Raw genomic sequence first — 144179 nt, forward strand, 5'->3', positions numbered from 1 at the left:
TCCGTCCTTCTGATGAAGCAGCACAGGACAGCTAGTCCTGGTCACAGGGCTCTGGGATGTAAACTCAGACCCATGCCCTGATCAGTGTCTCTGGAGGGCATCACAGTGTGGAAGAGGTATATGCTCGTGATGAATGAGATGAAAAGTTAGAGCCTGGCAATTTGTCAGCTGCGAAAGTAGTTGTACAGATCAAAGAAATAATGGTGATGCTGAGTGAAAGCACAAGTTTTTCAGCCACTGGAAAAAATATTATAGAAAAATGAATGTGAGATAGAGTCTATGTATGTATTCTAAAATTATGCATAGGCAGGTTACTTTGTACATACTTCTCAAATACTTAGGTCAAAGGTTAAACTTCACCCTGACCCCTCAGGTGATTTCGTTCTCTGACATTCTTCATGCAGGTGTTCCCACCCAACTTTTCATTTTCCTTTAAATCATGGTGAAAGAGCGTAAATGATGATTAAAAAATAAAGCTGTCAGGAGAAAAGGTCCGATTTATACACTATTTGATGCTATCTGTATTCAGGAAATAGCAGATCCAGAGTCTTGCTTATCTGGTTACTGTTTATCAAGCTGTCCGTAGGAACCGCTGGAGGAGACAGAGGGCAGACCAGACAGTTACTGTGACTTGTGAACAGCCATTATTACCTACTGGAAGAAAGAAAAAGGAAGAAAGATGATTGCCATTCTACAGTGCTAATTCTAACACTTGTGATGAGGATCAGCTAACCCTGCAAGGGCCATACCGTCTGCGTATTTATTTTACTTGTTCCTGCTTCAATTCACAATTTACATTGTTTTTCATTAGGAAAAATATAAACTGAAACTAAAGTCAGCATTTGATATAGTCTCCTCACAGCGATTCCAGTGGCCTTGTGTGACGTTGCTTATGGCTGCTGAATTGGGGTGGGAAGTCCAGGGACAGAGAGACAGAAAGGAGAATGGTCAACAACCCTAACACAACTTGGAACTCAGCTTGCAATGTGCTGCTCCTGACTCTGACTCACTGGGTCCCATCTGACCAGGCTTCTGTTCCCTGAGAAGGATGGAGGGCATTAGAACAGGCTGCAGTGATGACGTGGTGCCTCTGTGTGACTGGAATCAGCTTCCCTAGGCTGGCAGCTTGACCATATTGTTTACCCTCTCATCCTTATTTTTTTATCCTTTTTTTTTTTAATTGTGACAGTAACAGAAAATATCTAATAGACTTGTGGGCACATTGAACACAGTAATTGTAGGAAATACTGAGCCCATGGAGGTACTGGCTTTATTTTGGTCTTGCCGTGGCAGCAAATGGGACCTGGGGGCAGAATTGCTGGGCCTACTCAGGATATCATCACACCATCCATTTCTTCACGGATTGTCGTACCGATTGCCTGTTCCCATAGATGGACAGAGCTGCTTTGGGCAATTGTGAAATTCTCAGGCAGGTGAAATTGGCCTCTGGAGTTTTCTTTATTCTCTTCCAGCTGTCTTGTCCAGTTTATTTTTCCCCTACTTCCCTGGTGGCTCGGGGCCACTCACTCAAGTCCACAGATAATAGCCTAAGCTGTTATTCCAATTATCTCTCATCAAAAATCTGCTGTGCAAAGCCCTATCCACTGAGAAAGAATGGGAGAGAAACAGAAAGACAGAGAGACAGACACAAAGAGACAGAAAGATGGGGCAGAGACATAAGACAGTGAGTGTGTCGTGTTACTAAATTAAATCCATTTGCTCTGTCGGGCGCACTGTATTAACAGCATAAGCCTGTGGTTCACAGGAGCTCCTGTGGAGACACCAGGACAAAGGAATCTTTTAAATAATGTCAGACAAAAAGTAGGTTCACTGAGCAAAGAAAGACCAGGGACAGACATGGTGTCTGGCACCTGTCGAGTGACTTCCTAACATGTAGGGGTGGCTGGCAAGAGGTAAGGTTCTGTGTAGGGATCTAACCGTCTGAGGGGTTTAGATGGAGAAACAGACATCAAATGGATAATGACAGTACAAAGCCAATGCTTAATGATGTTCTGAGATAATGATGTTCTGAGAGCACGTAAAAAGGTCACAGTCATTTATTAATAATAACTGATATTCTTACAATATGACAGAGTATCTTATTGTTGTAAAATGTAAATGCTGTACAACTGGCCATTTACATCGTTGTGCATTCTTGTCATGTAACAACTACCGCTATTCCATAATCCTCCCATCAAACCTGTAGGAAAGCCCATTACAATCCCCATTCTTCCCTTCCCTTTAGTACTAGGGAAGTACTTTCTGTCTATAGAGAAGATGAATCAGACAATATGCTTTTTAGCCTTGTCTTATTTTGCTTAGAATAGTACTTGTAAGGTTGCAGCATTTATCAGTATTTCTTTTATTTTTATGGATGAATAGCATTCCGCCTTATGGATGTGTTCCCCTGTGTTTATCTGGTCATCAGTGATGGTCGTTAGGATAGGATATTTTGCTATTGTGAACTGTCTTTCTCTCCAACACTCGTGCAGCACTGTTCACCTGAGGACTTGTCCTCTGTGCTTTGAGCTATACACGCAGAACTACAGTGGCTCGATCAGATATGATTATATAACTTAACTGAAACACCAAACTTACAATTTCCACTTACTTTATCACTACCAATGTACGAGGGCTTTAATTTACCCACATCCTCTCCAAAATTGCTACTTTTCAGTTTTCAAGGAAATTCTAGCTATTATAGGTGATGTGGAATGATGTCTATCATTTTAATTTTTATACCTTTGATGTCACGGGGCATCAAATGTCTTTTTATATGTTTGCTGGTCAATTGTATAGCTTTGTGGTATGATTTTTAAACATCTTTATCATTTAATTTTTATCATACCCTTGGCAAGAATTTTATAGATAAGTGAGATGTTTTATAAATAAGTACAAGTCAAGTGTTAAGGGCCATATCAGAATCAGGTTCACACTCCGGAAATAGAGGACCTTTCAGATAAAGACAAACCTAAGGGGTAGTAATGTCACTGTGCTGGTGGATGACTGTGGAAACTGTTTTACCTAGCATGCAGATGCTTGCCTCGGAAGCAATGCACTGGCCACTGCCTGCACCCGTGCTTATATAGGTTGGCCTGAAGCATTCAGCTTTCAGAGGGAGGCTTTTGAAAGCCTCTGTGGTTCACCAGAAACTTTTATCTTTATGTTTAAAAAGAGATAACTTGTCCTAATTACACCAAGATCTAATATCTTTCAGAAAACGCCTTTTTATTTGATTAGCCAGCACGCAGTGATCAGTATATAAAAGATGAAGTTAGACACAAAAAACCCAACAGGAACGGAATCTAAGCAGTTTCAAAGAGCTTCTACTCAGGTTCAGAGACCACTGAAATAAAACAGGTGAGCAGAGAACACACACCTGAGAGCTGGTGCTTTTCTATCCAGAGACTGGTCAACAGCCCAAGAGAAAGGTGTCTGAGCACACACGCATGTCACCTGCATTATGTATGTAGACACTGTACACTGGCACACGATGGCAATAGCACAGTCATCAGTAACTGCTAAGACGTCACATATGTCTTGAGATTATTCGCCCATTGATCGCTGCTGGGGAATTCAGCAAGGCACAGAAGAGCACTCATGAAGTGCCTTTGAAAATTCCAGAGAATCTGCCATAAAAAGATGCCCAAAGTTACATGGGCATAGGGTAAAATGTGAGGCTGAGGCTGTTTGCAGTTCCAGGTCTCTTAGGAGATAGATTTGAAGTGGCGGGTGGGAGAGCTCCTTAAGACAGAAGTAAAGAGAATCAGCACTCACTGGAAATAGACAGGGAATCCCAAGGCTAAGGGTTCGGGTAACTTTAAAGTAAACGTTCAAGAGAGACCAGTTTACGGGGACATTGCTTGCTGCCTCTACTCCACAGCAGCTCTGTATTTTCTTGGGGATTGTGTGAGTATCACCAGCCTGACACATTGCCCCGAGCCTTGTGGATATTTTCATTAGCACACAGAGGCAAACCCCCAGCAACACCAGGACTTTCTGTTTACTTTAAAGGAAGTGCAAAGTACAGATGTTTGCCAAACCTAGCTTGTCTCTGCTTTCTGTTATGCACTTAAATGTGTTTTGCTGTGAACAGAGCAATCGGGAGCAGAAACCCCCAAGGTTCAGCTCCATCACTTTTCTCCAAGTCCCAAAGAGTGAAGAAATTGATGGGGATTTTTCTACTAGGCATGGTGATTATGAGGTGACCTGTCTTTAGTATAGGATATGGTGATTTTTAAAAATGTATTTCAAAGAAAATGTTTTCTTTTGTTGTTGTTGTTGTCATTTTCTTTTCTCTGGCAACTGTGTTTTTAAGAAACATTTGCTCCTTGAATCTCCTTTCCTCTTATTTATAAAAAAAAATGTCCCCCAGCCAAAATCACATTTGCACAAGGATAGGCACCAGTGGAGACAACTGGGCAACATTTGCTGGGGTCCTGACTCCTGGAGAGCAGGGTGAGATAAAATGAGATCTTCAGATATACCACTCAACCCTGTGCAGGGCTTTGTCGGACATGAATCCGGTTCACAAGGGAACAACATTTCAGAACATGACCTTTTTTACTGAAGACTTTTGGGGATGTAGGAGGTGTCCTCAGGTGACCCCACCTGAACTGTGTGGATATTAGAGGTTTTATTTGTTTTTTGGGGGGGTGTGTACACGCATGTGACCTATACAAATCCAATTTCAAAAGAACACACAGGGCATCCCACATGATTGCATCAAGGAAGTTGGAAAGCATGGACATAACTGGCCTTTTTTTTTTTTTTTTTTTTTTTTTTTTTTTTTTTTTTTGCATCTTTTCCCCCTAAAGCAGAGTTCGCTGAGAGAAGCACCCTGTCCAAATGTGCCAAGGGCTTACCTCTCTGATGTAAGGTGGTGATTATTTTACTTCTTAAGGTTTTGGTAATAGAGTTTGACCCCAGGTTCTGACACACCAATGCAGGACTTCCCACAGACCTGCAGCCTCAAGATCCTGGCATTTTATATTTTATTTTAATGTTATTACTCTTGAGAGAAAAGATGAACATTGTTAACACAGAAAATTTTAAATTAAAGAAGTTGGCAGCTACAACTCTAGCTACAATTTTTAAAAATATTTTCTCCTTTTTAAGTCACCTGTCTATGGTTGTGTGAATGCGTATGTGTAATATCTAGATACTGATTTACTTACAGAACTGAATTCATGCCATATGTATTTCTTATTTATATTTTCATTAGATATTGTAAAATGAAACTTTAGCCTTTCACTCAATATTCTTTGAGCATATAACTTTATTTTTGTGTATTTTCTATCTGGGGCATTGCATTTTGGTTGAACTTGTATAATATGGATATGTATGTGCTTGGGTGGGATTGGGTTTACTGCATGTCTACTTCTGGAGACTAGAGGTCAACTCTGGGTATCTTCCTGCATCACATTTTGTCTTACTTTTTGAGATGCGGTCACTTCCTTAAACCAATTTGGCTGGACCAGGTAGCCAACAAGCTCCAGGGATCACAGGGATCATCACATTCCTATATCCCCAGTGTGGGGTTACAGGTGAGCACGTCATGCCTGACTTTTACATGGATGTTTGGGATATGAACTCAGATCTTCACGCTTGTACTTAGGCACTTCCTTTACGGAGCTATCTCCCCAGCCCCAAACACAGGCTTTACATGGCTCAGGGACGTTAGATGAGTACAATGGGTTTTGTTTTATGAATGAGCATTTTAATGCATGCATTTGGGCATATGTCTTTGATCATCACCTGCATCTAGATACTGGAATGAGAAGTGATGAATAAGATATAAAGGTTCATAAGATATTCTTCCCTTACTGTTCTGAATGAACATGCCGTTGACATCTGTGTAGACTCTCACATCACCGTCTACTGCATCCCGTACATGTTCAGTCTGACTTTTAGCATTAAAAACGGTTTCCAGTGGTTTGCACAGAAAAGAAGTGACTCAGTGTTCCTTTAATTTGCTCTTTTCACTTTTAAGTAAGCACACTATAGAGTTGGTTCTTCACTTGTCAGTATAGCTTAGACTCACTGGCCGTAGTGGTGCAGGCTCGTGACCCCAGAACTGGGAGAGGAGGCAGGGAGGTGAGGTGGGTGTTTAAGTTGGTTTATGTAAAAACTTTAAATGCCAACTTGGGCTTCATGAGACTGTCACAAACCAAGCGACAAGCCAAAAGACTACGTTCTTTGTTCATTTGTCATCTCATTGGTGATCCTCATTCATACAAAAGTGCTCTGTCCTGAAGCTTACGTGTGATGTGGCTTGGTTTACCATTGGTGCACAGTCTCATCCATTTTTTTTTCTCTCTCATGGTTTATTTTTTTTATATTTAAAAATTTCCATCCCCTCCTCCTCCCCCTTCCCTCCCCTCCTTCTCCCCCTTCCCTCCCCTCCCCTCCACCCCTACCTCCCCTCCCTCCCTCTCAAGGCCAAGGAGCCATCAGGGTTCCCCACTCTATGCTAAGACCAAGGTCCTCCCAACTCCCCCCAGGTCCAGGAAGGTGATCGACCAAGCTGAGAAGGCTCCCACAGAGCCCGTCCATGAAGAACAATCAGAGCCCAGCGCCATTGTCCTTGGCTTCTCTGTCAGCTCCCGCTGTTGGCCACATTCAGAGAGACGGGTTTGGTCGCATGATCCATCAGTCCCATTCCAACTGGAGTTGGTGATCTCCCATTAGTTCTGTCCCACCGTCTCTATGAGTGAACGCACCCCTCACGTTCCTGACTTTCTCCCTCATGTTCTCGCTCCTTCTGCTCCTCATCAGGACCTTGGGAGCTTAGTCCAGTGCTCCAATGTGGGGCTCAGTCACCTTCCCCATCCGTCGCCAGCTGGAGGTTCCCTCACGGTCATGACTTTCTTTCTCATGTTCTCTCTCCTTCTGCTCCTCATCAGGACCTTGGGAGCTCAGGCCGGTGCTCCAATGTGGGGCTCTGTCATTTTCTTCATCTATCGTCAGGTGGAGGTTCTATGGTGATATGCAAGAAATTCATCAGTATGGCTATAGGAACTGGTCTTTTCAGGCTCCCTCTCCTCAGCTGCCCAAGGAACTAACTGGGGGCGTCTCCCTGGAAACCTGGGAACCCCTCTAAGGTCAAGTATCTTGACAACCCTCAGGTAGCTCCTTAAATTAAGATATATGCATCCATTTTTATTATGCTTGTCATGCATAAGGCTTTGATCTATTTCTGTGAATCTAATTCGATGTAAAATGGGGATACAAATTTTCAGTTTGCTCTTTTTCTGAGGGAAAGAGCTTCTGAATTGCACCCTGAGCACACAGGCTGGGTAGAAGAACTAACTAGTAAGCAGAGCCAAGGGTCTGGACGGCTGTGCTGTGTCCCAGTCTCGACCTCTGCCGTGATGTTACAACTCCTGGGAAAGCCTCGCATGCACAAATGTGAGAGTAAGGGGGGAAAGGGCTTCTTTCATCCCTTCCCACTCCTGAGCCAAGAAACATAAGCAGTGTGGCCATAGAGCTGGGGGGAGAGAGAGCTAAGGCCCCACCCTGCAACCTGTCCTCTGCTGAGCTCCCGGAGCTCTTAAACAGACGGTGCTGGTCACATATGTGGCAAGGCTGCCCTTGTTTCTATTATAAGAACTCTAAAACTCACCATAGCTCGCAAGCTCTTGGCTTCTGCTTCCATGAAATAGCTCCATGCCAAAAATCCTCGAGAGACCAGAGGAGGCAGAAGCTTCCAAGTTAGCCTTGTGCCTCTCTTACTCTAAATACACCAGTCTGGCCTGCCTCGGGGGGAGGGGGAATGCATGCATACATCCATGAATAATTTCTAACGTATAATAAATTCTAATGCTAAGAAATTCACTAATTTCTTGTGGAGTGAGCATTGTACTATAACATTACTCATCTGGGGACAATGTGAGGTTGGTGGTGGAGGTGGAGGGCTCTCAGGAGGGACTGAAAACTCCTAGACATTTTGGTGGTCAGTTCTGTATACTGGTACTTTGAAAACAAATGACAGATTTAAGAAGACCCACAAAAGATTCTAATGTAAAACATGTACTTGACAATATACATTATATATTCAACCACAAGACAGTGCACAGATGTGTATGTGTAATTATTATATTGCTGTGAATAGACATAATGACTTTCTATCAAATCTCAAGAAATTTTAAATAGTCTAAAATCTCTCTCTAGCAGGCACTTGGGGAGAGAGAGAGAGAGTAAGAGAGAACAAACATGTAGGTGCAGAGGTTCTGGGAAGAGTTGGAGGATGGGGAATAATATGATTAAAATATTTTTTGGACACCATTTAAAATAATAAATTTAAGTTAAAAAACAGAAGAAAAGAAACAGCAGACTCTAGTCTCAACTCTATGGCATGCCCACTGCATATAAACAAGGGTTGAGGTCTGAAGTGGGGACTGAGGATGCAATGGGGTAGGGCAGCTAGGGTGTGGAATTTGAACTTTGTGGAAGAGAGGGAGGGATAGTGGGAAAAGGAGACAGGGAGGGAGAAGAGAAGGAAGAGAGAGAAAGGGTGAAAATTGTTTTTAGTTGTTTTAAAAAAGATTTATGTATTTTATTTTTATTTATATGAATTTTTGCCTGCATGTATGTATGTGCACCACACATAGGCAGTCATAGGAGGGCATCAAATTCCCTGGTACTGGAATTACACATGGCTGTGAACTACCACGTGGGAGCTGAGAATCGAACCTAGTCCTCAGTGACTGCTCTTAATCACTGTGCCATCTCTCCAGCCCCTAATTTTTAGAACTCACAATTTTCATAGTATAAACATTCCCCCGTATCAAATTTGAAGCCAGTAATGTCAGCTGTAGAAATCCCTGAAAAGTTAACAGTTCCTGAGCTAGAGGAAGCCAGAAGTTCATGGCAAAATGCAACCAGATTTTGATTCTGAAATGGCCAAACTTTCCATGTTAGCAAGGAGAGGAGTGTGATGCTAGGAAATTGTCTTAGCATTAAAATTTACCTCCTCTTTTCCCATGCATCGGTCACAAACATTATATGATGGATGTAGAAGTGTTTTGAGCATTCAAAAGAAAGGACCAGGGATGCAGAGATAAGTGGATAAGTGTAGTTAGTAAACTGCTTGCCGTGCTGGCAGGGGGACCTGAGTTTGATCTCCTGAACCACATAGAAGAAGCTGGGCATAATGATGCAGGCTTGTAATCCCAGTGCTTTAGATGTGGAGACAAAGGTATCTCAGAGGGTACTAGATATCCAGCACAGCTGAATCAGTGAACCCCATACTAGTGAGTATCCCTATTTCAAAAGAAAAGTCGGATTGTACATGAGGAACAACACCTGAGGTTGACCACTGGCCTCCATACACATGTGTATATCTGCATACACAAGAACATGCATATATGTATATACACACATGCATACATAGGGTCATTCGTATCACAGCTAGCTTTGTGTCATTGTCATAAATATCTGGTGTAGAGAGTTGGTGAAAATGAACGCTTATGTTGGACTGCTAGGAATACCTGTGGGGCAATTTTGTGATGGCTGAGAAGCAGGGTGTGTTGGGATTGGGAAGAGGTTGCCATCCAAACCACTATATCCTCCAAGAGCAAGCCTCCACCTAGGCTCCACTCTTAAGTCTTAAGGTTTCCCCCATTTCCTGATAGCATCACTCTAGGGAATAAACCTTTAATGCATAGGACTTTGGGTGGGAGGGCTGTATAGCAGTTCCCTCAAAGTTAAAATCTTCCATCTTGGAGGAAAATTCACCAAGGTACAGGATGTTAAGAGAGAGGTGAAATGGCAGGATTACGGGAGGAGGCGAAACATTCCTTCCTGTAGGAAAGCTCATTAAGACAGGAAGTGAGCAACTCAAAGGCTCCAGGAAATCCCTGAAACTGACCAGATTCACTGCTTTGCTCCCTCCCAGAGCATATATAACCAGTAAGGAGTCAAACTCTGTAGAAGTTCTGATCTTCTAAGCCACCTGGAAGAAACAGAGGTCAGCCAAACTACTTAGTGGAAGCAGAGACCAGCTGAGCGCCCTGGAAGAAGCTCAGGCCATGACTTAATGAGCTACCTTGAAAGGACACTCCTAACCTGCTAAGCTCCCCTGTAGAGTATGCAAGAAACTCGGGGTGTCCAGTGTTCCTGAGCTATCACCCACACTGAAGTGGGCTTTGGAAATGCAGCCGTCTTTGAGTCATTTATGATCCTGTGGGTAACCACCGTCACACCTGTTTCTGTCAGTAAGCCCATTAAAAATCTTTGGTTTAACATGCTGGACTTTGGCGGTATCCATGCCTTTGATCTGTTGTCGTCTCCTTACCTTGTCTTAATAGACATTTGTTGAAGTATCCCCAATAGTGGATATATAACAGAGTGGTGTTTAAGATCCAAACTATAGCACCAACTACAGAAAATGTTAGTAATCTCTAACACGAAAATAAGATAATGATTAAGTTTTTAATAAGCTTTCATTAGAATTCACATCTGTATGACTAAATAAGAAAAAAAACAATTCCGCTTCTGATTTTGGTGATAGATATTTCTGGAAAGATATGGAAACAAAATTAATATATGTCTGCATTTCATTGTGCAAATGTATTTCTTAAAGGAGACTCTTTTCCTTTAGCTGATGGTCCCTTCCTCACTTTACTGCACCACTTCTTTCTATTAATCCGTCTCCTATTGCTGACTTTTAACCTCCTGCTTACCTCTTCCAAGAATCTGTAATTATTAACCTACCCTGTTAACCCAGGGCCGTCTTCCAGCTGGACACGCTCCATCCCATCTGCATAGCCCATTAGACCATGGGTGTAAACATAGTCATGATTTTTGGAGGATTTTTGATTTGGATACCGCTTTTGTTAACCTTGGGTACCATGCTGGTGTGGACTCCTGGATTATAGGTTTCTAAATAATAAGGTACTTAGGTTAGTTTTCTATTTTTGTAGATTACCCCTGAAGAGTAAAGAAATAGACTCAGGACAGTCCAAATGACAGATGGTTGGGGCCTTGGTCTGGTAGGAGATAATGCGGATGGAGAAGAATGACGATAAATCCCCAGAAGAATGTGGATATTTGGTAATTTTAACTATGAAATATGTTTGATTCTTTCTTTGCTGATTAAGAGGGTTTTAGTGGAATTATATCCTTACACTCCTGGAGTTTTCAAAGACAGCCCTGTGTGCCCTTGAAGAAAGGGAACTGACTATTCCTGAAGCTTTGATCTATGCTCCAGACTTAATGAGCCACTGAATTCTGTTGGGAGAGTGCATGCAGAGGGATAAGGAGGTTGTGGAGTAAGGGAAGACTGAGGAAAGGAGCCAACCAAGGGCCATACTAGAGAAGACCCCAGAGGCTGGGAGGCTGACCTGGGGGAGCTCCAGGGGAGTGGGCTGGGCACTGGAGCCCTATTCTGTGATGCTTCCATGACTACATAGGAAAAACCCTCTCTCCACACAACACATATATCCTTGGGCTCACCAAGCCATTGTTTTCCTTCTGTACACACAGGAGCTTCCAGCCCCAGAGATCTCTGCAGGACACTGTGACTGACATCACCAAAGGGTCACCGGTTGAAGTAGTGAGGGCCACTTCCAGGCCTGGAACATGAAATGTTTGTACCTGATTTTGCTCTGGCTCTGCATTTGACTTAGCCCAAGTGAAATCAACTAGGATTATATCAAACTACCAAGCTTGGGGATTTATTTGTGAATGTGGCACAGCTTAACCTGCCATGACTAATACCTAGATGGTAAAGCCAACGCTGAAGGCAGAGCTGGGGCTGGGTGCATGTGAGTCAGGGCCCTGCAGGTGTCGAATACAGAGGCTTCTTCCTGACAGCAACCTGATTTCTTCATGGAGACTTCTTGGGGGTCAGAATTCTTAGCTCTGCTTTCCCGTTTCCCAGAAACAGATATGCCCCTTGTCTGACCTCAGCCCACCTTACTGGAGAGTGGATAACTCTGAGAGGCATGGGGCATACACCTCATAAGGTATAAACCTGACAATTAAATCCAGTGTCCATGTGTATTACTTGTCTTTTCTGTGGCTGTGGTAAAATGCTCTGATAAAAGCAACCCAAGGAAGGAGAGGTCTATTTTTGCTCACGGTTTGAGGGTACTGCCCACCACAGTGAGGAAGTCACAGTAGCAGAAGAAGAAGCCCAGCTATGTCCATAGTTAGGAAGCAAGAACCATGAATAATGCTAAAGGGGCTTTCTCCATTTCATACGGTTCAGGATGCCTGCTCAAGGCATAGTCCTGCCCATAGCTAAGATGTCTTCCAACACAGTTAACTTAGTTAAGATGGTCCCTGCAGACTCAACCAGAGACCCATCTCCCAGGTAATTCCAGGTCCTGCAAAGATGATAGTATGCACTAACCATCATACTACCCTAGAGAACAACTTGGCAATATCCCCTTGTAGTGGCTGAGTTCAGGTATAGGATAGCTCCAGGCCTTGAATCTTGAGACAGAAGCAAGAAGCCATCTGACAATGGGTCTTGGAAAGCAATGCCCTCAGAAGCAGTAATCTGACCTTTTAGGTAGGTTGTTATCCTCACATCAGCCTTCCAAGCCTTCTTAGTCTTATTTTCTAGCTTTAATTCTTTTCAGTCACCTGCAGTTTATCCTTCTAGAAAACTCCCCTTCCGGTAAGCCATATCTAAACTTTGTTGGAACGATTGGGCTAGAAGTGGGGCAGGGAGAAGTAACATCCTCAAAAAGTCTCAAAAGAAATCGGTTTCAGCTCCACCTGTGATCCTTACCAGTTTGTATTGGTAAGAACCCACTCTGTTTAAACCCCAGTAGGCATTGTGTATGACATGTGCCTGCACAGAGTAAGCTTATTGTGGCATGTTTATAAGTAGAGTTCGATGTAGGAACTAGCTCTCATGCTGTCTTGTTAGATTTAACATTATCGAGGGGGAAAAAAATCCCTCTAGCTTCTTCTTTGGTAATCTGTCAGTGTAATCGGTTTAGAAAGAATATCCACTTTTAAATTTGTACTGATCTAGAGATTTCCTCGATTCTGCTTTAATATGACTTAAATTTAATGATATAATAAAAGAGAGTCTAGAAATGTGGATTGAACAGACATGCTTTTCTCAGTTCCCTAATAAATGCTGCTCAAAAGATGGCAAGGAAACCAAAATAGGCTGTGTGCACAGAGACAAAGGGAAGAGGAGGAGATGGCAGGGCCCTGGCTGACTCATCAGTGCGAGGAAAACTGACACCTGAGCCAGCAGTGGGAGACGGAAACAAGCTGACTCACTCTGCAGAGCTCTGGGAAGACGCACTAAGTGAGCTATGGGGTTCCTGGGAGAATAAAAATGGGGAAGACAATAAAACAAAATGAGATGAAAGTGTATTTCTCACAGTTAGATCCCTTTCCCCACACACCAGGAAGCTTGCCCACTGTCCACCACAGCAGCGGACTGGGAAGGTCAGCTCTGGCAGCTCTATGGATCAGAGCGTAGCAGTCACAGCTGAGGTACTGTCCTGAAATGGTGGGGTCATTCGTTAACCCATCACAAGCAAGCATCATACACGCAAATTCAGCCACACTGTAAACAGTGAAATGCCATACACATTTCAGAATTTTCAGTACCTATATGCTATTATTGTTGAGGTCAACGATGTCCCATAAGGAGTCATGCTTGGAAACCAGTCCATGGTGCTGGTGGGATGTGGTAGAACTTTAAAGATGAGACCCAGTGACAAAAAATTAGGTCACCAGGACTGTGTCCTTACAGGACATGTTAGGACCTTAGTCCCTCTTCTTCTTCTTTTGCTTTCTGGTTTCCATGCACCACACACCTACCTCTTACATAATGGCCTTGCCACTTGCTCAAGAGTCACAGAGCCACCTTGCCACTGAGTGAAGCCTTTGGAGTTAGAAGCCAAAACAACCCTTCCTGTGTATCAGTTCATTATCTCAGTCATTTGTCATGGCAACAAAACCTGACTAGTTATCTGTTCCCACATCCTTGCTCTTAGATGGCGCACAAACACAGTGTTAGGGTCTCTAGAACCAAGAACATCCCTGCCCTCTGAGAGCTAGAAAAATGCATGGTCATGAGCCCAGGAAGGGAGCTAGGCCCTGCAGACCAGGCACCTGGAAGCTGTGCCTTCCAGACAATGTTACAGGACTCCACACTGGCTGTTGTTACTTTCGACACAGTAACTCTAACACAGTCCTGGAGTCATGTTGCCTGAGACCAAAGTTAGCTCTACCAGTTGTCTCCTAGGACAACTACTTCCCCATGTCTTCATTGCCTTAAATAAAGTTTTAAAACTCTTCAGTGCAAATACTTAGAATTTACTTCAATTTTTGTTTATGAAATCCACCAGAATTGTGTTTCTCTATGTGATGAGGAGGCCGTCTTGATTATCAGTTTGACAGGGCCTGGAATCACTGAAGAAGGCTGTTTCCAGAAAGAATTAATGGAAAGAAGGATTAACTCTTTCAAAATGGGTAGTACCTTCCAATGGGTGGGCCATGTATTACATGACAGGGGATCTGACTTCTGCCTACCTTCATTTCTTCATGAGTGAGTCTGTTTATCTCTGCTGCTGCTGCTGCTGCTGCTGACAGTAGTGATAATAATGATGTCACTGCCATCCTCTGCTGGCATTAGACACCAGCTTCTTCTGCCTTCCAGTATGGGATGAATATCATTGACTCTCAAGAATAAGGATTTTAGTGTCGGATTTGGACTGCTGAGGCGTCTAGCTTTATGAGCAGAGCAATCACAGGAGTTTCTGACTCTGCAGCATGCAGATGGCCATTGTTAGAAGACCTAGCCCTTGTTACATAAGGTCAATCTAGTAAATCCCCCTTTATAATATATATCACACATAACATGTTATATATAATATTATGCTATGTATTAAATATATTTATATAACATGCATAACATGTATTATAAAGGGAGATTTATTAAATTGCCTTTATATATGATATATGTTATGCATTAAATATATTTGTATAACATGTTATAACATATAATATTATAAAGAGGATTATTGGACTGACTTTATGTAACAAGAATTATATATTATATGTGTGTGTTTTATATAGACATACATATTATAATTGAATATACACATACATCAATCCTGTTCCTCTAGAGAACTGTTGCTAGGCTCTCAGGTAGAATGTCAAGGGATTTATTCACAAATATCAAAGGTTGCTTTATTTTAACCCACACCCAGCAAGTTAGTTACTTCTCTCATTGACATGAGCAAAATATCTGCCAACAACAATCTTTTGGGAGAAAAAATTTACCTTAACTCATGGTCTCAGGAAAACAGTCCCTTGTGGAGGGGGAGGTGTCCTGGAGTGGCAAGAGGAGTACGTGGGGACTCCCACGTCCTGGCGGATAGAAACCAGAGGGCTCAGCTGGAACCAGAGTTGAGTTACCTTCAAGGCCCTCCCCAAACAACTTACTTCTGCTAAGTAAGCCATTGTCCCAAATAACACCATCAAGGGCACCAGGTGTTCAAGCACATGAGCCTGCAGAAGACATTTCACATTCAAACCGTAACACCCTCAAACAGAATTCTATGACTCAGAGAACTGTGATTCAGTATAGGATCACTGGAGCCCACGGTGTCTACTAATGTCCTAGGAGAAGCGATGGAGCTAGAAAGCCCCATTTTGAAACTACTCATATTCATAGCAGTAAATGTAAGCATGCCAAAACCAGAGGAAATGTTTCTCAGGAAACAGGATGTTTACATAGTTTCAGGGCAGCTCAACATAATTCCCTATTGATCACTAATGGAGAACAACTGAACAGGCACCAGGCAAAGAAAGTGACTGGTGTTCATATAACAACAGTGAGATGAATCCCCTTGTGTGCCACCTCTGGGGACACCTCAGGGGTAATATGTCACTGCTGAGTTACTCCAAAATGTGCATAACCTGGATTAATCATCAGGCTATATGTCATGAGTTTAAATATTTAAAACCTGCAAAATAATTTATCAGTTTGCTTAAAGATGCTGAGGTCATGAAAGACAAAGAAAGGCTGAGGAATTGTCAAGGATCAAAAAGGAATAAGACTATACGTGGACTAAATCCAATTCATGGTCCCAGAATGATCCCAAAGCAGGAAGAGAGGAGGTGTGGAAGACAGCATTCGATCCACTGGTGAATATTGCCTTGAAATTAGATGAGTTATTATTTTCTTTTCTTTTTTTTTGGTTTTTCGAGACAGGGTTTCTCTGAAGCTTTTTTAGAGCCTGTCCTGAAACTAGCTCTTGTAGACCAGGCTGGCCTCGAACTCACAGAGATCCGCCTGCCTCTGCCTCCCGAGTGCTGGGATTAAAGGCGTGAGCCACCACTGCCCGGCTAAGTTATTATTTTCAATGAAAAAGATTGTCCTTGATTTTAGAATACAGACTATATTAGTCAGGGTTCTCTAAAGGGACAGGACTCAGAGAAAGAGTGTGCGTCTGTCTCACACTGAGAAGCTGAGAATCCAGGAGTTGCTCAGTGTGCAAGGCTGGATATCTCGGGAGTCCCAACCTGGCACTGGTGGTCTGGAGAGCTGCTGGTCTTCACTGTACATGAGAATCCCAAAGAAGTTAAGTTCCATGTCAGTGGCAAACGTCACAACAACAGGGTAGACCAACTTGGAAGTGAGAGCGAGGGCAAGAAGAAGAAATCATTTCCTTTTATCTGGGCTGCCACCAGAGGGGGCATCCACATTTATCTGAATAATGTGATCAAGAAGATCGCTCATAGGAGTGCCAGCAGCTTGAGTTTCAGTTGTTTCCAGATGCAATCAAGTTGACAACCAAGATTACTGTCAATGGAGTATTTAGGACTCTGTAACTTACTCTCAGGTAGTTGAGGGGGAAAATGAACATTAGGATATAATTCATCCAGGTAGCAGGAATGTTTAAGAACAAATGAACCCAGGTAAAGGATATGCTTCATTGTGGAATTCTCATACATACATGTTATATTTTGTTCTAATTCATCTCCCTGTCCCTCTTTCTGGCTGGTTCCTATCTGGATGTTAAAGCTAAAACCTTCCTTTTTATTTAAACAGAAAAGGGGAAATGATGTGGGAAGTCCTTCTGTATAAGTTTTGCTTTTATTGGTTAAAGAATAAAGAACATGGCTTGGCCTATGATAGGGCAGAGTAGAGCTAGGTGGAGAAAACTAAACTGAATGCTGAGAAAAAAGAAGGCAGAAATAGCTAGATGCCATGTAGCCACAAGAGGGGAAAGACATGAGCTGCCAGCTAGAAAATGCTGGTATGCCCCAAGCCTCATGGTAAAATATAAAATAATAGAAATGGTTTAACCAAAGATATAAGAGCTAGCTAGTAATGCACTTAAGTGATTGGCCAAGCAGTGATTTAAATAATGTAGTTTCTGTGTGATAATTCTCAGGAGTCTGTGTGGCTGGGAAATGAGCAAGTGGCCTCCTACAGTACCTATCCTTCCCCCATATTGTCCCCTCTTCTGATTCCATTGCCTTCTCTTGCCATCTGTTGAGATCTCTTCCTTCCCTCTTCTGAGCCCGTCTGCTGTATCACACACACACACACACACACACACACACACACACACATTTATGTATACATTTATGTAATTTTAAATCTAGATCCTACATTTTTGTCTTCCTGGGTCCAGTTTCCTGCAAGCGTGTGATGAGAAAAGTAAACATTTTTTTCTTAAGTCACTGTAAGTTTCTGCTACACAATTTATCACCAAACAAATAATATTTACAGAAACTGGAAACCAGGCCTGGCATAGCCTTATAATCTCTATGACACTCAGGAGCCAGCTCACTCCTTGAGGATGGCTGTCATCAGTGTCTCCTCTTAACCTCAATGTCTTCACACAGTTCCAGCTAAGGAACATTTTTGGAACTAATGAGAGTTTTTTGGTTTTTGTTTTTTATAAAAAAAATTTCAGGAAGTTAGCTGTAAAAGCTATGAAAATTCAACCTAAAGTTGTGTTCATTATTCTTTGCTAAAATAAATATTTGACATAAAAATAAATATTTGATAAAAAGTTACAGTCTTTTCCTGGTCTTCCAGTTTGCTGAAATTATAAGCTTTCCTATTATATTTTTATTTTGATAGTATTCTTAATTAAAAGATAATGAAGTACCATGACTCAGCTAAAGTGTTAAATCTCAAAGATTTGTGGCAAGAGAGATAGCTCAGTTAACACAGTGCTTGCTGTGCAAGCCAATGACCCAAGTTCACTTCCGAGCACCATGGGAAGAGGTGGGTATGCGGTGACTCATGCCTGCCCGGCTGAAGAGGTAGAGTTAGGACAATCCCTGGAGCTCCCTGGATAGATGCCTAGACGAACTGATGCGCTGCAGATTCACTGAGAGATCTTGTCTCAGAAAATGTAAACAGTGACTGAAGAAGACACCTGACCTTGTATTGCCCACTGGCTTGAACACGTACACACACATGCACGCACGCATGCACACACACACACCCCACTCCACAAGGTTTGGTTTCAATTTAGTAGGGGCATCTGGTCCACATCATCTTTATTGAAGCTGATGCTGCCATCTCCTCCATCCAGACACAGGGAAGGGAGCATGGCATATGGCACCCCCCCCCCCGTGTGTGTGTGTGTGTGTGTGTGTGTGCGCGCGCGCGTGTGCGCGTGTGCTCACGCACTGAATGAACAAAAGTCTATGGGTGTACATGCCCATTTGCACACTTGCGATGCTTTCTCACTGAATCAGCTCAGTCTCTTGGCTAGACTGGCCAAACAGTGAGTTCCTGGGATCCACCTGTCTTCACTTCCTAATCCTGGGATTATAAGCATGCATAGTCATGCTTACTTTTTACATGGGTGTTGGTGATTCAGGTCAGGTGTTTTCCTCAATTACTCTCTACCTGATATTTTTGAGACAGGGTCTCTCAGTGTTCATTGAAACATTAGGTCCAACCCTTTATCACCTCAAGAAAAATGCTCCTCGTGCCAGCCCAGCAATCACTCTCACCCAGTCACTCTCCCCTCCCCACATGCCCATCGGTTCTTAACACTTCTAACCAGGAGTAAGACATATTGCTTCAGCTTATATTCTATTAACTAAAATTAGACAGCCGCATGCTTAACCCAAGAGGCTGGGAAGTAAAACTCCACTTGATACACAGGGTAAAGACAGCAGAATGTAGAGACCTCCACTGACCTCTAGATACTGTGTTTCATAAGGACATTGACCTTCATAATGACGTTGACCTTCATGATGACATTGACCTCATAACCTTATAAGACCCTCTTTAGTCTTCTTCTGAATTTGCTCTCCATTATCCTTTTTAAAGATTTTTATTTATTTGTTATATATACAGTGTTCTGTCTGCATGTATGCTTGCGTGCCATAAGAGGGCAGCAGATCTCATTATAGATGGTTGTGAGCCACCATGTGGTTGCTGGGAATTGAACTCAGAACCTCTGGAAGGGCAGTCAGTGCTCTTAACCACTGAGCCAGCTCTCCAGCCTCGCTTTCCGTTATTTTTAAGGTTAACAGATTTCTTGATTAATAGAATTAGCTAGCTGTATTTTGTTATGGTTCTAGGAAGAAAATTTTTCTTGAGGTGACAGCAGATTGGACTTGCAGCTCCTATTCAGCTACATTTGATTGGGAATATCTGATGATGGAGTCAAGTCCCCTTGACAGTTCAAAGTCTCCTTGGTGCAGTCTGATGGGAAAAGTAGGCAGGACTCTCGGGTATTCTCCAGAACACGATGGGGACCACAAAAACTTTCCTTTCTCAGACATACTCATTTTGAGAACATATTTTTCTCCTTTCTCCTGTCTTCCAAGCAAGACAACATATTGTAAAAGGCTGAATACAAAAAAGGACATGGGAAACCAGGCACCTTCTTAGGCCAAAAGTTAAAGAGATTTACAAAAGAAATTAGTCTGAAAAATATTTTTGTAACATAACACATATATAATAATATCATAATTATAATAATATATAATTATATCATAATAATATATGATATAATATGTGATATATAACATAGCATTGGTTATATATAAGATAGCATTGTCTCTGTAGAGATTATAAAGATCACTAAGAAAACATAAAACTTGTATTTACGAATACAGAATCATTGTGCAGACACATCTGCTTGGTGGGAAGATGCTTTAACTACCTGTGTTGAAACACCAAATCAATTGCATTTCTCCATTATAAGAAAATATATTCATCTAATCTCCTGAATAACATTTGGTTAAAACTAGTTACTATTGGGATATATAAAGCAGCAAATTAGCAAGTTCATTAAAGACACAAAATTAAAATAAGTAAACTCACATTCTCATCTACTGAGAAGCATAGGTTCCAGATATTTACAGCTGGGAATTCCATAGGCTCAACAGCATAAACACAGCCTCAAGACTTTTCCAGCCTCCCATCTATTTGTCTCAGCATGCTGGCTCAGGAAGCTGGCTCCTCTCCTGAGCCTCACTCCTGATGTCAAAAATAGCCCAACTGTGCTTCCATTTCTGTAGCTGAAGAAGTGGCCTTCCCAAAGACAGTTGATTCCTTGACATCCGCACAAAATTGGGGTGGGGAAAATCATGATTGGATAGCCGGCCAGTAAGGTCTACTGCTGCCACCAATGAGATGCCTCATTGCAGTGACTAACACTGCCACAAAACACTGGGCAAAATCCTAAGTGTTGCCAAGATCAAAGGGGCCTGTGACTGTCCACTGAGAATCCACAGCATGCCTCTGGGCATTACTGTCTGCAGCCAAGTTTTCTTAAATGCTCATAAACAATTCGCTCCTGATACAGTATCCAACCATGCAAGGTGGTTCTCTTTAGCCTCACACACCACGCTGTTTACTTCCTTCAGTCATCGTGTTCTTGTTCCTGCTGACACAGCCCATCTTTTTTAAAATAATCTTTTTACTAACATGATTTTTTTATTGATTCTTTGGGAATTTCACATCATGCATCCCAATCCTGCTTTTCTCCCAGTCCCTCCATACCCACCCCTTGCCCTTGTAGTGTTCCCCCCCCCCCGCAGCAAACTAAAAAAGAAATGTTAAAAGATAAAAATAAAATAATTTTAAAAATTAAAAATACACACATCCCATCTATTAAACGTAATACTTTCAGCTAAAACCTAGAAGTCATTTACTTCTAGGTTTTAAGGAAGATAAATTTTATTCTACAACCCAAATAATTCTCTAGTTTAGGTCACCAATAAAAGTCAGAAACAAATACAGAAATATATTATCTAATACAGACTTGTTTTATTTTTTTCCTGAAACAGTCCTTATACCATCTCACCTACTAATATGAGCCAACCAGAAAAGGGATATATTTTTATGAGGGTTTTGCTATAATTGCAATAATGTATAGACCTTTTAGGAAATGGTCCTTGATCAGTTTCCTGGAGGTCTCAAGTTAAAGTTCCTTGGGGGACCTTCCCTGACTACCCCATACAGAAGAGGTCACCAAATCTGTCTATTTATAGAACTCTCGCCAATCTGTTATTGCCTGTGTGCATTTGTGTACTTTCCAGCTTCCCACTAGAGGGATGTAAGGACTGGAAGTCATGCTGGTCTTCTTCTGGGCTGTACAGTCCACACTTACCTCTTATCAAGCCTGACCAATTAGCATGGGCAACTGGATCTACTTTTCTGAATGACCTCTCACTGAAGCATCTTATGTTGTGCACTGAAAGCACACTTTAAAATAAAAATTTCCTGATAGCCATGCTATTTTGGTTAATGATACTTAGTGGTACTGGGTTTTAAGTTTGCATCATTAGTAGAAATTTAATAGACAATATCAGATTTGCAAAAACAATAAAATATAGCTGTATAGTGGGAAAGACCAATTTCATTTTAGGTCTGTGGGTAGATTTTTTTTTACACACTGTGTTTTATTCTAAATAACTTATCATGCATGAAAAATTACTCTGTTTGAGACTAACAAGCTGAGAAATATCTAGAAGCAGAGCCTTCAAGAACCCACAGTTATTTACCCATTCAAAACCGAACTTCTGAAATTTGTGTTTCTCTTTAAAAGCTTTAGATTGTAACCACCACCCATGAACAGTCTCTTTGTCTTTGCAGTTTGAATAATATACACTCAGCTGTAACTATAGCACGAAGCATTAGCTATTCCATGCCTTCAAATAATACTAATTTTTGTAATTATTATGCAAGTAAGACACTCCCACCCCCTCTCCCCCCAGGGAAGCGTGGCTGTTTTCAGTAGAGGCATTCCCATGCATGAGTGTGATTAGCACAGACTTGCTAAGTCTCTCTCTGAGCCATCTGTGAGCACCTTCTTGCTTTAAAACAACACACACCAGCTCTGCTCACGTCTAAGTGAGTTTTTGTCACAACTGTTATCTTCATCTTCAACCTGGGAACATTCTCCAGCGCCCCAAGCTTGCAAATGCCACCTCAGACGAAGAATATGGTCTTCCAGCTGAAAAAGATCTTCATCAAATCAGTTATCTCAGGTGAAATGTTATTGCCCTAAAATGCTGGTCACAAACGTTCCGTCTCATTTGTAAAGGGGGAAGAAAAAGGGGACGTTTTGGTTGGACAAGTGAGTTTCAAACATGTTCATCTGTTTAATTCCCTGCAATCTAATGAGAAATTCACATCATGTGGGATTAGTGCTTGCTCTTTAACTCAACCTTCAGACTGACATGAGGGTTGCCTTGGTGTGAGGTCCTGGGCTGGCAACTCAACAATAATGGAGACCGGACTGACAAGACTTGGCAGTGAATAATGGGCTGCTCAGATTGGACACCAAGGTCTTTGCTGCAGACCCAATCCTCTCAGACCTGAAGGATTTGCTCTGACTCGGGCAATTCGTGTGAAGCTTCCGGGCAATTGCTGCAGTGAAGGCATCTAGGCCCGGAGACTAGCACAAGCGTAGGCCGTACTTTAAAAGAGGTACTGATATCATCATCGGTGTCATAGCCATGCTCTCTTCCAAAGATGCTTATGTAAACCCTGATCTAATAAATAATAAATAAAAATGGCTTATTTTAGCGTTTATGTGTACATTTAAACGTACAATCAGGTGTGTACATTCAGGTGTCTGGAGAGGCCAGAAAAGGGCTTCAGATTCCCTAGAGCTGGAGTTATGGGTGTTTATGGGTGCTGGGGACTGGAACTCAGGTCCTCTGGAAGAGTAGAAGTGCTCTAACCACTGACCCTCTCTCCATCTCCCAAGATGCATGTTTTAAAAAACTTGCAAATCTGCAACATTTAAAACAGGCTTAATTGTTTAGTTCATCAGGATCAACCTGAGAACAGCCAAGAGAGAGTCCGTCCATCAATGTCTGTTTGTCATTTTGCATATAACTAAAATATATAACTGTACAAATGAACAATATTGAATTAATTCAAAGAATTGTGCACCTCTCACCACACTTCAATTGTATAACATCTCAATTATTCCCCAGAGATTCCTCATACACATTAGGCTTAGGGGTTTGTATTCAAGTTTTTTTTTATAAGTTTTCTAAGAAAACGTAATTATGTGACTAAGACAGAATACCAAAAATATTAACATATTTTACTCAATTGGTATTTGAATAGGAATGAATCATTTTTCCTGGCAAGTCAACATTTTCCATATGCAATGTTTAAACAAAAAGTCTAGTTTCTTAGACAGGGGTACAGTATTCCTTACCTGCACAGTTTTCATAAAACCACGAAGAAGAGATGAACACGAAATGCCCTCTGATTATTAGCGAAGCCAGCATCGTCTGGAGGCACACGGTGGCAACAGCAGCAGTGAGCCATGGCGATGCCCCATTCCTTCACACTTCTGTTCACAGCTCCATCTGTAAGTGGGGAATAAGTCATACCCTGTGAGGTCATCCTATCCCTTAGGAAGTGTGCCACAGCAGGCCACATTCGAAGTGGGTGATTAGTTCAAGTTCTGATTTTTTACCTTTTCGTTTGTGTTTCCCAGATACTATTGAGGTTCAATCTATTTAAAATGTGGTTTTTGCCTTTTTCCTGGCTTCCTCCTTGGGGACCATCACTTAGCTCTTTGCCTCTTTCTCATATTTCTCATATTGTTTACTTACAACAGTAAAGAAATAAGCAAGAAAGCATGTTAAACACACATATGTAAAGTAAATTTATGATTTTTTTTTATCTAGTAGAATAGAAAGCTTGGTGGCTTGGATATTTGTGAAAATGTAGCTTCCTGAAGTATGGCAGTCATGACGTTTTTTTGTTCATGAGTGGAGCCTCACTTGTAGGAATTTGAACTAACCACCCACTTTGAATACAGCCTTCTGTGACACACTTCCCAAGGGACAGGATAACTTCACAGGGTATGACTTATTCCCCATTTACAAATTATATCAGGAGGTCTCTTGTTCGTTCTGGCTTCCCAAACCTGAAATAATCACTCAGAAACTATATCATTTGAATCACTGCTTGGCCAATAGCTTAAGCATATTTTTTAGCTAGCTCTTATATCCTGAACTAACCCATCTCCATTAATCTATGTATCTCCATGTGGCTGTGACTTACCAGGTAAAGTTCCACTGGCTTCTGGCTACATGACTTCTCCTTAACTGTTCCTTCTTTCCTCCCAGCATTCAGTTTAGTTCCCCCCACCCCTCCTCTACCTAGTTCTGCTCTGTCCTACTATAGGCCCAAAGTAGTTTCTTTATTAATCAGTGGTAATTACAGCATACACAGAGGAATCCCACATCAACAAATGAAGCTGTAAGCTTGTAAGAGCTGTCCCTACTACTCATCTGTCTTGTGGCAGCATGGGCAGGGGAGAGATACCACTCCCCCTCCCGTCAACACCTGAGGCAGATTGGAGAGCTGGCCCTGAGGTCATAAGAGCTGGAGAACTGTCCCTGCTCCCCCACCGGCTATAACACGTGGGAGGGCAGGCCCTACACTTTGCCTGGACACCACAATAGAGCTGACCCTGTAGGTGGAGGTGTGGAAGAATGGACCCTGAGGATGTGAAAGCTGAACTGGTCCTACCCCTTACCCATTGCTGCAAGGGGTGAACAAACTAGCCAGAGCAATGCTGGAGAGCTCACCTGGTGGTGAAGACAGGGGAGAGCTGGCAAGCTGACCAACCCTGTAACTACCCAGGCCCAGAACTAGGGTCATGTGTTGGCTCACCCCAAAATCCACCCCATCTGTGATCTATCTGCTGGAGCATGGTGGGAGGGGGATCGTGCTAACCCAGAGATGCAGGGTCTCTGTGACACAGACACCAACAGGATGTTAAAGAAGAGTCCTAGAGGGCAGGCATTGATGGTGCAGTAGAGACCAGGGGCATTGAACCAGACCAATGATTCTTCGCAATAAACACCTACGTGTAAAAAAAAAATGTATAGATAAAGGGGTTTACTACTGTGTGTCTCACTGTGTCACACTGCAGTTTCCATGATGAGATATCCCTTCTTCCTTTTTACCCCTTTTATTCTCTTATATTTTATTTTGCTTTATTTCAGGGGAGGGAGATGGGTGGGATCAGGAGGCATGATGTGAAAGACACAAAGAATAGGGAAAAAAAGAAATGGAGCTGCAAACAGAAGTGTGAAGGAATGGGACATCGCCGTGACTCACTGCTGCTGCTGCCACTGTGTGCCTCCAGACAATGCTGGCTTCGCTAGTAAACAGAGAGCGGTCCCTACTCATCTCTTCTTAGTGGTTTTATGAAGACTGTACAGTTAAGGAACACTCACATGGTGCGTGTTCAATAAATGCATGAATAAAAGAAATTTTTATAAATTATGGCAGTTGGTGTCTAGCTCATGGGCCTGTTTTTAAGAGTACATGCATGTAATATGTTGTGGAAAGCGTGTGCCAGTGATGTTCAACACGAAATCCTAAAACCTAACCTGTAACATGTGTGTGTTACACAACAGATTATATTATAAACCTGGATTTTTATAATATATTTGAAATTTTATTGCATATCAGTTAATTGTGTATGTGTGAGTGCATGCACATGCATGTATATGCACATTGGTGGAGGTCTAAGGACAATTTGCTTGCAGAAGTGGGTTCTCTACTTCCACCATATGAGTCTCAGGGATTGAAGTCACTGAACTCGGCCTTTACCTGAACATCTCAGCAGCCCTTTGTCTAGCTGTTTTCCAAGACTTTATATCCCCATGCTGAATCAAGCTTCAGAAGTATGTGTATCCATTCTAATAGTAAATATGATGTTCCTGAGCAGTATGCAAGTGTTCTTGTCTTCTGGAACAGGACGTTCCCCTTCATGATTTATCTGTGTGAGCCTATCCTTGATGAAAATGATAAACTGTGCAGAAAAAAATACTTTATAAATAAAAAGAAAAAATATTTGTCCCTGGTGCCATGGGGGACTCAATTTCAAGCTTTATACAAATATGATTTAATGAAATCAGGGTAGAAATGGGAGATCTGGGACTTTTGTAGTTCTGGTAGTCTCTATTTTTACTTCCTAGTTTAACATGAACTTGGCTAAGCATTATTCTTGCTATATTCTTATTCACTGGCTCTCTCTTTTCCTTCTGGGGATGCAGTGTTTTCAGGTTTATGTATGTCATTACCACACTCTCCTCTCTTCTTAATGCCAGATCTACTCACCTTAACTGCCACTAATTTGATTGCTACTAATACTAATTTTCAATCTCATGAGGATCTTCTCCCAGAGTTACTGACCTTATTTCTTCCTTTCTCCTTGGTGACCATAACCATCACTCAATCCCTTCTCTCTTGAAGACCCTCCTCTCCCATTCTTCATTCCCTTTCACTCTTTTCTTCTCAAGAGGGTGCCCTCAACATTCGTCATTTCTTTAGCCTGAACTATTAACCAACTTGCAAGAAAGAGCTTCTGTCCCTATGCATTCAAGCAATGTTTTTCTAAAGAATATAGAATCCTTTAGTTGTCAAATCCAATGAATACCTGTCATTATTTTTGTTTTGATTTTCTTCTTCCTTGTTGGAAGTCTACCTCATCTTATAATGTCACCTAAACTTTGAATCACTTTTTACTATAACCATTCCTCTTTGGTGAGTTTGCTGGAAGCAGCCTTATATAAGAAATGTCACCCTTCAGAGCTCTGGCCTTGGTTTGCTCTCACAAGTCACAACATTTTCTTAGGAAGCCACTCAATTCCTAATGTTGATGTTCCCACATTTAAGTCTTCAGCCTTAAGTTTTCTGCTGTACTCTAGCACTCCTATCTCTGGTTGCTCCTTAGGTATCTTCATCGATAGTCAACAGGACATCCCAGAAGCCACCAGATCCACCTTCTTATTCTTAGTGAACTAAGAGTTCTGGCTCTTAGTGTGGCTGTGTTTTGTGCACAGGAAGGACAGTGACTGAATTCAGCAGCAGCAGGAAGAGATGGCCTTTATATGCTGGTTATTTCTGTTTCTCCTCTTTGGAGGAATAGGGCAGAAATGTATTTCCTTTCTCTTTTGAGATCAATGTGTCATTTCATAGCTTAGGTGTTTTGGGGGCAATGTGTGTCACTTTAGGCCACAATTTTACTTGTGTCTCCCTGTTAAACATAACTGGCAATGGTCCAGAGAGATACCAAGCTACATCAGTTTGCCTCCAAGAGCCAAGAAGCTTAAAAGCCTGTCTTCCATTAGACAAAACAGGGTGCATACAGGATGACTGAGAAATTCACCCCTGCTACACTACGCTTGTGAAATTTTGGAATTATTTCTTACTACCACATCGACCAGTCTATCCTGACTGATTGAAAAACTAGTATCAAAAGTGTTATCTCTTTTCTCCTCTCAGAGTCATTTTAAAAACTGAAGGATGGGAGTATCTTTTCTGCTCTGGTGTCGGGGTCTGGTGCTAGCCCGGACCCTAAATTATTTCTCTTGACCAGACCCCAACATAAACTATCTCTCTCTGGACCCGCATGGAGGAGACAGGAATAAAGACATGACTCACATGGTTTCATCGGGAGGGAGATTTTTAGTGGTCCCTCATGAAGTCCTGAGTTCACATCCCAAAGAAATTCCTCCCATTTATTCTCCAAACATTCTTTATACCAAAACTTAACTTAGGGAAAATACATTAGCATTCTGTCTCCTAGGTAACCAGGTGAATGGCTTTTCCTTGTGTCCACAACTATCTGTGTGCTGTGTATGCTAACTGTCACTAGGCTTGAATCAGCATTTCTATCAGGCGTCCTCTAAATTAGAAAGAAAGGAGCAACAACATCCTGACCCTTTGTTAGGGCAGTGACAGCCTGTCTGCAGGGCTACGTGACCACCTCAGGTGGGGCCTATGGCTTCAGAGCCTGGCTGCCACACCATATAGCAATATGGGCCTACCCTCTGGGTCTGCTGTGATCTTGTCTTTGCCTGAGCCCACACCACCCACCATTCCCCTCTCCTGCTTATCGTTTTCCACCAGAACTTACAGAACAAAATCAGAAGTCTGAGCACCTCATATTAGATTCTCAACAGCCCCAAGCTGCCGTCTTTTTAGCTGTAACTCTGTGTCAGCAATACTTCATCCCTTCTCCTCTTACCCAGTTACCACACACAGAGACAATAACACTCTTCAACTGATCCTTCTAGAAATCCCCACTTAGGTTTCATTTACTCTAAGCAGGCTTTCCTGATTGTACCTAAAAGACACACTAAGTCCTCCCGACCTTGATTTCTAAACGTAAAACGTCTTTTAGCAATTAAATATGTTCTTTTAAAAAACATTAATTTTGCAACCACTGTAATGACCATAGATTATAAGCTTCCTAAGTAATGACAGAACACTTAAGTCATCATATATATATATATATATATATATATATATATATATATATAATGTACTTAACACATTGCAGATACATTAAAAATATTCATGCAACTAGTCCCTTCATCAAGTAGGCCACATCTGTAAGACCATTATATTTATATTACACTTATTATGTGGTGTGTGTGTGTGTGTGTGTGTGTGTTGGTATAGAAGCAATGGATTTTCATGCCATTGCTGTGTTTTGTAAGAGGACAAGTTGTGGGAATCAGTTTTATCCTTCTACCATGCAGGCTCTGGGGGTCGAACTCAGGTTGTCAGGTCTGGCAGCAAGCATCTTAACTTGCCAATAGGCCATAATTATTTTTTGTAAATGCAAATGGGTTTTTTTAGGCCATAATATTTTTAAATCATTTTTATTACCTGTCAAAGAAGGGCTTATTGCGTGCCAGACACACAACAAGCCTTTAATAATAAGCTCTGTTATCTAGCCATTGAGTCAAGCAGTGGGCATCTATCTTCACTGATAGATAGATTTCCGCATCTCATCCCCTGGCAGTCACATCATTACAACCTCCTAGGTAATAATTAAACGGATTCTTTTCTTATGAAGTAATCAAGTGAGTAGAAGTGGTCTTATAGCTTACATGGAGGTTTTTTAATCTGCAGTATTTGAGGAAATTCAATTCCATTATTTAAAATGTTTTGGAAAGAAATTATAACATTTACATATCATAATTTGCTTTGAAGCAGAACACTGTTTTTAGCCAGTGTTAATGAATCTTTACAGACAAAGGACGGTAACTCCCAAGAACTAATACAGGAGCAATAAGTGAATTTGTCTCACATAATGACCTTCCAAGATCCATTATCATCCACATCTTCCCCAAACTCCGAAAGGAGTGTTTAACGATCTACCGATAAAATACCAAGTGATGGCGGAGGTGGAGAAAGAATACACTCGGGCTTCCCGGAGGAGAGATATTGAGAGTTTGGGAGAACGTTATGAGAATGTGGGAAGGCACTGAGACCACACAACTGACTCTGCCCTTCTTGGCTGTAACGATCAGGTTTTTACAATTTATATCTTGCTGCCGAACAGTTTCTGTCCTCTTCAAATAAGAAGATTTTGGACAAAACTTATTAATAAAGTTTTTTAAAAACATATTTATTATTGATCCATATTTCCAGACACAGAGACAGTTTGGTTTGTGTGTGTGTATCTTTGTTGTTCCAGAGGGTTTGAAAAAAATAGAGACTATTCTTGTTTCTTCTTACTCCATATCCAGTTTTTAGAACACAGGCTGCTGCAGAGCCATCTGCATTTGCTGAAGGCCAGAGAACCAAGCCAGGAGTCGGGCAATTATCAGCCGTCGGCATTTTTGCAGAAATACACAAAACGTGTAGAATCGCTTAATTCTATCCCCTCCTATCCTCTTCACATGGAAATTGGCTGCTCGGGCACATGCTGTTTTTCTCCCAGGCCTTGTGTCAGGGGGGCTATTAACACTCGCTCCGGCAGCCGGTTCCCGGGCCATTTGGGATGTGCACGCGTTCACACCAGCGCACGGCCCGCGGCGCCTTCACGCGCTGCCGTTTTGTTTATGCGGAGCGAGGGCAGCCGGGGTGCGAAGGTCTGCAAGCACAGCGGGCCGCGAGGACTAGATAAAGCCCGGCTGCGACACCGGAGCGATCGCGCTGCCATGGACACCGCGGAGAACGCCGAGAGCGCGCACAGCCCCGCGCTCCCACCCCCGCGCAATCTCTGCCCGCCGCCAGCGCCGCCCGGGTACCTATCAGCCGGGACTCACCCTCTCTCCGTGCCCGCTGCCCGCGGAGCCAGAGGACCGCCTGGCCCCGGCTCATCCCCAAGCACCCTTCACCTCAGCCCTCGCCCTGTGCCCGCTGCCCTTGCCGTGTTCGGTCCTGGTTGTGTGCTGTGGCCGGGCTGGCTGTGTGCTGTGGCCGGGCTCACGTTCTTTACGCGCGGTTTGCGCTTGCCATCCTGCAGGTCCGAGGGCTTCTGGAGACCTTGGCTTCGAACCCCCGAAGAGAAAGAGAAGCGGGAGGAGCCCCGTGCTGCAGACACGGTGAGTGACAGACAGCATGGCCTGCAGAGGTTCAGGCTGCAGAGCATCCCCACCCCCATCCCCAACCCAGGCCTGGGCATTAAGGCCCCGGGTGACCTGCTCTTCTAGTCGGTCCATTGCTTAACAGCGTGCCTGCCCGGGCCCTGTAGGTATGAAGGCAGGCTGGGAAATTCTCTGCAGTGGTGTAGCCAGTTGCAGCTGAAGAGCTGATTTGAGGAGAGACCCAGGGACACGGTCCCTACCTGAACCAGAGACTGGGTGGCACACAACTTCCCAATGTCTACAGAGATGCATGGCGACTGCCTTTATTCCTTTCCTCCCTAGTTGCCCAGTGGCCCTGGAGTGACAGAAGCCTCGGGAAAGCTTTCTCAATACCAACACCCTGTCAGGTGAGTCACAGGCCTTACTTAAGGTCTTCAGCTCCAGCCCTAGGGAGGACGTGGGGGCCTCATCCTGCAGCCTGGTTCAGTAGCCGGTTCTGCAGTTTTTCTTTCTTGGAGGATTTGCCGTCAGTTACTCTGTGTTCCCATTCTGAGGATTCTGTTGCTCACAGCATGGGAAACTGTCCGATTTTTCACATAAAAGGACTGTCAATTGGTGCGTGGTGAGTAAATGCTAGAAGAACTGGCTACAAGACAAAACCCGACTGGTTAGGATAGTGACAGGATGGGGCTGGGCACCTAGTTCAGTGGCAGGATGCCTACCTGCTGTGAAGGAGGCTGGGTACCTAGTTCAGTGGCAGGATGCCTACCTGCTGTGAAGGAGGCTGGGTACCTAGTTCAGTGGCAGGATGCTTACCTGCTGTGAAGGAGGCTTTGGCTTATAAGAAGGGAGATACCCTGGGCCAGAGTAGTTGTTTTGAATTTTCATTTTATTTTATTATTTTTAAGGCAGCGTGAAACTGTCTGCAGGGCATGCAGAGTGTATGTATTATTTTCTTACAAACCAGAAGGAAGAACGGGGTAGACCTTTTACAGGATTGTAGCAGATCAAGCTTGATACTTAAGAGAAACAGAAAGTGAAAGGAACGTTGGAACGATTACCAATGACTAGGCTGAGAAAGGTCAAAGGTGACCCAAGGCTGGTCCAACTGTTTACTGTTTTTGTTTGTTTTTACTGTTTTTTTTGTTTTGTTTTATCTTTTGCCACACAAAATCAGCCATTCTATAAAATTCTTTGTAGTTTTTTAGCTTTTATTTGAGACAAAATGTTTATAATTGTGTGGTGTTCTCTGGGCTGTTAGGAGAAGGCCTGTGTGCCTGTGTTAAAGGCCTGGCCTGTGACACGTGTTTATATGCGGTGTACAGTAGTTGATATGTGTTGATTACCTACATATGCTAAAAGTAACCGAGGGACACAGGAAAGCAAGTGACTAGGGTTGGAATAGAGTTTACTGTGGTCATATTTTTTTTTAAGATTTTATTTTTATGTGTCTGATTATTTTGCCTGCATGTATGTATGTGAACCATGTGTATGCCTGGTGCCCAGAGAGGTCAGATGAGAGAGTAGGTTCCCCTGGAACTGGAGTTACAGATGGTTTTAAGTTGCTATGTGGGTGCTGGAACCTCAACCCAGGTCCTCGAGGAGAACACTTAGCGCTCTTAACCACTAAGTCATCCCTCCAACTTAACTTTGGTCACTTTTGAAGTGAGTTCGGAGTACTAAATACTAAATACATAATTGTTGAAGGGTTGGAGAAAGCTCACAAAGGGTGGATTATATATTAGTTATGGTTACTACGCTGAGTCTCCAAGAGTCAGATAAGGGGACACTTGGATCAAAAGAAATGACATAGAAAATGAGAGACAGGATCTTGGTACAGCATGGCTCCTGCTGGAGCTCCAAGACCAGGGATGTGGGTGTAGCTGCAGGGGTAGTGAAAGGTCAGAGCCTATACATCTCCATGTATAGATGCATACTTGTTTAAGCATCTGGATTGTAAACATTTTTGTGCCCAATGTGGGTCACAAACCCACAGCCCTGAGATTAAGAGTCTCATGCTAGCTCAGTGGGTAGAGCATGGTACTCTTATTTGCAGGATCATGGGTTCGGGCCCCGCATTAGGCACCATTATGTAAACAGAGACTGCACTTTCATTTCCTGCCAACCCAGGCCCAAATAATCACACAGAACTATATGAATTACAGCACTGTTTGGCCAATGGCTAAGACATATTTCTAATTAGCTCTTACTACATCTTAAATTAACCCATTTCTATTAGTCTATGTATTGCCACATGACTGTAGCATAACCTAATTTTCTACATGTCTTGTTTCCTTGGCGGCTGGCTGGCATCTTCCCTGACTTCATCTTCTTTTTTTCTCTATATCTCTGCTTGGATTTTCCGCCTGGCTTTACTCTGCTAAGCCACTGGCTGAAACAGCTTTATTCACTAACCAATAAAAGCAATATATATATATATATATATATATATGTACATATATATGTGTATATATATTTATATGAGGGCATCCCACATTAAATATGTTATGCTAGAAAATATATGTAAATTCTGTTGCTTAACTTCCTGTCTTTTAAAACTGAGCACGCTGGACACAATATAATCTTGGTTAGACTCAATTCTATATAGACAAGGTTCTTTGCCCTACACTAAAGTGGCTTCACAAGAGTTGTTAGTTCAGCACTGTCTATTTCCTTTCTTTGGATGATAATAAAAAAAAAGAACACCACGCCAGATCAATAGTGGTCAAATTTCTAAAATTCTGGGGTAATGATGTTTACTTGCAAATTAATTGTATAGAACCTATATAACTCTCAATACATTGATATAGTGTTTCCAGATTTGGTTGGATGGGAGAGAAGAGAGATTGGGAATAAAGATTGGTGTTGGAGCAGCCTTTCTACCTAGTTAGTTGTGGAGGCGTAGACAAGCTTTTAACACTATGTTTCATGTACATTTCAGATCAAGTGTATTGGCTATATCTATAACAAAGAGCTATACCAAGAGGTTTTCTGCTGGACAGTGGGTGATTGCTGCCTGTTCAGGGTCCAAGCACTCTGCCCTCCTAGTAAAGCTGACTATCACCCACACCCACATCTTTGGAGTAGTGGTGGGATGATTTTGCCTTCTAAAGAAATTTAGAAAATGGATGTCTAACCTTCTACATTTTGTAAGAATAAACATACACGTAACTCATAAAGTAAGATAAGCATTGATCTTCTGCTTTAGAGGTTGCAGCCAGTTATCTAACCTATAGCTTGATATAGATGTAAAATAACCAAGCATTTATTTGTACTCTGGCAAGCAGACTTTATGAATATCGTGGCAGTAGCAGTTTTAAACTCTGCATCTCAAGGCTGTCGCTAAAGTGTGTAAACAAATTGTTTAGCATAGAGAGCTTATGGGAAATGATCATTCTGTGGCTATCAGGATCCTGACTGTAAAACCTAAGGGGCGTGTGTCGTCTGCTTCTTTCAGACTGTTCTGGCCCAAGTCCAAGTGTTACGATTACTTATATCAAGAAGCAGAGACTCTCCTGAAAAACTTCCCAATTCAAGCTACAATTTCATTTTATGAAGATTCTGATAGTGAAAATGAAATTGAGGGGCTGGCCTGTGAAAATTAATCTAATTAGTTACTTCTAATGACAGTTGAGCTGGGTAGGACTTGAATTTTTTGTATAAATGTATCATAAACTTTTAAAAGTTATTTATTTGTATATAAATTGTTAATAAAACTATTTTGTAATCACTGAGTGTTTCTGCTTTTCTTTGTCCCAGCACTAGAATTAAATGTTGGGATTTAAGCTAGGCATCACGGGCTCTGGGGCCCACAAAGGATACTTTTGGTCTTTTCATTAAACTTCAAATTTATCCTTAGTTACAATTTTTCAAAGAGCCATGATATTTGTTTGCTTTTTGAAGACTAGTTCTTGTAATGTCTGCTGTTTGTTATTGATCTCAATTGGACGTTGTAGTTAAAGATGACATAATCTTGGTAGTTAGTGAAGAAAATTGCATCCTGCGATGAGTTTCATATATACTAGTATATGTTTGCTAGCTGATGGTGGAAATGCTTCAGTTAATTACCTATAATTGAGAAAGGAACACAATCTTATGTGTCTTAATTTTTAAGGACTGTAATTAAGCAGTGAGTAGTATGACTCACACCCTGATCCTTTCCTTTCGTCCTTGATCTGGTGTTCAATACTTACTGAAGGATTGAGGGATTCCTGCAATTAAAACAAAATACTTGAATTGGAATTATTTGTATGTAGTATAAAAAAGTTCAGAACATGAAAGTATGTTTTCTTGTCTTAAGTAAAGCTAAGATTTTGCAGACATGAATTTTAACATTATCCATTTTCCTTTTGCTCTAGTTCCCTGCTCACAATATTCTCGTATGAATATTTTCTTATGGGAAGCAAAACAAATTCTCAGTGGTTTTTCTTACATAGCCATCACATAAGAAAACTTACCCCATAATTTAATGAGGCAAAAATGGGCAAGCTTCATGGTTAAGGTGACATACAAACTATAATTACGATGTATTTTTAGTTCATACATAGTTATCAAATCAACAGTTCAACTGCAAATAAACATTTTTATTAACCTATAATCTGAGCTACTTGTGAGGATGAGGCAGGAAAGCTACAAGCTCGATGCTTGCCTGGCAATATCTCAAAAATATTTTTCTGCAATATTCAAGAATAAAAATGTGTAAGGTGGAGATGAGAGATAATTAGCCAGCTAAGAAGTACCTCTTGCTTGAATGACTAAGCATATTCACAGACCTTCTAATATTAAAACATATCACAACTTTGACTGCCAGGAACTCTGGAGACGTCATAATAGAAATAAATAATGTGTCCAGAGTCAGGAAAAAAAAAAAAAGTAGTACCCAGCAGAGATTGGAAAGCGTTATTCAAAACTGCTCATTGGGAAAATGTTCTCTTTCTGTTGGATTCTACTTTGTGGATCTGTATATTCTCCCAGATATATGTAAAAGAAGGCCAAGACATCACCAGCCCAGACCCACAACATTAGATGCTTCCCTTGCTAACAAATTAGGATAGTATAAGGTGCCCTGTCTTTTGTTAGATGCCTAACAAAATCACATAGGCATTGTAGTTTAGATATGGCCATTTATTTCTACAGAAACCCAAGCCCATGCAGTTAGAGAAATGCTCCTTTAAGAAACTAAAAGCCTTACCCTCTCTGAGGAGCAGATAGGGGTGGGGTGGGGTGAAAGGCAGATGGAGCGGGTGCAGAGGAGGGAAGGAGGGAAGGTGTATTAGTGTATAAAAATAAAAAACAAACAAAGAAAGAAACTCACACAGACCATTAAGTATAAGGACGACACCAAAACCAAAACACTCCATTTAGGGATGAGCTCCCCGCAGATTTCAGGGAAGGTGAAAAGCTGGGGTGGGGGAAGAATGTGTGAGTGAGTGAATGGTGCGGGAGACTGGAAACGTCCTTTACTCATTTTCCAGAGAATGCGGAAAGGTGACGCTTTCTCCTTAACCCACAGCAGAGGCTGCTTGCATTAGGCTTCTTAGCTCATGAAGTTGTGAGGTCCTCTTTCCTAGAGCTTAGTGTTTCGCAGGAGAAAAACATTCAGTAATCTGAAAGTTTTTAGAGTGTTATTTTCTTCTATATTTAAATAGTCTGATGGTGTTGTCAAGGGACAGTAGCTGGTGTTCTGGGTGAACAGGAATCTACAGGAAATTACTGTCGGACTCGATCAGCACCAGGGCCTGGGAACAGCTTCACCCACTAATCTTTCTGCAGAAAACTGTCATTTCCCTGTGGTGCTGAAATTTTGGACCAGAGACTAATTGAGCATGCGCTTCTACCGCACAGTCCCTCCCCTCCTCTTTCCCTCTGACTCCGCCCCCACCCCGCCTCCCGTGAGCGTGCTACGTCATGGCGCGCCTGACCCCTGGCGACCCCGGAAGTGGGTCGGGGGCTTGGCCTCTGCCCGGCCGCGGAGCCGGAGCAGGCGGAGGTGGCTGCTGGGGGTTCCGCCAGGCGAGCCTGTCTGGTGGCGGAACCCGGACGCGGCCCGGGTCGCGGGGCCCAGGATGCTGAACGTCCCTTCCCAGGCTTTCCCGGCCCCCGGCTCCCAGCAGCGCGTCGCCTCCCAGGGGCGCAGCAAGGTAAGCGGGGACGCCGTTGCCTACTGACTCTGAGTCTGTTCCTGCTGCTGAAGCTGGTCTCTGGGTCCGCCCGGCACCCTGGTTCCGGCGTGGTTGCTTCCCTCTCTCAAGCTGCCTTCTCCAGTCTTTTGTTTTTTACTGTCTGAAGGACAGGGAGACTTCACTGCCAGACAGGTGACTAGGGAAGACGAGTCTGCAAACCTCCCATCGGATTTACCGCCACCTCTCCGGTCCTGCGCCTCTATGCATGTGATAGCCAAACTGTCCCAAAACTGCCTCTTCTAAGGGCACTCTTGACTGACTTGAATTTGATACCATGCTCTTGAATATTTGTTGAATATGGTTACTGTTAGCAGCAGGTGGAATACGGATATATGTTTACAAAATTCAATAAAAAAAAATGTGCCCCATGTTCACTGCAAGGTGAATGCTATTTGCTTATGTTATTTTGGTACTTCCTTATACTGTGACCACATCTTGGTGTTTTCTTTTGGGACTTCTGCCTTCTTGGGCACTTGATTTCTGAGTTTAACTTTATATGACTTTGGTTACTTCACTGAACGTTCCTATTTTTCTTCACTTAAACCTGACCATAGATCAGAAAATGAGTTGAGGTTTACATTTGTTTTTCAAAAGTCTGTGAACGCAGCTTTAATCATAGATAGTATTTAGATGTTTTATGTGCTTACTGATGGCCATGTATGTCCTGAGTACTTTTCCTATGTTCATTGAATCTTCGTAGTTACCCTATGGAGTGGGAACTTTTACTATCTCTATTCCGGATAAGAAGAAACAGGTTAGCAAAGGGCTGACATTAGTCGTGTAGGCTCGTGATGTGATTATAACACTTCCTTCATTGATGTGTGTGCATCTGTTCACCAGCCATGAAGTCATGGTGTGCAGGTGACATGGTCCGTCAGCGTCCCGCTCTGACTTCCAGCTGCTATGCCTCCCTTGCTATATGGACTCCCTTTCTTGAACCATAAGTCAAAATAAACTCTTTCTCCCATAAGCTGATTTTAGTCACAGCAGCAAAAGGTAACTGGCACAGTATGGTGTGGTGAAGATGCGGTCTCTGATTTCAATGAACTTATTCTCGGGGCAGTACAGATAAGTAAACAGATAATTATAATTCATATTTCAGTAGAGTGTTATCACCAAGAAGGGATTGGAGTCAGATTGGAGAAAATACTGTGAGCAAGTGCCTGATACCAGTGGAGGTAATCTCTTTCCATTTGGCCAAAGAATTGAATAGAAGAGCCGAGGTTGCAACCCATAATGCAAACTATGACCAGCTGTGAAGGGTGTGACCCACAGTTGAGGGATTTGCAGACATAACTGTAAGGAACCACTGAAGAAGAGACGCTGCATTGAATACGGCCGCTCTTTACATCTGTCCAACTACCACATTACAAAGTACCAGGAGAACGGTATTGCAGATTATTCCACTAGATTATCATAATTAAAATACTGGTGTACCTTTGTGAATACACTTTGTGTCATTGTAAGAGAATACCTGAGAATGGAGAAAGGACAGATTTATGATGGAGGGCTCCCATTGGCTAATAAAGAAACTGCCTGGCCCATTTGATAGACCGCCCCTTAGGTGGGTGGAGTAGACAGAACAGGAAGAGGAAGTGAGGTAGAAGGATCAGTAAGATGCCACGCCTCTCCTAAATTAGACAGACCGCCTTGCCTCTCCTGAGAGAGAAGCCAGACGCGATGAAGCTCCAGCCCAAGATGGACGTACGCTAGAATCTACCTGGTAAGGCACCACTTTGTGGTGCTACACAGATTATTAGATATGGGTTAGTCAAGATGTAAATAAGAGCCTGAAAATAATGGGCCAGGCAGTGTTTAAAAGAATACAATTTGTGTAATGTTATTTCGGGTGTAAAGCTAAGTATGCGGGAGCAGGGCTGCAGGAAAGCAGCCCATAGCCCCTCACTACAGAATGGCGCCCACGTGGATAACTGGATCCACAGAAAGCTTGAGAAAGCTTGGGAAAGAACAGAGTAAAGCTCTATTTTTCGGGTCTGGCAAGCAAGCGCTCTCATCTAAGAGAGGCTTCCTGACTCAGCTTCAGCTGCAAAACATTGCTGCTCTTTTAAGAGGTCCTGCTACGAAACACTTAAATGGCATTGATAAAAGCTGACTGCATGCTTGTTTGTTTTCAGCCGTAGCAGGAAAAAAGTTGTGCTGTTTTAAAATGCTGGCGTTTTTGTACTGCCAGGACAAACTCTGACTCTTTCAAGCAGGCAGTCCTGACTATGGAACTTTTGATTGTTGCTTAACACTGTTGCAGCTTGCTTGCTGGAAGGGACCTTGAAATGCCACAGAGTTGTGGTAATAAAAATGGCTCTAGCAAGTACCTCTGCCATGAGGCTGGAAAGCTAAGGAATGGGATGGATCTAGCTGGCAAAGCTGCGGCTTGAATCCTACCCATATTGCTCAGTAATTTAAAGGCTCATGTGGTCACAAAAAGAGAGAGATACAGTAAAAGAAAGATTCAAAGTCGAAGAAAATGTCAAAATGGTTTACAATGTGTTGGAAATATATGCAGGCTAAAAGTTAAAGTTCTTAAGAAAAAAAAGGAAGCAGTTGGGTGTGGTAGTACACACCTTTAATCCCAACACTTGAGAGGCAAAGGTAGATTGACCTCTGTGATTTCAAGGGGCAGAAGTGGATTGACCTCTGTGACTTCAAGGTGTGGTAACACACGCCTTTAATCCGAATGCCTGGGAGGCAGAGACAGGCAGATCTCTGTGAGTTCTAGGTGTGGTAGCATACGCCTTTAATCCCAGCACTTGGGATGCAAAGGCAAGTGGATTTCTGAGAGTTCAAGGACAGCCTGGTCTACAGAGTTATTCCAGGACAAAGATATACAGAGAACCTGTCTCAAAAAATAAAAGTAAAAATAAACGAAATAGAGGTTAAAATAAAGCCATACAAAGATGGAAAATACACAAAGAATCTTGATGCTGTATACTATTATGCTCTCTTTGAATTGTTTGAATGCTGAGGAAGGAGCAACAGCTGCTAAAAGATATTTGTTTACAAATGCTGCTAAACTATTCCAGAATAGATATTTTGAAAATACCTTGACTTTACAATTTGGATCTAAGGACATGATGCTTTGGAAAGGAGTTTCTTTTGTTTTTACAGAAAATGAGACCGTGTGGATTGCTTATATCCCAATATGGTATGATAGACCACGCCCTCCTGAAAGATTGCAGCTCTGAACACCTTCAGAAAATTACTTCACCCAACTGATGACTGAGATGAACCTGGCACACAGGTTACACCATGAAAGATCTGATTAACAGCGCCCCCATTCAGCATGAAGCAGTTTGGAGAGAAATAACTGCGCCCATGTTCCCAAATATTGTTTATAAATGTTCTTTTACATTTAAAGGGGGATATTATATATATATATGAATAATTTGCATTGGTATGGATTTTAAGGTCAATTTTGTTATATGTATATGTATTTTTGATACTGATTAAGGTATTGTGATTGTGTAGTTCATTTTAAAAATGTAATGTATAGTTAAGAAATATAGGTTGTTAATGGATAATCATCGATAATAGTAAAGCTTATAGTCATGTTAGTTAGATTTTCTAGATATATAGAGATATATTTCAGTTAGATAGACATTCTTCATATCTTTCAAAGACTACAGAATATTCCACTTAAATGTTTTAATAACTTAGGGTTTTTCATGACAATGAGACACGTCTGCTCCTGGCAGCACCAATCTACTTCGAGAGGAAGATGGGCATCGAAGAGGCTACTTATGGAGTTTGATAGCCATTGGGCAAGAAACTGCTCTTGCTTGGACTGTTGCATAAACTGGACACAGAGAACCCACAGAGAGGACTGCTGAACTTGCCTAAATGTGAGATGATTCTTTGGGGTTCCTGACTCATGAAAGAGTCTGCGAGACATTCTGCAGGACACAGCAGATACTGACTGAACTGCCTTTGAAATTTCCTGCTTCATGAGAAAGTCTGCTGGATACTGTGGACCTATAGGCTGAAGATAGATGCCCCAACAATACAAAAGAACTTTGGGTGACTGTCCAGGCAGCGAGATGTCTCTATCATTTCTAGAGTTTGGAAATTACATATTTCTTATTTACGTAGGTAATATTGTGTCCTTCTGGAGTCTTTGATGGAGCTGAAGAAGAATAGGTAGATAATTATAGTTGTTTTCCTTTGTTATGATAAAAGATAAAGTAGATATAAATATTGTAACTGTAATTCTTACTTGATAACTGTTTTGTTATATGTAATTTTACTATGTTAAAGTTAAAGCCTTTCTTTTTTGTTTAAACAGAAAAAGGGGAAATGATGGAGGGCTCCCATTGGCTAATAAAGAAACTGCCTGGCCCATTTGATAGACCGCCCCTTAGGTGGGTGGAGTAGACAGAACAGGAAGAGGAAGTGAGGTAGAAGGATCAGTAAGATGCCACGCCTCTCCTAAATTAGACAGACCGCCTTGCCTCTCCTGAGAGAGAAGCCAGACGCGATGAAGCTCCAGCCCAAGATGGACGTACGCTAGAATCTACCTGGTAAGGCACCACTTTGTGGTGCTACACAGATTATTAGATATGGGTTAGTCAAGATGTAAATAAGAGCCTGAAAATAATGGGCCAGGCAGTGTTTAAAAGAATACAATTTGTGTAATGTTATTTCGGGTGTAAAGCTAAGTATGCGGGAGCAGGGCTGCAGGAAAGCAGCCCATAGCCCCTCACTACAGATTTATTTATTATAAAGCGAGGGTAAAGAAACTCCTATCTTGTCACGGCCTTTTGCTTTTTGGATATGGTAAAAGGCATCATGGGACAATAAACAACACAAAAGAATGTGTAACTTCAAATCCATTCATAATTAACATAAGCCCTCATAACCTAAACATCTCCCAGTGGGCCCCAAATGTGCTTTTGGAAGGAGCACATTCGGATCAATCCTTTACCTTAAAACCTTGAAAATGTATTTTGTAAATGAAAACAGAACTCAGAGTATTCTGTTACTAAATCCTGTAGGCAGGGTTTGGTAGACATTTTCTGCAAAGGGTTCATGATTCAGTGCCCATGTTTTCTGTTACCCTAGTCAACATCATGAGTCCTATTGTCCTGTGTCTAAGCTGCATATACTGCCCATCCCTAAGTCACTCAGTAGCCATCTTTTTTGTTACTAGATAGTCGAAAAATGAAAGTCCTTGTCTTCAAGTTTCCATTAATTTACTTAGTAATGGCCCAAGTGCTGGAGTAGCAATACTGGAAATTCTCCTGTGCCAAAGAAAAGCCTTGAAATGCTTCCTATAAGTAGAAATGTGAACGTTCTTAGTAAGAAAAGAAAATTATCCACAGTTAAAACAATTTTCCATGAATTGTGAAGGAAAAAAGAAAATGTATGATTGTTTTTAAAAGTATCCCTAGGGTGTTTGGTGTTGCGCTTGGTTTCAGAAAATTTGAGGCAGGATTAGCTAATCTTGGTTGGAGCTCTCTGTAGGGAGCTCATCCCACCGGAGAAAGCTGTGGTGGCTAGTTTCTACACACACTGTCTACATTCACACTCAATACCAATACTTTGCCAATTCCCTGTATCTGCGACACTGAAGTCCTTGACATTTCTGCCCTGTGCTTATGGCAATGATTTCTTCATTTATAACTTCCTCCCCTGCCCCCTGCTCCCTGTCCACACACTCTGCACGGTGCTAATCTTTCTCAATGCTGATAAGCTTTACCAGTGTGTTTGCAGAAGACATTGTTGCACACTCATTTCTGATGTTTTGTGTATACTAATAACTCAGTAAAGGTCCACTTTAGCCAATCATTGGTGTATCTTCTATCAAGTGTCTTGATTGTTAAGGTCACAAATTTTGGTTCAAATTGGCAACAGTACATATTTAGTAACAGAGGTAGAACCTGAACATCCCAGCTTTCTGACTTTATTTAGTACCATTATGAGGGAAATTTTTGAGAGAATTTCTAAGTCCTATCTCATAGTCAGGCATCCTAAATAATATTTTGTTTAAAATTCTAGGCATCTGAATTTCCTGAACATCTTGAACTAGACGGAAGGGCCTCTCTCTCCCTGTAATAATAATAATAATAATAATAATAATAATAATAATAATAACAACAACAATAATAAATTTAAATTACCCAGAGGTAAAAAATGTCAAAGAAAATAAAAGGGAGATTAAATTATAAAAAGAAAATAAAAAAGAAAGAAGGAGCCAGATGTGGCATCTTCCCTTACCTAGCACACAAGAGGCTTGATGGCTGCCAGTTTGTAATCAGCCTGAGCAGTTACAAGGCAGGACCTTCCCTGTTGAAAACAACAAATAAAGTAGAACAAATTTGACATTAATCACACACAAGCGATGAGAGGATTTGCAGAATGGCTGGGCTTCAGTTTTTTTCATTCATTTATATTTTAATAATATATATATATTTTTTGAGATGAGATCTTGTTGTGTAGTCCAGGATAGCCTCAACCTTGCCATGTTCCAATCTCATCCTCTCAGGATTTCTTTTTAAAGGAGAATAAAAGGGCGGACAAAGCCCGAAAGCAAGTCAAAGGAGGCAGGAAGGGAAGCGGCCAACTTGAAACGGAATGTAATTTCTGTGTTCCACTCTTAGGTACCTTTAAAGCAAGGCAGAAGTCTTATGGACTGGATTCGACTGACCAAAAGTGGAAAGGACTTAACTGGACTGAAAGGCAGGCTAATCGAAGTAACTGAAGAAGAGCTTAAGACACACAACAAGAAAGACGACTGTTGGATATGCATAAGAGGTGGGTGGTGGTTATTTAACACTTCAGAAACTTGCTGGTTTTCCATTGGTAATGCACACAGCCCGAGTCAGGATTTGTTTCAAACCTTGGCAACAAATTGCCTCACTGGACATAAGATACATTATTTACCACCAAGGCAATACAATTAAAATGTTCAGTGACACCCAGTATGTGGAATAATTGCCCATCCCAAAGCCTGTGGTCTCTGAGAATCTAAAGGAAACCGTGTGCGTGTTGTATGCACGTGTGCATAATTGTGTGTCTGTATGCACTTGCTGGTGTACATGCACTGTTGAGAACACGCTGTTGCATGTGTGTCTGTGGAGACCAGAGTGTAATGAGATTTAGATTCAGTGAGGACGCTGTCTCAAAGCATAAGGAGGAGACAGCTGAAGTCAGCCTCTGGCTTCCACACAGATGTGTACATACCCACACTAACAACCACATACAACACACGTACACAAAGAACCAGTTCATTGGGACTATCATGTTAAAGTGTTGTAACAGAGCTTCAGAGTACATAACAGACATTAGCATAACTGAGGGATAGAATTAAAATTTTCATTGAGTTGTATGTAGATTTTGTTCAGCAATTGTTGGAACTAGATAAACAATTGTAGACACAGTAAAGTGGTCGTGCAGTTTCTTTATTGAACACAAGGTGGCAGAGTCGTCACATTCTTTAGACTAAGGCTTAGAGACACTCATCTCTGTTGCTGAAAAATGGTGAGTTCACCATGTTTTTACCTTGTGAATGTATCTTTTTTCATCATGTTTTAGGTCCAACATAATTAACAATGCTAAAAATTCTAAGTAAGTGAAAATTCTGTTCTATAATGGCTTATACTTGCTATATACATGACCTACATTAAATACATTTATTGAATGAATATAACCTAGAACTTTAAAATTTGTTTGAATGTTAAAACCAAAAATTAGTTTTGAATGTTTACTTTGATTTTGTTTGTTTTATTTTGTTTGTTTGTTTTTTTGTTTTTTTGAGACAGGGTTTCTCTGAAGCTTTAGGGCCTGTTCTGGAACGAGGTCTTATAAATCAGGCTGGCCTTGAACTCACAGACATCCTCCTGCCTCCGCCTCTAGAGTGCTGGGATTAAAGGCATGTGCCACCACCACCCAGCTGAATGTTTATTTTTATTTACATGTGTGTCAGACTTTTTTGGGATCTTGAAATCCCCCTAATCTTTTAATAGTTTTTGAGAATATTAAATGGCTTTTGTTTGCCCCATGTCTCTAACATTATTATTAACTAAAATTAAGAAAAGTAAGGAATATTTAAAATAAATTTAATAAAGGTAATAACCCTACTATATGTTGTAAATAGCACCATGTTTATGAAAATAACTTTTATAAGAGAAAAATAGAGAAGTACATCAATTTCTTTTTTGGTAAATATCTCTAATGTATAGTTTAATAGATGACGGCTCATATATACTGTGGTGTTACTGTCTCCAGTCTTATATTACATGTCTGTTTAGCTTCTAGAAAATCTCACATTTATGAAAGGACAAGAATTCCAAATAAACATAATATTTTAGTTTGAGGGAAAATTTTCACCTTGGACCACCAGAAGTGTCTTTTCTGAGCTTGCTCTGGAGTTGTACTCTAATCTAAGACTCTGTGACTTTGTGACTTATAGAAGAGAAGAAAGAAGAAATGTGGCCCAAAGTATGGTGAAACCATTAATTCTGTATGGTGAGCCACTGTGGTTCACATGCATAATTACCTAACCTGAGCCACTGTGGCACCTTCATCTGGGAGATGACAGGCATAGGTGTCACTTGCGGCTAACACGGTGCTATCTGTAGGCACTGTCACCTAGATCTGAGTGTGAGGTTGCAGTGGAGTGTGCTGCCGATCTGTATTTAGTCATCTGAGATAGTGTGGCTGGATGGAGGTTCTGAAGGTTGTAAGGCTTTTCCTGTCTCTGGAGAGTTGGAGATAGGACTGAAAATCAAGCTCTCAGAAACTGAGACATTCAAAATTGCCATTGAGAAGGTTAAAAACAAAATTGGTCACAATACTTGGTACATACATGATAGACAGTAAATATATTTATGGAATGAATATAATCTAGAACCTTAATATTTGTTTGAATATGAAAGCTGAAATTTAGTTTTTAAAATGTTTCCTTTTACCTATCTGAGTGCTGTCAGACTTTTTGGTCTTGAAAACCCCCCCATTCTTCAAATTGCCAAGCATAGAAAGCTGTGTATATGAACATTTTCTGTCTTTAAAAAATACCCAAGATAGCTGGGCGGTGGTGGCGCACGCCTTTAATCCCAGCACTCGGGAGGCAGAGGCAGGCAGATCTCTTGAGTTCGAGGCCAGCCTGGTCTACAAGAGCTAGTTCCAGGACAGACTCTAGAAACTACAGGGAAACCCTGTCTCAAAAAACCAAAACCAAAAAAAAACAAAAAAATACCCCCGATAAACAGCTTTTTAAAAAGGTTTATTTAACCAACATTTCAAAAGGTTTCAGTCATGGTCATTTAGCTGTGAGGCTTTGAGGCCTTTGGCAAGATGTGACATGACGTTAAGAATACGTAGCAGAGGAAACTGCTTATCTTATAGAGGTAGAAAGACAGACAGAAGGGTTGCATCTTTAATTAGCTTGAGTTCCTTCCACTAGGCTCACCAACTGGAAGGATGTATGGTACACGTCAATACCATATTACCCATTACATTTCCTCCTAGATGAGTATGTCTAAGATTAGTGAAACATCCATACAGCTCATACATGAATACAACCTAAATGTCCATCTAATGATGAGTGAATAAATTAAATGTGATTTATCCACATGGCATATTACGTAGCCATAAAACAAAAAACTATGCCTACAACAAAGTGGATGAACCTTGCAGATACGCTATGTGGAAAAAGGAAGTCATAAATGAGTATGTTTTGTATGATTGCACTTGTATGAAATGCCCAGAATAAGCAAACCTATCAAAATAGAATGTTGTGTGTATGTGTGTGTGTTTGTGTATATGTGTCCACAGAGAAAAGGAGAATGCTGCTGAGAAAATGTTTCTGTATGTTGCTAAACTATGTACCCATTATGTAGTCTGTGTCCTCTTACAAGGATTCCTGATTCTTGACACTGTCAAGAGAGCATCTTCCTCTTAAAGTATAATATCTCCTCGTTTTAGTTTATCTTTTTAAATTGAAAATAGATTGTTTTTCATGCAATATATTATTTACAGTTGCTTCTCCCCTAACTCCTCCCAGATCTTTCCTACTTTCTCACCCATCCAAATCCACACTTTCTTTCTTTCATTAGTATACAAACAGGCATCAATAATAATGATAATAATAGCCGGGCAGTGGTGGCGCACGCCTTTAATCCCAGCACTCGGGAGGCAGAGGCAGACGGATCTCTGTGAGTTCGAGGCCAGCCTGGTCTACAAGAGCTAGTTCCAGGACAGGCTCCAAAGCCACAGAGAAACTCTGTCTCGAAAAACCAAAAAAAAAAAAAAAAAAAATGATAATAATAATAATTAAAAACACACCAGAATAGGGCAAAACAAAGAAACATACAAAAGAGCCAAAGTAAAAGCCTAAGAAACATATACACAACCTGAGACATCACATTCTCATACATGTGCATGCACACACACACACATTTAAAAAACACCTATGTAAGCAAAACTGTAAACCATAATATATAATAAGCAAAAGATCTGTACGGTTTAAAAAAAAAAAAAAAAGAAATGCCCAGACAAAGCATTGTGAGAAAAAAATTTCCAAAAATACCATTGAGTTCATTGTGTGTTGGCCACCTACTACTGCTGGCCATGGGGCCTATCCTTAAGTGTGGTTTGTGTACCCTGTGAGACTCTGTTGGAGAAAATGAATTTTTCCTTTGTGAGCAGTTATCAATTGGAGATAGCATCTTTAACTCCATCAAAGAAGGATATAATATTACCCAAGTAAACAGCAAGTACAGTGCAAGCCACTTCCAACCCTATAAAAATTATAGACATCTGACTGCCTAGACAGGCACCCAAGGTTCCTCTGCAATGTTGAGGCATTTAATCTTTGGCCTGTAGGCCTAGAATATCAGGCAGATTCATCTATAAAGCAGGAATTTTGAAGAATTGTTCTGCCTAGTTTTGACAAAATTCAGCAGTCACTTTTCTGTGTGTCCTGAAGAATGTCTGGCAGGCCTTTCTATGAAGTAGGAATGTTAAAGGACTATCTCACCTTATCTTGGTAAAATTAAACAGTCTTTTTTCTTTGTGTTCTGCTTCTCTAGTTTATACAGCATACTGTCAGCGGTCAAGGCAAGAACAGTTTCTTTCCCCAGTGGCTAATCTTGCCACAATGAAAGCAAAATCCATAAGGAGTTTCTTCTTTGCTCATTATCTTTGAAGTAAATTGGTGTTACCAGGAGTATATGTCTCATCATCATGAAAAGGCTATGTTAACAAAATATTTTAAATGTCATATTCTATAGGTCTTTGAAGTGTTTGAGGACCATCTATCTAAAATATATCTCTGTTTGACCTTGAAAACATACCTAACATGACTAGTTTTATTGTTATGGGTGACTAGTAACCTATATTTCTTTGTTATCCTAAATAGTTTATAATAATAACTTTAAAGGACTAGAAATTTACATTATATTGTTAAATGAGCTGCATAGATACAATACTTTGTTTAAACATGTAAGTACAGTATGTTCTAACAAAAATAATTTTAAATTTGTGTCACTATACCAAAATCCATACCAATGTAAAATATTTGAGATTAGTGGTTGTTCAAAAGAAGATTCAACAATCCAACCTTTTCCCCCCACTATTTCTACACTCTAAGAGATCCCTGAATCTAATCTCTTTTATTAAGCTGTCTCCTTGACTATGACCAGTAACAATCTGTAACCAACCTCCCTAAATTATGACAGACATCTATAATCCATTGAATGAAAAGCCATCCACCCCCACCTCTTGGGAATATAGGTGTTGTGTTCTCCAGACTGCTTTCTGTTGTTTGGGGATGCTGGCATCTTTAAGAGACCCTGGGAAAATAGGAGAAATGGCCAAGTCCAGTGAGAGTTAGCTGTATTATTTGCTGTACAGTATCTGTGCAGTGGCAAAGTACGAGGCTTATGTGAAGTCTTGGCTGGAGTAGTCTGTGAAGTTGGACCATCTCAGCCAGCAGCTTTGGAGCTGTTTTGGATGCAGAACTCTGAGGAAACTGCAGAGGCACTCTGAGATACTAGATCACCTGGGCCACCTATTTTCACTGGTGTCTGGTCCCCTTCCTCTGACAACATGTAGACTTCCAAAGGTAACATACATAGCTGCATTAACACAAGTATGGAATATATTTCTGGTGTGTACAAAAGTCAGTTAAAGATGATTTTTGTTTTATATTTAAGCAGGTAAAAGGCATCTGTTAACTTTAAAGTCCATTTGGACTGTATAATCAAACTGTAATATAAATCTCTATCCATGCCATATGAAAAGATAGTATGTAATAATAACTCATGAGGACTCTGTAGCCAACAAGATTTATCATGTCTCATCCTGTCTCAGAGCTGTTCCCATGTCAAAGGATCCGCTTACACATTGCCTGCCCTGTGGTCTTTTTTTGTCTTCCTCCCCCATATCTGAAGCCAAGATAGTCAGGAGGTCTCATCCCCAGTCAAGTCTGATCTCTATTATTCTGGAAGAATTCCACAGCCTTTTGTTAACTGTGGAAGCAAAAGCATAACCTTTCCCCTAACACAACACATTGTCCAACTTCCATTTTAAAGTTATGACATTTTAAAAATGTATAGGTTAGTTTAATTTAGCAGTTTCCATAATCCAATGTCTTTTGGCAGCTATTGGGTTTTTGTACATTAGCATTTAAAAAATTTAAAGTTAACAAGACATCATATAGGATCCAGACTCCCTCTGTATTTTATGTGACCTTTTTTAATTATCTTACTCTCTCTTTAAAGACTTCATTATTTTTAAACTATTTTTTCTATGACTGCCTATATCCATTTTCTTTTCCATAGGTCTATGCATATTGTTAAACACACTGTAACCTATTTAGAGGGATTTTTCTATCTGATCTGGTGTTACTGTATATCTGTAACCTTTTCTGTCTGCATGAGCAAAGCCTTACACCTACCATGTGCCTTAGCTCATGGCAACGCTGGCAGCTCAAGCACGCAGGAGGTGCTGGGAGATGTGTCTGTACCATGGCCGGCATGAGTCTGAGACACAAGACTAGGAAGCCACGTTTGACTCTGTTTTGTGTGTTTAGAGCTTTTCTTTTTTTCTTCCTTCCTTCCTTCCTTCCTTCCTTCCTTCCTTCCTTCCTTCCTTCCTTCCTTCCTCCCTTCCTTCTTTCTTTCTGACATGATTTCTCTGTGTAGCCCTAGCTATCCTGGAACGAGCTCTGTAGACCAGGCTGGCCTCGAACTACAAAGATCCACCTGCCGCTGCCTCCCAAGGCGTGTACCAGCTAGAACCTTTATTTTAAAGCTTCCTCAGCTCTTATGGGAAATATGTGCCCAGATATTGGGTGCCATTTGTAGTTGGGCCTTTTTGTCAGGACTACTGGCTCCCCAGTAATGACACAGAGACTCATTATTAATTATAAAAGCTCATCCATAGTTTAGGCTTGTAACTAGCTCTAGTAACTTAAATTTACCCATTTCCTTTAATCTATGTTCTTTTTTTTTCTCTTTTTTCTTTTTCTGGTTTTTCGAGACAGGATTTCTCTGCAGCTTTTTTTTTTTTTTATTCAAGATTTCCATCTCCTCCCCTTCTCCTCCCCCTTCCCTCCCCTCCCTTCCACCCATACCCCCACTCCACCCCTCTCCAAAGACAAAGAGCCATCAGGGTTCCCTTCACTATGTTTAGTCCAAGGTCCTCCCAGCTCCCCCTAAGTCCAGGAAGGTGAGCAACCAAACTGAAAAGGCTCACAGTGAGCCCGTCAATGCTGTAGAGTTCCTGTTCATTGCCATTGTCCTTGGTTTCTCAGTCCTCCTCCACTGTCAGCCACATTCAGAGAGTCCGGTTTAGTCCCCTGTTCCATCAGTCCCATTCCGACTGGACTTGGTGGTCTCCCGTTAGATCTGTCCCACCGTCTCAATGGGTAAAAGCACTCCTCGCGGTCCTGGCTTCCTTGCTCATGATCTCCCTCCTTTTGCTCCTCATCAGGACCTTGAGAGCTCAGTCTGGTGCTCCTATGTGGGACTCTGTCATTTTCTCCATCCAATGCCAGGTGAAGGTTCTATGGTGATATGCAAGATATTCATGAGTATGACAATAGGATCTGGACATTTCTGGCACCCTCTCCTCAGCTGCCCTAGGAACTAGCTGGGGGCGTCTTCCTGGACACCTTGGAACCCCTCTAGAGTCAAGTCTCTGCCAACCCTAGAATGGCTCCCTTAACTAAGATATATAATTCCTTGTTCCCATATCTACCCTTCCTATATCCCAACCATCCTATTCCCCCAAGCTCTTCCCATCCTCCACTTCACACTTTTCTCTCCCCATCCCCCCATCCCTCCATCCCCCCCACCCCCATATTCCCATTTTTTGTCCGGCAATCTTGTCTACTTCCAATATCCAGGAGGATAACTATATGTTTTTCTTTGGGTTCACCTTCTTATATAGCTTCTCTAGGATTTTTTATGAATTATAGGCTCGATGTCCTTTATTTATGGCTAGAAACCAATTATGAGTGAGTACATCCCATGTTCATCTTTTTTAGAGCCTCCTCTACCCTCCAGGATGAGTATATTGAATGAATGTTTCAAGTGTTTGGGGTTATTTAAATGTATGGAAGTCTTCCTGCATGAGGAGTGAGTATTAAATATTCAAACAAACAATTCTCGTCGCCTTTACATTGTTTTTACAGCTGAATTTGTCTGCTGTTGGTTTTCTGGTACAGATATAGGAATGCTTCCTTGATGAGACCTCCAATCAGCATTTCCTGCTTTGTTCCCTGTTCGTCTATTTTAAAAGATAAAAATGTAGTTGAATGCATGCATTGATTAAATAAATATTTGGGGACGGTCAAAAAAATGAAGGTCTGAAGACCTTTATTATTGGGTTACTGCAGAGATGAGGCAGGCTGAGTGCTCATCGGTGCTCAGCCTTACTGGAGATCTGACTCGTGAAGAAGAGGTCCGTTGAGCTCATCACATTTCCACCAGGGCAGTAGACGACAGTGTGGTGAAATTTTATTTCTGTGGAGTGTGTGTGTGTGTACATTCAAAAGTCATGAGTTTTTTGTGTTGGGAAGCAATTCTGTGTGGTCTTTTGCATTTCTTTATGTTTTGTGAGCAGAGACTGTTCTGGACAATATTTTCATGGATGTTTGACTGCTGAAAAAACCTGGTTAGTACAGTTTTTCCTAAAACAAAAATGGGTTACTCAATGGGTCAACTTAATAAAGATCATGTCTCCCTCCAGAGCAGAGAGCAGGCACTCTTGCTGGCAGTTAGGAAGGACCTGAGTTTCCTAAAGTCCATGTTCCTCTCCTGGAGGAATGGGAGTGTGCAGGTCCACTGGGCCCTTTGCACATAGCTCTGTAGGAATTGGGGCTCAAGGAACTGGTGTAAATGTTGCTTTTCTAGTGCAGGTATCTATATATTAAACTTTCGTGCTTTAACCAACAAGTCCCCTGTTGTTTAGAAGAGACCAGGAAACTGGCAGGTTAATTAGCTGGCTTGCTAGAGTGGAGAAATTTCAGAATTTACAGTTCATGATACTTTGAAAAAATGAGCTCCTAAATGGAATGCTGGGAGAGATTTATAGGTTTTATAATTAGGAAGTCATTTGGATATTATTTCTGCTTGCTTTGGTGCAGGGCTTGTTTACAATGTCAGCCCCTATATGGAGTATCATCCTGGCGGGGAGGAGGAACTGATGAGAGCAGCAGGAGCAGATGGAACGGATCTTTTTAATGAGGTAAGTTTCTCCAGGTAGTCAGAGCCTTGTATGCAAGGGGTTAGCAGTGGCATATTTGTCGGAAGAAAATGCTTGCATTCATTTGAGATGGGTAAGCTTGAATTTTGAAATGCAGGCAGATGTTCACAGGTAGAAACTGTATGATTTTTGAAATCACTGTATCAAAATTCTAAAGATGGTATCGAGCATATGATATGTACTTTGAATCCTCTGCCAGCAAGGCTTGCACTCATCTTGATTTATTTTGGTAATGATAGTAATTGACTTATAGAAAACACTACCAGTGGGAGAAGGGAAGCTGGATCTGCTGTTACAGATCGCTTTCATTTGTTTTTTTTAATTTAATTTTTTTAGTTAACATACAACATTCTTGCTTTTTCCTCGAGGGGGAAGTCTTATACATCCAGTCTGTGTTACTCTGTGGGACCCATACCTCTTGGATGAAGTTAGATAAAGTTGATTAGTGAATAGGAAAGTTCTACATTATCTCAAAAGATGTTTACATCAGTATCCTTTTCTCCAAATTTACAAATGAACATTAGTTTCCCCACTATTTAAGAGTTATAAAGACTATGTTAACTCCATCAATTTTGTTAGTGGTTATTCTGATATCATAGTCATTAGAAGTTTAGTAACTTGCTTTTGTTTCACATTTTATTTTGTATATTAATGATACCTGTGTTGTATAATACTAGGCTTTAACCATTTAAGATACCTGAATCAGATTGGGTTATTTTATGGTTATTTTGATCAAACATAATTTGATTTCTGTTATTTTTAATATTTTATCTCTGAGATTATAGATAGTTATTTTTTTTTGTTTGTTTGTTTTTTCGAGACAGGGTTTCTCTGCGGCTTTAGAGCCTGTCCTGGAGCTAGCTCTTGTAGACCAGGCTGGTCTCGAACTCACAGAGATCCGCCTGCCTCTGCCTCCCGAGTGCTGGGATTAAAGGCGTGCGCCACCACCGCCCGGCATAGATAGTTATTTTTGATCAGGGTGTCAGAAATGTAATTTGTTTTATGTTTAAAAATACTTTAGTGCATCTGCTTTACTGTAGGACTTATTTGCTCCGGTGCTGTCCTCGTGGTGCAGAGTTTGCATTTGCTCATTGACTGGGTTACCATTCCCTTGGGAGAGTCCTCTTGCTCTTTAAGAAATGTTCCCTTTGCTGTTTGTTGTTACTTTCTAACAATGCAAACAAAGTCAGTGTAGGACCATTTGCCTAACTTGTCTGCTGTAGCTGTCTGCTGGCTCTCCCTGTGTTCTCTGATGGAATGTCCTCCTTCGGCGGAAGATTCTCAATAACACTGTGTGTTCCCCAGCACTGAGTTTACATGGGACATGTGTAAGGAAGGCGGTTCTTTACTTAACACATTGTTGCGTCCCTTGGCTTTAATGAACCAATAAAATTTATTACTTTCACTCACTGTGGAAATAAAGTTTTGTATTTTAGAAGCTTCTGGTGTATTCTTGAAACATCTGGCGTCTTTTACTATAAAACTTCCCCTACTCACCATGTTTGAGTTGTACAAAGAATTTATTGGTTCATATCTTTATTGGCTTTATCTGTTTCCTGTTTTGGTCCCACTGCTGACTCATTTTTTTGTCATTTCCACATAACTGATAGACCAGTTTGATGGCCTATTGGTATATTCGGCTCAGTCACACTGGCTTCCCTTCCCTCTGTGTTCCCTGCTGCCTGTTTCCACAGACTGGGGCTGAGCTCCTGAGTAGTCTTTTCCCATCCTGGCTCAGTTTGTGGTCACTGGCCAGATTCTTTCATTAACCTGCACCCTTTCCTTCCACTCCAGTCCCCAGTGCTGTTTCTGGCCCTGGCACATTAGTACTAACCAGATTGCTTTCTGTTCAGGTCCAGTTTGGGTACATGACAAATATATTCTTAAAGATGATTATCTGAGCAGCACCCTGCTTTGACAGCTCTTAGATGGTCGTTACTAACAGTTAAATAAATCTAGTCATCTGACTGGTCTTTGAGACCCTAAATAGAAGAGTATGTCAGAGTAAATATTCTACCTTGAACACACCTAAGTGTCTGCTATTTTAAGAGTCCTGTGATCAACAAGCTGTGTGCCCTTGCCTCCTTGGGTCTCTGTCTCCTATTTTTTTTTTTTTTTTTTTGCTGAAATCACCCCATTCTCATACTACCAAAGGCAGGTTTACATACAGTAGTGTGTGTACTGTAAGTAATTGCAAATCAAATTTAGTTTCAAATAATAATAAGTTCATGTCTACTTTGTAATGTATTTGCTTTTAAGTGTTATTTCCTCAGGATTATTAAGACTCTGTTAACAATATTATTTGGCCTAATTATTTTAACGTTTGAATAACACTTATGACCATTGATAATTATATTGAATTAATTGATAATTGAATAAATTATTTTCCTTTACTGATGTTTTTGAATGTTGCATTTTCTTTACTTGCCTTTTTACAATTAAGCATTTAATTTTTTTAGGATTTTGCTAATTTAAACTGTTATGCTGCTGGCATAGTGATGTACACCTGTAATGCCAACACTCAGGAGGCTGAGGCAGGAGGATGGATGGCTGTGAGTTAGAAGGCAGCTTGAATTACATAGTGAGTTCCAGACTAGCCTGAGTTAGAATTTTCTGTTTCACCATACAGGAAGAATATGACAATAATTTTTATATGTTGTGAAGGATATTCTTTTTTTTTTCTTTTTGGTTTTTCAAGACAGGGTTTCTCGAGCCTGTCCTGGAATTAGCTCTTGTAGACCAGGCTGACCTCGAACTCACAAAGATCTACCTACCTCTGCCTCCTGAATGCTGGGAATAAAGGTGTGCGCCACCACCACCTGGCTGTGAAGGATATTCTTTAACGTTTTGCAGATAGCAGAGAAGTAAAAAGGGCAGGTTATATCTGAGTATTCCTTTGAAATTGTTGGGCCCTTGTGAACACTTGATGGTGTCAGAAACACCCAGAGATCTGTAGACAACACGTTGAGAATAGCATTCTAAACAGTCTCTGTCTGCTGCTGTCTAAATGAGTCTGCCTCGGAGCAGTGTATGAAGGTTTAGCTTGGCTCATGGTAAAATAGGAGCATCTGTGGAGGTAGAGTCACGTTGCTTGTCGGCCATTCGTCTCCCAGGTTCATCGTTGGGTCAATTATGAATCCATGCTGAAAGAATGCCTGGTTGGCAGGATGGCTGTGAAGCCTGCTGTTCCAAAAGGTAAGTAAAAAAAGACAGTGCCTTTAAAATAAAATTGGATTTCAATGAATAGGATTAGATAAATCATAGTATTTTCCCAATTTTTACTGGCTTTCTGCTATAGCTGCTCTAAAGGTTTTATTCAGCCTTGGGTCTTCACATGCATACACACATGTGCACGCGTACCCATCCATGTGTGCCCCCCATACCCACACATGTAACAAAAAGCACGTGCACACATACACATGCATGTGCACACACATACACATGCATAGGCATGCACCACATGAAATGGAGAAAAGAAAAATAAGGAATTCTATAGTGACTTTCCCTTAAAAATGTGATATATTTTGTAGAAAGTTGCAAGGAGAAAATATCAGAAGGAAAACTGTATTTGCTTTCTTGTTTTCAGTAATCTCACATTTAGTCCTTAAACAACCAGATTAGTGGCAGTACTGGTTATGGATGTTGGCTGAGTATTTTTTAGTTTAGTGGTTTTATGTTTATTTTTAAAAGTATTTTTAGAGTTGGCCTCTCACGCTGTTATTCCAGGCTAGACTCAAACTCATGAACCTTTTCCATAGCCTCTGAGAGGTTGGGATTACAGATGTGGCAAAAGTGTGGCCCCATGCTCAGCTTTTTCCTGGTGTGATTGCTCTCACATGACTCAGAAGTCAAAGACTGTAAGAAGTTAAACAGGACAGTGTCGCCTCCTGTCTTCGTCCCCGGTTTACCTTGAATCTTTCTTGTCTCCTCACCTGTGTAGTCCCATTCTTGGCTAAGCTTCTTTTAAAATATAGTTACCTCTGAGTTAGAGCTCTCCTGCAGCTGTTCAAGGTCAGATCTTCCTGATCTCTTCCAGAAGAGTGCCCTCTGGGACTTTGAATGGAATTACAGTGGCAGAAATACTTCCTATAACCCCTTCTGTGAAGGGGTATAGTCATTTCTTTTTAGTGATTCATGACTCTTAAATTCAGAACGGATTGGTCTGTTCAAGCAGAGTTTTCAACTAGTTAGTTCAGTGAGTTTTGTAATTTGACACCTTATTGCTGAAAGTTTGTCTCAGTATACTCCTGTGTAGGTCCTTGGGTTTTAGATACACACAGGAATACCCATGATAACATAGGATAAGAGACAGGTACTTAGATCTGTAAGAAGCGAAGTTGGAACTGAGCCCCTGTTTATGGCCTGCTCTTTAATGAAAAGCGTATTTAACAGCAAAGGGAGATGCTGGATTGTCTTGTTTGTCGTGGCCTTTTTTATAGGGTGATAAGGGAAAACAAAGAATTTTCCTCTGAGAATCTGGCCACAGTTCTCAAGGTAGTAAGGGTGCCCTTCCTGGTGTGTACTGAAGCCATTATTCTAGAACTTGGTTCTTATTCAAAGAAACCCTTCATTGTGCTTCCAGCCCAGCAAGGAGGTCAGGAGCTCTTCAGCTTAGATTTTTCTCCCACTTAGGTACTATCAAGGATTTATATGAAAACAAGGGAGAAACGGGTTGTGATGGAATGACAAGAAAGAATTTTAGGGTTCTTAGTATAAGCATAGGAAGCAATGCACCTCTTCACAGATTGCATGTCTTTTCTTCCTTTTTCTCTCTCTCTCTTTCTTTCTTCTTTCCTTCCTTCCTTCCTTCCTTCCTTCCTTCCTTCCTTCCTTCCTTCCTTCCTTCCTTCTTTCTTTCTTTCTTTGAGATGGATTTGCTGTGTAAAGCAGGTGTACCTCAGATTTGTGTCTGTCCTTTAAGCTCTGCCTCCTGAGTGCTGAAATTACAGGTGTGCACCACCATTCCTGATGTGCAAGCCAGCTATCTTTTTTATCTTATTGCAGTGCTGAGGATTGACCCTAGGGCCTTGTGATGCTGGACAAGCATTCTGCTACCGATCTACAATACTAGCAAGTTTATTTAGAGGGATGTTAGTATGCTGTCCGTTAGGGATATTAAGCTCGTATTAGCAGAGCACTGACTGGTAGAGCTGGCTGCTTCTGTGCATGCTCATTCTCTATAGCCAGCCTCAGACCATGCTTGCATGGGTGCTGGAGGTTTTTCCTGAAACCATGTGGGTTCTCTGTTACTAGTTATGTACCAGTGTTGCCAGACCTTTCCTAACCAACCAGTTCTCACCTGGGAATTCAGACAGGCCATTTACCAGTTTGAAGTAAGTTCGGAATTTAAGCCTATTACCTGTGTGATCCCAGGAACCTCATACCAAGAACTAGTCGCTCACTACTGATTTCCCAGCATACTTAGCAAATGCCTCTTTGGATCAGTAGAACATGAGTCCAGCCTGAAACACTTGTCCCACAAACATAGGTCAGTTCCAAGGAAATAAGTCAGAAATAAATGGCAGGTGTACTGTTGAGTTTTGTTATTCTTCTTTAGAGCAAAGATAATTATGCTTTAAATATTAGGGAAATGAGATTGAATTGATAACCTTTAAAATAGGTTGCTGAAAGCCACCATGCAGAATTGAAAATAACTAGCTAGAACTAATTTATAGGAAGGAAAAAATGAAGCAGAAGTCAGAGCTCATCACATGCCTAGTGCAATGGGTTAGGCACAGTGGAAAACTTCAGTGCACACAAGATTGAAGAGCAGAACTTATGCAGAGCTGGTTACTGGGGCATGAGAAGGTGGAAAACATGCAGGAGACCTGGAATCTCCTAAGCCTGAGGCTTGTGATCGCATTTCTAAAAGTGTGGTGAGAATGAGGAAGGACAATGCACGAAGGGGCTAAGGCCTAGAATTTTTCAGAATTAGTAAAAGTCAGATATCGAAAGTTCAGCAAACCCCAAACAAGGTGAATAACAGTAGCATACATGGGGCCTCTCTGTGTGAAAGTGTGGATTCCAAAGATGGGAAGTGTAGCCGGAGGGAATCGTACCAACAACGTGACTCACACACAGCGAGCTTAGTGCTGGAGACAACAGCTGAATTTCCAAACAGCAGAAGAGGATTTTAAAAAATAGAATGAAGAGACTTTGAAAGTATTGAGGGGAAGCAACTGTCCACCTGAATTACTCTGAAGAAAAGTTAAAACAGTTGTACATCAGACCAACAAAAAACCCAAACCCCACCTATGAGGGTAGAACCAGGGGCTAAGGAAGTGAGGGCTTCAGACTGTGTCCTCTGGTGTAGGAGGTCCTTCTGTTTATGTGTTGCTTTTATTGGTTGAATAAAGAAACTGCCATGGTCTAGTTGATAGGACAGAACTTAGGTAGGCAGAGAAGACAGAACTGAATTCTGGGAGGAAGAAAGCTGCCATGGAGCCGCCAGGTCAGACATGCTGAATCTTTTCCAGTAAGCAACGACCTCGTGATTATATACAGATTATTAGAAATGGGTTAAATCAAGATGTAAGAGTTAGTCAATAAAAGGCTAGAACTTATGGGCCAGGCAGTGATTTAATTAATACAGTTTTTGTGTGGTTATTTCGGGTGTAATAGCCTGGCGGCCAGGATGACAAGCAGCCCGCTCCTCCTGTTACAGTCCTCGTCAGAAAGGACTCAATTATAAGCACTTGGTTTGGGGAAGGACAAGCATGTTTCTTAGTAAAAAAAAAAAAAAAAGGTATGGACTTTTAGAAACAAAATATAAAACCTCCTTTTCTCTTCCGTCTCTCTTCCCGATACTGATTACTGATGCAATGTGACCTTTGGAAGGAGCAGAGATTCATAGACAAATTTGGGTCCAAGTCTCATCTCTGCTACTTAGACTTTGTTTTCTTAGGTACCAGTAATAGATCTTAAATGCTTTCTTCATTAGTAAAATGGAATATAAGAATAAGCACTCTTAGCCAGATGGTGGTGGTACCTGCCTTTAATCTCAGCACTTGGGAGGCAGAAGAAAGCAGATTTCCGAGTTTGAGGCCAGCCTGATCTACAAAGTGAATTCCAGGACAGCCAGGGCTACTCAGAGAAACCCTGTCTTGAAAAACCAAAACCAAACCATAATAAAACAAACAAAACAACAAAACAATTAGCACCCTGGACTAGGGAAATGCTCCATGGGGCACTTGACACTACATACAAGCCTGACATCCTGAGTTCAGATCCCCAGAACCCAAGTAAAAGCTGCAGGTAGGAGTGCAGCATCTGTAATTCCTGATTGCTCCTACAAGGAGATCAGAGACAGGGACAGGAGCTAGGCTGACTAGCCTGTACCCAGCTAACCTGGTTTACAGCAGGACCAATACTCAAAGGCTGTGCTCTGTCCTCTTTCTGTGTGCCATGGCCACATATCAACAGGCACACACATGAGAACTTACATATTTCATATTCTTGCATATATGAAGGAATGTTTGAAAGTCATTGTGAGAATTAACTGAAGCAAAATTCATCAGGCACCTAGAATCTAAGCCGTGAGTGTGTGTTGTGGGTGGCTGTGGTGGCTAGAAATGCCGCTGCTGTCTCTGTGACCCTTTGCGTCCCTAGTTATAAGAGTGAGGCTGGTTTTTTTTAGTGTGTTTCTGCAGTCGTTAGAGGTGAACTAGCATGTGATGCTGGTTGTGTTCCTATGAAGGAGCATTCTTGTTATTGACAGGTAGGTCTGTGACAGTGTGGAAGAATCAGCCTGTTTGGTCAGAAATACTTTGTGGAGTAGCAGTGGACAGTGATTCGAAACAACAAGTCATTAGGCAAAGACAAGAATTTCACAGCACAGAAAGCAATGTTTATGGCCAAAGGAACTTTTTTCCTTTAAAATATTTTATACAAAATATTTTGATCTTTTTTTCTGCCCCAGATCCTTCCCACCTCTCTGTCCACCCACCCACCCATCTTTGTGTGCCTCCCTTTCTCTCTCTGAAGCAAAGTGGAAATCAAAGAAAAAGAATAATAAGACAAAATAACAGAAAACAAAGACTCTGCAAAAACGAACAAAAAACTATGGAGATGTCTTTTGTTAGTCATCTACTCCCGGGCATGGGGCCTGCCCTGGAGAGTGATTGATGCACCTAGTGACACTCCTTTGGAGGAAACTGGGGTTCCATAGTCTCCGTGTACCAGCTGCAGATCGCTCCTCACTGGGATTAGAGTCCTGTGTTTTCTTCCCCTCACAGTGCTGATACCCTGTCTGGCCTGAACTTGTGCAAGTCCCACGTGTTCTCCCAGTCTCCATGAGTTCACGTGTTCAGCAGTCCTGTTATGTCTTGGAGACATTGTCTCTCTGGAGGCGTCCATGAGCCTTTAGGGAGGGGGCTTGACAAAGACTTCTCATTTAGGGCTGAGTGCTTCAAAGTCCCTTACTCTCTGTCCATTAACATTTCTGGTTAATTCCTATCTACTGCAAGAAGAAGCTTCTCTGATTACTGGTTCAAGGCACTGTTTTGTAAGAATAGCATTAGTAGTCATTTTATTGCCATGTTCTTTTATCAGAATAGTAGCAGTAGGTTTTCCTTGACACTTGTGACCTATGTAGTCTCAGGTTTTTGACTACTTTAGCAGCGTCAAGTATGGGATCCATTTCATGGAGTGGGCCTTAATTTCAATAGAAAAGTGGCTAGTTACTTCTGTAACACTTGTGCCACTATATCCCCAGTATGTATGGAGGCACATGACTGTTGGATTGTGGGACTTGTGGCTGGGAGATATTGATGAGTACCTTTGTCCTCCTGTACTGTGCAGATCAGTCAGTAGCTTTTAATTGGGCATAGGTTGAGCTTCTCTGTGTTCAGTGATCTAAGTGTTGTCTTCATCAACAGGACCCTACCATCAGATTGTAGACAGCAACCAGTAATCTTGACAATAGCCTCTGATGTTTTGGTGGGGGTTCCATAGGTCCCCTTTAGCCCTCAAGTAAAGGGACTATTAAAACCTAGTTTTAAGATACCTTATTATGCAGACTGAGCAGAATGTTTAAAGGGACTAAATAGTTAAAGAGAAAGATCTGATGGTATACCAGAGAGAAGTAAACGACTTTAGCAGTAAGTAGCTTGTATGCCTCTTAAGGAGGTGCATTCGGCCCACCCATAGTAGAACTCTGGAATGACACGGGAAGAGAGCTTACATCAAGATGGCTGAGGACAGATGGTGAAGAGACTACCTGCAGTGGTAGAGATGCTGAAGAGGAGTTTTCTACAGTGATGTGTTTTCAGTATCAAAGGCTGGGATTTTCATAATGACATAGGGTGAGCATTTCACCATAACATTTCCATACGTGCAGGTGGTGTATTCTGCTCATACCCGCCTCCTACATCCCCTCATCCTTTTCTTCTTTGCCCTCTCATATCCGCAATGTCCTAATCCCTTCTACTAAAATTGTTTACATGAGGTAAACTGTCAGAACCCAATGTATAAAGTCCCAGAGTTGGCATTTTGTGTGCATTTCCACACGAGGCAGTTCCAGTTCTCAGTTTGCTTGATTGACTGCAGTGTGGTCCTGATGAAAACAGCAAAGCTGGCGGACCCAGAACCTAAGCCATGGCCAGATTTACTGCGATCAGGCAGGAATTCAGCTGTTTATCACAGTCCTTTATTTAAAAGGTATTATAGATTGTATTGTGCCTTAGAAAGATTTATTAATAATAAATCAAGAAGAAGTAGAGACCATTTATTGATAATTTGTATCACAGAAGCACCAGATTGTATAATAAATATGAAAAATGAGTGATGTTCTGCCTGCGTTCTCTGGCTGCCATGATGGTTGTCAGTCGTGTGGCTGTTGACTCACACGCCAAATCAGATGTACAGTAAATACACACTGGACTTCAACTATTCGTACTTCAAGTATGAAAAAATGTCAAAGTGAAGTATCTCATAATTGTTATATCAATTACATGTTAAGTAGTAATATTTCAGGTGCAATGTTAAATATAATATAGTTTATTTCTTGCTTTTACTTTGTAAATTTGGTTATTAGAAAATTTTAAATTATGCTTTGAGTTGTATTCTATTTCTTGGGGAGCACAGTTTTAGATCTTTAACACTTTAATGCCATATTTAAAAAATACTCCTATTTTTCAGTGTCAAAAGTATATCTCAGGAATAGTCTTAATCTCTCGTTGCTTTTTTCATATTTACATCTATGTATTTAGGTTTCATGACCACTTCCTAACAGTGAACAGTTTCTAATAAACAGCTAGAAGCAGAGACTAGAACACTCAGAGGGACAGGACAGTCAGGTATGTGAATTTTGAGCTGCCCTAACATCTTGATTTAAAAGTAAAAATTCCAAGGCTTCTAGTCACGTGTACCTTACTTACTAAGGACAACAGAATTGTTTGCCTGACTAATGTTGACCACTTTTGAATAATTCATTGCTTCTTTATTCTCAGTGCATATCAATTGGGGTTGATTTCCTCCTCAAGGAACATTGTCAATACTTAGAAGCATTTTGATTATTTCAACTAACCTGGTGCTGCTGGTGTTCTCATGGACAGAGGCCAGGGATGCTCCTACTAGCATACAGTGCCCAGGACAGACTCTCATGACAGAGAATTATCCAACTCAAAGCATCACTAGTGCTGACATGGAGAAGCCTTTGTAAATGCATTGGTAGTAGTTGTTGTCGTTCTTATTATTGCTGTTTTAGCATGGCATCTCATCTATCCCGGTCTGGGCTCAAACTTGCTATGTAGCTGAGGATCTCCTGGCCTGTATGTCCTGAGTGCTGGGATTGAGGTGCTGAGCCATTAATTTCAAGGAGCCGTGTTGCCATGCAGCACTGTCAGCAAGCCCAGGACAGCTGGTGGGTGGGCTCACCGCCAGTGGAGGCTCGGCTTTGGTGCAGAGTTAGTTCGAGGTTCCTTTCCGAAGCCTTCATTTCCTTTTAGGTAAAATAGAGACAGTTCAGACAGACAGGCAAAGCACAAGCTTACAGGCCAGCAAAGCCTCCATGGTGTAAACACAGGCAAGTGGACTTAGTGAAGCAGCCTATACCAGATGAGACATGTGCTCACTTGGTTCTCTTGCCTTAGTTGGTTCTTGCTGCCTTAGTGCTTATTGTCTGGGTGAGGTTTTGGTGTTTATGTGTGTATATGTGTGTGCTCACATGTGCTGGATTTTCTCTGAGCCAAACTACTGCCATCTTCAAGAGTCCTCTGAAAAGATCACATAGCTGGGCTTTGTTAACTGTTAGTGTTCATTCCTAGAAGGAAGAGCAGGGAGAGTCATGGACACTACTCACTTGAGAATTCAGCCATCCTTCCCAACTAGTTGTGTGCAGTTCTGCCCGAATTACACATGGCCTTGGGGGTCTCAGAGAAGGGCTAGGGGACATAGATGGGTAAGGAACTAGGGGAGGGGGCTCTGTCTACACAGCCATGGAGATGTTATCATCCATGCTGAGTCAGACCTTTCAGCATGGCTGCTGTAAGGTCACCCATGCTCTTGCCTGTGACTCCCACTCATTGCTCTTAAGTAAAGCTGAAAACTCAGTGGCTGCCAGAGTGAACTTTAGTAGAATCATAAGTTGATTTGTCATTGGAACACAGGAAGAAGGGGTTGACATTGTTTCTCTCTCCCCCAGGGAAAGAATTCTAGCAACATAATTCAAGCTAGGGGGTAAAACATCCCTATTAGGAGACAGATGCACATCTGAACTGCAGTTTTGTCTTGCAGTATTGCAGTTGTGTTTTGCAGTATTGCAGCGACTGACTGATGTTTATTTGGTTAGTATTTATTTTGCTTTCTGGCAAAGCTGATTTGGGAACATTTGTATGTTCACCCCTGTCACTCCTGTCTCTGATCTGCTCTTTTCCTTACCCTGCCACGCTAAAGAGTGCTGTTGGCTGCCAGGGTAGCCTCTGAGTGACTAAGCCCTTGGAGAAGAGGGGCTTTGGCCAGGCAGAATATTGCCATTTAGCCAACATGAGGAAGAGACCTCAGTTTGCTTTTTCATAGAGACTTCCAAATGATGCAAGTAGTTATGGAAAGAGAATATTGCATTTATTCTCAGGGAAAAGGTTTCTCTTCCAGCTAAAATGATGCAGATGTAAATGTGTTTAACATGGAGAAGAGTTTATATGGCTCAGCTTTGTAAAACTTAGACTGGGGTAATTTTGAAGGTAATTTAAATAATTTAAAAGCAAACTTTCTTCACACTGGATTTTCTTATATTAAAAAATGGGGAAAGGATACTTCTGCAGAATCCATTAAGTTCTGGCAGACTGAATTCAGTGCATATTAAGAAAATAGTCCTCTGATGTAATTTTTTTCCTAGAAACAAATTACATGGAATAATTTTTCAAAATCTATGAGTGCCTTGGGTAAAAACAAAACCTTTTCATGACAAATGAGATTTATCAGATTGCTGGCTCTGTAGCACGCTGAGATGGATACAGTACTGTGAGTTTGCTGTTTGTTCTTAGGTGAAGCAGATAATCACAGCTGCAGAGGCCATAACAGGTAAAACTGGTGGAGGGCAATTAGGACCAGGCAGTGGCCATCAGTGCTCCCTTACAAATGTAATGGCTAGATGTTCCTTTGGCAGTGATAGCAATAGCCATTTGAGGTACAACTTTTAAGGTGTTTTAAGTTTTGTATGTTTTTAGGAAGTATTAAAAAACAACGTGAAGCTGGGCGGTGGTGGCGCACGCCTTTAATCCCAGCACTCGGGAGGCAGAGGCAGGCGGATCTCTGTGAGTTCGAGGCCAGCCTGGTCTACAAGAGCTAGCTCCAGGACAGGCTCTAAAAAAGCTGCAGAGAAACCCTGTCTCGAAAAACAAAACAAAACAAAAAACAAACAAACAAAAAAAAAAACAAAAAAGAAAAACAGAAAAAAACAACGTGAAGAAAAATAGGACTGGATTTGTAGGGAGACAGATTCACCCTTGGCTTTGGTGAAGAGCTCTGGCTCCTTCTAGACCTTGGCCTCGAATCCTCTTCATTCCTGAAGAAAAGAAGGCAAGTAGTGTGTTACGTATTGTAAGAGTCCTCTCAGTGTAGAGTTAGGTTTATTAAAAGGGGAAACAATGACAAGGTGGTCTTATTAGTCATGGCCACTTGGTGTTGGGTGAGTGAATTAGAGGAGTGTATGGGATTTTGGATTATTATAAATTAGAAGACAGAAGATTTGAAAGCAGAGCCTGGCACACACCTGTAACTCTAGCACGTGGAAAGATAAGAAAGCAGGGCTACAAGTTTGAGGAATGGAGGGTACTTTGATTTAAGTACATTTCTTTTTATTTCTATTTTGTTTTGTTTTTCAAGACAGGGTTTCTCTGTATAACAGCCCTGGCTATCCTGGAACTCACTCTGTAGACCAGGCTGGCCTCGAACTCACAGAGATCTGCCTGCCTTTGCCTCCCAAGTGCTGGAATTAAAGGGTTGCACCACCACCACCCGGCTTACATTTCTTTACAGCATGGTGATGCCATTCTACCATGTGTCACCTTTCAGTCTGACTTCGAGATGTGTTATCTTAGCTTGTCATCCTTTAAAGCCTTGACAACCTGCTGAGGGGATGAAACCATAGTTGTGTCACAGTTGTGCTTACTAAGATATATTAGACTTTGGTGAGTTGACTGCTATCCTGAAAGAAAATACCTGTTGAGGGTTTTCTGGGTTGTAACTCTAATAATTGTATTATAAGTACATGTGAAAGCTTTAACATATTTACCTCATTTTGGCCACTTTATGTTTATAACAGTATACATACAGACTGATAATAATAAAACCTCTTTGGAGTGTTAATATTTGTATTTAATAGGATATAACCTAATAAATTCTGTTTTCTTTATATTAATTTAGAATATGACATCTCAGACAAAACTTGGGGTATATGTGCTCTTTGGAGAAATAATTTGTGGCTCAGTTGTAAACACATGCTTAGTATTCTCAGAGTCCACAGATTGATTGCCAGCACTTGGGGGTAGGGGTCAAGAAATAAATTCCAAGATACTGAGGGATGTGGATTATGCAGAAGACATACACACGTATACACATATGCACACATACACACTCACATGCACACATACATACACACACGCACAGAGCCCTGGGAAGTGTCCTGATGATCTCCAGAGACCACACTGGCTTACTGGAAACAATGGCTCTCCATGTCATAGTCCCATTTCTGTCCTCACATCCTAGAAGAAAGCAGCCAATGAGACTGTTAATAGTTTAACCAATAAAATGACTTGATAGTCTCTTTAATGATACAGTATTCTTATCTGACTTTTTCCTTCCCAAATCATCATACAGACTGCCATGAAGGAAAGAAAGTCTTAAATGGTAAGTCATATAAATTAGTGATAAACTTACATGTTGATATTGCTTCACAGAATTGTCTAGGGTATTTGGATTAAAAAAAATGCAAAAGCTGTCTTTGCTTGTCCAAACTTAAGGGATTTACTAAAACTTTATGTGCCTCTTATTTCAACTATTACTTTTAAAACAATTACTTTTATGAAATCTTTAAGCCCAAAGCATAAATGCTTATAGTGACTAAAATAGGACTCAGGTGGCTCCCTTAGGTGTGTGTGTGAGTTCACACTGGTGTCAGGACACAGATCCCAGTAGCATATTAATCTGCTCTGTTCCTTGACTGAGCAAGCAGCACGGACATCATGGTTGGCACTGCCCCTTTCACACCCAGGTGAGATGTGGTGGTTAATACTGATTGATGAAGTGCATGGGGCTCCTCTGACTTTGTATATTATTGTACCTGTAGATCCAGATTTTTTTCTTCCTTTTTGCAAAACAAAGTTACAGAAATAGAGCTAGCAAGCTAGGTTTTCAGTAGAATCACCTTTTTTTTTTAAGTGTGAAAATAGCCTGTAACTTGCAGCTTACGATGTTTGAAGTTGTCGTGGTATAACACTGCAGGAAATGCAGGAAATGAAGGGCTGCTCTTAGGCTCATCTGATGCTTGGCTCTTCTGTGATGCTGCAGAAACAACCATCCATCCTCCTTGCCTGTCACATGTCACTTTCAGCATCTTTACTGCAGATGCACTGTGTGTAATGCTTCAATTAAAGATATTCTTAGATATCACTCTCCAAGTAATGTGTTACCATTACATGTTGTGACTTGGATTCTCTATAGTAATGGGGTATAGTTCTATCTATTTCCTTATATGTATATGTGTATATATGTATATATTTGTATTTTGTAACTGTCTCTCACATTTGGCTCAGCTAAGTCTATGTGGTAATTCTATATTATGTTTGCAAATGTAATCTGCCTGCTTTCTACGTCATTATTTCAACAGTTGATTAAAATCCTGAGTGGGATAGATGAGTTTTATTTTATAGTAAGGCCCAGAGCCCTTAAACTGACGTCATTCTGTCAGCCAACACTTTGAACGTTCTTTTGGAACACCTGACTTACTCTGCTCTGACTTACCCCGGAGTCTCCAAAGGATGTGGTTCTGTGGTTTCTTTTTGCTCATGCTGAAAACAGGATAGATTCTGTCAAGTTTGGCCTTGCTCTTCTAATGAGCTGTATTTCTGTGCTACTCTCTTGAATTTTAAAAGGTATCTGGAAATGGTCTCTTTTGTGCTTTCCCGGTGAAGAAGAAAAAAACAATGGTTTGCATAAGGCCCCAGTGCTGGCACCAAGCTTATGTCCAGCCTTTTCTGATCTTAATCAAACATACAAGATCGTACAAGATCAAAAATGACTGGAAATGTATGAATTCTGTTGATGCTTTTCCTCACAGTAAATTTTAAATTTTGATGCATGTTTTTTTAGAGACCACCAAAATAAAAATGACAGTCTTTTAATAAAATATCTTTCACCACTTTCAAATAATTTAATAAGACTACCTTTTTTAGTGTATTCATTTTAGAAAAAGATGCTTGTGGCTCTGGCCTTAGTTATGAGGCCTTATCTTAGGCTCCTGGTCTGAAAACATAGTGTGCTCTGCATAGTTACAGTGGAAGAGATGAAAGCTGAACAAACTAGACAGGCTTCACCAAGAGCCTCATTCCAAACAGTTTTGCATCCGCACTTTTCCTAAGCCTGAGTATATAGGGAAGTTCTGGAAATCTCTAGCCTCTCTCACCTGGAAGTGCTTCCAACTCCAGCCTCCTGTAGTGACTGTTACTAGTCTGGGAGCTCTAAGGCTATCTGGATAACTGGCTTTTTTTTTTTCCCCTGTAGTTTGAGACTTGGTAACAAAATTAAATAGTTTCTTTTCAAAAGTTCCTTAGCAGCAGTCCAGGCACAAACAAGGCACTCCTCTGGAGGGAGGAAACAGTGCCTGCAGGCTCTCCAGAGGGCTTCCCTGTCTCAGAGCTTTCTGAAATGACTTGAAAACCAGTTGTAGCCCGTTAAAGGCCATGTTGATGCAGACACGGGTGAATTAATGAAATGGAACAAGAACACCATGCTGGTGTGCTAGTAGAGCTGCAGCACTCAAGCCCTGTGCTAAGATGTGTCCGTTTCTACAGCTGTGCTGGCTGATACGTCAACCGGGTACAGCCAGAGTCCTCTAAGAGGGAGAAATCTCAATAGAGAAACACCTCCATAAGATGTGACTGTAGGCAAACCTGTAGGGTATTTTAATAAGTGATTGATGTGGGACGGTCCAGCTGATTGTGGGTGGTGTCATCCTTTGGCTGCTGGTCCTGGGTACTGTAAGAAAGCTGGCATGAGCAAACCTTGAGGAGAAACCAGGAATAGCCCTCCTTTATGGCCTTTGCATTGGTTCCTGCCTCCAGGTTCTTCCCTGATAAACTGTACTGTGGGTCAGTAAGTGGAAATAAACTTCCCAAGTTGATTTTTATCATGATGTTTTATCATAGGAATGGAACCCCTAACTAAGACAACAACCATTTTGACTAAAGCTAAACATGCATGCATACTATATGCCCACCAGAATTGTAGATTTTGTTCTTTAAAATGTGCATGCCAGTGTGCACGGTTTATAACCATGTTCCCATAAGAGTACCTGTTCAGGAGTGACCAGAATGCTTATCAATAGAAGAGCGAGTGAATTGTAACTAGGTCATCCAATGCAATAATTTTAAGTATAAAAAGGAACAGACTACTTACGCACTTAACAGAATGGCTAAAATCTCAGTAAATTCTAGGTTTGACTTGTTAGAACTGTAATGCACTTAAGGATGAACAACAACAAAAGACCAAAACAAACCATGCTTTATGATCCCTTTCTGTATAGTATATAGTGCCACTAATATATGTCCATGATTTAAAAACTAGTTTGGTGTCATAAGTCACAATAGTGGTTACCCTTGGGAGAGAGCAAGCTATAGGAAAACACCCAAAGAACATGCTGGTGACAAGGGTCTTTCTTGCTTTATGATTTAGTAGCATGTTTATTAAGATGTCCCTTACATATGTGTGTACATGAGTTAAGTGTGGTGTAGATAAATTACTGTTTTTCTTTGTGAAGGCATGCTTCCCAAGAGCCAAGTGACAGATACACTGCCCAGGGAAGGCCCTAGTTCTCCAAGGTATGCACTCTTCTTTACATCTCAAAGTGAGAGCAGTTCTGCACAAACCCACAGACATTACAGCAAAGAACCTAGCACAGGGGTTGGTTTCTTGTTTACTGCCAGTTTTGCTTAGCACACAAGTGGCAGCACCTCTTTATCAGATGGGTTGCAGAATAAGGTTGTTCCATAAGTGATTTTTAGATAACTGAAGTTTGATCTGTTTTAAATACTTTAAACCACTGTTTTAAAATGATTTTTTCTTTCTGGTCAGGTGATAGTGACTCACACCTTTAATCCCAGCAATCAGGAGGCAGAGGCAGGTGGATCTTTATAAGTTCAAGGCCAGCCTGGTCTGCAAAGTGAGTTCCAGGACAGCCAGGGTGGTTACACAGAGAAACTCTGTTACACACACACACACACACAAAAAAAAGCATCAAAAAGAGTTTTTTTTTCTGATGATAAATGTATGTTCAGGGTAGGAAGTTTAGAAAACATAGTGATAACCCCTTTAAACTTTAGACATAGATGCCGAACTCTGGGGCTGACTGACTTATACAATACCTTCACACACTACATTTGTAGTATTGGAATTATAGTGTTGTCTGTGAGCGATATCTTTTGTTGTTAATATTCTGTGAAAACTTCTGTATTCCATCACATAGCCATACCATCGTTTATTTCAGTATTCAATCTTTATATGTCTATTTTGGTGGTGTTTTTAAATTTAAATTTTAATGGAAATTCTTTAATATGTTTTAATATTTGACAACCTTGGGCATGAGCTCTCACCTTTTACCTTTGTTGGAACAGGACTTTTTCCCCATGGCGTTTGCTGCCACATGTGCTGAGGGCAACTAGTCTGTGAGCTTTCAGGAATTCTCCTGCCTCTGCCTTCCATCTTCCCACAAGAAAACTGGGATTATAGATGTGCACTCCCTCATCAGGCTTTAGGTGGATTTGAACTCTTGTCTTGATATTTACTTAGCAAGTATTTTCTACTGAGTCGTCTCCCCAGCTCAAGAATGAATTTCTTTAGTAGGAAGGCGATGAGCATGCAGATTTCTTTGTGCTCCTTAGCAACACATGTATGTATTCTATTATTCTCTGAGAAGATTTTTAGAACAATGTATAGCCTTTATTTTGCCCATTTTGGTGGTCTATTTGGAAATAAATGTCAGGTATATCATGATGACTGTAACATGTTAAGGTTACCATGTAGATATGAGTTTTAACGTGGAGAAGTCTATTTCCCACTGTGGATTTTAAATGTTGACAATTTCATGTGTTATTGCACATCATTCTGGATGTTTTCTTACTTCACTTTACTGTCTTACAGCTATGACTGGTTCCAAACAGAGTCCTCAGTCACCATTGCTATATACACCAAACAAAAGGTAAACATTTTGTCGAAAACAAGAGGAAATAAATAGTAAGAATTAGTTGCTTTTATTTACATGCAGATTCTTTTCTAAGATCTTTTTTATATTAGCTTACTTGTTCTCCATAATAATCCTGAGGCAGAAAGCAAATGCTCTCTCTATTTTACAAAGAAGGATTAATTTTTCCCCAAAGCCTGTATTTGGAAGCTAGGTAGGTATTCTGGCTCCTGCCTGGCAGATAGCTGTTACAACCCATGCTGTGTAGCATTTAAACCTATTGAGTGTTGTTCTGTGTGCTTTCCAGTTAACTTTGCCATAAGAGAACACTTTCTGAGATTAGAAAGACTATACTGCTGAGACTTAATATACTTGAACTGTTAATGGCATTTGGGTGCCCCTTAGAAACAAGGTTAGGGAGCTTGCTCATTTATTTATGAATCTTCAAGGGGCACTTCTTTTATATAAGGCACCATTATACGTCAGAAATGTGATTCTGGGTCAGGTCCACAGACTTGGCTTTCACAGGGTGGATAATCCATCTAGAAAGCTAGATGAATATATTTACATTGTTTCCAGGCACATCCTCCAGTGCCTGCTCACCTTCCCCATTTGAGGAGCCTTGTGAATGGAATCTACTTCTACAGTAATTTCAGTGGGGTTTGAAATGCAGTGACTGAGGAAAGGGGACATTTACGAATGGGACAATATGTGTAATGCATGGTATAAGTAGTTAGTACCACAACACCTCTCTTTCATTTCTGTGTAGACTTACTACTTATACCATGCATTGGACACATCATCCCATTCGTAGCTTCCAGTCAAAGAGAGGGAGGAGGGAATATATGAGTAAGGGAGATCAAGATCATGATGGAGAAATCTACAGAGACAGCTGAACCAAGCTTGTAGAAACTCAGGAACTCTAGACTGACAGCTGTGGAGTCTCCATGGGACTGAACCAGGCCCTCCATAAGTGGGAGACAGTGGTGAAGCTTGGACTATCTGAGGGGCCCCTGGCAGTAGGACCAGGATCTATCTCTGGTGCATGAGCTAGCTTGTTAGAACTCATTCCCTATGGTGGGATGCCTTGCTTAGCCTTAATGTTTGGGGGAGAGGCTTGGTTCTGCTCCAACTTAATGTGCCAGACCTTGTTGACTCCCCCATGGAGCCCTTACCCCTTGGGAGGAGTAAATGAGGGGTAGGCTGGTGGAGGGGAGGTGTGCGGGGGCAGGAGGAGGGGTGGGATGGAGAACTATGTTTGGAATGTAAAATGAAATTAAAAAAAATAAAACTTTACAAAAGTTTCTTGAATAATTTTGAGATTGGTGGAGAACAATAGGTTACATACTTTCTCAGAATCACACAGTAGTGGAAAAACTAAAATGAAAACAATTAAGGATCTTAAATTCTGGTAATAAATTAAAGTCTTAATTTTTTTCTATGTTGTTTCTTAAAAAAATATTCTTGAGCAACTCATAGATGCTGACCAATGTTCTACGGATATAGTCTGTAGGGTTCATGACTTTAAGACCATGGCCACAGTGGATATTAAATAGAGGAAATGTGTACTTGGAATTACAGCGACGTTCATAGAAGGGAAGGCTTGTATGAGGGAGAAATGAGAACCAGGAATAATATTCGTGTTGCTTGGAGACATGCACCCGGAAAGCGCCCCTCATTGCCTCACCAATGGAGTTCTCTGGGGGCAGTTCTCACTTTTCATCTTTCTATTTTTGCTTCCTTTTAAGAATATCAATTTAGACTCAGTAATCGTTGACCTCCAGGGTGGCTCCTTGAGAGCAGAAACTTTTATTAAGGATCATTCTTATCTTATACATATTGGTGAGTATCTCACTTTACTAATGGGAATATTCTCATTTTCTTTGACTATGACACTAGCATGGTCTGCGTCTAGAAAGCTGTACCAGTTTATCTGCTGTCATCATTTTGGTTTGTCATTTCTGATCATTTTACAGTCAGTGTTTTTCCTTCATGCTAATAAAAATGGCAGCATGGTCCCCTTTCCAAATTGAAGTAATTATAAGCCTAATGTGTTGTCTGTTGTGTGACAGAGCCCCGACTTCATGCAATCAGATGTGATCAGAATCAACCATAAAATATTAGTTCACTTTTATAAGTGTCTTACTTGATGGCTATAAATAAGACTCTGGAGACCTCTGGTCACCATGTGAGCATCACTTACTGGGACGTCCATTCCTTGCGCCCCAGGACATCAGAGGCAGCAACCAAACAGCCTGGACTGCAAGCTTGCTCATCTCCTACGAGCCAGAGATAAGCCTTGTTAATTTTGACCTATCGGGGGTAAGAAGTTCTGAAACCAAAGAGATCAAATGTTGGATCTGTTTGTCACCTATAATGAAATTGAGTCTAAGATCTCATTGTTTTCTCCTCTTATGACTATGATGTATTTCTAGTTAGAAAATAGATTAGACACACACACAAAACAATCCCGAATAGCAAATATATATTAATTTTTTAAATAAATTGTCATTGTGCATATGTACATGATGTGAACATGCAAGTGTCATGGTATAACATGTATGGAGGTCAAAGGGCAGTTTTATGGATTTGGTCCACTCCTTTCTACCCTTATATGAATCCTGGGAAGGAACTTGGATTGTCAGGCTTGCATGGCCAGCACCTTTACCCAGTCATTCATAAATGGGGAATGGTTGTGGGGTGGGGACTATTGGGCCCTATCCCTTGGTACCGAAGAACAGGCTACTAAAGGAATCTGGGTGAGAGGGGTCTGCTGTCTTCAGTTGTATAAACACTGATGAACCAGGCTCCAGTGGACAGCTCCAATGCAGAGACCACACTGACAACCATGGTCCAACCCCGAGGGACACAAACAAAACAAAAGACATGAATATGAGAAGGAGATGAGTGGGGAAGAGGACAGGTAGATGGGGAGGAGAAGGCAGGGCTGCAAGCAATCAGAGTATATTTATATTCATAGGAAATTGTCAAGAGCAAAATTAATAATAATAAAACAACTCCTGGATACCAGTTCTGCATTGGAAAGCGGAAACAGTGCAGAATGAGATTTAGAGCAGAGGGGTGAAGCCCACGTTGTCTTTGCTGTTTATGGAGCAGATGTTAGTGAATATAAAGATGTGTCTCCTGCTAACCATGTAAGCATTGCATTCACAATACCTGAAAGTGCTTGCTTGCTTATAGGCTCTCAAAAGATTGTTTGGGGGCACTAAATGATATATATATGATACACACACACATATGAAAAGCTAAGTTGACACTGTCTGACCTGTGTCAGCAGGGCACAGGGCGCACAACCAGCCTGAATTGCAGTGTTGCCTCCTCCCCCAACCACTCTTCTCGAGTGTCACTCTGTATGATTGTCAGTCTGGAATGAAGGTCGGTTACCAGCTTGTGAGTGGTTGAATATTTACTCCTTAGTCCGTAGGGAGAAGTATGGAAAGATGGAAGAAATTTAAGCAATTTGACTCTTTCAGAGCACGTATTTTCTTTTAGTCTCTCAGTACATTCTTCTAGTCTTGAGCAGTTTGAAATAGTACATTTAAGTTGATCTTACAGGTATAGATTGATTTTATGAATTGAATTTTGGTGGTAACTAAAACACTTTTTTTTTTTAATATCAGGGCTAAGTCATGAAGTTCAAGAAAATTTTTCTGGTAAGTACTAAAAACCAGAAAGAAATTATGTGTGTATACACACACACACACACACACACACACACACACACACACAGGCATGTATAGGAAGGAAAAAAAGCCAGGCATTTGTCTTTATTTTTCTTACATATATTTCATGTCATAAATACATTAATTTTAAAGTGCACTCTTTCTGGTTTCTGTTTTTCCCTCTTTCTCCCTTTCTTTCTTTCTTTCTTTCTTTCTTTCTTTCTTTCTTTCTTTCTTTCCTTTTTTCTTTCTTTCTTTATTATGTGTACAATATTCTGTCTGTGTGTATGCCTGCAGGCCAGAAGAGAGCACCAGACCCCATTACAGATGGTTGTGAGCCACCATGTGGTTGCTGGGAATTGAACTCAGGACCTTTGGATGAGCAGTCAGTGCTCTTAACCTCTGAGCCATCTCTCCAGCCCTCTCCTTGCTCTTCTTATCTATTTTCCTTTTCTCTCTCTTAAGAACATTCCTTTCTGATTTTGTTCTTCCTCTCTGCCCTGCTCCTCACATGCAGCTCCTAGGCACATACTAGACCAGATACACTTTCATAGCTACCTACACTCAAGTGGATGCCGGGGTGGAGCTCACTGAGCTGTGATATTGCCACATACCATGTGCAGTACGGTTTCCTTGGGAGCTGAGGACTCAAAATAGTTTCTGACTTCCAGGCTTCTCCCTTTACCATATACCATAGCAAGCTCTTTACATTCAAGGAGCTTGTTTTTATTCTCATGAAATCTGAACTCAGTGGTCATTTAGTTGAATTCACTTTGCTCATCTGTTTTAAAGAGGTGTTGCACTGTGGCAGACTCCCAGGTTCACAGTGTAGAAGAACAGATACTGAGCTGCTGAGCAAAGTAAAGTGTGTGTTATGACTTTAAAAGCATGTTACTCATCAGATTTAAGTCAGTAGCTAGACATCCTTGTTTTATTACTGGCCTCACACAAAGAACTGTTCTAGTCACTGAGCAAGGAAGAGCATCTGAAAGATTTTCAGTGACGAGCAGTGCCCATGGACTTTTCTCTTATGTATGTCCTACATGCTAAATCTTCTGAGTCTGCTCTTATATTTTTAGGCTCAGTGTTGTTCTCGGTTCACAATATAGACCTCTCAGGCTTAACTAAATATATGAAAGAGAATAAATTGTTTGGTTTGATGGGCCCATTCGGTGTGACTTGTGCTTCAGGCTGTGGCCAGGATGTGTATTCAAAGCTCTATCGTGCCCTTTTGAAAGTCACACATATAACACCAGGCCTTGGTAAATTGGTTTGAAAGAAGCCAGTCTGAATCTAAAATGCTGTAAAAGGAGCGGGCCTTGTCCTGCTGCCTAGCTAACTTATCCCCCGAAATAATCACACAGAAATTGTATTAATTAAATTACTGCTTGGCCCATAAGCTCTAGCCTCTTACTGGCTAACTCTCACATCTTGATTCAACCCATTTCTAATAATCTGTTTGTCACCATGAGGTCGTGGCTTACCGGGAAAGATTCAGCATGTCTGACCTGGCAGCTGGCTCCATGGCAGCAATCTCTGCCTGCCTCCTTCCCAGCATCCTGTTCTGTCCACTCCACTCACCTAATTTTCTGCCCTATCAAAAGGCCAAGGAAGTCTCTTTATTTAACCAATGAAAATAACACATAGACAGAAGAACCTCCCATACCACTAAAATAATCTGGATTTAGCATCAGATAAAACAAAAATCACTTTTACTGACTAAGTGAACAAAATCTTATTTTTCTGTTAATTTTTATTGTTATATAAGAGCATGTTAGTGCACCCATATGAGAAAGTTTAGTTTTAGAATAAAAATTTGCATTTAGTATCAGTGAAACTAGTGAAATTTCTTTTCTTTTCAGTACGGGTCATTGAGAATGTTGGAAAAATAGATATTGTCCTACAAAAGAGAGAAAATATTTCTTGGAAATGTCTTGGTCAGCCCTTGGAGAAGCATGATTCCTTTATTACAAAGAAAGATACAGGTATGCAGTACTCTTGTTTCTTATATTTGTTTTGTAAAGGTTTTAAGTAGCATTTTATTTATTTATTGGCATGTGTCTCTGTGTGGGCACACATACACACAATGGTTTTCATGTGGAGGTCAGGAGACAATTTGCAGGAGTTGGTTCTCTTCTTCCACATAGGTCCTGGGGATCAAACTTGGCTTGTCAGTCTCGACTGCAAGAACCTTTACCCACTGAGTCATCCCACTAGCCCATCTTTTTTTAAAAAAAAAAAAAAATTAGCTGATGGTGTTCCGGTGTTTCCTTTTCTCTGTGTCACCTCTCATCGCACAATCTTGTTTGTTGTTTGTTTTGATGTTCCATACCAGATGCCGTTTTGATATTTCTGATCTCATGTCTGCTCATGTTTCAGCTGGTAACAGCTGTGCACGAAGGGTTGGGCTTTTTGCCAGTGTATTCCCTGTGCAGATGAGTGTTTTCTCTGAGGACAGCTTGGTGCCAGGATTTGTGAGTCTCCTGGGAACAGTATTCTCCCTTCACACAGTCTTTGGAAGGCGTGTCTGCAAAGAAAGCTGCAGTTCTGTAAATGTGACTTAGTCTCATCCTTCTCTTCCTCCTGTTTTTGTTTGGATTTTGGTTTTGGTGGGGTTTTTTTTGTTGTTTTGTTTTGTTTTGTTTTTCCCACTAGAATACCGTCTTGGTTAGCTAAAGTACTATGACTGCTGATCACAGCTTAAGAACAGAATTTGTTTTCTCTCAGTTGTGAAGTTTATAAGTTCAGTCACGGTATTGGCAGGATTAGACGCTTCTAAGGCCCCTCTGCTTGGCTTGTGTGCTTTTCCGTGTGTGTGTGTGTGAAAGTGAGTGTGTGTTAACTTTTTTTAAAAGGGCACCCACCACTCTAGCTGGAAAGGGACAAGATTGCCCTCACTTTACCTTTTTTTAAGGTTCTTTTTTAAGATTTATTTATTTATTATGTACACAGTGTTCAGCCCCAATGCCTACAGGCCAGAAGAAGGCACCAGATCTCATTACAGATGGTTGTGAGCTACCATGTGGTTGCTGGGAATTGAACTCAGGACCTCTGGAAGAGCAGTCAGTGCTCTTAACCTCTGAGCCATCTCTCCAGCCCTCACTTTACCTTAAGTACTTTTTAAAGGACCTGTCTTCAGATGTAGTTACAGTCCAAGGTACTGGCTGCTACAGTTTTGCCACTCTAATGAGAGGACACAGTCTACTCTAGTGTATTCCCAATCCTCAGACCCTGTGCTACTTTGTAATTAGATTAGAGGGGGCCTATTGCATGGCTATGCTAAGTAGAAGAACTTAAGTGGGGTGGAGAGCATCTGAGCCCCTTAAACTTTTAACCAGAAAGTTTCCATTTTACCTTTATTCTGATGTTAGCAGTGATAGGTCCTGCTAACCTCAGATCATTAAGGGATTTTTCTGTTAAAAAATTCCAGTCTGCTGCTGCTTACATTTCTGGTTTAGGATTCCACTTTCTCTGGTCTGCTGAGTCAGTCGCTAGTCATCTGCCTTTTTCTAGTTCCCAGCATTTTTTCTTTTTTCTTTTTCTTTATTTTTTAAAACAATGTTTTCTTATTTTACATACCAATCCCAGTCTCCTCTCCCTCTCCTCTTCCCACTCCCCGCACCTTCCATGCACCCCACCCCCCATCCACTCCTTAGAGAGGGTGAGACTTCCCATGGGAAGTCAACAAAGTCTGACACATCACTTTGAGGCAGGACCAGGCCCTCCCTCCATATCAAGGCTGAGCAGAGTATCCCTCCAAAGAGAATGGGCTCCAAAAAGCCAGTTTAAGCACTAGGGATAAATCCTGGTCCCACTGCCAGTGGCTGCACAGACTGTCCCAGCCATATATCTGTCACCCATATTCAGATGACCTACCTACTTTGGGCCTATGCAGGTCCCCCATCAGTCTGGAGTCAGTGAGCTCCCAGTAACTCAGGTCGGCTCTTTCTGTGGGTTTCCCCATCATGGTCTTGACCCCTTTGCTCATATTATCCCTCCTCCCTCTCTTCGACTGGACTCTGGGAGCTTGGCCCAGTGCTAACTGTGGATCTCTGCATCTGCTTCCATCAGTTGCTGGATGGAATTTCTAGGATGACAATTAAGGTAGTCATTAATCTGATTACAGGGGGAGGCTAATTCAGGTTCCTTCTCCATTATTGCTTAGGGTCTTAGCTGGGGCAGCTGAGATGGGAAAAAAGACAGAGAGGGATAACAAGGAAAGAGACATTCTATAGATTCAATGCAATCCCCATCAAAATCCTAACACATTCTTCACAGACCTTGAAAGAACAATAATCAACTTCATATGGAAAAACAAAAAACCCAGGGTAGCCAAAAAATCCTGTACAATAATGGAACTTCTGGAGGCATCACCATCCCTGACATCAAGCTCTATTACAGAGCTACAGTAATGAAAACAGCTTGGTATTGGCATAAAAACAGAGAGGTTGACTAATGAAATTGAATTGAAGACCCGGATATTAATCCACATACCTATGAACACTTGATTTTTGACAAAGAAGCTAAAATTATACAATGAAAAAAAAAGAAAGCATCTTCAACAAATGGTGCTGGCATAACTGGATGTCAACATGTAGAAGAATGAAAATAGATCCATATCTAATGCCATACACAAAACTCAAGTCCAAATGGATCAAAGACCTCAATATAAATCTGACCACACTGAACCTAATAGAAGAGAAAGTAGGAAGTAGTCTTCAATGCATGGGCACAGGAAACCACTTCCTAAATGTAACCCCACTATCACAGACACTGAGACAACAATAAATACATGGGACCCCTGAAACTGAGAAGCTTCTGTAAAGCAAAGGACATAGTCAATAAGGCAAAAAAGGCAGCGTACTAAATGGGAAAAGATCTTCACCAACGCCACATCAAAATATATAAGGAACTCAAGGAACAAAATGCAAAGAAAATCTATATTGAGAATCAATCTTATTCATTGAAAATGACTGTGACATGAAATATCAGTGAAAGCAGTGAAAGTCCAATACTAATACGTGTGTGTGTGAGAGAAAGTCTGTGAGTGTGTGTGTGTCTGTGTCTGTGTCTCTGAGTGTGTCTGTGAGTGTGTATGTGTGAGTTTGTGTATGTGTGTGCGTTTTCTTTGCATTTTGCTTCTGATGTTAAAAATATGTGTGTGTGTTCTTAAGTCTATTGAACTTCTTTTGTGAATTGTCTATTCCACTCAATTGTTCATTTATGGATTTCTTTTATACAACCACAGAACTAGAAGTTTCTGTCTTACTGAGAATTATAAAAATAGAAAAGCCCTCACCTACCAAATCAAAAAAAGAACTAGAAATATCAGTTGAATGCAGCAAATTCCTGTGAACAAGATAACCATAAAATATTCCTGTGTCAAGTGATGTGACAGACTTTGGTGATTTTCCATGGAAGGCCTCACCCTCTCTGAGGACTGAAATGGGGGGAGGGGGGTGAAGGGGAAAAAAAAACAGGGAGGAAGAGGTAACTGGGATTAGTATGTAAAACAAAAGAAGATTGTTTTAAAAATAATAAAATGGTTTGTTCCTTTCTAGTTTATGAAAGTGTGTCTTCTGGATTTCAGGAATGTTTTTGCTTCGTTTTAGGAGACGCGCTCCTGTACAGACAGGCACCAGAGACTCTGAGCACATGGGCTTTGTGATATCCCCTTCCTTGCCTTGCCATCATTTGATCATGATTATTAGTCTATTCTCAAAAATCCTCCTGTCTACATAAAATATAAAGAAAGTCATATAAGTACTCATGTCACATAAAATGCTTTATAAAACAATATTGCTTTTCTCTAGCTGAAATGCCTTTCCAATTTTATTTTCAGATACATAAAAAAATAAAGCCAAAAGAAACATTAAAAAAAGGAACTCAAGGAATTAGACATCAAAATTCTAAATAATCCAATTTAAAATTGGGGTACAGAACTAAACAGAGAATTCTCAACAGAAGAAACTCAAGTGGCCGAAAGGCACTTAAGGAAATAACAGTTTTCTTTCATCAGAGTGTGGTGTTAGCCTACTTGACAGTGGTAGTACTGTTAAATTCCAAGTACTCAACTTTTAAAACCTTTTCATTGGGAAAGAAAAAAAAAACTTGAGAATGTAACCATCTTTATCAAATATTTTTATATGTACAATCAATATCATTGTAAATATAAAGCCTAAAATATGGAGTTGCTTACAAAATATGTATAAGAAGAAATTAGGTTTTAATTTCTTTGAGACATGTTTTTAATGTGCTGTTACAGGTATGAAGAGATAACAGTCATTTTATTAGACTTATTAATTCTCAATTTTTCAAATTATAGATGTGTTCACGTGTTTTACAAAACAAAATAGGCTTGTAAAGTTACTGAGTTTTCGAGCTGTGTGCACTGTAATGAGACTGGAGTTCTGGAAGAGCAGAGTGGAGTGTGGGTTCCACTAGTGACCTAATCATGTTGCCTTCTAGGCTTGTTCTACAGAAGGTGCCAGCTAATTTCCAAGGAAGATGTTACTCATGATACAAGGCTTTTCTGTCTGATGCTGCCTCCAAGTACTCACCTTCAGGTGCCAGTTGGGTACCATGTTTACCTCAAGCTCAGTGTCACAGGTAAGGGGATTAGAGCCGCGGTAGGGTGGAGTGGGGGACATGTTATTTTGTACACTTGTCTAAGTTACTGGCCCTTCTGGACACCTGGCTTTAATGTCAGGAAGCCTCTGAGTCTGTGGCTGCAGGAGTGTGAGGACTGTGGCTTTGCTCCTGATAACCTGGAGCAGGGAGTGAGCACACAATGGTCCCCACAGGGAGTATCACTAGAAACAGACCTGTGTCCTTGGTATCCCCTTAGGGGCTGTGCCACTCAGGAGATTGAGTCTATAAAACTCAAAACAAATTAATAATTGCACATAGTTTCCTTACGTATGCTACCAATTCAAGGTGTTCAAAACTGTGTTCCTTGCTGTGTGGATTATTTTTCCCTTATTTCATCCTAAATCTCTTCATTTACTTATTTCAATTACTCCAGTTCTTACTGATAACCAACATTTCTAGGCCTCTTGAAGCTGCAGGTTCCTTACTTCAGTCTGTGTTTGTCTTATAGACTCCTTGGGACTTGGTTCTTCCATGATGGTGCCATGAGGCTCTTCATCACTAGTGCAGACTACCGCCAGGAGCTGCTGGCTCCCTTAGGATAGCCCTCAGCCAGTGAGCTTTTAGTTACATAGGAAACAATGAAAGCCATGGATGAAATTGTGGTCTTTCAAATGTTTCATGACTCTTTTCTTTAGCACTTGATCAAATCACTTTAGTTTTACAAATAAAACTTTCCATGACATAATTAGATTATCTATCCTTCCTTTCATTCAGCTGCCAAAATAATAATTTTAGAACATTAAAACAATCTAAAATATATAAAATTAGAAGTGAAATGCCTCCTTTCTCTAGTGCTCTTATTGTTGACCATTAACTGTTGCTAAGTGTGTGGTTTATACTGGAATTGGTCTGTCTTTATTATTACACCTCCATGGAAAACTCTGATGCCATTTTCTGCTTCACAAGTTATATGTCTGCCTGGATTCATTATTATAGACCGTACTTAATTTTACAAAAATTTTACAAAAAGTCTGTATAATGGTTAAGCATTGGTTTGTTAAGATTATATCCTTGAATTAAAACATGGATGTGGAGCATCTCATTAAAGATATAGATACATTAGTTTTAAACATACACTGATAGCATCATGAAATTTTTATGTTTTATCTTCATTAAGAGCTCTTTAAGTATTACACTTTTCTTTGTTTTGATTTTTTTCCAGGTGCAGAAATAGTAAAGCCGTACACACCCGTGTCTGTCTCCTCACTCTCAGGCTTTAGAGAGCCAGCTCCTCCCCCAAATAAATACATCTACTTTCTCATCAAAATCTATCCTGATGGACTCTTCACACCAGAGCTTGATCGTCTTCAGATTGGTTAGTAATGTTGACTTGTAGCCTTGTTTGTACTGTAGATTGGATCAGTGAGTGACCCTCTGTTGTCTCCATGTGGGAGTCTGTTATGCACCCTAAACTCAGCTTGTCTCCCCTTTGTCTGGTACTCCATGTCCTCCATCTTTAGCATGTGCAGCATCTCTGTTCATCCCTGCCCTGCTCTGGAGACTTGCTCATTCCCATCAGCCACAAGGTTTGCTGTCATCGTTCCTCCCAACCCTGTGCTCTGAAAGCAAGCCTCCATCCTTTCCGTTGTGTCCCCGAACTGATCCCTCACACGGCTCTAACTGGTGTCTTTCTCTTCATGCATACCCCAGCAGCTTCTCCAGTTCTGAGAATAGACTCACTTTTCTCCCCAGCTTTGACGCCTCTAGCAGATCTTCTTTACCTGTACTGCTCTACTTTTTGCAGGGCTTACAAGGGCTGCTAGGCTCTAGCTTTTGTGTCTGGTATCCTCATTCTTAGGTTCCTAGAGGACCCTCATCTAGAATATCCATCAGTCCTTCCTTTGCAAAGACTCGACAGATGAGCACTTCCATTATGAAGCCCTCCTTCTCAGAATCACTTAAGAACAGTTGCTCATGCTCTGTTTTAAGAGGAGCACACTGATTATTTGTAAGACTGACATTTACAGGTAGAAAGTGTCTTATTTCCAGGACCTAGCTTGACAGTTTGCACATACTAGGCTGTCAGGAAACGAACCTGGAAAGACTGGATAACAGATTATAATGTCTCTGAACATGCAAAATCTTCCCTTCTTGTTTCTGACCCTTTCTCTGTGTTTTTTCATTTTTCCCTACCTCCTTTTGATTCCTTTTGCTTTAATGGCAAAAATGTTCTTCCTCTTTCTCTGTCAGCATCAGCTCACAGTGGGGCCACAGGATGGACTGACAGTTAAGTCTTGATGTTACTTCTGAAAGGCACTTTAGAAGTCCTGTAGTGTGATTATTCCTTAGACTGGTATTACTATCTTGTGTAAAACGGAAGAAATTATAAGCACCCAAACATTTTAAGACACAGCATTTAAATAACTTCAAGATAAGCAACAGTTTTGTTTTTTATTTTTCAAGTTGTGTAGGAGGTTTCTGAATGTACCCTGGTGGCGGTGTTGTTTTATGAGAGGTGTGGACAGTCCTGTCAGCCGACCCCCATAGAAACTAGGCAACTGCCCAAAAACAGTTGCTTTCTGATATTGCTGTTTTCGTGGGAATTAAGCTCATAATGGCTCTTCTCGTTTCAGCTGACAGATCTTTTCAAATCTTACTGGAGAAGTCATGGCACTGCCAATGTCAGGCTCCAGAATACATTTGTTTCCAGTCTCTCCTGCCCAGCTGGGCCCTGTGGTTACTAACCAATGTGTAAATAGCAAATATCTCTTCCCTTCCTACCTTGTATTATTTACTCCTTAGTCTGATTATCACCATAGAATCCTGACATATTTGGCTATCTGATGATTGCCTCTGAAACTCCTCTCCGGCTCTGTAGACCGATGTGGCACTCACGGGTCAAATGTCCGTCCTGTCACTCACCAGTGCTCTCTCTGTTTCCCTTCCTGCTTTTTTCTATTGTTTTGTTTTCTGATTTTATTTATTTCATTTGTTTGTTTAGGAGATTTTGTTTCTGTAAGCAGTCCCGAGGGCAATTTTAAACTATCTAAACTCCAAGAAGTAGAAGATCTCTTTTTATTGGCAGCTGGAACAGGCTTCACACCGATGGTTAATGTGCTGAACTACGCTTTGACTTGCATGTCCAGTCTCAGGTACGTTCCCTTCTCTCTGATTACTGTTTCTCAGGAGGCTTTTAGTGCAAGGCATTCCTTGTCCGTGGGTAGGTAGTTCATCTGCTCTCATAGCCCACTTGGCATGTTATTCTGCTCCTCCTACCGACTATATTACTGGGTTCCTCTGTCTCATTTCATGTTTTTATAATTTGGGCTACCTAAAAGCAGTTACCAAGTTCTTTTGGACATCTCCACTTGTGCATATTTTAAATGTAATAATGACTTACATTTAATGAGTTTTTCTTTTTTCCTTTTAAGGAAGGTGAAATTAATGTTCTTCAATAAAACAGAGGATGATATAATTTGGAGATGCGAACTAGAGAAATTGGCATTTAAAGATAAAAGGTATTGCACCTGTGAACTCAGATTTAAGTTTTGCTGTATCCTGGGAGGTGCGGTTTGCTGGAAGCTGGAGCAGAGCTGCCTGTGGTGGAGTGCCTGGGTCCTCTAGGGAGCCGTCGCTGTGCCTGGACAGGGCCGTTGCTCACCATTGCAGCAGCGGGTTTCAGTTTCCGCTGACGGAGTTAGTGGCGCTAATAACTCTGTTGCCGGTTTTCGTTTTGTGCTGGTGTTATCAATAGAAAGCAGATCGGGTGTTATCAATAGAAAGCAGATCTGGTGTTATCAATAGAAAGAGAGGCACGGCAAGAGCTTGTGTCATTACAGAAAAGGAAAAACTGCGAAGCAAGGTCAGCTGCAAGCAGTACCAATTCGAGAACATTGAGCTAGACAGGCCACCATACTTTCTGAGGCATTTGTGCAATCATCTAGTCTCAGAGTGTCAGGGATTTCTAAGTTGTAAGAATATCTGAGGTGATATAGTCTCATAAAGATCAAGTTACCAGTCCTTGAAAAGCCCGAACACCCTTAGGTGCCACCATCCCTAGGGCTGAGGATGTCGGCTCTTTGTTGTGTTCTCTGTTACTTCCCATAATCCTCTGTCTCCTTTAATGAGTGGCTCATAAGTTACGGCTGTGATTTGAACATGCTTAGCCTTGGAGCACTACTGTTCTTAACCTGGCTGAAGCCTCTGCCTAGGCGTATTTACTCTGCTGAGGCAGCTAAGGATGAATTCAGGAAATACAGATCACCAAATTCCAAGCTTTCACATTGGGAAACATTTACCAGGGAGCTTGCAGACCAAACCCTATTTCCCATATCCTCAGCTTTAAGCCTTACTGTTCCACGGGGGAGGAGAGATGGCTCAGTGAGAAAGAGCCCTTGTTGCTGTTGCAGAGGACTCAGATGGTGTCTCACAACCGTCCATAACTCCAGTTCTAGGGGATCATGCCCTCTTCGACAGTCACCTGATAGATGTATACACGTGCAGGCAAAACACTCATTCATAGAAAATAAAAATAATAAATCTTAAGCCAGGAGGGTGGTAGCTCATGCCTTTAATCCCAGCACTTGGGAGGCATACGCTCATGGATCTCTGAGTTCAAGACCAGCCTGACCTATAGAGTGGTTTCCAGGACAGCCAGAGCCACACAGAGATACCACGTCTCAAAAAACAAACAGCAAACAAACCCCCAAAATGCATAAATTAATAATCTTTAAAAATTAATGTAAAATAAGCCTGATCACTTGAACTCTTCTTTAGGAATAGCTTAGCTTCACGGACCTGTGTCTTTATCTTCAGACTCAAACAGTGGCGCCTGTCCTGCTCGCCCCGCTACACAGCTGGGGTCTGGGGACCGTGTCAATGCTCTGGGAGTGTTTAGGATGGGTTAGAGGCCCTCTGTCAAGGAGAGAATGGTTTGCCTTACTAGAGCCCCTGTTTTCTCAAGCATTTAAAAGATTTTAAATGGACATGGGTAGAGTTTAAAATAAATGTTTCTAGTAAATTTTTGACAGAAGTATTGTTAAGTTCTTTAAAGAGAAATTTTATAAACTTTAAGGGATTTATTTGAATGACTAGACATTATCCCTTAGTCTGTTGCTAAGGGTTGATTCTGATAAACTGTCATGAAGGGGCATGCACCTGTGCACACAAGGTATCCTTGTTTTGGTCTTCATGACTGGGGTGTGGGTTGCTTAGGCTACAGTGTGGAGGATTGGTTTTTAGTCCTGCCTATAATTGTGCGCAGCAGTTGAGTGAGCCTCACTTAGTCTGTCTGATTACAGCGTATGTTCTGTCACGCTGAGCTCCCCGCTCCCATCAATCATCCTTAGGGTTGCTTCTGTTTGGAGACAGGGTTCAGTGTTACTGTCTTTAAGATTTATTTATTTTTATTTTATGTGTATAGTGTTTTCTTGCATATATGTAAGTATACTACATGCAGGACTAGTGCCCAAAGAGGCCAGACAAAGGCATTAGATTCCCTAGAATTGGAGTACAGTGGTTGTGAACTGCCATGTAGGTTCTGGCGGGGTGGGGAAAAGGTTCTTTGCAAGAGCAAAAAGTGTTCTCAACTGCTGAGCCATCTCTCTAGCTCTTAGAGACTGTTTTTTTCTTTCTGATGGTCACAACTGGAAAGAGAGGGGCTACTGACATGTAGTTATTAAAGACTCAAAATTCTAGAAGTGTGGACTGGGAAAGCCCTGTGTTATACCATGATTTTTAATAATAGCATTGTGTTCTGTCATGTGAACATGCCCTAATTTAGTTAAGCAGCCTCTGCTGTTTGTCATGGTGAGAAGTTCTCCATACTCCCCGATTACTTAGGATGAAGGTACTGATGAGTCACGGGTGACAGTGTCCTCAGGCCGGGAACCTCCTGACAGAATCCTCAGCACAGACTGTCCCAGCAACATCTCTTGATGGCATTGGTGCCTTTAGTTTTCCACTGGAATTGAGCAAGAAAGAAAAGACTGCCTGGCAGTTCGCAATGGGCAGGTTGCTTCTATGCCTGAGGGAAGAGCAGGCATCGTTGTGAATTTCTGTGCTGTCTGCAGATGGCCCCAGCCCACGCAGCCCAGTGATCCTGTTCGTGTGAGAAAGAGATGTGGACTTGCTCCCACTCTGGGTGAAGCTCTCTTCTCATGCAGGACAGCAGCCCCTTACAGTGACCTTCCCTGATCCGTGCTGCATTTCCTTTTCATTGTGAAATAGCAGACAGGGAAATGGCAGGTGGTGAAAAGGCGGGCAGCAAAATGGCGGGCATTGAAATAGCGGACAGACAGTTCCCTTGGGGGCTACATGCTTGCCACCTGAAGTAGGGGCTATGAAGAAGGGGCAGAGGCCACCGTGTCTGCAGTACATAGTGAAAGAGCAGTGGGTATAGCACTTGCTGGTGGACATGAGCGTGAGCTAAGAGCAGAAGAGTGGGGCTCTTAGGAGCATCACAGAAGGAAGACTGAGTGGGCAGTGTCACGTTGTGAAGACCGAGTGGGGAGGCCGGAGCCAGGGCTGCTCATAGGGTGTATGCAGACTGTAGCAGGGGAGCCTCCCAAGAGGTATGCTGAGGTTCTGGCTCACACAAGCGAGTGAATAACTACCCCTCACAGGGTTAGTACTAGGCTCTGGGCAGCGAGACTACATCTGCCTGGTGGAGTTGGAACCACCAGGACCAAGAAGTCAAATAGGCTTTTTAGTCCTTTTGTCCCAGGGCAATCATGGGCAGATTTGAGTGGGGATTAAAGTGACTGTCCCTGGAGACCGCTCCTTTCTGTGACACCTGGACAGATGACAGGGTGACGGTGTGACAGACTCTGAGATCCCAGGGAAGTCTCTTGCTAGTAAGTTCAAGAAATGAAAGAAAAACCAAAAACAGATCATTGCCATTCTCCACGGCAAGGCTAATCCTTAGATTGCCCTCTCCACAGCAAGGCTAATCCTTAGATTGCCCTCTCCACAGCAAGGCTAATCCTTAGATTGCCCTCACCCACAGCAAGGCCAGCGCTTCATGAATCCGCCTTCACATGCAGGTGTTTATTAAATGTTTACGTAGAGCCTATCCAGTCTTGCTACGCTGTTCTTTGGGAAGGGGTCCTTACTGACTGAACTGTGACAATAGAGGTGTTAAATACAGACTTTGAAAACTCTTTTCTTTGCTTGTCCTAGATTTGATACTGAATTTGTTCTCTCAGCACCTTCTCCAGAATGGAATGGCAAACAGGGGCATGTGTCACCAGCTCTTCTCTCTGAATTTTTGCAAAGAAGTTTAGAAAACTCCAGAGTCTTCCTTTGCATCTGTGGACCAACACCATTTACAGATGAGGGGATAAGGTGAGCGGCAGTCGGGGCACTGGGAGGGGGTAAGGTGAGCAGCAGTCGGGCACCGGAAGTCGAAATGGAAGCCCACATAGAGAACACTAAGGAAGAAGCCTTTTGGTTCTCCCTGCCATGCTGACATACACTTAAAAGTCTGTGGTAGCTATGAAAATAGTGGCGTTTCCAGTCCACATACTAGGAGCGGGGTTGGGATTATGCTTAGCGTCAGATACAGCTAGAAAAGTGAGATTCAGCCAACAGTTAGTGTCCTCAGCCCACAGCTGTCAGTATGAACTGTCATGAGATCAGTGCCACAATCTCATTTGGGACATTGGGCTCTCTATCTTACCTTCTACCCACTTTAATGTAAGTAATTATGAGTAAGCCATTTCCATTTCAGTGTGGCTCTGTCTTTATTTCCTGCAGCTGTCTAGAGTTGGTGAATAAAATACAGTGATCCCATCCAGGCAGCATGTCCAAGTGAAGATGCTAGATTGTACGGCATAAGTAAGCAAGACCCGTAGCTAGACGACACAATGAAAACCACCTTAGATGATCTAATTCTAAAACCACACTTGAAAATAGTTGGTTAGATGCCCCCAGTGCTGGATTTTTCAATTTTAATTTCTGACTCCTTAAATTTGTTTTGTATAAACCTAAAATTTTCTAGATAGTCTGAGTCTTATTTTATTGTAAAATGTATTTATAAAATCCCCTGACTCCAAATTGTTAAGAAGCATTTGCTTTTGTAGGACACAGGGCTCAGTGCTGCACCTTTGCTGCATTACAGTGCTGGCTCGGGTGTCTCTGAGCACTGTGTAGGCTGCAGTGATACCGTTAGGTGATGGGCACTTGAGACTGACTGCCGAAGGATCTGCACACCCATCCTGCACACCTCCGTCCCTTGCCCACAATCGGCCTCTCAAGCTTGGGGCCAAGTCTTCTTCATTTTCATTCATTCCTTTCTGCTCATCATAGCCACTCCTGTGCACACTGGAGCCACTCGATATGCGCATTAAATAGTAGGTTGTCATGGCTGTGCATTTCTAAATGCTATAAAGCAACTGTACTCTCTACAGCTCTTTTCTAAACTGCCTCAAAACTAATCCTGCTATGCTGAACTGGCTTATCTAGGGGGCTCAGCAGGTCTCTTAACCATGCCCCATGATGCCCTGAGATTACCTACCCTGAGCAAGCTGCACAAACTGCCTGTCAAGGTGACATGCCCCAGATCAGCAATTGCATTTCATGGCATCTCCCTTGTGACTTTCTGTTCAGACTCATTTCCCTGATTTCTTGTCCTTGCCATATTAATGGAATGTGTCTTTCTTTTTGAGACCAGGTCTCAGCATGTAGCCCTGACTGACCTCAAACTCAGAGCTATGCCTGCCTCTGCCTCTGCCTTCTGGGTGTGGGATTAAAGTGTGCACCTTCATGCTGAGCTAATGTGGCTTTCATATCAACAGTGTCAAGAGGCTCTTACTTTATCATGGTTTTGTTGTTCTGTAAACTAAATTTCCTTGCCATTCTTTCCTCGGGCCTCCAGAGTTAATTTCATGTCTGCTACATGCTGCACAAAAGTCATTCTCCATCTCCTCCAGTTCCACTTCAAGCCGTGGATTAGAAAACTTTTAACATTGTGCTGGTACTGAACCTGTGCCCAGCTGCTGTCGTCAGTCCCTGGGCAGCACAGCATAGCTATGTAGCATTCATATTTTTTTATTTACTGTATTAATCTAGAGATAATTTAAAGTATCTTGGGAGATGTCCGTACATACAACACAAATACACTGCCATTTTATATGAGGGTTGTAGGGGCCCGCAGACTTTGGTGCCCCTGGGCAGACCTAGAACCAGGCCCCTCAGTACTAACTGGATGACTGGCTGTATCCCAAGCATCCCCTCCGCATCTCATGAGCACCTGGCAGTTTGTATAATAAAGGGTTAGAAGCCTGCAGTGTAAAAACAAAACACAAACAACGGCGCTTTGATACACTCGCTACCTTGCATTGAACATGGATACGTAGATTCAACTTCAGAGGCTCACACTGTCCAGAGATGACAGATGTGACTGAAACACAACTTGGAGAATCGCGAATAAAGTCAGGTGCTGTCACCTAGGGGGTGTGTTTTGAGAAGACCAGAATCATTTGGTCATAAAGGACCTGTATTACAAATGATGGCTAACAACAGTCAAAACTGGCATGGTGTACAAACCTGTAACCCCAGTATTCTGGAGGCCAGGACAGACTGAGCTGTTTAAGTAGACCCTATCTCAAAAGATAGAACAAAACATAAAGCCAGAAGGGTGATAGAATGTTAGAATATCTGCTTATCATTGTCATTCACAGCACCTGAAAAAAACTGCAGTCACAAAGTAGAGAAGGCATGTTAAAGGCATCGAAAGAGTAGACTGGTTACAGGGAAGCCCTTGCCTGGGGGTGACAGTATACAGTCTAAAGGTAGAGTGGGCTCCCAGAGCGAACAGCTGGACCTCTGTGCCCTAACCCTATGCCACGTGGCCTTCGTGTGGGTATTCCTGCTCTGGACAGAAGTGCTGAATAAATAATGATTATTTTCGGCAACATTTTAAGCAGCCACTTCTATGGTCTCAGTCTCTATTTGTATGATTTCCCAAGCTGAAGGGTATTTCTGCAGTATGTTTTCCTGCTCCTCACTTTGAAAACTGGTGAGGAAAGGGAGGAAAGCAAAGCTTTATTCTGCCTTTTCTGTATGCACTGGGTTCCTTTATTCTGCCTTTTTCTCTGTGACAGTGTGTGCTCATGCTGCTGGGCAGCCACATGACCACAGCAGGTTTTCTTTATAGAGTCCTTCAGTGGATCAGTGAGGAAAGAATGATGGAAGTAGAATCTCACCAATTCCGAGCAATTCCCAGGCGCCCAGTGGTTGTTAGCATCTAATAAGAGAGGTAGCCATGTGTTGTGTGCCTCTTAGAGTAACAACACTCTGAATGAGTAGCCGAAGAGAAGTAAACCTGTCTGTGAGGAAGTCCTAGACTCCGTCCACTTGTCAGGTGTGAGGAATAAGAGGACCCAGGGCCGGGCTGTTTCAGAGTGTCATGGGGTGCAGCAGAGGAGACTGGGGGTCCGCAGTGACAATGCAATCTTCAGCTCCTGGACTGCTGAGGTGGAAGCAGAGGGAAAGAGGGACCGTGGAGATCAGTGTGTCCAACGGCTTGTTCACGATTTGCAGTGAGTGAATCGTAACTGGATCTTGACTCAAGTCATTGAAAATTTAAATGTGAAAATTTGAACACTCATTAACTACCTAGTGCTGTTTAGGAATTGTTAGGTTTCTGATGCGATCATTGTGTTTTTAAAAAAACAAAGACGACTTGAGAAGATGAGGAGGTATGCTAGCAAGCTTTGATCTCATGCTTTATTTGTAAACACTTTTCCCAATACTCTTTCTGTTCCCCAGGTTGCTGCATGATCTTAACTTTTCCAATGATGAGATCCATGGATTCACAGCATAATAAAACGCTGCCATTGTCTTTTATTCAACTAGTTTATATTTGTGATCACCTAGAATTTTTTAAAAGAATTTTTGTATGTACAAAAGGTTAACCAGGCTTCCATTTCCGGAATGAAGTCGTGTGTCTTCAGTATAGGTAACTTGGTTTAATTTTGTACCGTGACTTCCTTTACTACTGATGCCTGACCTGGGACGCCAATCATGCCAGCCGACGCATACAAACAAGAGTCTTTGTTATGACCTGCGAGTTTCCCTTACCACTGAAAGTGTATCACTGTTCTGCAATACACACTTGTATTTTATGACATGATAAAGTAAGTAATCATTTTGATCACTTTCTATGCTGCAAGATGTCTTCTGAGCAATATAGATTAAATTTTACACTGCACTGTTTACTCAGGAATTGATGGTGTATGTCATTATTAATCTTAAAACATGTAATGCTGTAACTCTTGGTAATCCAGTTCTGTGGGTATCAGTCCATGGCATTGATACAGAGTAGAATAAAATTATACTCCCATACTTTTATTCTGTGTTGGACATGTGATTGAAATGTAACCCATGGAGCGGCTGTCTTAAAGGGAATTTTATTTACTTATTTGTTTATCTTTTCAGAGTCTCACTTAGTAGCTTCGACTTGGCTAAAATTTGCTATGTAGCCTAGCCCAGCATGGCCTGAAACTTGCAGCAATCCTCCTGCTCCCGCCTCCTAGTGCTGGGATTACAGGTATGTGCGCCCATGCCCAATATTAAAGGAGATTTTAAAGACACCAGTAGAGTTCAATTTCCAAGCCCCAGATGGTAGAAGAAAACTAACTCCTGCAAGATATTCTCTACATTCTCAGAGTGGCAGTGCACTCCCTGCCCATGCACACACAAATACTAAATGAATATAATTTTAAAAAAAGTTTTAAGATACCAATAAAAATATTGGAAGTGCTTCACATTTGCAGCCTGGGACTAGGTGTATAAAGACCTTGTCAGAACCCAAGCAACTGTTTCTCAGCCCAGACCAAAGGTGTCAGCAAAGGTTGAAGTGTGGCATCCAGCCCATGGCCTGAGACAATCATTCATCCTCCTGCAGCCCATCCACACCGGCTGGGAAGAGGAGGAACATTCTGTCCTCTGTGGTTCTCTCCAGGCTGGCTGCTTCCCCAGCAGCTAGCAGATGAGCAGGGAGCCCTGTTGACTCTGGTATGGGCGGTCTTCAAATCCTTCCAAGCCTGGAACCGAGCAGAGAGGATCAAGAGCTTTTGAGAAGGACACGTTAGATGCATAGATGGCTGCTGCTCTCCTAATCTACGCAGCAGCAGTGTTTATACAGACAGAGCAGGGAGGAGTCTTTGGTTTTCAATGAATGGTTTTGTAAGTAGCTACCATCTCTGAATGAGTGCCCAGCTAGCAGTAATACAGCATTAGCCCTTCCCAAAGGACAGACCAGCACGCTGCATGTGAAGTCTCTGCTGGCAAATGGCTGCTTAAACACCCCTTCCTTATCCCTGTGGCTTCCTCTTCCGAGGCTGGAGTCCAGCAGCTCAGCTGCAGCCGTGCTGCTCACAGGGACTTCAGATCCTTGTTACCCGTTATCTCTTTCCCCTGGAAGGAGGTGTGTGCCGTCTTCTTTTTTTTTTTTTCAGTAATTCGTTGGTAATATTTCAGTTAACTTTCTTTCATGAGTGTCTTGATGTTTCATCTTTTCTAATCTTCTTTGTCCTCCAGTCCTGTTCCAGTTACTACAAGAAAGCGATTCCCCTCTGCTGGATCTCTTCTTTGTTCCTCTTTTTTTGTGTGTGCCTTAGAGTAAAAGAAAAGTCAGGAGCCCCACAGATAATTTCTGCTCACACATTGGTTTGCACATTAGTAAAAAACGTGTGGGTTTTGCCCATTTCTTGAATGGATAATTTGTTTTTCAGGTGCTTTTTTTTAAAAAAAAAATTCTCTGTCTATTCTAGATGTTAATTCCCTGTCAGTGCAGTAGCTGGCAGAAATGTTTTTCTCCCGTTCTGTAGGATGTCTGACTGTCACCACTGATTGTTTTGGTTGCTGTGCAGAATCTTTTCATTCCATTTGGCAACTCTTGCCATCATTTTCTGAACTATTGGAGTCCTACTCAGGAAGCCCTTGCCTGTGCTGTCATTGTTTTCCTCTGCTGTTTTCAGTGTTAAATTAAAGCCTCTGGTCTATTTAGAATTGATTTTGTGCGTTTTTCTACAGCAGCTGCCTTGTTTCCCCAGAATCGCTGCCTTTTTCTTGGGTGTGTTTCTGGTGTCTCCATTGTAAACCAGGTATGTGTAGCTGCATGAGTTTATTTCTTGGACTTTGTGTGTAGGAAGTTTGAAGCCTACCAGGCAGAGTGGAGCCAACCTGGAGTCTGCCTGGTATTGTCAGAGGTTCTGATCATACCTTGCCAGTGAGGGGCAACCATGTGATGTCAATGGATCAGAATGCCTGGGCGCTGGAAGGGTATATAAGGTTTTCCCCGTTTCTAAATAAGTTAGTCTGCTGGTCATTTGTGTCGTTCATGCCATGCGTTCTCACCCCCACCCCCAGGAAGGCCCAGCTACATACATGTCCTTTTTTGTGCTAGTAACATGCTGGGTGTGTTACTCTAGTGCTGTATTGTAGTGCTAAGTCAAGTATTGAGATGTTCTTGGCTATTTGGGTGTGATGGTTTGAATCAGAAATGTCTCCTAGAGCCTCTGATATTTGAATACTTGGTTCCCAGTTGGTGGCACTATTTGGGGAGGATTGGGGGTGTGGCCTTGATGGAGGAAGTATGTTACTGGTGGTGGTGACTTCAGGAGTATATAGCCTCACTCCATTTCTAGCTCATTCTCTATTCTGTGCTTGTGGTTGAGGTTGAGCTCTCAGCTTCCTACTGCGCCGTCATGCCTCCCACCATGATGAACTCCAGCCCTCTGCAACCATAAGCCAAAGTAAACCTTCCCTCCATAAATTGCTTCTGAGCATGGTGTTATCTATCACAGCAATAGAAAAGTAACCAGTGCATTGGATACCTTGTGGACTTAGAATTGTGTTGTCTAATTCTGTAAAGAATGTCATTGGAATGCTTGGATTTTTTTTAACACATTTTTGTTTTAATTTACTGCTGCTACCAGAAAAGATCACCACAAGCTTAATGGCTTTAAACTGCATGCTTGTGTCATTTCCTGATTCAGGGTGACTCACCTGGGTCCTCTGCAGGAGCCCAGTAAGGATTGTGAGCCAGGGTGGGCTGTTCCCCAGAGGCTCCAAGGACATTTGTTCTTCCAAGCTCCTCCAAGTACTAACACGTGACCAGAGCATCTGTCCCCCCGTCTGCAGGGCACCTGCTCCTTGCAGCAGCAGTAGGATCACCCTCATTTCCTTTATGGCCAGCTTGCTTCTAGAAGCTGCATATATTCTTCCTGCTTTCACATTGCCTGCTTCCAGCACTGCCTGTGTCCTGCTCAGACACTGAAACTCTAAATTCTTCCTGCCATAGCTTTCTTTCCCCAGCCAGAGAAGATCCATGGCTTTGAAAGAGCTCTTGTATTTAGAACAGACCTACCCAGATACACAAGGTGGCCTCTCTACTTTGAAGGTCTGTAATCTGTTTCCCCATGTAACAAAGGATAACCAAAGGTTACATGCCTTAAGGTATTGGAGTCTTTTGGATCTGAACTGTCCATTGGTTTATAAAGAAGCATGTTTGCTTAGGTTTTGTGTAGCTATCACTACAGGCTCTTGCATGCATACTCAAGTTCCTTATACAGACCAACTGCTGTCTTCTCTCTGGTGTGCCCTCTCAAGCCTGGAAAAACATGTCCCAAACCAACTTGGTGCCCAGACTATTGATATCACAGATCTCTTCGGCAGATGAACCAGACTGTGTGGTTCACACTGTTTAGAATCATTGCTGGTAGTTTATAAAAGAATGTGAAATCTCAACCCATCCAGTCTCCTCGTCTTTTAGCTTCAGTTTATGATCAAGTCATTTTCTCTTGTGGCAGACCTCTAACCAGAATGTGAGAGTGATTATCTAAAATGCAAAAATATCTTTGTTTCTTGGTTAGAATTCCTTTACATTTTCAATTGGGGTGGAGTCACATGTCGTACATATGAGGGCTGGCATGTGTGACAGAAGCATATCTGGTGACCAGAAATGTCTTTGGGTGTCTTCCTGCATCACTCACCACCGTAGTTTAGCTTTTGTTGAGCCCAAGTCTGTGTGTGACGCTGGGAGCCTTTGGTTTCACTGACCGGACCGCAAGGCCGCAGGCACACCTGCCTTGCTTTCACAACACAGAAGGACAGACATGCCACAAGCCCAGATTTCACGTGAGTGCTGGCCATCTGAACCCAGGCCCTCATGCTTGCACGACAAGCACCTTATTGGTTGAAGCAGCTCCCCAAGCCCCTGAAAATCCCTTTCCCATTTCCATCCCCATCATGGAATGGAGGCTCTAACTCGAGTCCAGCATTGCTCACAAAGCCAAATTTCCATCTATGAATGGATTGATAAAGAAAATGATAATATGCAGACAGTGAAACATATATGACCATAGGGAGGGATGGAATATTAGATGAGCATTAAAACATGCTGAATGCAGGAAAAATCCAGCTTCTATAAGTTGCCATATTTATGCTGCTTTTATACAGACTATCTAGGAAGGGATATTTATAGAGATGGAAAGGGATTACGATCACTGGAAGATGGAAGGTTTTTTTAAGGTTGACATTTGTGATTATGTACTCAATTTAAGTAGACACATTGTATGGTATGAGAAGTATATCTCAAACAGGATGGTTGAGATAATTTAAACTTGAAAGAAAATAATGAGCAAACCTCAAACTTCATTAAGTAAAAAGGTCACAAGTCTTCAAAATAAGATTTCAAAAGCCAAAGAAGGAACAGTAAACACTGAAGAAAATGAGGAGTATCTACTAGGGCATGACAGTCATCACTGAAAGGAAAGAATGTGTACTAAAAACTATATACTGCAAGAAAAGATATCCTCAACAGCAGAAAGGTGACTTCAGTAGAATGATTGAAACTCGAAAAGTGTTAATCATTTAGAGAAATAAAAATGAACCTTAAGAGCCGGGCGGTGGTGGCGCACGCCTTTAATCCCAGCACTCGGGAGGCAGAGGCAGGAGGATCTCTGAGTTCGAGGCCAGCCTGGTCTACAAGAGCTAGTTCCAGGACAGGCTCTAGAAACTACAGGGAAACCCTGTGTCAAAAAAAAAAAAAAAAAAAAAAAAAAAAAAAAAATGAACCTTAAAGCTCATGTCTTGAGGCAAAGGAAGTGGGATCATTGTCTGGCTCTTCAATAGTCTTGTGTGTTGCAAAGCGCTTGCAGGGCTGGGGCTCCAAGGAGGAGCTTCACCTAGCATGGACAAGGTCTTGCTTGGGTTTGATTCCCCAGCGTCACACAGGAAAACAGCAGCAGCAAACAACTTTGGAAAAAAGGAAATATACCCTCAAGAGCCACAGGAGAATGCTTGCTTTTTAGTGGAAAAGCTTAAATGGGTGGAACATGAAGAAATCCTGTTTCCCCTAAGGTGTCTACAAAGGGACAGGGTTTGACAATGACTAAGGCATTTCTATACAGGCTGTGGAGTACTTAACCCTGTGGGACTGAGGCTAGATGAAGGTTAATGAAGAAAGACTCCAGACATGAGCTCTGACACGGGAGGGTAACCTAAAGATGAGCTGGGTGCCTGCCTAGCAGGTATAAACCACTGGGTTTCATCCCCTGCAGCAATGAAATGGAGTGCATGGTGGCACTCGCCTGTCATCTCAGGACACTGGAGCTGGATGCAGGAGCAACAAGGTCATCCACATAGATCAAGACCAGGCATCTCATTTGGTCAGAAAAACAAAGGAATAATGTCTTTAAAAAGAAACGACCATCGCCATAGTAGTTGCTTGGACATTGTGATTTTGAGGTATTAATTAAAGCAAATTGGTTTTTTTGTTGTGTTTTTAATGTCTTTTAGTCCTCAGCCTCTCTCTATTTCACATTTAATACCTTTGTAGTGAAGTAGATTAAAACTAGTTCTGCCCATCAAATCATTATTCGACTTTGAGAGTTCTTATTAAAAGTCTAAGAAGACAGTAAGCAAGGGTCCACTGTACTGCTTCCCTCAAGCTGTGTGTGTGTGTGTGTGTGTCTGTATGTGCACCCTCACAAGCATGCAGGTGCATACATGGAGCTCAGAGGACAGCTTGCAGGACTCTGTTCTCCACTTCCAGCATGTGGGTCATGAACTCAGGTTTGGTGACAAATGCCATTACCCACTGAGCTATCTCCATAGCCTGACACTGGCTCTTGGGGCAACTACTTCCTCACCTAAGGATTGTTAACTGCCAAAACAAGTGTCTCCAAACCAAGGGGAGATAATCAGGGGCAAAGGACATCTGTAACACAGGGCTCCCCAAGGGAGGCTCTGTAGGGCAGGAGCAGAGTGTCCTGAATTCCAGGGCTCATGCCTTCAGCTTTACCACAGTCCGAGGCCTGGAAGAAAGTGTTCAAAACCAATCTGTGCTAAGTGGAGCATGCTGGTACACAGCTGTAATTCTAGCTCTGGGAGGCCCATGAGTGCAAAGCCATCTTGGATTACATATTGAGTTTCGGGCCAGCCTGGGCTACACAGACTACCTAAGGTAATGATGCTGATTATCTGTGCTAATAAAACAAAATAAAACCAAAGTGTTACAGTTGGTTTTAGTGGCAGCTCAATGCAAATTAGGATCACCTGAGTTGGCCCTGCCCCAGAACTGATTGCCTTAACTGATTGATGCCCAAGACCCACCCAAGTATGGGCCGCACCTTTCGGAAGTCCAGCTTGGCCCTCCTCTTCATCTTGAGTTGATTTGGCCTGTTGCTGCAGTGAGCCCTTTGCTGATGTCAGAGCCTGTGTTTCCAGACTCAGGATCAGTGACTCTCCAGGGACCCCCCCCAGGTTTTTGGTGCCAGAAAGTGCTGATGCACCCAGTCTTGTGGGACCGAGAAACTGCCAGGCTGTCCTCTGCAGTGACGGACATACAGCTGCTGTGGGACAACTCCAACTTCAAGGAACAAGCCACTACCGGGTTATTGGCCGCTCAGGTATAACTCAGCTGTTGTTACTTTAATGTAAACTGACTTAGTAAGTTGTTTCTCATGTGTGTGATTAGTTCTGTTTCTCTAAAGAACCTCTAATATACCAAGTAAATTCAGGAAACGAAATTTTCAGCAAAGAGCAGAGGCGACAGCGGTTCATGTACTGCGTGTGTTTCTAAGTGCCAGTCTGGGCCAGTTGTTCCTTTTCCAAGAATAAGTAAACTTAAAATCCTATGTAGGATTTATCCAAAAGCAGTGTGAAGAAAGACTTCTCTACTCCCTGGTTCTTGAGGCCAGCTCTGCTAAATTACTTAGGTGATGTAGCTTGGACATCACCTGTGTAACTAACTGCCCATTGTCTCTGTAAGGCATTATTATCTTGACTACATGTCTTCTGGTCTCTAAGCACTGCTCCTGGCCCTCCTCAAAGTCCCTAGGATGGGTCAGTACTGGGCCCCTGCCAAGGTGAGTCACACACCCTCACCCCTGTTTCCTGATCAGATTATTGACTTCGCCCATGTGCACTCTGTCTCCATGACAATCGGCCCTAACCAATGCCCACACAATTGAAATAAGCACAGCAGAGGACTGGATTTGTTTCATACTCCACTGTCCCAACTCTGACTTGGTCACCAGTAGAAATAAAGTGTCTGGTGTGGGATTCCCCTCTGTGTGCTGTGATTACCATTAATGAATAAAGAAAGTGCTTTGGACCTATAGCAGGGCTGAACTTGGCTAGGTGAGGAAAACTAGACTGAATGCTGGGAGAAAGGAGGCAGAGTCAAGGAGAAGCCATGAAGCCACCGAAGGAAACAGACATGTTGGAACCTTGCCAGTAGGTCACGAACCTCGTGGTAAAATATAAAATACTGGAAATGGGCTAATTCTAGATGTAAGAGCTAGCTAATGATATGCTTAAGTAATTGGCCAAGAAGTGATTTAATTAATACAATTTCTGTGTGATTATTTCAGGATTCTGGGCAGCCAGGAAAACAAACAAGCAGCTTCCTACTACAGTTTTCCTTTTCCCTGTTAGTTTAACCATACAAAAGAGAAGCCATCTGAGGAGTGTGGCAGGGACGGGGGGCCACAGGTTAGCAGAGAGATGCACTTTAAACAGCTACACTTAGAGGAGGCTGCACCAAAAGCGAGTCCTCTCTTTGATGGCAGATAGCACGTTCTGCCCTTTTTAATCACAACCTGCTTTGGAAAACTGCAGTTACTCATCTTTGGTGTTTAGCTCCCAAAGATGGCATGATGAGCCCATACTTGAACTTTCCAGCTGAATACATGAGAACCTTTTGCAAAAATGGTTGTTCAGAGTGAAATAGAACACACACTACAGATGTCCCTGCCCCCAGGGACTGGAGAGAAGACTAAAAACAAGAACGTCTGCAAATTAGACTACAGATACAGGTGCAAAAAGAGTGTGTGTGCGAGCACACAGGTGCACAGGTGTGGCATGTTTCACACCCTTATACTGTAGCCCAGGTAGCCTTCACACGCCCCGTCTTCCCGTCTTTGCCTCCCGAGGGCTGAGATTACAGGTGAGCATCACAGTGTTATGTATTTTCTCATGGGCCAGAAGCTCCAGAACAAATTTATTTCAGTTATCTATGACCCAAATTGGATTTATTAACATGGTTCCTGGTAGCCTTGTGGCTTTAATACAACTTTCTAGTATCTGAATAGAATAAAGTTTGCCTGCATTCAAATCCATAGTCTAGGTCTTTAAGCTGTCATAGTGTAGGCCCTGTAGTTGTGAACAAACTCAGAAAATAGCAAACCATAAATTCTAACTATTGATCTCTTGAGTAGTGTTGTTACCTATCGTAATATTATATGAACCAAAATACCAACTTCACATACTCCAATATTTTTGTTAATGTTTATTAATTTTTAATTCATACTCAGTTTTGTGAATTCATATTCCAAATATTCCCTATACTTTTAATAAGGACATTTTAGAGTGCTTAAGCTTGAGGGAAGCAGGGGACAGATCTTTGCAGTTGGGGTTCAGTGAAATACAGGCAAAGCAGTAGAAGTTACAGCTACAGCATGAAGGACATAAACCCTGCAACTGGGTAGCTTTGTGTGCTCTTCGCTGGGCAGGTGGAACAGACCATGTCAATGTTGTGGTACGTTTTTGTCCTTTATTTTGGAGCAACTGGGGGCTTGGAGGTAAGGCTGAGAAAGCTGGCAGCTTGCTCCTCATCAGAGTTAGGCTGATTCCAGACTCTGTCCTTGGCCATGTTAGTCCGTGGTGATTAGACATCGAGGGAGTGTGCTCACGGTCATGTCGTCAGAGGCAGCCTGCGTGGACCCCTTTACAAGGCTGTCCTCTATTTAGAACATGCTGAGATGAGCAGCTGTGCTTCACAATGGCTGTTTAAATGAGTGTGCAGGAAAAGCCTTCTGAATTTTTCAGTGAAGTACACTCAGGAGTTTGCTATGATAGAGACTCACTTTCTGAGAAAGTTAATATTTTACTATACAGAAGCTTCAACAAGCAATTTGAAGACTAGTCTTGAGAAACAAATCAGAAAATCCCAGCACAGCATCTGGGCTTGTTTGCGCTGTTACATGTCATGTTTTATAAATATATACACTTAGGTTTTAAAACCTAGAATTTATTATCCTGAGCTCCATGTGATGTGGGACCTCTGCACACAAACAGTTAGAAGCTGCAGTGTCCAGGGTCCGGTATCCAGTTAGAAGCTCAGGCCCAGGCCTGAAGAAGAATCCCAGCCAGAGCTCCCTGCACTCATGGGTGTTTGGGGACGCACACAGTGCAGACACTAAAGTGACAGGAGAGCACCAGCAGTTAGGAAGAACGCCAGAGAGCTCTTCTAACCGGGACTGAACCGGAATGGACCCAAGCCTATCGTGTGCACAAGGCCTTGCCAAGATGTAGGGCAATGCTCTTGTGGGAGCTATGTTCAGTTCAAAATGTTCCTTTCTGGCTCCTCTTGTCTGTGGAATCTTTAATAATAATGGCTAGTATTTATGTAATACTTTTTGATTAGGAAAATGGTTTCAACAGCTCTTCGGCAGGCAGGCTCTGGGGAAGCAATTGTCTAACAAAACAACACACATAGGCAGGCACTCTGCTAACTGAATGAATGACATCCCCGGCCCACCACTGAGGGTCTCAACGTGGAGATTGCGTGTGTGTGTGTGTATGAGCGAGTGTGTATGTATGTAGACACTGAGCTCTTGTGAGAAGCTAATGGCCTAATAATAAAACATAAAGATAAAATTGATCAAAATCTAGCCCATACCTGTATTTTTCTATAATGAGTTTCTATAAACCCAGGTGGGTGCAAATATTTCCAGTAAATTGTTTTTAGCATTTGAATTATTTAGTAATGTTAAGTTTTTCTCAGCATACAAGTGGCCTGCATGTTATTTTCATTTTTTTACCATCCTAACCTGATTTTGATACCAAAAGTCATATCAGCCACATAGCATGTGTTTTGGGGTATGTAATTATTTATTTCTATTTACAATATAGTTTCCCTAACAGAGATTTACTCATTCCTTCAGTGCCTAAGACATTACCTAAAAAACTGTTATCAATATTTTCCTGATGTTGAGGGAAGATTTTTTTTAAACCTTAGGTTTTTTGTTTTTTAAGTCTATCTGGTTTTGCGTGGTTTTGTATTATCTACCTTTGAGTCAGATTTGCTGATATTTATTTAGAAAGTGGTTTGCGTCACCTCACATTCCTACTGTACTGGGGGAAATTATTCCAAGTGCTTTATTATTTTTAGGGGCTGAGAATGTAACTCAGTGGGAGAGTGCTTGCCTACAAGGCAAAGGCCCTAGATTCAGAAATACAACCGTGCTCAGAGAGACAGAGAAGTCAGCAGTTGTGTTGTTAGCGCTATGGCGCCTGTTGGTTGATGCTTTGGTTACAGTTTTGCCTCCATGTATCTGAGGCCATTTTAACTCGTCTCCCCTCCTCATTTGCATTGATCTCTTCCCAGTTTTAGCTTTCTAAGTGTTTTTTTTTTTTTTTTTTTTTTGAAGATTCAGTCTCTGGCTTTGTAAGTATTTTTCAGTCTCATTCCCTTTTCTTCATTTTTGTTCTCTGCTAACTGGCTGCTCATCACACACCTGTTCTCTGTGAGAAGCATGGGAGGGGAAGGGAAAATGCAGTCATTTTGAATTGAGATTAAGCTAAGAAAACAGAGACTGCTATTTCCTCGGAGAAGGGCTAGACCCAAGCTCTTCTGTTGTTACTGTTTCGTTCTTTTAAAATTTTTTCCATTTTAATTTATTTTCTGTATATGGGTCTTTTGCTGGCATGTATGGCTGTGCACTGTGTCATTTGGTGTCCACAGAAGCCAGAGGGGGGCATCAGATCCCCTGGACTTACAGATGGTTGTGAGCTGCTATGTGGGTGCTGCAAATCAAACCCGGGTCCCCAGCAGTTCTCTTAACTGCGGAACTATCTCTTCTATCCCTCAAGGAAAAGTTATTCAGTTTATCTTTGTGCTGTTTGGAAAGCCCTACAAGCTATGTTCTAAGGCAGTGGTTCTCAACCTTCTTTGTAGTGACATTTCATTTGTGTTTTAATAAATAAAGCTTGCTGAAGATCAGAGAGTAAGACAGCCCCACTGGTCAGCCTTTCAGACCAGGCAGTGGTAACGCACACTGTAACAAGAATGGGCCAGGCCTGCTTGTTTGAGTTTCTGTCCCGCCCGGTACCCCACAGCCGGCAAGCCCCAAAGAAATAACACAGAGATCTCTATAAGTTACAAAGCTGATTGGCCCATTAGCTCTAGCCTCTCATTGGCTAACTCTCACATCTTAATTAAACCATTTTTTGATCTATGTTAGCCATGTGGCTCAGTACCTTTTTTCAGTGGGGCAGATCACATCCTGCTGCTTCGGTCGTCTGGGCAGGAGTGGGAGGAATCCTTCCTTCTTCCCAGAGTTCTCCTGTTCTCATTACATCATTTCTACTTCCTGTCTGGTTTTTCCACCTTTACCTCCTATCTGGCCAATCAGCGTTTTATTTAAAACATGATTGACAGATTACAGACAATTCTCTGGCACCAGCACACCTTTAATCCCAGTAGCCTGACTAGTTGCCATAGAAACCGTGCAGCGCATTCCTTTAATCCCAGAACTATAGGGGATTGTAAAACAGGAGGGGACAACTCTCAGACACAGTCTCATTCTGAGATTCCTGGAGGCAGGATTGCCATTTCCAACTGAGGTCGAGGTAAGAGCCAGTGGCTGACTGCTTTGCTTTTTGGATCTTCAGGTTGAACCCCAGTTTCTCTCTGAGTTTTTATTAATCATGCGTCACTTCCTAATGCTGCAACCCTCGTGTTGTAATGACCCCAAGCATAAAATTACTTTCATTGTTACTTCATAACTGTAATTTTGCTACTGTTATGAATTGTGGTGTAAATATTTTTTGGAGGTAGAAGTTTGTTAAAGGGGTCGCAACCCATAGGTTGAAAACCACTTTTCTAGGGGCATGTCTTAAAGGAATACTATTTTTTTTATTGAGTAGCAAACTTCTATGCAAGATCAGGCACAAGGGAAAGGATTTTCTATTTGCTTTAAATGCTGTGATTTACTGCAAAGCTTGTGGATACTGAATCACAGCATAGCAGGTGAAGGGGAGGAGAAAGCAGCGGCTGTGCTATTTCTCTGTAGGTCTCGTTTCGAAGGCCAAGGGAGTTCATTTTGCTACTGGCAGTTCCCCTAACTAATAAGTCACCGAGTGCAGTCATCTCACAAAGAGATAAGGGTTTCCCTGTCTGCAGCCTCTGCAAGCACAAATAGAATGGAAGCATTTAGAAGCATTTGTCTATTTCTAGTGACCAGATTCTGAGCCAATGTATTGGAATCTTTTTGTTTTCACGCTCAATGCTGTATCAATGCACGATACACCTTGTGAAATGTCTTTATGAAAGCCATTTCCATGTATAATGAATATACGCTCATAAAAAAAATCTACTTTAAAAGATGCTCCTGGGCCAACCAGGAGTTTACAAACAAGTAGTGCAGCAGTCTGGGTGTATACAAACAATTCTCAGAGATATGCCGAGAGGGCTGCGGAGGGCAGAGGTGAAGCCTGCAGTAAGCAGGTCTGTCGAGACACCTCAAGGAAGAATTGAAGCTTGGATTATGAGAGGGATGGAAAACTTTCCAGAATGTGTCAGAATGGCTGAGGGAAGCTCTGGTCAGAAGGAGAAAGAGACTGATTAGGGCTCTCTGAAGGCAGTGAGGCCAGGCCCACGCAGGAGCCAATGTTCTCATTTGCCAGAACACTGGGATACGGGAGATGGGGCAGCAGAGGACAAGAAGGAGTAGCACCATGGTGAGGATCTTAATTGGATGTCAGTGGTGCTGTCCAGCACAGAGGTGTGCAGCCAGCTCTCAGCTGTCGCCTCCAAGCAGAACACCCCCCCCCCCAGGCAGAGCTGCTGCAAGCAGTAGCACCTGCTCTGGCCCCCCACCTGCTTGTGTTCACAAAGCAGCCGTTTGGTGATAAATTTCTCTCCCCATCCAGACCATGCCCTTGGCCAGCCTTTCCTCTTCACCATTTCCAGGCAGAAACCCCAGCGGGGATAGAACAGGGCAGTTGGAAAGGACCAGGGCTTACTGAGTCAGAAAAAGAGAGGCTCAAGGACATGAGAGCTGATGAAAGCCACTCTGGTTCATCAGCTGGATGACCCATCAGGTGCTTACGTGCCACAAAGCAGGATGTCTACACATTCTACTGAAAGAGTCTTCTATCTCATGCCCTAAGAAGAGAAAACCCCTGTGGTGCAGTGAGACCAGCTCCCTCTTGTGTGATTCTGGGCCACGGTGATTATCATGGCAGACAGGTGATAGTCACATAAGCACCTGGGAGCTAAGTGACACGTGGCTGCATCTCCCGTGGCCCTCGCTAATCCCCATGAGCTACACTGTTTTAGTATTTCGCACTTGATGACCAGGTGAGTAGATGCTATGGGAAACAGTGTATGCTTCTGGATTCAGGCAAGATTAGCAGTCAGAATTCATAGCAGATCTTTGACCCCTGAGCCTACCCTGCTTCCCCTACCCGTGACTGTGCCTCCTGAGTAGATGAGGGAGCCCACCTCCTTCGCTTTGCAGTGTAGGGCTGGGGGAGGTGCAAGAAAGCTGATCCTCTAAGGTCTGTTCCATCCACCAAGGGGACTTTCTCAGATATAACTGTTTCTCAGATTGAAAGTTATTCTCGCCAGACAGTGGTGGCACATGCTTTAATCCCAGCACATGGGAGGCAGAAGCAGGAGGATCTCTGTGAGTTCAAGGCCAGCCTGGTCTACAAGAGCTAGTTCCAGGACAGGCCCCAAAGCTACAGAGAAACCCAGTCTTGAAAAACAAAACAAACAAACAACAACAACAACAACAAAACTTATTCTCATGCTGTTTGATGACTCTGAGATGTTCTCCTGGTTCCCAGTTCTCAGGCTGGGACATTGAGGATGTATGTGGATGGCTTTGAGGTCCTACTGTGTTCTCAGCCAGAAGGCAGAGAGTCCTGGGAGAGCCACTCTCCCATCAGGCAGGAGCTTTAAAGATAATAAGGTAGCTGTTAGCAGGAGGGAGGGAGGGAGGGAGGGAGGGAGGGAGGGAGGGGGGGAGGGAGGGGAGAGGGGGAGAGAGGGAGAGAGAGAGAGAGAGAGAGAGAGAGAGAGAGAGGTTATTTTAGATTATGAGCATTGAAAAATATCTAATGGGTTTAATATTTGAGCTGACCTTTGTGAGAAGGTAGGATTTTGATGGTCAGTCACGGGGGCGAGCTATGGAGCCTGGAGAAGTCTGGTGAGCAATTTGGAACTGTGCATGAAGATAATATTCCCCTCCCCCTTCTTCTGTCCTCCCTATCATACATAAAATTCCCCACCTATTGAATTCTTCTGGGTAACCTAATTCAGACTCCAACTGTTTCCCAGGGCTTTGAGATTACAAAGCAGCCACATTCCATACAATTTTGTTTTATATTTTGTAGACTTAAACAATTGCTTTGGAGTGGGGGTAGAGACAACTGGAATTAAGAGTGTCTATCTTAATTTCTTCCCAGTGGTGAACATCCTAGCAAGGACATCAAAAGCCTCGAAGCACAGGTTAGGATGTATCTCAATGGACACAGTGTCTTTCTGCGTGAACAAAGCCCTGAGGTCAACCCCAGTACAATTGGAGATCTCAGCACTTGTAGTGTTTGAAACAGGAAGATCAGATGTAGCAAACTTTTTTTGCTGTACACCAGCTCACAAATAATGACACAGAGACCTATTATTAATTATAAGAACTTGGTCTTAGTTTAGGCTTATTCTCAACAAGCTCTTATAGCTTGAATTAACCCATTTATATTAATCTACACTCTGCCATATGGTGTCACCTCATCACCATACCGCTTCCTCCGAGTCTGGCTGGCAGCTCCACTTCCTTCTCCCCAGAGGTCTCTCTCTGCCAGGAAGTCCCGCCTATATCTCCTGCCTAACTATTGACTGTTCAGCTTTTTGTGACACCAATCACAGCAACACACCTTCACACACTGTGCAAAGATCCCACAACAACCAGAATGGAAAGGTTACCTTCAGTGGACACAGCAATCGCACCCAGCCTGACACAAAGGAGAATCTGCCCCAGAAAAGGCTGGAAGAAACGAGAGGTTTGACAACAGACTCAGCAGTGACCAAACATGAGAATCTGAAAGTGAGGTTTTATTTTCCTCCCTAAAACTGGTACCAACACAGTTGCACCTCTGCCCTGAGACAGAGGTCATGTAAGAATGAGATGGCATTTCGGAAGGCAGCAGGGATGTTACTGTGCCGGATAGCAGCCGGCTGGATCCTGTCATGAGATGCTCACAGCAGGGTTTGATGGGGTGATAGGGAGAGGGGAGAGAAGAGATGGTCTTTGTTTCTCTAAGGGTGACAGGTCAGGACTCTGAAGTTCAAATTCATCCTGTATCTCTCAGATGGCCGTCCTCTCTCTCTCTCTCTCTCTCTCTCTCTCTCTCTCTCTCTCTCTCTCTCTCTCTCTCTCTCTCTCTCTCTCTCACACACACACACACACACACACACACACACACACACAGGTACTGTGGTGGTTTGAAAGAAAAAGACCCCCAAACAAAAGGAGTGGCACTATTCGGAGGTGTGGCCTCATTGGAGTAGGTATGGTCTTGTTGGAGGAAATGGTTGCAGCTGTGGAGGCAGGCTTTGCGGTCTCATATATGCTCAAGATACTGGCCAGTATCTCAAACCACTTCCTGCTGTCTGAAAGATGTAGAACTCTCAGCTGCCTCTCCAGCACCATGTCTGTCTGCATTCTGCCTTGTTTTCTTCCATGATGATAATAGACTAAACCTCTGAAACTGTAAATGAGCTACCTTTTTTCCTTTATAAGAGTGGTCATGGTCATGATTTCTCTTCACAGCAATAGAAATCCTAACTGAGATACTCACATATACTTGTACACGCACACACACACACACACACACACACACACACACACAGAGAGAGAGAGAGAGAGAGAGAGAGAGAGAGTTAGTTAGTTTTTAATTTCTCCCCACTGCTGGGACGCAGTGTCCCCATCTGTGATATGGCAGGGCTGAGCGGGTATATCTCTAAACTCACTTCAGCGCTGACCTTCTGTGAGTCTGTAATTGCTTTACTCAAATTGGCTCTGTGATTTGCAAGAGAATGTGATAATATTCCAGCAGACCGTTACGGTTCTTTCACAAGATTGAACTGCAATAGTCGTGCTTGGGCATTAACATCTGCCTCTGTGAGTTCTGATTAGTATGGGCAAGTCCTCCCTCCTAAAGCACTTGCAGATAAGTTTATCCCATCTCATGCCCACTATAGCACAGCACAGTGCAACAAGCCTTTGGGTAGTCCTGACATTCCCCAGGGGGTTTGCAGGTGGCATGCTGACCCTTATGTAGAAGGCTTTCTTGGACCACCAGCCCCCAAATCATGACACAGAGACTTAATTATACATTATGACTGCTTGGTCTTAGTTTAGGCCAGCTATTTTTTTAATCAACTTTAATTAATCCATTTCTAGTCATCTATGTGCTGCCTCAAGGCTTGTTTATCTTATCTACATACAGCCCATCCCGCTTTCCTGCTTCCTCCATGACTGGCTGACTGGCCCCCAGCTGGCTGGCTGGCTCCCTCTACCTGCCAGCCCACCTATCCCTCCTCTGCTCAGCCATTGTCTGTTAAGGTTTTTTAGACCAATCAGGTGCCTTAGGCAGGCAAGGTAAAACAGCAACACACCTTTTTTCTTTTTTTTTCTTTTTTTGGTTTTTCGAGACAGGATTTCTCTGTAGCTTTGGAGCCTATCCTGGAACTAGCTCTTGTAGACCAGGCTGACCTTGAACTCACAGAGATCCACCCGCATCTGCCTCCCAAGTGCTGGAATTAAAGGCATGCACCACCAACACATCTTTATATAGCTAAACAAGTGCAGCATAAACAAGAGCAACACATCTTTACATAGTTAAACACATTCTATTCTACAACACCCTTGTGAATGGGATTTCTTCCTTCCATAAACAAACAAAACAGCTTTAAAATCTTATCAATACTATATGTTAAAAGTCAAACAATACACAAAAGTATAAAAGCAAATATAGAAATGAATAAAAATCTTCTACTCAGAGATAACCTGCTTAAGATGTGATAATTTTAATCATTTTCTCTATTAATATACCCATATGCATATAATTTTGTGAGGTATTGTTGTTACAGGATTTATTGCATGTGGCATACAACAATATAAAACAATTCTTTTATAATCAATTTTATAGTTTGCAAAAATCTCTATTTTACATTTTTATTTAAACTATAAACATTTTAATATATTCTTACACTTAGGAATTATTATCATTAAAAGGTAGATTAGAAGATTCACTTTCTATTTTTACAATTGTATGGGGGGGGACACAGAGATATCTCAGCTGGCAAAGTACTTGGAGGAGCTGGAGTTTGATCCTCAGAATCCACACTTAAAAAGTCAGGCTTGATGGAATGTTCTTGTAATCCCAGCCTTGGGGTAGTGGAGACAGATGGATCCCTGAGGCTTGATGGAAGGTTGTTGCAAGCCCAGCATTGAGGTAGTGAAGACAGACAGATCCCTCAGGCTTGCTAGTTAGCTAGCCTAGTCTGGTTAGAGTGGTCCAAGCCAGTAAGAGACCTCTTTCTCTCTCTTAAAAAACAACAGGCAACATCTAAGGATATATTCAATGTTTCCTCTGGACTCCATATGCAGAGTCATTATGTGAAGTTTCACCACATACACACAAAATATGTATTGTTTTTACCATACATGAGTGAGGGAATAATAATAATGAGTGATGTTATGATTACTCATGTGGAATAATTAAATCAAACTAGTTAACATATGTTAACATGTATAACCTCACCTATTTAACATTTTTTATAACAGTTGAAATTTACTCTCAGCAATTTCAGAATTCCATTATGCCATCATTCAGAATATCCTCCACTCTGTATGGTCAATATTTTAATTTTGGGGTTTTTTTTGAGACAAGGTTTCTCTGTGCTTTGGTTCTTGTCCTGGAACTAGCTCTTGTAGACCAGACTGGCCTCGAACTCACGGAGATCTGCCAGCCTCTGTCTCCCGAGTGCTAGGATCAAATGCATGCACCACCACTGCCCAGCATGGTCAATATTTTAGAAGCCAACTCACTCTACCTACCAGTTTCTACTCTGACCATCACCCGCTCTTTCTCCCCACGCCCAGTCTCTGGAGAACACCGCTCTACTCTCTACTCTGTGTATTTGTTTGAGATTCCATATATAAGTGAGAACGCATGGTGTGCATCTGGCTTATTTCTACTAGGATACTCTTCTCTGCGTCTGTCCATATTGTCACAAATTACAGAACTTCATCCTGTGTATATAACTACCATATTGTTTTTATCCATTCAAGCAGACGGACACTGAGTTTGATTGATTAACTTTGCTATTATGAGTGGTGCCAGGATGAACGGGAGAGTCAAGAAATCTCTCTGGTAAACAGACTTTAAACCTTTTAGGTAGATGCTAAGATGTGGGACCACTGGGTCCTGAGGCAGATCTATTCTGTTTCTTGAGGGCTTTCCATGTGACTTTCCATGATGACAGAAATACTTTGCAACCCAGTTAAAGGGAAGCGGATTCTCTAGATCTTCACCTTCTAGCAGGTGGGAGACAGTAACTCCTTCTAGTTTTCATCTACATTCCCTTAGTTCTTGGTTCTTGTCATAGTTTTTTTTTTTTAATCTCCTGGTCATTTGTGTATCTTCTTCTGAAAAGATCTACTGAGAGTCCTGCCTATTTTCAATTGAGCTGATTTTTTTTCTTGCTGCTACAGTTTAGATATTGAATGCCCCCAATGGCAGTGAAGTCAAAGGCTTGGTTTCCAGGTCAACAGTACTGAGAGGCAGTGAATCGTGGAGGAGGCACTTGATGGGAGTTATATATCATGGAAGTCTTGCCCACCAGAACTTGTGAGACACACCCTTTCCCTCCTAATTTTGGATACTACCCCTGAGGTGAAAAATTTTTGCTCTGCCACACACTACAGCTAGGGAGTGCTGTTGGCCCCAAATCCAAGCAACAGGGCCGGCTAATCATGGACTAAAACCTCTGAAAACAGGAGCGATATAATCTCTTCTCTTTCTCATTTGATTGTCTTTGTTACAGCATCAGAATGCTGACCAACACACTTGCTGTTGACTTGTTCTGGTGCCTTGTATATTTTGGCTATTAACATAATGCATAACTTAGAAATCCTTCCTCCCAGTCTTCACTCTGTGTTCCCTTTCCTGAATAGAAGCTTTTTATTCTGATGCAATTCCATTTGCTTAGTTTTCTCTTAGTTGCTATACTTTAGGAATTAACTTACAACAAACAAGCAAAAGCAAAAACAAAAACAAAAACAAACAAAAAACCAAACCAAACCAAAAACAACAATGAATTGCCAAGACCAATGTCACATAATTTGTCTTCATATTTTCTGGTAGAAGATGACAGTTTCTGGTCTGTAAAGCCTTTAGTCGATTTTGAGCTGATGTTTTTAATATAGTGATGATAATAAGGTTTCAGTTTCATGTGTGAATATTTATTGAGGTTCCCAGGTCTATTTATTGAAGGAACTATCCTTTTGTTCTTCAGTGATCTGGCACTCTTGTCAAAACTCAGTAAACTACAAATGTATTTATGACTTCTGGTTTTAAATTTGATTTCATGAGTGTGTGTGTGTGTGTGTGTGTGTGTGTGTAATTACAGTATCTGTATAGTACAGTTTGAAGTTTGAGTACAATGGCACGACTATTCATTTTCTTCATGCTTTTCTTGGCCATGTTTAAAGAACAAATAATTATATTAAGTATTAAGTATATTTAATATAAAAATATTAAAATATTTAATGTTTTAATGAAAGCCTGCTGAGATCTTTAAGTTTCCAAGATTGCTTGTTATATTTTTCTGAACCAGAAATGAACCAGCCCTAAGTCATCTTCAAGTATGGTACTGTGTGCCTTCACTAGGGATAGATATAAAAACAGGGAGAAACATGTTTCAGTTCTGTGGTCAGCTGCTGTACTGTGTTGCCTTCACTAGGGATATAAAAACAGGGAGAAACATGTTTCAGTTCTGTGGTCAGCTGCCTTTGAATACTTACTGGATGAAAGGGAGCAGAAGGGATCATATACCACTTCCCCAAATTCCAGCAACTTATGAGAACTTATGCTTCTGCCACACAGAACAGAAGTCACACAAGGAAGCTTGCCTTGGTTGCTGGCAGAAGCCTGAATCAGTTGGCTAGTCACAGGATGCCAGGAAGCAGGGAGTGAAGGACCCATGGTGCCACTCGAATTCTTTCTTCATATATGCAGTCTTGGGAAGGGTGGAAGTCATGGAAGGGTGCCCCCCACAAATGAGTAGGTCGTCTACCTTAACAAAATCAAGATAAACTCTGCCAGGCATGCCCAGAGGGCACTCCCATTGATTCTAGATTCTGCGAAGGTGACAAGTCACACCGACCATCACAAAGACTAAATTAAAAATTATCCACTGCCTGTTCAGAAAGAACTTTTCGTTAGGGCTATAATTAGATTTTGAGTTTGGTAGTCTGTAGTTTATTGATGTTTGCTCCCCTAGCATTCCAACAGAGTTGCTGGGATATTTGACACATTTAAGATATGTGTGTTTGCACACAAGAATTACACGTGGTCAAGCAAGGACCCAGCACTGAGAGGGGGAAGTAGACACAGGCTCCCACCCCAGCCAAGAAGCTATCTGTAGTTGCTACCTGTTGGCAAAGGGAAAATCTGTTTTATCTAGTGGAGTTTCACCAGGTATTTCAACCCACAGCCCAAGGCCCTATGCCCAGTAGGAGCTGATCAACACAAAATGAACTCATTGGTATTTTTGTGGACTTTGTTTCACTTTGCTTTTTTCTGACTTTTTTTGTCTTAGTGCTCTTTTGACTGTTGTGTCCTACAACTCCCTCTGATTGTGTGTGCTGATACCAGCTGATGCTAACTAGATTCACCATTCCAAGAAGTACCTGAATCCAGAGAGCCATCATGGGTCTCAGAAAACATGGTGACCACCTGAGCAGAGGGCGAGGCTGAGTTCTCTGGACTGTCTTTACCCCTCCTTGTAAAACCTGATGGGTGCATCCATGAGAAGGAAGAAGTATTATTATTGTTGTTGTTGTTTTGCTTTTTGGATGCCTCCTGGGATTGGCAGTTCTCTGATTAAGGGACACCTTGGAGGTCTAACCCTTTGTCCCTTGCTGAGTTTGTGGTACAAGAAGCATGAGCTCTAGCTTTCTAGACCTGTGTCTGCCCATTCTGAGAAGTCCAATCAGGCATCGGCTGTCATAAAGTTCCAGTGCAAAGTGCTATAGTCCTCCAAACACACCTACAATGAGAATCCGGCAAGCGCTTATTTCTACAACTGCTCCTTTTTTAAAATATGGGATAGACAATAGACAGCTGAGATTTACCCCTATAAGTACCGTCACTGAGAACTAAGATAAAGAACAAAAAGTTGAGATGCAGTGCAGGTTTGCCTTTGCCTCCAGTTCCCACTGGGAGAATCCCAGAAAGTGATGCTAATACTAGTCACTGCATTTCTGTTCCTGCAGTCTGGAGCCAGTCAGTGCGTGTCACATTCACACAACTCTTATTGGAAATGGAGACCGATTTGTCTGTCCATGGCTCCAAGAGGTTCCTACTTACTAAATATTAGAAGAGGAAAGTAGTTCGTAGTTTGACTCATAGGGAATTCTGGAGATTTTCAGAGTGCCTGTCTTCTGGTAGAAGTTGTGGGAGCCAGCGTTCACTAAATTAAGGTGCTCTTTGGTTGCTGTTCATTTTTTAACTGTCACCTTGGTAGAAAGCAGCAAATAAGAAATCTCATTAGAAACCTTTCCTTTCCCCACAGTTCTGTTCCAAACAGCTTCGAAGCCAAGGAGAGGCTCATTTCCTTTGTTTCACAGGAAGGGAGATAACCTGAAGATTAAACCCGTGAATCAGTTTGATAAAAGACACCATCAGACTGACTTCATCATTAGGTGACATTATGTTTTCATATTTACATAGCCCTTGTGCCTTACAGAACTGAAGCCAATTTATCTGTTTCATTCAGCGCTGCCATCCCAGTCTTCCTCCTATCTCAGCCTTCATTATTATGCTATTATGCCATCAGCAGCATCTGTGGCCGCCAGTAGCAAGGCCCAAGTCAGAGGCTTAGATCAAGAAGATATTCGTTACTTACCAAGAAGTCCCATGATCCCTTGGCCTGGCCATGCTTCATCTTCCTTACATTGTCTGTCATCTTAGTTGTCACGATAGGTTCACAAAACTGCACATCCCTTGAGCCGGGCAGTGGTGGCGCACCCCTTTAATCCCAGCACTCGGGAGGCAGACACAGGCGGATCTCTGTGAGTTCGAGACGAGCCTGGTCTACAAGAGCTAGTGCCAGGATAGACTCCAAAGCTACAGAGAAACCCTGTCTCAAAAAACAAACTAACTAAAAACCCTGCAGGTCCCAGCATCCCCTCCTTGCATGATTTCAAGTGAAAGCAAACAGGATACAATGAATGGTACTAGTGCTCGGGTGGAGGGAAGTAACTGGGCACAGGGAATGGAGAGACCAGCCCAGCTCTTCAGAGGCATACAAGTTAGGAAACAGGTGAAAACAAAAACCAGCAACACCACTGAGTATTTGTGACAAGCACATTACTGAGTACTTTGTGGCAAGCACCATTCTTTCCCATTGTCTCATTTAATCCTCACAACAGTGCCTTATGATTAGAAACTCCATTTTAGAGAAATAAAAAAAAGTAGCAAAATTAAAAGTCTTTTAAAACAGCTTTTGGATGACATTTTATCTTGTCATTCTGTACATACCATTTGCATATTTATCCCAGATATGGACCCATGCGCCTCTATCTTTAAGAAAGGACCCATTGCCTCAGCTACAGGAGTCTTAAGTTACTGTAAGAGGGCAGCCCCTGCAGGAGGGAGGGCAGCCCCTGCAGGAGGAAGGGCAGCCCCTGCAGGAAGGAGGGCAGCCCTTACTGGACCGAGGGCAGCCCTTAAAGGAGGGAGGGTAGTCCTCTCAGGATGGAGGGCAGCCCCACAATAGGGCAGCTGCTCCCTATGTGGCTGTACCCTACAGCTGAGCTGATTGGCTTAGCCAGGTGTTCCAGCCATATAAGGAGAAACCCTGGGTGGTCCTGATTTCTGTTCTTCCCACTGAGCATGCTCCCTGACATCCCAAGTCACTCTCTGGGAGTCTGCTTCCCAGATGAATTGGACTGTAGTCATTTTGTCTCACTGTGTAGGCTGACCTAAACTCACTATGAGGACCAAGCTGACCTGGAACTCACAGAGATACTCTTATCTCTAAAGTGCTGTAATTAAATATATACACCATCATACCTGGCCATATTTCTATTTTACGTTATCGCAGACATATTAATGTATAGCTTTTATTCTAGTTTTTGAGTGTGACATTCCCTCATGAACAGTTCTCATCAACAAATAGCCTTTAAAGATCACCTTTATACAATTTTGACTAGGCTGGTAAAACATAGCTTTGCATGTGCAAAGTCCTGAGTTCAAATAACAATAATGTAAACAAACAAATTTGAAAGTAAACTAATGTAACCGCAATACAATGTCCTCAAAAAATAAAATAGGAAGTTACCCATAATTCTCTATCAAACAGTTGGATTTTTTTTTGGTGCATTGCCTGCAGGCCATTTTTCTCCTACTGAATAATTTTTATGATTGTAATCACAATCATTGAGGAGCCAAATTTATCACATTCATTAAAAATTACTTATTTTTATGTGCTCAGTTGGCCCAGAGAGTATTAAAAATAATTTATTAAATGTTATAAAATCAATAAAACATAAGCTATGCATCAACTGGGCCCTCCTGTTCCCTTTGTGATTTACATAGATGCGTGTAAACATTTGAACATGCTATAAATGGGCTCCAGAGCTGAGATTGGGAGTATTTCTATCTGTTGCAAATTACTCAGTCTTTCCTCCCAGTTCCTTTGTCGGCCCACAGGGCAGGTTGACTGTATGTCAAACTGGAAATAGGCACAGTGCTTCCTCTGCTTGCCAAATATGGGCACACATAAAACCCACAAAATAGATTTTAAAAAATAAATAAGCCACTTAAAGCCAGTACTTTGTGACTCTGCTCCCTTCAGTAGTGTTTTGGAGACCCTGTCTTTCAAGAGCTCAGCTCCTTTCTCACCTGCTGAGAAACAGAAAAATTCTTCCCCTCCCATCATGCAACAGCAGCTCCATCCAAGGCCTATATTATTGTGTATGTATGTGTACACATACATATGAATATTCAAATACATTTAAAAATATTTAAATATATACTATTTTCTGAACAAGAACAGGTTATAGTCTACAAGAGGCTCCCTGTTTTCAATGTTTGAGAAAAGTATTTTGTTTCTAACAATAAGAGGGTACAAAAATTAGTTGGAGAGTGGAGTATGATGTTAGGAGATGTGCCAGCACACAAGTGTGTATCATGAAGTTTCTGTAAACATTGCTGTGGAGAGTTGGTGTGGGAAGTCCTTCTGTATATGTGTTGCTCTTATTGGTTAATGAATAAAACTGTTTCAGCCAGTGGCTTACCAGAATAGAACTAGGTGGAAAAACTAAACTGAATGCTGGGAGAAAGAAGGCAGAGTCAATGGAAAGCCATGTAGCTGCCACAGGAGACAGATGCCTCCACAGGAGCCCGCTAAAACTTTGCCTGTAAGGACACAACCTTGTGGTGATGCACAGACTAATGTAAATGGGTTAGTTTAGGCTGTAAGAGCCAGGTAAAAAATATGCTTAAACTATTGGCCAAACAGTATTGCAAATAATAGAGTTTCTGTGTGATTATTTTGGGTCTGATTGGCTGGGAACAAATGAACAGCTCCTGTCAACAGAGGGTAAAGGAATATGAGATCCACAACATTACAATGAATCTGGACTAAAGTTCCCAGAAAAAATGCCACGCTTATGTTGAAGATTCTACAGGACTGATTGATTAGGAATTCATGACTTTGGGTCAAGCAGTAGTAGTGCATGCCTTTAATCCCAACACTCGGAAGGCAGAAGCATGGAAGATCTCTGTGAGTTCAAGGCCAGCCTGGTTACAGAGTGAGTTCTAGGACAAGCTCCAAAATTATACAGAGAAACCCTGTCTCAAAATACCAAACAAAATAAAAATGAGAAAAAAGAAATTCATAAATTTGGATGTTATATAGATCTATAATCAAATTATCTTGGGCTATCATTAGGGCTAACATTACCTGTCTTAAGTTTCTATTGCTCTGAGGGGACACCATGATAATGGCAACTCTTATAAAGAAAACATTTAATTGAGGTGGCTCACTTACAGGTCCAGAGGTTTAGTCAATTATTGCCATGGTAGGGAGCATGGTGGTGGCACACAGGTGGACATGGTCCTGGAGTTGAGAGTCCTTTCATCTTGACTCACAGGCAATAGGAAGTTGACTGACTGTCACACTGAAGGAAGCTTGAGAAAAAGACCTCAAAGCCCACCTCCACAGTGACACACTTCCAAGAGAAGATGTGGCCCAGATTAAGGGTGTGCTCTCCAGTCTCAGTGTCTGTATTAAGGGTCTATATCATCCTGCCTCCTCCAATAAGACCACTTCCTTCAACAAGGCCATACCTTCAATTAGTGCCACTCCCTATGAGCTTATGGGGGTCAAACACATTCAAACTGCCGCAATAAGCATTCGTTGTCCCCTTCTGTGTCTGACCTAACATCTTTGTGATCATCATGTGGAACCTTGTGGAATGTTTTAATAGACCACTAGCTTCCACTGCCCAAAACGAAGACTGTCATCAGGTAGTATCTGAAACCTATAGCAGAGATGTTACTTTGTAACCTGTGTGCCTACTGTTTCCACCAAAGTATTTGTAAGTTTCTAAATTTATGATTTTCTTTTGATCTATAACTAGAAATGCCATGAATCTGTTACTGTAGTAGGACATGGAGTTTGGGGCAAATATGTAAACTCATATTCCTCATCAGAACCACTCATATTTGGCTCCAGAATAAACCATTTCTTATTCACTTTGAGGTGAGAACAAAAATCAGTATATCTTAATAATTCATGGACTGTCTGTCAGATCAGCAGAACAGAACAGATGGAGAAGAAAAATGGGTCCCTTGGAGATTATCTAGAATTAAAAAGTTCCTACACATCAAAGGAAGAAACAGATACAGTGATGTGTCAGCCTACAGATTGAATAGAATCTTTGCTCACTACACATCTAACAAAGGATTATTATCTAAAACATATAAAGAAACCTAAAAGACCAACCACCGAGAAACCAATCAATAAATGGGCCAGTAAAATAAACAGTTATCAAAATGACCAGTAAGCATATAAAAGAAACGTGAACATCCTTTGATAATCAGGGAAATGGAACATAAAATAACACTGAGGGTCCATCTCATCCCAGGCAATAATGGCTACACGTCTTGGTGAAGCTGTGCGGCAAGAGGTACACATATACATGCTGGTGGGAATGTAAGTCCAGTCACTATGCAAGTCAGAATGGAGGTGCCACAAAAACTGAACGTAAGATTACCATATGACCCAGCTCTGACATTCCTGAGTCCTCACCTGAAGGCTCTATATTGAGATATGTCAGAAATACTTGCGCATCTGTGTTTACTATGGAACTGTTCAAAATAGCCAGGCTGTAGACTTAGCCCCAGTGTCTGTGATCAGATGTATAGTGACAATGTGATATGGATAGTCACGATGGAGCTACATTCAGCCAAAAAGCAGGACAACATTCTGTTGTTTGCAGGGAAGCAGATGTGAGGGGGAATCATTCTACAAGTAAAATAACTCAGCCTCAGAAAGGTAAATATTGCATGCTTTTCGCTCATTTGTGGATTTTCAATTTTACAGAGCTACATAAAATCACTGATGTGTGGAGCACAGGAAAGTCAGAATGTGGGGATGAACGAACACAATGGGAGCAGAGGAAAAGGGAAGGATGGGAGGGGGTGAAAGTCGCCAAAATACAAGATGTACTACTTGTACGAAAATATTTCCTGAGTCCATCAGTACTGATGAGAAGTGGGCATTTTGCCGAGACTCAGTGGGAGAGTGATTCATGGCTCAGAGCTCCTCCATCCCGCACGGGCACGCTTATCTTATGTCTTGCACTGCAGCCATGCTTAGTTTTCTTTCTCTCCAACTCCAGTCCCCCTGAAGATGGAAGTTATAAAATCATCCCGTACTAGCTCAGAATGGAGTATAATAAAGGGTTATTTATTTAGGGGTAGACTCACAGATCACAGTCCTCTGCACGAACGAGGAACAGGAACCGAATCCAGAAGCTGGGAGAGAGAGCAAATGCATGCTTTACTTAGGCATTTATAGTATAAGAGGCCACGCCCAAGTGGGCTAGTATCTTAAAGGCTACTGGCTGAACAAGTTCCTATGACAGCCCCCAACCCATGTCTCCATTTAAATCACTGTACATACACAAATAGAAATAGTTTTCAAAGGATGCTCAGGACTACGTATCTGGAACTTTTAGGAAATGTGGCCTAAGAAACGGACACTGAGGACAGGAGAGTCAGTTCAATGGTGTGCTTGGTTTCATGGGGTAGGACTCCTGTGGCGTGAATCTAATTGGTCTTAATAATAAAGACCCAGCCGGGCGGTGGTGGTGCACGCCTTTAATACCAGCACTCGGGAGGCAGAGGCAGGCGGATCTCTGAGTTCGAGGCCAGCCTGGTCTATAAGAGCTAGTTCCAGGACAGGTTCTAGAAACTACAGGGAAACCCTGTCTCGAAAAACCAATAATAATAATAATAATAATAATAATAATAATAATAATAATAATAAATACCCAGAGTCAGATATTAGGGGGTGAAAGCTGAAAGATCAGAGAAGCAGAGCGGCCAGCCACTAGTTCTTACCACTAGGAAATCCTCAGACTGAATGGGGTGTCCTGTCTCCACAAGTCCTCAGACCGAATGCCCCGAGTCCCTCTCTGTCTCTTCCCATCTTATATTCCTCTCTCCACCCAGTCATATCCCTTCCTGTTTCCACCTCCCTAGTGCTAGGATTAAAAGTCTGTGACTCCCAAGTACTACTGCCTGGCTCTGTTTCTCTGAATCAGTTTCATGTAGCCCAAGGTGGCCTTGAACTCACAGAGATCCATCTGCCTCCCGAGTGCTGGAATTAAAGGTGTGTGCCACCACGGCCTGGCCTCGATGGCTAATTAGCATGACTAGCTCTGATCTTCAACAGCACAAACACAATATCACCACAGAATCTTACTGAGATTGTTTGCGATTGGTGTTGGAGAGTATATGCACAAACTGTAATGATGATCACCGAGGCTGACCTGGCCTTTGGCTACCTGTGGACATCTGTGAAGCACCAGAGATGACAGTGTCATTGCCAGCATCGGTTCATAGAGAAGGGGTGGGGTGGATGCAGTTCGGTGCTGAGGTAGAGTAGGAGGGATGGGTTTGTAAAGAAAGAATCTGCGAATTCAAGAGTGTCCATGGTTAGGGCTTTTTTTTTTGTTATTTTGCCTGATTTAATGTAGCATCCTTTTTTAAACGGGGAAGGCATCTTGCTGGGGATGAAAAATGATTTTTCTGCTGCTGGCTGCTGTGAACTCTTGTTACCATAACAACCAATTCCTTCAGCCAGGAGGGAGGATTTGTCTGTGGAGACAATCTACGTGGGACCGTTGTGATTTCAAAGGGAAATCTTTACAGTCCTGTCAGCGGAGCTCCTGTCATTGCGGTGGTGGTGGCATGGCAGGTTACATTCTAGTTTAGGGTGTCTGACGGACTTGTCCATTATCGACTCTAAGGAACCAGGAGCCGTACTGTTTCTGACCCATTATCAAAAGCAAAGCCCTGCAGGAGGTTGAGCCTATGGTGGCTGAGGTCAGTTCATCTTTTCCTTTGAGTGCTGCTTATGGTAAAAATTAATAGTTCCCTTTTGGGGTTTAAAACAAAAAGAGACTAACAGTGTCCTATGGCAAGCGTTTATCTCACTCCATACAGAGCTCCAAGGGTCTCCATATTCTTCCAATAGAAAAAAATCTCTCCAGCAAGCACCAACTGGAAAAAGCCATTTCACTGAGGCTTAGTGGGGAAAGTGGTTCAGAGCTCAGAGTTCGGTACCATTCACCTCCATCCCACGTAGACACCATTCCCTTAAGAGTCTCATTGCAGCCACAACAGAACCTTTTCTCCTCCACTCCAACCCCCTTCCCTCTGCCCTTCCTCCTTGTCTCCGCCTTAGAAGACAAAATTGCTAGCTATGTTGCAGTGATACCTATAGCATACATCTTTAAAAGTCCCTGTAGAGACAAGTCAGCACTCACCATGTTGCAGATGGCAAAGGCTTTATTTGCGCTGTACAAACAAAGGATCTACAAGTATATTCCCATCTTAGATGACAGATGTGTGAGTCTGTGTACATGCATGCATGCATGCTTGTGTGTGTGTATCTTTAAATGAGATATTTCAGGCCTCTGTGTGTCTTTGGTTTAAAGCCAAGTTTTCTTGGTCTTTAACATGGACCACCTCTCCAGATTCCTGCCATGAGAGAATCTGAGTACAGTTTCTACATCAATATCATAAGTGGTGAAGGTGAGAGTCTCCCAGACACAAGTTTTCTTCTCATTGTGGGTGAGGTCCGCTTGAATCCTCGCTAGGAGCAGCATGACTCTACTATGTGTCATTATGATAGTTGTTTAGCTTACTCCTTCCTCCATCCCACACTGGTATTCCCGACTTGAAAGATGATCTTCCTCGTTAAATTAATTATTATTGGAAAAATATTTGCATGAAGAAATATTTTTTTTTTGAAGAGGAGATGTTGAGGACTCTTGCATCTTCCCAGCCACCTTTCTGTGCCCAGTATGATGTCACTCCTAGGCATAGTTTATTGGAGAATTAAATATTATTAAAATCTACTTGTAAACCTCTTCATTAAACCTCCTTCAATTTTTCACCAAAACATAAAGTCTCTCATTAGTTCTGCATTCACCTATAGGTTTATTGATGTGTTCTTGTGGGCTTTGAATGCAATAGAGAACCACCAGGGGCATTGTTATTAATTAGCTTCCTACCACGGTGACAAGGATCCTGAGATAAATTATAAAGAGGAAAGATCTATTTGGATCCATGGTCTTGTAGCTCTCAGTCCATTGTTGGTTGTTGGGTTGCTGTGGAAGGCAGTACAGGAAGATGTGACCCAATAAAATGAATACAGGAAGGACTAAAGTTCCAATACCCTCCCCCCAGGACACATCTTCAATCTCACTCCCTTCCACTTCCATACATCCTGAAAGTTATACCACCTCCCAGGAGTATAGATTACCAAGCCTTCAACATAACGCCTTTGTGGGTGCTGAAGATCCAAGTGATAGATATCAGTATTCATACTATGTTTAAATATGTCTCTGGCAGGTTTGTATTTTGGTTCATTTCTATGAAAATCAAGAAAAACACTAGACTGTTGCGCAAGTTCTAATTGGTATTAATAATAAATGTAGAAAGGAGCACTGGGGCTGCGGGCTGCATCCTGCCACCCGGCCGCCGGCTAGCTTTACACCCGAAATAATTACACGGAAACTGTATTCTTTTAAACACTGCCTGGCCCATTATCTGTAGCCTCTTATTGGTTAATTCTCACATCTTCCTTTAACCCATATTAGTAATCCGTGTAGCACCACGAGGTTGGCTTACCAGGAGAGATCTTAACCTGCGTCCATCTCAAAGAGGAGAATCATGGCGACTGCCTGAAGCGTCTCCCCACTCCTGCTACCCAGCATTCTGTTCTGTCTACTCCGCCTACCTAATTTTCTGTTCTCTTAAAGGGCCAAGGCAGTTTTTTTTATTAATAAAAGTAACACATAGACACTCCTCCATCAAATAAAAACCCAGAGACAGATATTAGGGGGTGAAAGCTGAAAGATCACAGAAGCAGAGCAGCCAGTCACTAGCTCTAACCTCTACGACTCTCAGCCCAAAACGAGACTGAGCTCCTCTCTTTACCCCACCTTATCACTTCCTCTCTCCACCAACCACATCACTTCCCATCTGTCTGTACGGAACTCCAGACCTATATGGTTAATTAATGGCTAGTTCCTCCCTCTGATCTTCAGGCAAGCTTTATTTATAAGTACAAACAAAATATCAGCCCACTAGACTCAGAATCTGAGACCGATTAGGCTAATGGAATAGATCCGTCCTTTTACTGTTTTTAAAACATGGCAATGACTAAATTGGGGCTTAATTTTTTAAATATTTTGGCATAACAGAAAATTTCCTCCCAAATTGTTTATCTTGAGCTGTAATTGGCTTTCTAGAAGGTACATATGTGATGTTGCAGTTGGATGAATTTTAAGATAATTTTGTCTCCTATAATCTGCTCACACTTCCGAGGGTTTTCTACCATCATTCAATATGTTGTTATTACTTCATGCGTGTGACATGAATAATTAATGTCTAACCATTTAGAAGAGTTTTAAACATGAAAAAAAATATATTAGCTATAGACACTTCAGTGCACAGAGTAGCTCTGGGATCGATTCATCTTGTGCAGCCAGAACTTGTCCCTCCCAGGATCTGTTAAACATCATTCTGCTCTATTTCCATGAGCCGACTTTGGAATGTCCTCTACATCCCATCACAATGTTTTTGTTTTCTGAGTCTTATTTTATCCTGCATAATGGTCTCCAGTTTCATTTACATTGTAACAAATGGTGCGATTGATTCCCTTCTTTGGAAAGACTGAAGACATATTTTCCTGTGTATATAACGTTTTCTCTATCTGTCACCTGTCAATGGGCATTTAGGTTGCTTCTGTGTTATCTTAGTCTGTTTGAGCTGCTGTAACAAAATGCCACAGACCGGATAATTTATAAACACTAGAAGTTTATTTCTCACAGTCCTGAAGGGAAGGAGGCTAAGATGGAGATATGAGCAGATCTGGTGTCTGGTAAGGACTGCTTTTTCTTCCAAGATGGTGCCTTATGGCTGTATCCTGGGGGAGAAGCAGAGAGGGACAGCTGAGGGCATTGTCCTTGTGTGGTGGGAGAGGAAGGCAGTTCTCATGTACTGCTTTTATAAGGTCACTAATCCCACATATGGGAGCGCCACCCTCATGGCTTAAGGAACTCGTAAAGACTCTGCATTTTATAGCAGATCTGCACATTGGATTACAACCCTGTCTTAGCCTTTTGAAGAAGAGCAATGGATACATCAGGACTTTGTATCTTTTTTTTTTTTTTGGTTTTTCGAGACAGGGTTTCCCTGTAGTTTCTAGAGCCTGTCCTGGAACTAGCTCTTGTAGACCAGGCTGGCCTCGAACTCAGAGATCCGCCTGCCTCTGCCTCCCGAGTGCTGGGATGGACTTTGTATCTTTAAAATATTTGTCACAATCAGAAGATTGGGAACCTATTTCAGTTCCTTCGGATGTGTGCCCAGAACAGGATTCTCTCAATGTTCTCAGTCAAACACCATTCATAGGTAGAGTTTTGGTTCATTTGGACTGCCTGGAGAAGGGAACTTATACTCTGGTAAAGGAGGAGCAAAGGAAATGGTGTCATATAATAAGAATGATGACTGAGAATGTTAAGGGGAAAACTAAGAGGGAGACGGGGGTGGGCAGAAGAGAGGGGAGGAAGAGAGAGAGAAGAGGAGGGGAGGGGAGGAGAGAAGAGACTCAGGGGTAGGGGAGGTAGCAATATGTCAGGGCAATCCAAACTGAGGACACAAACAGCAACAAAGGGAAGCAGAATGTTGGGACAGCAGATGGAACATCAATTAAAACCAGCTTTTTGAGACTCTAGCATCCTCCAGATACAGCCTGTTAACAAATTTCTTATTCCCAGCTCAACTTCTTCTCTTGTGTGGGTGAGGAGCAAGGCTTCGGGGGACTGCGTTCTTCTCTGTGCTGGCACAGTTATGAGTGAAGGGCAGGCACAGCCCAGCTCAGCCTGACTCCAGCGCTGTGTCGTGCTGCCTCTCTCACGCAGGTGCAAAATCAACCGGGCGGAGAGAAGGCACAAGTGTTTCTAGGCGACTCACTGTCCCAGTAAATCACAATTATAGCAAATGAAATGATCACACACGGGATTCGGGTGTCAGAACAAGGCTTTGGAGATAAAATATAAACCTGAAATTGGATTCGGGGGAGGGAAATCATAAATGAAGCATAAATCAAAATATCTTTTTCTGACACGTGATACACCCAGGTCCCAGAACCAAGGCTTTACACAGAGGTACTATTCACAATTATTTTATGATTGGAGATGCATAGGTTGGTGTTAGTGAGGAGGAGGTAGAAATATTTTGAAGCTTTTTCCTTCTCCTTTTATTCTTAATGACATAAAGCAAAATGCTAAGGTAAATGAGCCATGAAGCAAGCTTGGAAGTTCTGAATGTAGCAGTAAACACGCCTCACACCATCACCTTCAAGCAAGCATGGCAGACAGCTGAAGGAGCTGTACTTTCAAAGCTGCGTTTGCTCATCTAGACCCACTGAAGGGCTATGGTGACAGCAAGGTCACTGTGTCTTCTGAAACGGTTGTGCCTGTGTGTTCAGAACCTAGTCAGTCCACTCCAGAGCTTGCGGTGGATTCTATCCCTGATGAAGGAAACACAATAAAGGTGACATTTATTTTTAGATGTATTTATTTTATGTGTATGGCTGTTTTGCTTGCATGCGTTTGTCTGTTGGATCCCCTAGAACTGGGATTACAGATAGTTGAGAACCACCATGTGGGTGCTGGGTATTGAACCTGGGTCTTCTGCAAGGGCAGTGAATATTCTTAACTGCTGATCCATCTGTCCAGCTCCCCAGTTGAGCAGACTCAATCATTCTGCTTCCTTGCTATATTTGGATTACAGAAGCATGGAACGAGCTCCTGGATTTTCTCACTCACCCCCTCTGTATGTATGTCCCCCTCTCTCTACATGAACTGAGCAGAGCTGGAAGCCAGGCACTGTGCTGGTTGTGGGTCACCTCACCACACAGGCTTTGACAGATAACAAGACATTGGCAGGTGCCAGAATTTAATGAGGTACCAAAGCTTTCTCCTGATAGGACAGAGGCACAGTGAGGTGACAGGAGAAGGCTCAGAAGAGCACAGAAATTAAAGCCACATCCCAGGAAAATCTCTAAGTGTCTTGAAAGTGTTATGACCTGCTGCATTTTAAGAGTGAAGAAAAGTTTTCTAGAGAGACAAGCCAAAGGATGTTCCAGGAAATGAGACCAGCATGGGAAAAGGTTCAGCGACACAAAACAATTTTACAAAGGTTTGAAAAAAACAGGAAGTTGCACCAGGCCGAGCCTTAGGTGCATTGTGTGGAAGAAGGCAGAAAGTGTCTATTGACTCAATCCAAAGCAATTTAATATACATGAGGAAGCAGAAAACAATTTCTATTTCTGTCACCTGTCACCTCTCCTTCCCCTGAGCTATATAAAGGACTCCCTCCTCCCTCTCCCTCCTCTCAGGGCTTATCCTCAAAACCTTTTGATATTGGATTTGTAGCATTCTACTGGTAAATTTATTTTCTCCCTGATCTTCTTTTTAAATAAAATGACTTGTTCTTTACTAAGCAACACATGTATAAGTCAACCATAAACCCAGTAGTGTCAACTCTGCCCTGTTGCCAATTGGGCCCTTTCATACTCTTTCCAAGGAGAAATACTTTTGTGGTTTTCATGTTCGCTGCTCCAGGATTCTATACATTTAAAAGTTAACTCAGAGGCTGGGGAGATATCTCATTGGGTAGCGCCTGAGTGTGGATCCCTAGCTCCCGTGTAAAAGCTTTGTGTGGCAGCTCATGCCTAGAACCCCAGAACTAAGAAAGATGGGCAGTAGTTCCCAGGGGCTCACTGGCCAAACAGCCTAGCCAAATTGACAAGTTCTGGGTTGAGTGAGGGATGCTGCCTCACAAAATTAAGGTGGCCAGCAATAGAGAAGTACATCCGTGTCAACCTCTGGCCTGTACAAGAGTGTGCATGGACATACACATCTTCATAAACACGTATGTACACACACACCTCCACATACACAAAGGCACTTTAAACTTATGTATTTTTTTTTCTCATTTATTTCGAGACAGGGTCTCACTATGTAATACTGACTGGCTTCAGTATGTTGCCATGTGGAACAAGCTGGCTTCAAACGCATAGAAATCCTCCTACCTCTTCCTCCTGAGTGCTGGGATTAAAAGCCTGTGCCAACACATGTGGCTTTTCTCCTTTTTTATCTATCAAATGTGAAATTTTATACTGCTTCCACCTTGTTTTATTTTATACTTAATATCTGAAAAGTATTTTCGAAGAAGCTTGTACAATTGTTTCTCGTCCTCCTTTCTCAGCGTGTGTGTGTATGTGTGTGTGTGTGTGTGTGTGTGTGTTACCTCATGTAAATCTGTGCACCATGCACATGCGTGCTGTCCACGGAGGCCAGAAGAGGACACTGAATCCCCCAGAACTAGAGCTATAAGTAGTTGTTGGTCATCATGCGAGAATTTAACCTGGGTGCTTCAAAAAGGCAGTCAGTGCCCTTAGCCCCTGACCTACCTCTGCAGCCCCTTGCTCTTGTTTTCTGTGAAGCACAGCATCCCCCTGTGTAGGACTAAATGATAATTTGCTTAATCCCTCTCCCCGCCTCCCACCTCCACTGATGCGTGATTAAGAATGTACACAGGTGTTTGCAATGACACTCCACACACGTGCATATTATCTTACTGCTAAATCTCTGGAAAAGGAATTTCTGCTTCCGTGACAAGTGCAGTTGTAGCTGTGATCGGTAATGCCAAAGGCATTCTCCGCTGCAAGGCTTTGAGAATTCCTGGATCCTCACACACTCACCAGAAGAATGGGGTCAAACCTTACAATGTTTCCAGTCTCATGAGTCTGGCATGTAGGTGAACTTTCAATCTGAGTTTCTACTACTGCGTAAAAATATGAACAACTGTTTTATATATTTAAGAGACCAAAAAAGGCTTAAAAAATTCTTAAAAAAATCCTGCTTAAAAATTTTATATTATTTTATATGCAACTACTTTTCTATAAAATATGTATAACCTTTGTCCAATCTCAAGTGCCTTTCTGACATCTTATGAACTTCGCATAAATTATGTATTTATTCTGCACATGTTTTTGGTAACCAGCATCCACTCCTACCCCTTATTATTCCCTCTCCTCTGTCGGGGGTGGAAGCCAAAAAGCATTGTTTATTAGCTTACCTTTTCCCTGTACACAGTTTACAATTGTGCATGTAAGGCGATACCAAAAGCTCCGCCCACTCTCTCCAGCATGTTGAGGCAGATGAATGGGCTCCACTCTGAGAGGCTGTGCAGGATTCCCCAGGTTCCCCTGCCAGTCACATCCCTCAGGACCAAAAGGTGCTGTGACAGTCATTGCAATTTTCTGGCAGACAACAGCAATGCCCAATGAAATGTGTCTGCGGTCCCTGTAAGGTAATGGAAGATTGTTATTCAGAAAGCATACGGGTGCATATAAAGTTCCTTACTGTAGCGCTGGCATGACAGAATAAAGGAGCCTATTTACAATATAAAATGACAAGAAATCAACATAATTATGCAAAACCTGAATGAAGATAAAGCCCTGTCGAAGGGATAGCAAGTCTTAGACAAGAGGAAAGCCATTTCTCTAGATTTTTATTTTCTTAAAATAATATTTATTTATTTGTTTGTGTGTATGTACATGGGCATGCAGGTGCCATAGTGATCCTCTGGAGATGAAAGGGTAATTTCTGCAAATCAATACATGCTCTCCACCCTGTGAGGTTCTGGGGATGAAACTCAGGTCATCAGACTTGATAGCAGGTTCCTTTACCCAGTGAGCCCTCTTGCTGGGCCCCGTCTACTCTCTTTACTTTGTTTTACATATGGATTATTTATCTGATATTTAGCAAATTTCCTGGGTCTCATGGATATTTTTATAATATAGATACACAATGCCCTTAGCACGTCACTGGAGACGGACCTATTGTTTCTTACCATGAGTAATGGCAGAACAGGCTCCTTCCATGTCTGTCCCTGACTCCCTCTTTCACAACTCTCAATGCTGGCTGACAGTGTAGTTTCCATTTTTCTTCGTACCATTTGTATATATTTTCTAGTCTTTAATGATATCTTTGATGGGAAATTACTAGTAGAGTTTATTGTCCTTACTCCTTTTATCTCCTCCCAGCTTCCTACGTCAAATCTCTGATAGTTAAATCAATTGCTTATTGCCAGGCATACAACCTTCTCAGTTTCTCCACTGCCTGAGGCGCGTCATTATCGCCATCTTGCTTCTGAAGTGTGGACTAAGCTGTTTGCTTTCTTGCCTCTTTCAGTAACTGCCTATTCCTGCTCTGTTCACTTCATCCATCTCTTTTCCTTTTCTCCTAATGCCTTCCAAAAAAAAAAAAAAAACCTTTGGCCTTTATTATTTTTATTGTTTATTTTAGTATGTTTTGCTTTGTTTGATAGAGGGTTTGAGATGGAGTCTCCTGTAGACCGGATTGGCCTCAAGCTCTCTATGTGGCTGAAGATGGCCTTGAACCATTGATCCTTCTGTTTTAGCTTCCTGAGTTCTGGGACTGCAAGCGTGCAGCAGCGTGATGTTTAGCTTTGCCTTTCCTTCCTTGGGATCATTGGCCAGTTCCTACTAGCTGCTGCTGTATTTCCTTCTGTCACTCCGCCATCTCCTTCTTACGCTCTTCTGCGTTTTGCTTTATGAATTTTGAGAATGTTACAGCTTGTATATGAAATGTCCCCCACGGGGTCACATGTTGAATGCTTGGTCCTTCTAAGTGAGGGCACAGTGAAAGCACCAAACTAAACCACTCTATGGGTGGAAAGAAAGGTTTATTTTGAAAAATTCACAACTGCCGTCACTTTCTCTTAGGAGGCAGAGAGAAAGAATATCCGAATGGTGGCTGCCATGGCTTTCTCAGGTGGTAGAGACAAAAGCAGAAGGCAGGAAAAGCCTTGCCAGTCTTCAAGGGAGGGGTAGCTGCCAGGGAGGGAGTCTGCAAGTGGGAACAGCCTGGAAGTTAGCGTAGATGCGGTGGAGCTTCACTGGCCAGAAAGGCCTGGGAGCCAAAGTTGGGGCTTTGGTATGTGTTACAGGTGTGTGCCAACAGAGAACTAGATGCCTCATTTATGGGAGGTAATCAGCTGTAGGGGGAGATGAGAAAATTGACAAACAGTATCCTGCTTCACGAGTTTCTGAAGAATGCTGATTTCAGGTTTTTGTTTTTTTTTTTTTTCCACCCGTAATTCTCCCCTCCGTTTCCTAGGTCAAAGTCCAACTTGAGCTGAGCCAGGACTGTTATTTTGGTGCTTGGGTTCCCATTTTGGACCTAATAGTCTCCAGCTGCTGATGCTCTTTTGGGAGTTGGTAGTAACAGAAGATGAGGGCCGACCTATAGGAGAAGAGCACTGGGGGCAGGGGTGCTCTTGAAGGTAATACTTGTTCTCAGGTCCCTGGTCCCTTTCTGGTGCTATCTAGCATGATGTGAATAACATCTGCTACCACATGTCCCCACCACTGTGTTCTTTCTCAGAATCAAGATCAATGGAGCTAGGCATGATGGACTAAACCCTCTGGAAACATGAGCCCAAATAAGCCCTTTCCCTTGAAGTTGATTTTGCCAGCTATTTTTGTCAGAGGGAAGCAAAGTATTACCAATACAGTCAGGGAATTATTTGCTCGATTTTTAAATTTCATGACTAGTTTCATGTCTTAGGCATTTTTTGCTGTGAAGAGACACCATGACCATGGCAATTGTTATAAAGAAAACATTTAGTTGGGGACTTAAACGGTTTCAGAGTTTCAGTCAATTTTCATCATGATGGGAGCATGGTGGCATGCTGGAGGAGTAGTTGAGAGTCTTGCAGACAACAGGAAGTCGACTGAGACACTGGTGGTATTCCGAGCATAGGAAACCTCACAGTCCACCCCACAGTGACACACTCCCTTCAACAGACAGGTCATACCTACTCCAACAAAGCCACACCTCCTAATAGTGCCACTCCCAATAAGATTATGGGGGCCAATCACATCCACACCCCATATCCTTGTGAATTCTCTACGTTTAATAAATTAAGTTCCATTTAACATACACCTTTCCTTAGAAGGCTAATTAAAAAAACAGGTAGGTGCAGGAACTAATACTAACCTGGCAAGACATTCTGAGTAGGCTTTTGGCTTTGCTCAGAAGATGCTTAGAGTTCCCATGGCTAAATTTGTGCTCTCTAAGCTATGTAAGCAACTTCTTCCTACAAGAGCTAAAGCTAGTAGAAAAGTCGTGCAAAGGCTCACCATAAGAAAGCAAACAGAACTTATGGCTGCTTCCGGATCATTTTTTAATGAGTTTCTTTCCTTTTTTCTTTGTTTTTAACCCCACACAGATCACATTATCCCAGTCTTGGGTTTAGAGAGGGAGCTTCAAACGTGCATAAGTTCATGTAATTACAGAGCATGAGATTGATTTTTAATCATTTGAAACCAGGAACAAAATCTTTTTTCCATTTGTTATGCTTTCTGTGGTAGATCTTTAACATCTGACTTTGCAAGAGGAAGTGAAAGAATAAAAATCCATCCGTGATTTACCAATTTCAGTTTTTCCTTCTGAGATGCACAGAGTGGGAAACGAGTATTTCAGTGCAACAGGAAATGAGATCAAACTATCTGAGACTTTTAGGGTCACTTGCTATTCATCTGGTTACATCAAATTACCAACCAGCTAGGAGGAAATAATTGGTATGACCTGACATTGTAAAACTGTGCGGCTTAGCACAGCAGGGCCATCCTGATCAATGGCAGAGACAGAAATTACAAGCACCAGAAGGGTTGCAATCGTTCTTATCAAGTTTCTAGAACTGCTATAAAATGGTTTTCTCTGTTGCCCAGTAGCTGTACCTTTGTAACTCTTTCAAAGGCCATACAAGTCCTTTGAATCACTGCATCATTTTTTTTTTTTGCCTTCTTTTCATTTTGGGAAGCCCGACATTCCATTTTAAAGAGACACGTGGAGCCCTAAGGGAATACACACAGGGCTTAGAAACAGTAGTTAGGAAAACCACATGAGCCCATAAAATAACAATTCTGCCAGAGTGGGAACGTGTCACTGTTATAGCACAAGGGGATGCTGATGACCACATTAGGTGATATTAGAAGAACTGTAGATACTTTACATATGTAGTATGCATGAGCTATTAACACTAGGTCTTCTGAATCACAAATACTTAGTTAAAGGCTATGTAGCCGATTACAGTGCTTTGGTAAATTTCAATAGTCAACTGGATAAGATGTAGAACTGCCTTACGAGACAGACCTCTGGGCATGACTGTGAAGGGTTAAGAAGGTAAGTATACATAGTTAGTATAACAGAAGTTATATTTTATTATGCTGATGGTCATCATACAAGGTTCATACTCTAAATTCCTACCTAGGGCCCTAAGCTTATTTCCCCAAGGCTGCTTATCTGTATGACATCTTAGCGAAGGTCAGGTCCAGTATCTAACAGAAATCTTTGATTGAGGGTCAGGATCCAGGGAGACTCTTCAGCCACGGGGCAGATCAAGTTGGCATCTCTCCAGATGTGCAGAGCAGAGCATTGCTCTTGGTCTCTGCTTATAGACGGTGCCATGGGCATCGTGGGGTTCTAGGCCTGTGTCTGGCTATCATGAGTGAGTGATATCCCTGAGTTCTGGTTAGCAGGTGCAGCCTTGGGTGTAGTGGGGATCCTGACTAGGCTATTTTTACATGTCTAAAAGGCGTATTTTACTATGCTCATTACAAAGACTAGCAGCATTCCCTGGGCTCAGATCCTGACCTGTATAAAAGGGAGTGAACCGAGTACAGGTATCCATCACTTTTCTTCCTGACTACAGATGCCACAAGGCCAGCTGCTCTCATCTGCCACCTTGACCTCCCTGCCACGATGTGATGGACCACACCCTTAATCTGTGAGCTGAACCAAACCCTCTCTCCCTGAAGTTACTTTATCACAGCAACAGCAAAAGTAATGAAGACAAATGGTTTAGGTTTTCCCTTCCTAAGTCTTATCCTGTATGGATACTGGGATTGAAAAGCATTGGTTCAGAATATTTCCTTGTCTTCTGATTTCTTGCATATTGAGAATGGAAACCCTTGCTGTGCTTGTAGGAACAAAATACAAAAACAAAAACAAAACAAAACAACAACAAATCAATTTCTGGTCCTGTAATGAGGATTTTTTTTCTTTCAGTATCTATTTTGTCTCTGAACACATTCTTTATTAATCTATTTCATTAGATACTGTTAGAGGCAGCTGATTTGTGTGTGTGTGTGTGTGTGTGTGTGGATGTGTGGGAATGGGGGCAAATTGGTCCATTTGGAAGTAAAGTGGCTAGTGTCATCACCATGGAGATGAGTGCTTTAAAAATCAAAGACAATAGCTGAGCAGTAGTGGCATACGCTTTTAATCCCAGCACTCAGGAGGCAGAGACAGGCGGATCTCTGTGAGTTTGAGGTAGCCTGGTCTACAGGGCTGGTTCCAGTTCAGCTAGGGCTGTTATACAGAGACACCCTGTCTCAAAAAAACCAATAAAAAATAAATAAAAATCAAAGACAAAATTACCTATGTAAATTGTTTCTTGGGCCTCAGACTGGATCTGAACAGTTTTGTTTGGTTTTCCTCACAAGAGCATCTCAGAATGTTGCCCTTGGCATAACTGGCAATTTCTCTGTGATTACTTGAGAACACTGTTCAGATTGTCCCTCTCCATCTGCTGCTGTGACCCCAGAGTAGCAAACCTAACATCTCACACTGCCTGAGGGGCTGTTTATTTGACCCTTGAAAAGCTACCAGCTTTTCTTCTCAAGCTTTTTCTTAACTAGCCCTTTGTAAACCTCAGCTTGGAGCTGTATGCAGATGGTCATTCCATACTATGTAGGATACCAGAACCCGCCACAAGCATCTTCAGTTAGGGTGCCTAGCACCCCAGTGGGCACAATTATCAGACACAGTAGGACATATCCCGTATGAGTCGTCCTAGAAAAGGCATTGCGGCTTTATCTAGAGAATTCGATAATGAAACGCTGATTTCAAGGAATACAGGAATATTCAAGGCTATCAAACAATCATCTTTCACAGAACCAAGGTGTTCTTCTGACACAAAAATCACAGAGCTTGGCATAAAAAGAAAGGTCTGCTTTTGCTGTGATTTGGTTCTCTCCAAAACATCTACTAATTTACTACTGAATGAGCTAAATGTACAGAGCTCAGGTCTAATCAAAGAGGGAGAAATATCTCCTAGCAGCTCTTACCTGTCTAGTTTGGCCAATTCTGGTTAGGAAGGATGCACCTTCCACAGCTATGCACACATGAGATGACAGAAGAAACGATGGTCCCTTGTCCCCAAGAATGTGCAGGTTCTCCGTGCTCAAGTAATGTAACCTCCAAAGACCGTAGGGTTAAGCTACTACTACATTCTACTCACGGAAAGATAATTCTCAGCTTGCCTAGAACAGCCTGGAGTCACATGTGCGCTCCAGTGGCTCTTTTCCCCACCATCTGTACTTAATTAACTTCTGCCTCTGGCTCTCTGGCATGCCCTGCCATGACACACCAGCTATGAAACCACCAACTCTCTCCTGAAGATTGTCTGGAAATCACAATTCAATTTCCTAGTGTCCAGTATTGTGTGCCTTGTAAGTTTCTAAAATGAGGAACAGTCAGACTGGATAAGGAGCTACTGTAAAAAGTTACTGCTGTATCAGGGCATCCTGGTGTTCAGTACCATCTGCCTTAAGGTATAATGTACAGTACCAGGTCACTTTTTATTATATTTGTAATTACCTTTTTGTTGTAGGGAGGCCACTTGTTCATTTCCCGGTCACCCAGACTCCTGAAATGATCACACAGAAACCATATTATTTAAATCACTGCTTGGCCCATTAGCTCTAACTTCTTATTTGCTAACTCTTACATTTTAATTTAACCTATCTCCATTAATCTGTGCATCATCACGAAGTTATGGCCTACCAGCAAAGTTCCTGTGTGTCTGCCCCCAGTGGCAGTTCCATGACTTCTCTCTGACTCCGCCTCCTTTCTCCCAGCATTCAGTTTAGTTTTCCCCACCTAGCTCTACTCTACCCTATCAGGCCAAGCCAGTTTTCTTTACTAATTAACCAATCATATTCACAGCATACAGAGGGGAATCCCACATCACCTTTTATTGGCAGTCTTCCTTCAAAAGCTTGGTGATGTGAGCATTGAACTTATTTATTTACGCAATCAAGCAAGGGGCATAAAGACAGATAATAACATCCACTATGACTCATAATGTCACCATTTAGTTTATGTAATGGCTATTCTTGGTTGTCAACCTAACTGTATCAGAAATGAACTACAATTCAGAAATGGAGGGCACACTTGTGATTCAGATCTTGAGGCAAGAAGACAACATACCTTTGATGTGAATCTTGAGGCTGGAAGATAACATGCCTTTAATCCAGATCTTGACACTGGAAGGCACACCTTTCATCCGGCCACAGTTTCTGCTGGAAGCCTATATAAAAACAGTGGAAGAAGAAAACATTTGTTCATTCTTCACCTGCTGTCCTTCCCCATCTCGTCAGCACATCCATTCCTTCACTGGCATTGGAGTCTACTTCTTTGGGACTCCGTCATATACAGGAGACCAGTCGAGACACCCAGCCTCCAGTGCCTGAACAACAGCTAGATTCTTGGGCTTTCAATTCACAGCTAGCCTTTGTTGGACTGCAGCCTATAAGTCATTCCAATAAATTTCCACATAAGCATGCAAACACACACACACACACATACACACACACACACACACACACACACAGAGAGAGAGAGAGAGAGAGAGAGAGAGAGAGAGAGAGAGAGAGAGAGAGAGAGAGAGAGACTCATTCCTTAAGTTCTGTGACTCTAGAGAAGCTTGACTAATACAGGATGGGTGGATGTTCAGTACATATGGGATACGTCGCTCTTCGTGGATCTGTCTGAGGTACTTGGGACTGACATTAACTTTAGGGTTTTCCATGCCCCCTGCTTTATCATATTCTAGTCGCATTCTTCACTTACTAGAAGAGACTCCTCTTCTAGTGTTCTTCACGCCATTGTAAGCCTGACACACAGAAGGGGCTCATGAGATGGATTAATGAATACACAATCTCAGGAAGATTATTTAGTATTCAGCGGGTAATATGAATTCAGGAACTTAAGCATAAAATAAAGAACAAAGAACCAGGTCAGATCCTCCTGTCAGACCCAGCCCATGATGAGAGGACTGGGGTGGCGGGCGGGGGGCGTGGCTGTTGTAAGCCTGTGTAGGATAGTAGGACACTTCCCACTACCTTGTGCATGATCTCTGCCCATTTTTCCTGCAGAGTCCCCAGCACATACATTGTGGATATAATGTGTGCACCTTTTTGTTGTTGTTATAGAAGCTGTGTTTTAAAACATAGGAATCAAATGCATTTAAACCTTGTGAAGAAAAACACTGAGTTGGGGATATGGCTCACTGGTTAAAGCACTTGCCACACAAATGGGAGGATCAGAATTTGAATCCCCAGAACGCATGTGAATGTCAGGTGTGTCTGTGACATGCCTATAATTCTAGCCCTGGGAAGGTGGAGACACGGAGTGCCAAGAACCGGCTCATAGCCATATCAGCAAGCTCTGGATTCAACTGAAATCCCTTGATCCAGGAATAAGGTAAGCAGCTGAGGAAGACTGCCAACATCAGCCTTGGGCTTCCACACACACACTTGCACACACACATGTACCTGCACACATGCAAGCACCCGTTTACACACAGAGACACCACATGCATATCCATGAGGGGAAAATGGTAGGATAGCAGAGTGAATCAGAGCACAGGCCTGTGCTGGAGTTCAATCAGGCAGGTTGGGTGACTTCAGGCAAGGTCAAACTCTGCTCGATTTCCTGCAAAATGGAGATGATGTTAATAATAGTATCTGGACTAACTTCAAATAGTAGTTATGGAGAGAGGACAAATTAATATTTGTAAGTGCACTATAAATGTACATTAAATTTAAACAGTTGTCTTTGGGGGAATGTGAATAAAGATGTTACGATGTGTGTCAGTCACCAAGGCCTCTGATTTTGTTGCAAAACAACATGCTATATTTTATGACTTCTTTGGGGTATGCAGAAGTCTACTGTCCCCATGTAAGATTTACAGAAGCGTGATTTAGTCGTCTGAACCTCATGTCTGGTAGGGAATCATCCTTCTCTTGGCCAGTGAGACATCTGAAAAGAAGCCTGTAGTTCATTACTCATGGGCGGTTTATTCCATCACAGCTGTGGTGGAGTGACCTTTGGGGGCTGGAAGAAACTATTCTCCAATCCCCTTTAGTTTGCTGGAGCTAGTGGGGGAAACTGGTTTTCAAACAATCTAATTGTTATCTATAGCACATGGCTTAAGTTTGGTTTATGAGTTTAAGTGTTTTCAGCTGCTTCGGGGAGGGAAAGGACAGCTCATGTAGCCTCTCCTCTCCATCCTACAAATAACTGTTTCTGGCGAGGCCAGCAATGTCCATTCAAATTCTGAAATTACCAGATATCATGCATCTTATGAACCCATTTGAGTTGTACAGTAGAAGATGCCAGTGACCAGAGGGAGGGCAGATCTTCCTTTGTCACAAGGCTGTACTTTATAAGTTTTCTTCTTTTTTTCCTGATAAAGTAGGTATCTTGCTGAGGATGAACCAAGAGGGAATTAAGATAACACAAGAGGAAATGAGCAGAAAATCAAAGTGATTGGAGTTTGAGGATAAAAATAGATCCTATAAACCAAGTTGGTAAGAGCCGGGGTGGAAAGAGGCGGCTTGTGAGATGGCGATCCACACAGCACCCGGAAAGCAGAATTCCTACTTGGTGTCCTACTTGGCTAGCTCTCCCCAAGCCTTCCATCCTGCTGTTATCATTAGTGCAACCCCTGCTCAGCGTTCTCTGATGATACAGGCATTGTTTGCAACCTTCAGAGACCCATAGAGCAGTTTGCAGTCAAGACTTTTGTTTTGAATTTGAGGACGAGTGAATTTGAGTGAATTTTGAATTTGAGTGACACTAGACAGGTTTCCAAAGTCCATTCCTTTGTCCCCTTAACAATCATCTAGACTATCTCATCTTTGAGGATCAAGCTCCAAGTCCTCCCACACACATATGGTAGACATGGGACACATGGGACTTCAGTAGGATACCTGTCTTCAGTCTGTGGACCTCCCAGCCGGGAGCTTGTGTGACGGTGACACTTGAATGCCTACTTCCGTGCTTCACCAGACTCTTTAAGCTGAAAAATCACCACAGAATGAATTAGAAACCCTCCTGTGATGAGTTCTACACATGATTTCCAAGAGACAGTGTGCTTGAGAGGCATGAGGAAACAGAGAGAAGACAAAAAGGTGACCCAGACAGTTCAGGTATCTGCAGCCCCCTTTCAAAGTGTCTGATGTTCGCAGGCTCGGAGGAACATAGAAGGCATCAAAAGCATGTGTGCAGCTCAGTGGGCAGTTTGAGTCTTAAACTGTTTGAATTTTTTTATCTGTTTGTTTTTGGGTTTTTTGAGACAGGATTTCTCTGTGTAGACTTGGCTGTCCTGGAACTCACTCTTTAGACCAGGCTGGCCTCAACATCAGAGATGTTCCTGATTCTGCCTCCTAAGTGCTGGGATTAAGGGCTTGCACAAAATGTTTCAGTTTTTGACTGGGCTAGCTGCAGGCATTGTGATAAGAAGAATGAATTCCTAGAATTCATGTGTCCCAGGTTTTCCCAAGCAATCCAAGGCCATCTGGTGAGCACAGCTCAAGTTTTCCGGGAATCTCCCAGCAGCAATGCCATGCTGTGTTCAGCTGGAGATCAGTCACTAGCATCTTGACACAGAGATTAAAGCAGATCGTCCTCGATCTTAGTTACATTTTTATTGCTATGATAAGACGCCGTGACCAAGGCACCTTATAAAATCAAGTGTTTAACTTGGGATTTACTGTTCCAGAGGGTTAGAGCCCATGAGCATCATGTTGGGGAGCATGGCAGCAGGCAAGCAGACAGGCATGATGCTGGAGCAGTACCTGAAAGCTCACATCTTAGGACACAACTACACACAAGGCAGAGAAAGAGATTCTGGAATATCACGTGTCTTTTGAAACAACAAAGCCCAACCCCAGTGATATCTCCAAGAAGGCCACACCTCCTAATCCTTTCCAACCAGGAAATTCCACCAACTGGGGACCAAGTATTCAAATCTATGAGCCTATGGAGTCGATCCAAAGTCTCCACACAGTCAGTATTTCTTGTGAGGAGATCGCATATAACTCTTCTGCTTCCAGTGTTATGAGGCATTCTCTCAAGCAAAGAGAACTGAAGACAGCGTGCTGTCGTCTTCTCATTAACTTCTTTCTCTCTTCAAACAGAGACCTGCCAGACCCCACCACAGAACTAGGCATCACATCTGCCTTTCTTAGTTTCCAGGTGCTGAGAATGACTTGGTGTTACAAAAGGACTCATCTGCATAAGAGTCTGGTGATTATCATGAAGGCCTTGTTAAGGTACTAGAAAACTAAAGACCAAGGTTTTATTAAACAGAAAACACTGGAATGTACTGGAAGAAAAAAAACCCTACAATGTTCTCAGTTGCTTTGGAAAGAAGATAAAACCAGACCCTTGCTCTTGTATGGCATCAGGTGTGCACAGTTCATTTCTGCAACCAATACACACATCATGATCTAACCTGCCTGCTCTTTTGATGCCATACTAAATACCATGGCTTCCCATTCTGTTGTACTGTACTTTTGAGAACAGCATAATATGAGAGTAGCATTTTATATTTTTATGCCTACCTATTAACAAACACATACAACACCCATTATTTGGCACATGTCATGCACAAGACATGGTTTTTAAAAAATGAACAGGATATAGATAGAATCTGTCTTCAAGAAACTCATGACTCTTGCTGGGCAGTGGTGGCGCACACCTTTAATCCTAACACTTGGGAAGCAGAAGCAGGTGGATCTCTGTGAGCTCAAGGCTAGCCTGGTCTACAAGAGCTGGTTCCAGGACAGGCTCCAAAGCTACAATGAAACCATGCTTGAAAATACAAAACAAAAAAACAAACAAAAAAAAAACCCCAAACCACCTCATGGTTTAGTAATTAAAATCTGTTAGGTTTGTAGCCAGAGTGGCATCTGAGGTTTAAGTTATTTGCAACATAAAAATGTGGTAGTGTTAGCTGGGCGATGGTGACCCACGCCTTTAATCCCAGCACTTGGGAGGCAGAGGCAGGCGGATCCCTGTGAGTTCGAGGCCAGCCTGGTCTACAAGTGCTAGTTCTAGGACAGGCTCCAAAACCTACAGAGAAACCCTGTCTCAAAAAACAAAACAAAATAAAAATGTGGTAGTGTTTAGAAAAATCAGGACTTGCTATCTACTCTGAAAGTCTGAGACAGGGCTATGGGAATAGAACTCTCCCACATGCAGGGGGGTGCTGGCCAGGCCATGGGGCAGGCTGAAGCTCTGGAGGTTTTTCTCTTCCCCCTCACACCCTTTGTATGCTTTTATGCAAGTCAGTGACCTTCCTGAAGCTTTGACTTCTTCATCCACAGCTCGGATGACCTGCTGGCCTCGTGCACTCACCGCGGAGTCAAATGAAAAAAGCCCTGGAAAGGAGTCTGAAGGACATGCCAGGCATTCCCACGAAAGCAGGGAATCTGGTCTCTTCTCTTTGGCTCCCTATCATCTAAAGGAATTCTTGGATCTTGATACAATACTCATGGTATGTATTCATTGAATGAATGCACCGGGTAACAAAAGTAATTACCCTTTCACATAGACAACTCAAAACTATGGCAAATTGATTCTTTGCTATTTACCCAAGAGTCTGTGTGTATGTGTGTGTGTCTTCTAGAATCACTGTGTCACTGGGGTGGAAATGATCTGCAAAAGCATAATGTCCATCCTTGCAGGGTGACTTGAGTGCCCTTGACTCTGTCCTTGCCATGTGCTTGCATGTCTAGCGTGTTCCAGATCACAGTCACTAGCAGAAATTTCTTTTACTCATATGAAACTCATCCCTATCTAAAGTCACCGAACAATTCTCCCCAGGTCCTCAGTCTTCAAGTGTTTGAATATAGTCATCGCCTTTCCCCTTCCTTAGATTTCTTACTGTTAAATAGATTTTTAAAAAATTGACTATGCGTGTCTGTTTCTATGCAGTAGCCTCTTGCTTGCAAACATGGACAAGACTGGCCCCACTTATTGGCAGAAGCCTGAAAAAACACTGATAAGCATAAAATAAACATAAAGGGACAGTGAAAACAACTGCTTTGTATTTTGTCATGTCCAGAGTTACATAAGACAAATGTCATTTTATCAATGCTGTGAGGGGAAAAAAGCCTAGCATGTACCTAAAGCTCTACCACAGATGAGTTACGTAAACCATGGTACACACTCAGTGAAATATTACCAATGTAATTTCACATTATATAATAAAACATAAAATATAATAGAGTGAAATTACGTGAAAAAAATTAATATTAATTAATATTCCAAATTATGGCTACCACATCTGTTCTGTTTAGGCACTATGGAAATGGTCCTGTCTTACAGTTACATAAGACTAATGAGAAGCTGCCTGTCACTCATGATCTTGTGACAGTGAGGGACAAATGGTCTTTTCTCCTGTAAAATGTTTGTGTTATCCTTAAAGTAAAAGATTCAATGTCAGTATATCTACTCTTTCTGAGATTTCATGCACACATTCACACGAGGGAGGGAAGGAGGGAGGGAGGGGGGAGGAAGGGAGGGAGGGAGGGAAGGAGGGAGGGAGGGAGAGAGAGAGAGAGAGAGAGAGAGAGAGAGAGAGAGAGAGAGAGAGAGAGAGAGAGAGAGAGAGAGAGAGAGGTGCCATCTCATTGCTATCCGTCTTCTTCACACTTGGCTCCACAGAACAAAAATGTCCATTCTAGTATAGCTAAAAGTGTGAAGAGTCATCTTTCTTAGAGATTATTTGGGGAGAGGCAGAAGTATGCTCACTGCTTTTACCACATTACCGATGCTCCTGTCCTTGTAAGTATTGGACCCTGCTGTGGGATAATGCTCTTGTACACCATAAAGGTTTGTCACTAGTATTGCTTTAATAAAATGCTGATTGGCCAGTAGCCAGGCAGGAAGTATAGGCAGAGCAACCAGACTAGGCAGAGACGCAGTCATCATCCAGAAGCAGAGGAAGCAAGATGAGAATGCCTTACTGAGAAAAGGTACCAAGCCACATGGCTCAACATAGATAAGAATTTTGAGTTAATTTAAGTTGTAAGAGGTAGTTAGTAAAAAGCCTGAATCATAGGCCAAACAGTTTATAATTTATATAAGCCTCTGTGCATTTATTTGGGACTGAATGACCGTGGGATCAGGTGGGACAGAAACTTCTGCCTACAGGCCCCTCCTTTGCATAAAGGAGAGGATGATAACAGTTGTCTGAATAACTATTGTTTGTTTGCCAAGCATCCAGCACAGTGCGGAGCAATGCAGAGTGTAAATGTCTTCTACTCCACGTTAATTATGAAACTGCACCAGAGATGATGACTGTGCAGAGGAACCAGGCAACTCACTAAGGTGAGTGCTCTAGGGCCTGGCTCCCTGCTGCTGTGGCCGGCCGAGGACAATATGGACCTTGCTGGATGGGCTCCAGATCAGCTGTGCTAAGGCACCTTTAGAGATGGCCAGTAAGGGTGACAGGTCAGGACTCTGA

General features: G+C 42.1%; 2 protein-coding genes and 1 long non-coding RNA gene across 7 annotated transcripts; 2 read left to right on the forward strand and 1 right to left on the reverse strand.

Moving 5' to 3' along the window:
* Positions 1–22206: 22206 nt before the first annotated feature.
* LOC119808876 lies at positions 22207–30856 on the reverse strand. The gene is made up of 3 exons (XR_005284569.1): positions 30529–30856; positions 23652–23805; positions 22207–22441 (listed from the first exon to the last, which is right to left on the reverse strand). It is a non-coding gene; the product is annotated as an uncharacterized LOC119808876 (long non-coding RNA).
* Ripply2 (ripply transcriptional repressor 2) lies at positions 30273–34520 on the forward strand. Of its 3 annotated transcripts, XM_038321386.1 has the most exons (4): positions 30273–30506; positions 30729–30807; positions 31132–31196; positions 34247–34520. In XM_038321386.1, the coding sequence occupies exons 1-4, from the start codon at positions 30322–30324 to the stop codon at positions 34392–34394; spliced, it is 477 nt and encodes a 158-aa protein (XP_038177314.1). In that variant the 5' UTR covers positions 30273–30321; the 3' UTR covers positions 34395–34520. The 3 variants fall into 3 exon arrangements, with proteins under 3 accessions (XP_038177314.1, XP_038177313.1, XP_038177315.1); XM_038321385.1 differs by having other exon boundaries at positions 30273–30807; XM_038321387.1 differs by lacking the exon at positions 31132–31196 and having other exon boundaries at positions 34247–34345.
* A 2200-nt stretch (positions 34521–36720) lies between these two features.
* Positions 36721–93212, forward strand: LOC119808874 (cytochrome b5 reductase 4). Of its 3 annotated transcripts, none has more exons than XR_005284568.1 (16): positions 36721–36929; positions 43583–43736; positions 52576–52676; positions 55808–55889; positions 67011–67040; positions 70168–70228; positions 71547–71604; positions 73335–73428; positions 75228–75260; positions 77132–77254; positions 81738–81878; positions 83083–83235; positions 84862–85012; positions 85292–85378; positions 89066–89204; positions 92631–93212. XR_005284568.1 is itself a non-coding variant. In XM_038321383.1 (16 exons), exons 1-16 carry the CDS (start codon positions 36855–36857, stop codon positions 92683–92685), a joined length of 1563 nt encoding a protein of 520 aa, XP_038177311.1. In that variant the 5' UTR covers positions 36721–36854; the 3' UTR covers positions 92686–93212. The 3 variants fall into 3 exon arrangements, 2 of the variants coding, with proteins under 2 accessions (XP_038177311.1, XP_038177312.1); XM_038321383.1 differs by having other exon boundaries at positions 89040–89204; XM_038321384.1 differs by lacking the exon at positions 67011–67040 and having other exon boundaries at positions 89040–89204.
* The last annotated feature ends 50967 nt before the right edge of the window (positions 93213–144179 follow it).

The sequence above is a fragment of the Arvicola amphibius genome, chromosome 3, assembly GCF_903992535.2.
Source record: "Arvicola amphibius chromosome 3, mArvAmp1.2, whole genome shotgun sequence".
NCBI lineage: Eukaryota > Metazoa > Chordata > Mammalia > Rodentia > Cricetidae > Arvicola > Arvicola amphibius.

Bases quoted from the DNA above. Each gene is read 5' to 3' on its own strand.
- Ripply2 (XM_038321385.1), top strand. From the start codon at position 30,322: ATGCGGAGCGAGGGCAGCCGGGGTGCGAAGGTCTGCAAGCACAGCGGG. The intron at 30,808-31,131 runs GTGAGTGACAGA...TTTCCTCCCTAG, and splicing joins AGCCCCGTGCTGCAGACACG to TTGCCCAGTGGCCCTGGAGT. The intron at 31,197-34,246 runs GTGAGTCACAGG...TGCTTCTTTCAG, and splicing joins CAATACCAACACCCTGTCAG to ACTGTTCTGGCCCAAGTCCA.
- LOC119808874 (XM_038321383.1), top strand. From the start codon at position 36,855: ATGCTGAACGTCCCTTCCCAGGCTTTCCCGGCCCCCGGCTCCCAGCAG. The intron at 67,041-70,167 runs GTAAGTCATATA...TTCTTTGTGAAG, and splicing joins AGGAAAGAAAGTCTTAAATG to GCATGCTTCCCAAGAGCCAA. The intron at 85,379-89,039 runs GTATTGCACCTG...TGCTTGTCCTAG, and splicing joins TTGGCATTTAAAGATAAAAG to ATTTGATACTGAATTTGTTC.